General features: G+C 48.6%; 8 protein-coding genes and 1 long non-coding RNA gene across 19 annotated transcripts in view; 6 read left to right on the forward strand and 3 right to left on the reverse strand.

Annotated features, from left to right (window-relative positions):
• Positions 1-521: 521 nt before the first annotated feature.
• LOC103189448 (potassium voltage-gated channel subfamily A member 3) lies at positions 522-2669 on the reverse strand. The gene is given in 2 exon segments (XM_007909850.2): positions 522-2090; positions 2093-2669. Coding segments are annotated over 2 exon segments (1422 nt in total). The 5' UTR covers positions 2610-2669; the 3' UTR covers positions 522-1185.
• A 215-nt stretch (positions 2670-2884) lies between these two features.
• On the forward strand, positions 2885-38008 carry syt5a (synaptotagmin Va). Of its 5 annotated transcripts, none has more exons than XM_042345035.1 (12): positions 2885-3054; positions 10221-10348; positions 12481-12581; positions 13960-14110; positions 28422-28619; positions 29332-29510; positions 31188-31301; positions 31679-31846; positions 34318-34485; positions 34957-35074; positions 35839-35972; positions 37485-38008. In XM_042345035.1, exons 5-12 carry the CDS (start codon positions 28472-28474, stop codon positions 37692-37694), a joined length of 1239 nt encoding a protein of 412 aa, XP_042200969.1. In that variant the 5' UTR covers positions 2885-3054; positions 10221-10348; positions 12481-12581; positions 13960-14110; positions 28422-28471; the 3' UTR covers positions 37695-38008. The 5 variants fall into 5 exon arrangements, with proteins under 5 accessions (XP_042200969.1, XP_007908043.1, XP_007908044.1 ...); XM_007909852.2 differs by having other exon boundaries at positions 12486-12581; XM_007909853.2 differs by lacking the exon at positions 2885-3054 and adding an exon at positions 3084-3172.
• Positions 38009-39800: 1792 nt separating this feature from the next.
• Positions 39801-46980, forward strand: LOC103189447 (dynein axonemal assembly factor 3). The gene is made up of 12 exons (XM_042345034.1): positions 39801-39854; positions 40761-40860; positions 41333-41475; positions 41670-41763; positions 42296-42453; positions 42586-42762; positions 43149-43271; positions 43780-43902; positions 44331-44622; positions 45253-45367; positions 45646-45720; positions 46362-46980. Exons 2-12 carry the CDS (start codon positions 40779-40781, stop codon positions 46504-46506), a joined length of 1527 nt encoding a protein of 508 aa, XP_042200968.1. The 5' UTR covers positions 39801-39854; positions 40761-40778; the 3' UTR covers positions 46507-46980.
• Positions 46981-50670: 3690 nt separating this feature from the next.
• Positions 50671-67408, forward strand: tnnt1 (troponin T type 1 (skeletal, slow)). 7 transcript variants are annotated; one of them, XM_007909841.2, is made up of 16 exons: positions 50671-50750; positions 55302-55346; positions 55656-55669; positions 56809-56832; positions 57545-57568; positions 58622-58648; positions 58942-58950; positions 59280-59301; positions 59668-59728; positions 60278-60394; positions 61444-61521; positions 61684-61797; positions 62378-62487; positions 62830-62920; positions 63732-63772; positions 67357-67408. In XM_007909841.2, exons 2-16 carry the CDS (start codon positions 55315-55317, stop codon positions 67403-67405), a joined length of 813 nt encoding a protein of 270 aa, XP_007908032.1. In that variant the 5' UTR covers positions 50671-50750; positions 55302-55314; the 3' UTR covers positions 67406-67408. The 7 variants fall into 7 exon arrangements, with proteins under 7 accessions (XP_007908032.1, XP_007908033.1, XP_007908035.1 ...); XM_007909842.2 differs by lacking the exon at positions 63732-63772 and adding an exon at positions 65115-65155; XM_007909844.2 differs by lacking the exon at positions 58622-58648.
• Positions 59111-63448, reverse strand: LOC103189445. Its single transcript, XR_489065.2, has 3 exons — positions 62999-63448; positions 61586-61673; positions 59111-59273 (listed from the first exon to the last, which is right to left on the reverse strand). It is a non-coding gene; the product is annotated as an uncharacterized LOC103189445 (long non-coding RNA).
• Positions 67409-69198: 1790 nt separating the features above from the next.
• On the forward strand, positions 69199-92735 carry LOC103189444 (protein phosphatase 1 regulatory subunit 12C). The gene is made up of 22 exons (XM_042344932.1): positions 69199-69507; positions 72572-72702; positions 74033-74151; positions 74461-74620; positions 75124-75268; positions 75818-75892; positions 76386-76468; positions 79101-79270; positions 80357-80460; positions 82013-82195; positions 85147-85244; positions 85650-85775; positions 86195-86285; positions 87024-87182; positions 87733-87862; positions 88187-88314; positions 88719-88765; positions 89334-89466; positions 89825-89929; positions 90472-90522; positions 90852-90902; positions 91403-92735. Exons 1-22 carry the CDS (start codon positions 69199-69201, stop codon positions 91487-91489), a joined length of 2685 nt encoding a protein of 894 aa, XP_042200866.1. The 3' UTR covers positions 91490-92735.
• Positions 92736-96798: 4063 nt separating this feature from the next.
• Positions 96799-103562, reverse strand: pih1d1 (PIH1 domain containing 1). Its single transcript, XM_007909836.2, has 11 exons — positions 103498-103562; positions 102264-102430; positions 101905-101971; positions 101451-101636; positions 100712-100773; positions 100099-100180; positions 99149-99245; positions 98824-98871; positions 98403-98487; positions 97792-97935; positions 96799-97206 (listed from the first exon to the last, which is right to left on the reverse strand). The coding sequence occupies exons 2-11, from the start codon at positions 102348-102350 to the stop codon at positions 97171-97173; spliced, it is 894 nt and encodes a 297-aa protein (XP_007908027.2). The 5' UTR covers positions 102351-102430; positions 103498-103562; the 3' UTR covers positions 96799-97170.
• A 105-nt stretch (positions 103563-103667) lies between these two features.
• On the forward strand, positions 103668-120644 carry aldh16a1 (aldehyde dehydrogenase 16 family, member A1). The gene is made up of 17 exons (XM_042345024.1): positions 103668-103893; positions 105720-105822; positions 106203-106329; positions 108114-108292; positions 109714-109791; positions 110288-110472; positions 111009-111161; positions 111584-111781; positions 112178-112273; positions 112486-112622; positions 112984-113089; positions 113411-113577; positions 113940-114107; positions 114937-115141; positions 117239-117424; positions 117690-117815; positions 120348-120644. Exons 1-17 carry the CDS (start codon positions 103699-103701, stop codon positions 120519-120521), a joined length of 2583 nt encoding a protein of 860 aa, XP_042200958.1. The 5' UTR covers positions 103668-103698; the 3' UTR covers positions 120522-120644.
• Positions 120645-137211: 16567 nt separating this feature from the next.
• The window catches only part of LOC103189443, a 9912-nt gene continuing 7656 nt past the window's right edge, over positions 137212-139467 (forward strand). The window contains exon 1 of the mRNA XM_007909838.1: positions 137212-137274. The gene's annotated coding sequence lies outside the window, so the exon portion shown is untranslated. The remainder of the gene's footprint in view (positions 137275-139467) is intronic.

Below are 139467 nucleotides of genomic sequence, written 5' to 3' on the forward strand. Positions count from 1 at the left end.
ATGAGTTTGACAAATAATAATAATCGCATTTGATATAGCGCCGTATCACATCTTAAGAGTCGTCTGAAAGCGCTTCACAGAATATACTGTAAAGTGGAATATTTTGTGGGCGAATCGCGGCAGCCAATTGAGCACAGCAGCGTCCCCCAAACAGTCGTGGATCGAGCGACCAAATTATTATATATTTCCGAAATCAATATTTATATATTTATTTACTTTGAAGGAATTATGAACCCCCCCCCGGAAAAGCGATCCGCCAATCGAATAACAACTGGGTTCCTACTGAACAGAGGCGTTTGGAGTAAGGAAACTTGCCCAAGGTTTGTCCTGCCCGGGAATCGAACCCGGGGTCCTCTCGCTTGTGAGGCGAGCGCTCTAACCACTGAGAGCTGCAGAACTCCGGTATGGAATCAGAACATTCTGAGCCGGGTTCGCTTGGGGCTCAACGATATTGGGAGCTGCGTTCACTAAGATGTCCTTTTGTCGCTCGAGTGTGCAATGGAATGGAAGTCTCGTCCGAGTCTACTTTACTCTGTTTTTAATTGAAAGTTGAGAATCATTCTTCTGACAGAACGCACAGCCATTGATTTTTTTTTACATGCTGTTTGATGCAAGTTAGAATGATAAACATTACTCACTGGCAAGAGACTGCCGAGTCCTTTTTTTTTTGTTCCGAATCGAGCTGAAGGAAATAAATAGCAGTAAAACACCCATGCACTGTTCAACCTGCGGGACTGTACAATTTTTTAAAAAATAAATAAAAACAGAAACCGGTTCATCTCCGAAAATCCGACGGGCGGTAAGAAACGGGGGCGATTGATTCCTTTGCTTCTCTGAACGCTTCAACCATCGAACGTGTAACGTCCCGAGTCGTTTGCGCTTTGGAGATATTAAACAGTTAACGCTGTAACTGCTCCCTCTCTCCCCCCCCACACCTCTCCCCTTCCCAAACCTCAGCAAGTAGATCAATCGGGATTTTAAGTATGAGAGGTTTGCCTTCCTCTCGTTCAGATAAGCACAGGTTCGGGTGCGAAGACTGAAAGGCAATGAAGTCCCAACACTCTTGGAATTAAGCGTTGTAGGGTTTCCCCCTTTGCCCTGGAGTAAGAGCAGTTGAGTGGTGGTGCATTGGTGCTTTGCATTGACGTTTCTTTCAAGGAGACTGGACGGGCAACGAGGCTGATGTCAGACTTGGGTGGTTAAGGGCTTTCTGTTCTGTAGCTGTCCATTGTCATTGGTGCAAAACCCATCCAAGATATCGTTCTGAATCGGGTCACAAAGGTGGTCGATAAGGTCCTCGTCCATCTCCGTACTCTTCTCTGTCAGCGCTTGCAATTGGGTGTTGGCAGGAGGGAGGTAGGGGCAAGTCACCACGTGAGTAAATTGGAAGTTATCCTGGCTCTCGATCTCCCTGTGGTAGAAGTAGCTAAAGTTGGAAACAATCACAGGTACGGGCAAGGAGATGGTGAGGACTCCAGCAATGGCGCAGAGAGAGCCCACGATTTTGCCTCCCAGCGTGATGGGCGACATGTCTCCATACCCCACAGTGGTCATGGTGACAACTGCCCACCAGAAGGCCTCGGGGATACTGGTGAAGAGTGTGTTGGCATCATCCGCCTCGGCAAAGTAGACGGAGCTCGAGAAGAGGATGACTCCGATGAAGAGGAAGAAGATAAGGAGCCCCAGCTCCCTCATGCTGGCTTTGAGGGTCTGACCCAGGATCTGCAGTCCTGTGGAGTGCCGGGATAGCTTGAAGATCCTAAAGACCCTCACGAGACGGATGACCCTGAGGATGGCAAGGGACATGGCCGGCTGTGCTACCCCACGCTGCCTGGCAAACTCGGTGCCCAGGGCCACAAAGTAGGGAATAATGGCCACAAAGTCAATGATGTTCATGATGTCCTTGAAGAAGGCGGGCTTGCTGGGGCAAACTATCAGCCTGAGCAGGAGCTCGAAGCTGAACCAACAAATGCACATCGTCTCAACCATGAAGAAAGGGTCTTGGAAGGCACTTTGACTGCTCGACTCATGAGTGTTGTTCCCTCGATTGGTGTACACGGGCAATATAGCGTCCTTCTCCTCCTTAAACTCGGCAGGGTCTCCAGGCAGAAGATGACGATGGAGATGAGGATGACAAGGACCGAGATGAGAGCCACGATCCTGGCCGGGGCTGAACTCTCCGGGTACTCAAACAGCAGCCAAATCTGCCTCTGGAACTCATTGTCTGGCAGGGGCCGTTCCTCCTCTTTGGTGAAGCCCTCGTCTTCGCGAAACCTGGTGATGGTGTCGTCGCCCAACTCGTAGAACCTCAGCTCTTCCATGAAGACGTCGAGGGGGATGGTGGACGGCCTCTTCAGCCGGCCCCCGCTCTGGTAGTAGTAGAGGATGGCGTCGAAGCTGGGGCGGTTCCTGTCGAAGAAGTACTCGTTCCTCAGGGGGTCGAAGTAGCGGATTCTCCTGTGAGGATCTCCCAACAAGCTGTCCGGGAACTGGCCGAGAGTCTTGAGTTGGGTCTCGAAACGCAGTCCCGACACATTGATGACTACTCGCTCACATCCTTCATGATTTCCTTGGCTGCAAAGCTCGTAGGGAGAGGGGGGTTTATCCATGGTCTAACTATCTTGTCTATCTATCTATCTGTCTATCTGTTCCCCCTCTCCCTCCCCTCTCCTCCCTCTCTCTCTCTCTCTCCCTCCCTCCCTCCCTCTCTCCCTCTGTGGTTGATCAGGAGCAGATAGGAAGCGTTCACATTGCTGACCAGCTTGGCTCTGCACAAAACCAGGAGGGAGGGTTTGGGGAAGATCTCCCTTTTTTCCCCCACCCCACCCCCTCTCTTTTCTCTCTCTCTCTCTCTTTCTCTCTCACATGCTCTCACTCACTCTCTCAATCTCTCTTTCTCTTTCTCTCCCTCTCTCCCCCTCTCTCTCTCTGTGCAACATTGAACACTATATCGTTTTGCAGACAGAGCCCCTCCTCGGGATCAAGTTCAGCTTTTGAGCCAACTCTCGCTGATAGCGCAAAAATAACCTGCCCAGGAGACGCCTCTTTAACACTGTGAGTGTCGGCACTGTGTGCGTGTGTGTCTGTCTGTCGATCTGCGTCTCTGTCTGTGTCTCTCTTTGTGTCTGGGTCTGCTTTGGGTGTGCAAAGAAATCAACCATCGTTGCTTCAGGTATAGAGATCACCGCTTTCTTCACCCACCCCTCATCTCCCTCGTTTATACACCCCCTTCTGTCTCTCTCTCTCTCTCTCTCTGTCTCTCCCCGCTTGCAGACAGGTCCGACTGACGTCCCACACCCCCCCCCCATCGGGCCGGATGCGGCCCGCGGGCCGGAACCCCCATTTTCCACCCCCATTTCATCTGGTCCACCCGCTCCCTCCATAGGCAGTAAACGTCACCTTATGTTTCTGGAAGGCAAAACCCCCAAAATATTGTTCATGCGTCACCTTTATTTCAGGTGCGAATCTAATTGTTTATTCTTTTATTGGTAGCAAAAATAATAATAATTAACCTTGCATTTGATACGGCGCCTTATCATGTCGTCGAGACGTCTCAAAGCGCTTCACAGCTTATACTGTGAATTGACTTGTGTATTTTGAGGGCGAAACGTGGCAGCCAATTGCGCACAACAGCGTCCCCAGTCGTGGATTGAGTGACCGCATTTTTTTTGGGTGAGTTGAAAAATTAACTTCTTAAATTGTTTTTCCGGCTTCCTATGTTCCTATATTCTGTGTCTTATTAATAAATGTGGTCACTCGATCCACGGCTGTTTGTGGGGACGCAGCTGTGCGCAATTGGCTGCCCACAAAATACACAGTCACTCCACTTTACAGTGTATCCTGTGAAGCGCTTTGAGACACATCAACGATGTGGTAAGGTGCTGTATCAAATGCAAGGATTATTATTGAAGGGCAAGTTGGGGTGTTTCCCATTCCCATTGAAAGGGTTTTAATGCTGTAACCGGGAGACTTGCGGGGTGGGTAATTCTGGGAGGATGAGATCAAATGGGCCAAAGGGCTCTCTGGCTTCTGCCTCCCATGATTAATGTCGGAGCACGTGGCTTTGGAGTGGAAGTTAACCCAAGATAGTGATGTGCTGCTCACCCATCCCACTCAACACTAAATGCAAACAGTGCCATTTGGGCTCAAGTCGGTAGGACTCTCGCCCCCGAACCAGAAGGTTGTGGGTTCAAATCCCAAAACCTTCGGGACATTGAGCTCACGGTCCAGTGCAGTTCTGGAAGGAGCACAGCATTGTCGGAGGTACCATCCTTTGGATGAGATTAAACCGAGATGGGCTGTTCGGGGGGGGGGTGGTGGGGGGGTGGCGTTAAAGAAGTGAAGCCCTTGAGACGTCCTCCCGACATAAGGCGCTATTTCAGGTGCAAGAATTGTTGATTTTAAAGGAGTCGGTTCCAGGGGGTACGGCGGGGAACTGGGAGATCAATGGGACTGAAAGGATTGGTCTTAAAAGAGCCAACGCAGACACGATGGACCGAATGACCTTCTCCTGAAAATTGCTAAGGTCTTTTTCTAATCCAGGGTGTCCAAAAAGTCGCGATACCATTATAAAGTCTAATAAGTCTTAAAAGAAATCTTGACATTTTATTTAAATAATAAGGTAGATATGGCAACTTTTTGGCCACCCGGTATTACTTGCGCAAAGTGTGAATGCTTTGTGGAAATCCCGCTCCACGATTATTGCCTTACACTTGCCCCCAAAAATAAAAGAATAATTTAGTCACCGCAATCCACGGCTGTTTGCGGGGACGCTGCTGTGCGCAATCGGCTGCCGCGTTCGCCCACAAATACACAGTCAATTCACTTTACAGTATATTCTGTGAAGCGCTTTGGGACGTCCTCTCGACGTGAAAAGCACTATATCAAATGCAAGGATTATTATTATTATTATTATCCTGTGAAGCGCTTTGAGCCGTCTCGAAGACGTGGTGAGGCGCTGTATCAAATGCGAGGATTATTATTATTATTAATTATTATTCGCTCCGGATCTCTCCATAGTGTCCCACGGCTGGAAAAGCCACGTCGCCAGTTGTCACAATGAAACAATAACCCACAGGTTTGCTGATCCACAGCTCAGTTTCCCCTTATTGTTGACGCACAGCCTGAAAGCCCTATTTAAAAATAGCAATGTGCGTGTCTGTACACTCAGCTCTGCAATGCACGTCACACGCGCGCTCCATCTCTCGGGAAAAAGTCCCAACAGTTGGGATGTTTGGCTCGGTCACTCCCAAGTAAGAACCACTCCCAACTCCGGGTTCTGCGAGCTCCGTTACCTCCGCGGCTCCCGCTCCCTCCGCTCGGGCCTGCTCCACCTTCCCCCCACCACCCACATCATCGGCGGTCGGGCCTTCAGCCTCTGTTCCCCCCCACCACCACCCTTTGGAACTCCATCCCACATTCCCTTCACCTGGCTCACTCCCTCGCCTCCTTCAAGGTGCGTCTCAAGATCCTCCTCTTCTTTGACCGTGCCTTTGGCCACCTTCCTACCCCCCGCCCTCAACCCCTCCTGATCCCAACTCCCTACTTGGGTCCAAATTCCTGATTGTCCAGCGCCCTAGGACGTCCACCCGATGTGAATGGCACCATGTGTTGTTGTCTCCAGCCTCGTCTCTACTTAGCAGAGGCATGCGCACCTTGCCTGGGATATTTGAGGATTTTGGTACCTGTTGCAGTGATATATTCCATCACGCCCTCTCACCTCCCTACCCCTCCGACCTGCTTTCTCCTCACTCCACTACTCGCTGGCGCCAGTCGGCTGGCTCCAGCCTCCCTGCTCGCCCCTCATCCCCTCCCCACCAACTACATGCCGAAGTTTTGGAATAGAGGGCCCTTCACACGTGGGGGTAGCGCGTGAACAAGAACCTAGTCCGGATCGTGAAGGGTTACAGATCCCCTCCCAGGTGAAGGTTTTTCCAGTCCTTATTTGTGGCAGCCTTGCATCAAACGTCTTGAGGTGAGGTATAATTTATCTACGCTGATTTATGCTGTTGCTAAATTAAGCCGTGTGAGATGTTGGAGAGATGTAATTGAAGAGGGCAGCAGATCCCTGGCCAGAATCCTCCTGAGTAGCGAGAGATCAAATGTCACCACTGCTCAAACTACAAACCTGCTCCCAACTATTGCCCCAAAGTCAGCCATTAAATGGTTCTTCCACCAAGTTTCAACCCTCTTCATTCCAGCTTCCGACCACTCAAGCTGTGACTGTAGCGCGCGCGTGTGCGTGTGCGTGTGTGTGTATGTGTGTGTGTCGACTACACTAATTCCTTGCTTGTCGGCCTTCCCAACTCTTCCCTCCACAAGCTGCGGACCATTCAGAACTCTGCAGCTCATGTCCTCTCCCACACCAGGCTCCGTGACTCCGTCACCCCCTCCTCCACCCACACCCCCCGCCCCCCCATTCTCGCACCGGCTCCACTGGCTTCCAGTCTCCGGTTCAAATTCCTCATCCTCGCCTTCAAAGCCCTCCAGCTCTATTCTCCCGTCTAAACCCTCTGCCCTTCCAACTCTGCCAGTCCTCATTCCCTCTGTCACCACTAGTTGGCAAGACATCAGCCATTGCGCCTTCAATCTCTCACACTCCTTCCCCCCCCCCCCCATCCCTTTTGTCTTGCGCCTTCTCTTTACAGTATATTCTGCGAAGCACATCATAATAATGATCCTTGTATTTGATATAGTGCCTTATCACATCGTTGAGATGTCTCAAAGCACTTTGCAGGATATATCCTGTGAGGTGTAGTGACTCTGTATTTTGTAGGTGAGACGTGGCAGCCAATTGCACACCGCAAGTGTCCCACAAACAGCCGTGGATTGAGTGATCATCATATGTCCCTTTTTTCTGTAGTTATTTCTTCCTGGAAGCTTCAGTAGAATGGACAGTGACAGTATCGGGCACCAAGTCACTGGGGAATTGGAGGAGAGCCTGTGATTTTGGCTCTCGTCTAATCGTTGCCCAACAAGCGAGTGGGAAATGGAAACGTATCCACTGGAACATTGGGTCAACGACTGCCCTTTCACCTCCGGGTTTAGATTCAAATAAACACCAGCTGCAACTGGAGTTTCCCAGGCGTGAAAGGTCACCATTTGATCCCCCGCTTGGCCCGCATCGCTCTCTCCAATTCCTGGGACTCCAGAGACCACTGGAAGCTGTGCTCCTGTCCTTGTGGCGACCTTTGCTGGATTATACAAAGGTCTTACTTAGATAGTGTGTGACTCACTCGGCTGATGTCCGCTGCCTTTCCCATTGCAGCGATGCTAACCCGACCTTATATTGTGCTCGAACTGGATCTGTCTTTCGTTGGGCGAGTTTGGACGAGGGCGGTAAATCGGCCAGGACACCGGGGGCCAACTTCCCGCTCCTTCCTCCGAATCGGAGCCACGCTTGAAAGTTTCAGCCAAATTTCAGCACCTCCCGACATTGCAGGACTCCCCCCCACCCCACCCCCCCCACTGCGGTGCAGCCTGGATTAATGACAGCATTAATGACTGGTGGATAATTAGAGCCAGGCCGCCTTCACACATCCCTTCAGATAGTAATAATAATTGCAATCCTTGCGGTTGATGTAGGGCTTTGGCTTGTCAGCGCTCCAGGACGCTATCCTGCGCGAAGGGCGCGATACAAGTGCAAGTTGTTGTTGCTGAGACGTCTCAAAGCGCTTCACAGAATCGGATTGACTATTATTTTGTGGGCGAAATGCGGCAGCCAATTGCGCACAGCAGCGTCCCCACAAACAGCCGTGGACTGAGTGACCGAATTATTATTATTTTTTTAGAGAGGGGATTGATCAATTACCCCGGAAAGCGGATAATTTAGGAGTGCGGCCAGGGGGCTGGGGGTGGGGGTGGGGGTGGGGGGGGGAAACAGGGGAGACAAACTGAGGGAAGAGGGTGTTTAGACTGTAAGATATTGCCGAGATCCTCGCGTATAGCTTCTGCCTCACGGTGTCTCCCTGGCACATTTGGGTGACTTCGCTGCCCCCAGCTGGTGGAGCGGTGAACTTCACGTCACGTCACGTTGGGATTTATTGTTGGGGGGTGGGGGGGTGGGGGGGGGTCAGCCGATTAGGTCCGACCCACGATGGAAACCCACCACCGTGGCTTAAGAGCCTCCAAAACCAACCTGAGATTTCTACGCATCCCACACCTACGTGGAAATCCCAGAGGTAGATTGTTCCAACACACTCTCTCTCTCTCTCTCTCTCTCCCTCTCTCTCTCCCCCTCTCCCTGAGGGACGCACCCTGCTCGCCTAATTCCGGAAAGTATTAGGCGCAGGTTGGCGGTGTCAGTCTGGCTCAATTGGTTGCACTCTGGCCTCTGAGACAAAAAAGGTTGTAGGTTCAAGCCCCTACCCCATGTCGTTAGGCTGACACACTAGTATGGTGGTAGGGGGGCGGGGGGGGGTGGTTGTGTTATCCGAACTGCTGTCCTTTGGGTGAGATGTTAAGCTGAGACACCGTCCGCCTGTTCAGGCGGGCGTTAAAGATCCCATGATGTTATTTGAAAGGGGAGGGGGGTTCCTCTTCTCTCCGGGTGTCCTGGCCGACAAACCCGCTTTGTGACAGTGTGCGGGACGTTGCTGTAGTGTCCGCGTAACGAACCCAACGCTTGAAAGTAAAACCAGCGCAGTGCTTTGAGACGTTCCTGGCGATGTGAGAGGCGCTGCATCAAAATGCAAGGGTTACGTCCCATCTTTTCTGTCGGCCGACAACGCAAAGGACTGTGCAGATGTGGCCACGAGATGGCGTTAAACTACGACAGCAAAAGTTAGTGTTGCCGTTTAGTTCTCGTTAGGATTTTTCTGTTTACTCATATCGCAGAGCTGAATGGGTTGAGGGCTCCCAATAGTGGAGCCCTGTAGCGCAGTGGTTAGATCACTCGCCTCACAAGCGAGAGGACCCGGGTTCGATTCTCGGGCAGGGCAAAACCTTAGGCAAGTTTCCTTACTCCACACAAACACACAGTTTACTTTTTCTTACTCCAAATGCCTCTGTTTACTCAGCAGTAAGTTAGAACCCAGTTGTTGATCGATTGGCGGATCGCTTTCCGGGACTAATAATCCCTTCACCGTTTTTTAAATAAATAATTATTACAGTTCGGTCCGTCGATCCACGACTGTTTGTGGGACGCTGCTGCGCACAAAGTATACTTTACAGCGTATCCTGTGGAGCACTTGGAGACGTGTATTAAATGCGAGAAATATCCCTGGAAGAGGTAACGCGGAGCTTAGAGTAAACAATTTCACACAGTCTAGGACTTTGCCAAAAGCGGCTGTTGAGGCAACAAAGCATTTCGAAGGGAACTGGATAAGGATTTGAGAGAAAGAATATAAAAGAGAAAGGGCAGAGCCATTGTCCATATCCTGTGCTGTGATTTCTCTCTGGATATTTCCAGAATATCTCAATGTTTTGGAAATGTGGATGAATAGGGAACGTTGAATTGACGTTGAATTGTCGTTGAATTGTCCTGCGTTATGGTAGAAAAGAACTGGCGCTTGAAAGCATCGTCGGTGTAGTGAAACCGGTGCAGTGGCCGAGCTGTTTATCGAGAGGACTATTGGCCGGGGCGCCGAGAGAGAGAGAGAGAGAGAGAGAGAACAATCCTCGCACTTGATACAGCGCCTTATCACGTCGTTGAGACGTCACAAAGCGCTTCACAGAGCATACTGCAAAGTGAATTGACTCTGTGTTTTGCGGGCGAAACGCGGCAGCCAATTGCGCACAGCAGTCGTGGTGTTGAGTGACCACATTTTATTTTCTTTGAAGGGGTTATTACCCCCTGGAAAGCGATCCGCCAATCGACCAACTACCAACTGGGTTCCTACTGACTGCTCGGTAAACAGAGGCGTGTGTGTGTGTGTGTATGTGTGTGTGTGTGGAGTGCTCCACATCAGGACTTTTGAGCGCAAGTCTGGGCTGACCCTCCAGTGCAGTGCTGATGGAGTCGGTACTGAGGTGCTCTCTTTCTGACAAGACATTAAGCCAAGACCCTGTTCGTATCTGTCCGGGTGGACATTACCTACTGCACTATGTGAAAAGAGAAGGGATTTCTCCCGATCGCCGTCGGGAGGAAATCCGCTGCCTACAAATACACTTCGCATTAAATCCCGTGAAGTGCTTCGAGACACCTCCACAATGCGATGTGTCGGGTGCAAGGATTAAGACGCTGGCGACGATGATAATGATAATAATTATTACTATTATAGCCTCCACCTGGGTTGGTTCCCAAACAGAGAAGACGGACGGGAAGGTTTCACATCTCGCTGGCTTGTGAGGGGCTCGAAAGTCATTCTTCACAGAGTAATGAGACTGGCGAACCCAGGATTCCATTAAGGTAGCGCTTCAATTAATATCATGCATTAGAGAGCGCGGAGCAATTTCCCGGCGTGTCAGTTTTTTGCCGCACTATAATAGGCTGTAAGGACTAATTATACCATCAGAGCTTGCGTTGAATCAACACATCATTAGTGTGGGGCAATCAGACCGGAAGACTTGTTATTTATAAAGTGAAGGGAGGAGACGGCAGATAAACAACGCACACTTTCTCAGTCTCTCTCTCTCTCTCTCTCTCTCTCTCTCTCCCCGTCTCTTTCTGTCTGTCCGTCAGGGGGGTGGAGGGGAGGCGGTGCGAGTGACTGCAAGATATTATCACGAGGCGTAATGTGGAGGAGAGCCAAGGCCACCTCCTTACATCCAATTGCTCTCAAAGAAACACACACAAGAAAAATGTCGCTCAAAACTCTCTCCCCCACCAGTACGGTTTACCAGAATCACTCGGACAGTCAATAACACGTCTTAAAAATCCTCGCAACTTGATACAGCCCCTGATCACATCTTCGAGACGTCTCAAAGCGCTTCACAGGACAGATACCCTGTAAAAGTGTAGCGACTGTATATTTTGTGGGAGAAACGCGGCAGCCAACTTGCGCACAGCAGCGTCCCCACAAACAGTCGCGGATTGAGTGACCAAATCATTTAATCGCTTATTTGAAGGGATTATTACCCCCGGAAAAGCGACCCGCCAATTGCCTAACAACCGGCTTCCTACTTACTGCTGGGTAAGCAGAGGCGAGTATGTGGAGTGAGGAAACTTGGCTAAGGTTTCGCCCGGCCCGGGAATCAAACCCGTGTCCACTCGCTTGCGAGGCGAGTGCTCTAACCACTGAGCTACAGGACCCCAGCCTTTGAGACGTGAAAGGTGCTCTGTAAATGCACACGTCTCTCTTGCGTGGGAAGCCCGAGAGCAGACAAGTCAATAAAAGAGCCAAAGATAGTGGTTAATATTGCTGTATAATTCATCTCCGTGGAGGGGAGGATGCAGTCGAATATTCGCCTTGAAATAAATTATGAATGTGAAGCGAAATTGCTAATTTGGCAACTGCGGGATGGGATTAAGTGTATCACTGTTGTAGTCACTAAGTTATTATCTGACCATTATACCCCTTCCCTTCTGCTCCGAATCATGTGGTCATTCCCACAATGGGAATTACTGCTCAAAGCACAGACAGTGTGGGTATTAGAGGGGTCAGTGCGGGCGGTTAGAGCAGGCAGTGTCCACGTGTTCAAGTGACGTGTGCGTCTGCATGTTTAATGGTGGCATGTTTTCACGTTTTAAGTGATGTTCGTTTGCGCGGGTAAGTGTTTCCAAGGGTTCAGGGTTGGAGAATGTTTCGGCACGGCTGCAAGAGTAGCCCTCCGGCCCCTCACCCGCGGGGGTTTGGGTGAGTGTGCGTACAGATCTCACTCCGTTCCTGGACTCGGACGTGTGACGCAGTGCCGTTGAGAGATTATCCACAGCTCAATCACTAATGACCCCATTTTGTTAACTGCTGCTTTTCTGCACCAAATGAAAACAATCAAAACCAAAAAAAACATACGCATACGATGAACACATCCTCGTATGTACGTCCACCCCTCGGCCTTTAACCCTTAAACTGCCAGCCAGGGTTAATCTCTACCTCAAGTACTGGAGATGATAAACATGAGGTTATCTTGGGAGCTCCCTGTATCACTGGGAATAAAATCACTTAAAGGACAGATGATGATAATAATAATAATAATAATAATCCTTGCGTTTGATACAGCGACTTATTATATTATTGCAGCGTCTCAAAGGGCTTCACAGAATGTACCTTAAATTTAAGTTGACGGTATATTCTGTGGGCGAAACGCAGCGTCGCGCAAACTGTTGTGGATTGAGTGATTCTATTTTAAGGGATTATTGCCCTCAGAAAGCGATCCGCTAACCAGGTTCCTGCTTACTGCGAGGCAACAGAGGCGTGCGTGTGCGTGTGCATGCGTGCGTGTGCGTGTGGAGTAAGGAAAGTTGCCTAAGATTTTGCCCTGCCCGGGAATCGAACCCGGGTCCTCTCGTTTGCGAGGCGAGCGCTCTAACCGCTACGATGCGAGGCTTCACAACTGAGGAGGGACACTGTGTCTCACTGTGTTTTGTGGGTTTAATCCCAGAGCAGACCTCTGAAGCTCAGCCGCCACGCAGCTGCCTCAGTCGGCCCAGCGGAGTCCTCTTGTGTCCAGGATGCCTGATGCTGCCGCCGCCTGCTTTCTTGGTAAGTTTGTGGGTGATTTATTTTACTGTGCGTGGGTGACAGTCAAGGGACAAGGGACATGTGCCAGCCATAGGGATCGGAATCATCATCATAATAATAATCCTTGCATCTAATATAGCGCTTTTATCACCTCAACAACAATAACAACCACATTACATTTGCAGAGCGCCTTTCACGTCGGGAGGACGTCTTCGAGACGGCTCGAAAATATATGTTGTTAGTCGAGTATTATTATTTTTAATTATCGTCAGAGTCCGTTAGACCATTCTGTCCTAAGGTTCCTGAGAATTGCAGAATATTCCTACATTCAGCAGTTAAATTCGTTTCAGAAGCTGTTTCTCTTTAAGACCTATAATAGCTTCCAATTTATCCTTTTTGTTCAGTTAAAAGGCCAACAGTGCTAACTGACAGTCCCACATTGCAATCCACGGTTTCCATGGGTTCACCTAAATGGATGATGCCATTGTGTTTGTTGTACACACTTGCGTCTGTATATGTCTGTGCATAACACACATCCGTGGCTGTGTGTGTCTGTCTATTTTTGTGTCGTTATCTGTGTACGTGTGTGAGTGTGGGATGTGCTGACTTGTGTGTGTGTGTGTGTGTGTGTGTATTTGTCAGTGTGAGTGTATTTGTGGGTAGATTTAACAGTGTGTGTGTCTATATTTAACTGTGTGTGTGTAATTATAAGCGTATTTGATGATGATGTGTGTGTGTGTATAGTTAACAGTGTGTGTGCGTGTGTATTTATCAGTGTGAGTGCATTTGCCGGTACGTGTGTGTGTATTTTCCAGTATGTATGTGTTTGTGTGTGTGCGTGTATTTGCCAGTGTGTGTGTGTGTTTACCAGTGTGTGTGCTCCCAGCACCTCGGGACGTCCTCCCGACGTGAAAGGCGCTCTATAAATGGAATCTTGTTGTTGTTGTTGGTGTCGTGTGTGTGTGTATTTGCCAAGTGTGTGTGTGTGCGTGTGCTCAGACAGTGCCAACACTTCCACGCTTGTAGAGCAAGCATTTTGCTTATTCACCGTGACACATACACACACACACACACACTCATTCACGCCGCCAGAAACCGAGCGCTGAGCGCGGCTCAGTGGGACACGTTAGAGACGATCCACGGGTAGCAGCAAGTTCTACGATAAACCCCTTTGGTGTTAAACACAGACATCAGTACCAGTCTGTGCAACATTACGCAATGCCTTTGGTGAAGTTGATGCGCTTCGGGAAACAGGTTGCTGTTCTGTCAGCAGTGAAAGCAGCTGAAAGCATCTACCACACACCCAGAGGGTTGGTGGAGGAGTGGGGGTGTGTGTTGGTGCTTCAGTCTCCGCCAGACGGTCTGGTGAGTTGATCTCCCCTCCCTTTTCCACCCGCAGATGAGTGGAGCGTTCCGCAGGATGAGCTGGATCCACGCTGTCTGCTCCCGGCTGCCCCTGAGGTGCGTGTTCTTCTGAGCCTCTCAGCGAAAGCAACACTTCACTCCGGCACCAGCAGGTACAGATAGCTCCGTCCTGCCCAACAGGAGAGGTGAGCGAGCGAGCCAGAGAAGGCACCCCTTACCTGTCGCACTCATCAACTCCGTTCCCCCACCCCCCACCCCAATCCCCCCCCCCCACCCCTCCCGAAGGATCGTAAAGAACTCGTCAGTTAAGCACAAGGTAAGAGAGGCGTTCGAGGGTTTCTGCGTTAAAGTAACTGCCTTTCAACGGAATTATGAACAGAAGCTTGTTCTCAAACAAACAGCCTTCCTGGGATGGAGCTTCGCGTTGCCTGGCTTTGCTGGGTCTGTTGGCTTTTCCGACAGATTTAGAAAGGTGGGGTTGTAATTGTAATCCTCCCTCCATCTCCAGCCCTTACTGACTTGTTATTCATCCTGTTGTACAAGCACACCTTCCATTTAATGCCCTGTGGGACCCGCTCACCGATCGCAGCGGATTAGCAGTGGAGGTGCCGAGTGCAATTATCCTCAGATTTCTTTCCCAAAGCCTGGCTCAGACTGTGGGCTGGCAGGGCTGGCAACGCCAGGGTGAGGGTGTGGTGGGAGGGGGCGAGGGTGGCAACCAAGATCAGGCAGCAGGGAAGCTGGCAATGTTTGTATGTGTGGGTGTGTTTGGTGGTGGGGCGGGGTGGGGGTGGGGGTTGAGGCTGGCAACGTGAGGGTGAGTTTGGCAACCCGAGGCTGACAACTTGGGTGTGTTGGGGGGTGGGCGGGGGTGTGAGGCTGGCAATGGGTGTGCACGTGGGGGTGGGGAGGTGAGGGTGTGGCTGGCAATGGGTGGGTGTGTGGTGTGGTGGGTGAGGATGCAGCTGGCAAAGCGAGGGAGGAGAGAGGGCAATGCTTGGCGAGGCTGATGTCCCTTTTGTGAGCGGGTGGGATCCGGGGGGGGGGGGTGGTGCAGATGGTTCTATAAGGACTATTCTGCCTTTTGTCAAATAATCTGCTATTGGGAATCTTCATTGAATAATTCAGTGATGGCAGCCATCTCTAGGTGTGTGCTGAGCTGACAGCAACGCTGGAGGTTAGGCACGTAACACAGCCCTGGGTGTGAGAGCGATTGTGAGAACGCTTGTGACAATGGGTGTGAGGGAGTGAGTGTGACACTGGGTGTGAGGGAGTGAGTGTGACACCGGGTGTGAGAGCGAGTGTGACACTGGGTGTGAGGGAGTGAGTGTGACACTGGGTGTGAGGGAGTGAGGGTGACACTGGGTGTGAGAGAGCAACTGTGACACTGGGTGTGATGGAGTGCGTGTGACTGGGTGTGAAGGAACCCCCGGCCAGGACATGGAATCGCACGGTCTAAGCTGACGCTCCAGTGCAGCACTGGGGGGCGTTGCATTGTCAGAGCTGCCGTCCTTGGGACGAGACGTTAATCCGAGGTCCCATCTGCCTGTAATTAAATATTGTGCAGCCATTTCCACTGAAGCAAGAAATGTGGCCGCATTTCGCCCACAAAATACACAGTCACTACGCTTTACAGTATATCCTGTGAAGCGCTTTGAGACGTCTCAACGACATGACAAGGGGCTATATCAAATGCCAGGATTATTATTATTATTATTATTATTATTGTTATAAACACCAAGGACCTGTCTCTGTTTATGTGGACTTAATATAATAATAATTTTTATAATTATCATGACCTTGTTTCAGAGGAGTTTCCCCTCTCCCTCGGTTTCCTGACCGTCGGTCCCCAGATAAAATCGGTTACTCACTTGAGGATGTATCGTGGGACGTTGCTGTGCATAAATTGTCTGTTGCGTTCGCCTACAAAATCCACGGTAATTGCACTTTACAGTTAAAAACCCAGATGAAGAGGCTTGAGACAACTTGTCGACATGACAGGCGCTGCTTCAAACACAAGGATTGTTATGATAATTTTTATTGTTTGAGCCATTTTCTGCTTTGCTGAGCACCCTGAGACATGAAACTGATGACAGAGGAGAGTTGGAGAGGGGGCGGGGGGTTGGGGTGCGGGGAGAGTGAGTTGCGTTCCCGGGCTAATTGCAGGTTTTAATTAAAGATTAGCTCATGCCCTTTAATGCTTTGCGATCAGCACAGCTCAGCCCGGAGCAGAAACTGGTCCAAATCACACGTACTCTTCTTACTCAGCGTCAGCTGCTTAAACCAGTGGTCTTGTCTGTTAACCCTGCAAGCCAAAGCCCTAACTAACTAACTAACTAACTAACTAACTAACGGGGAGGGTGGTCCTATCTGGACAAGCAGCGGGAAAGCTCGGCCAGACAGAGCTCTCAGGGGCAAGCTCTGTGGTTTTAGCTGGTTGGACTCCAGCAGTTACCCCCAACGCACACTCTGGGCTCCCCCCCCCCCCCCACCACAAGCCAACCTGCGCCTAATACTCTCCGGAATTAGATAAGCAGGGTGCGTCCCCCTAGGGGGAGAGAGGGAGAGAGAGAGAGAGAGAGAGCACTCCATTCCAACCGTCTATGTCTGGGCTTTCCATGTGTGGTGGGAGACTTCGAATTCTCGGCTTGGTTTGGAGACTCTTAAGCAACGGCGATGGGTTTCTTTTTTTTTTATTGCTGTTTTATCTTGTCCTGAACATTAGACCCGGAGGGCACGAAGGGATTATTATGTTGGTCAAGAGCAAACACAATTTTAGGATGTTCAGCGGCTGATTGAATACGAGAGGAGAATAAGAAGCGTGGGATTTGAAGCAACAACTTATCATATTAAAGGTCTCAAAGCATTTTCATGTTGTTGCCTGAAAAGTATTCCTGCGGCTCAGTGGATAGAGGACCCGGGTTCGATGCCCCGGGCGGCGCGAAACATTAGACAAGTACGCCTCTGTTTACCGAGCAGTAAGTAGGAAACCGGGGGCAGCAATTCCTCCAAAAAAACAAAAAAATATGGTCACTCTATCCACGACTGTTTGAGGGTCACTGCTGTGCGCAATTGGCTGCCGCATTTGTCCTGCAAAATGCACAGTCACTCCACTTGGATTATTATTATCATTATACTTTGCAGTACATTGCGTGAAGCGCTTTCCCGCGTCTCAAATGCAAGGACGGGACGGGCCGAACGCGAATTTCTATAGTGCTGTGGAAGGAATCGTGGAGAAGGAACTCAGTAACTTTACCACAACAACAACGACAACTCGCTTTTTGTACAGCGCCCTTCAGCTGCGTCCTTGCCTCAGTCGCGGTGTTAATCGGATACTCAGACAGCTTTTATGCCCCGTTACGTGACTCACTGTCGAGCCGCTGGCGGTCGATTCCACGTACGGGAAGAACAATTCATCCATTTCCTATCCCTGCCGGAAGCTCGTTGATTCGGTTGTGAACGCGCTTCCTCCCGGCCCCGCGCTCACGTGTCCTGCTTCCGTCAATAAGGTCGGCGTCTCCCGACGTTTCAAAGGCTTCGATACGATGCCGAGCCCCCCCCCCCCCACCCCACCCCCCCCCCCTCCGCCTGTTCAGGTGGACTTTAAAGGATTAACGCCAATGGTATTATTATATCAGCGCTCCGCCACTGTCAAGCGCTCCGGGGCGCTATCCTGCATTAGGGGGCGCCACATAAAGTGCAAGTTGTCGTTGCTGCGATAGCAATCCTTGCATCTGACCCGGCGTCACGTCACGTCGTCGAGACACGTCTCAAAGGCGTTTCGTGGGATTGGCTGTAAAGCGGAGTGACTGTGCGTTTTGTGGGCGAAATGGCGCTTTTGGAAAAGAGGAGGGAGTTTCTCTTTCCCCGGTGCCCCGACAACAACAACAACAGCTTGCGTTTACACAGCCCCCCCCCCCCCCCCATGCGCAATCGGCTGCCGCGTTTCGCCCACAAAATACACAGTCGGTTCACTTTTACGGCGTATCCTGTGAAGCGCTTTGAGACGTCTCAACGACGTGAAAAAAAAGGCGCCGTATCAAATGCAAGGATTATTATTATTATATATCATTATTAAACTTGCCTGTGTGAGATTGCGGTGGAGGGGGTGGGGTGTGTGGGGGGGGGGAAAATCTGCCTCTTCAACAGGACAGATCCTCCTGCCATGAAGGGCACACTTTGTGAATCGCTGAGAGGCTGAAATTGCCTGACGCCCACTCCCCGATGGATCCCTTTCACACGCAGCAGCCTCGCCGTGGGTTCAGAGGCAAGAGGGAGTCGAAGATCAGATCGCTTCCATTGTTTGGCAAACAGTGTCTCCGTGGGAGCCAACCCACTGCCGTGTGGGCGGCAGGAGAGGTTGGAAACCAGTTGCTGGGAGCAACGACAACACAGAGAAAGGGAAATGTGTACCTCTTACCGTACATCTTAGTCTTAAGGCGCAGCCGGAGACTGCTGTCGTTTGGTGCATCAGATAAATGCAATGGATGAGTTCTCAATTCATTCACTCAATGCAATTAATGCAACCTCGCTAAGTGGCAGTCTCGCTAGTCCGGTTCCTGAGCCAGGCGTGTGTACGCAGGACTCCAGGGCACTCACTCATGACGACAGCACAGCCCAAGGCTAGCCTGGCTCGTCGGCAGGACCGGCAGGGCAGACCGGTCACTGGGAGCGGGGAGTCAGCTCCTGATAGCACTGCAAGCCAAAGCCCTAACTGACTGGTCCTAGCTGGACAAGCAGCGGGAACGCTTGGCCAGACAGCGGCTCAATGGCCAAGCTATGTGATTTTAGCTGGTTAGACCCAGCAGTTACCCCAAACCTTGGCTCTTGCCAACCTGCGCCTAATACTTTCCGGAATTGGGTAAGCAGAACGCATCCCAGGTTTCGCCCTGCCCGCCTGGGAATCGAACCTGGGTCCTCGCTTGCGAGGCGAGCGCACTAGCCATGACACTACAGGACGAGTGTTCATCTGCAACGAAGGCGGCGTCCTGTTTGTAAGGACTTTGCGTGGCTTTACAAATCCAGCTTTGGGAGTGTCCCTGTGTTTGCAGATGTACAGCAATTACGCCTGGAGGTACCAGGCCATGATTTGCAGGAGTCTGACATTTTCTCATATGCTGTCTGTGTTAGGAGGAGACAATTCTTGACCTCCTTGTCTCCAGTGCCAGATTACATGTGAATTAGAGGGATCAATCCCGCTGCCAGCTGCCCTAACAGGATCATAGACAGGAGGGCACGTTTGTGTTCGGGCTGAGCAACAAAGAGGTGAGGGGCCATCACTGGCCTAAGATGGTTGATGTTCGTTACACGCTGAACCCAATCTGTATAGGTGCCCTGCGCCACGAGCTGTGAGGATGCCGGCCTGGCAAGCAAGAGGACCCGGGTCTGATTTCTGGGCAGGTCCGGGCGAAACCTTAGGCAAGTTTCCTGACTCCGCACGCACGCCTATGCTTACCCAGCAGTAAGTAGGGACCCGGTTGTTAGTCGATTGGGGGAATAATAATTATCATTATTATTGATAAAGCGCTTTAAGGCGTTTTCTTTCACGAGAGGTGCAATAGAAATTCAAGATGTCATCTGGGATGTTAAGGAACAACCCGACAACAGGCTGTTGTTGGCGGGTAAATTAACCTGGGGGAGAGAGCTTTGTGTCGGTTTCACTGGAACAGGGAAGGTTGTGAGGAAACCTGACAGTGGTGTTTGATATGATAAATAGCGGGCTGGTGAGTCAATAACTGCGGGCGTCAATTTAACCACACACACCAGCAAACAACTGAGGGAGGGTTGGGAGGATATTTTTTTACACACACACACACACACGCACAGAGGGTTGTTAGAACATGGAACTCCCGAACGCAAACTGTCTGTCACTGAAGCAGAAGGCCGTCACGGCCTTTAAAAGGGAATCGGCCAAATGATTGAAAAGGAAAAAAATACAAAAGATTGTGGTGAAAGGGGAAAAGGGAGTGGGACTAAATCAGTCATACTTTTCTTGTCTCCCTCCCTCCCTCCCTCCCTCCCTCACTCTCCCTCCCTCACAGACTCATCCTTTGAACCTTTGGCTTTCAGGATATTATAAAAGCTGCTTTGAAGACGCGGTCTGTGGAGACAGCTCTTTTATCTCCTCCTGACTCCAGGGCTGTTGGAATACCTGTTGCTTTGCAACACTTACTCCCTGCATTCAAATGACGTTACCGTTAACCTTCACCGAGACTCAATCAGACGATAAGTTAACTTATTCGGCGGTGGCTCTTTCCCCATCGCAACAACAACTTGCCCTCATGGTGGGTAGCGTCCCAGAGCACGACCCCCGAGACACGGTCAAAGAGGAAGGTCTCCGGGCGCGACTTGAAGCCGGGGAAAGAAGGGGGCAAGGTGGAGGCATAGAGGAAGAGCGTTCCAGAGTTTCGGGCCGTAATGGCTGAAAGAGCGGCCACCGATGGTAGAAAGGAGGGCATTAGGGACTTGCAGGAGGCAGCGGGCAGTGGAGCTGTGTTTGCATATGGTATAGGACTGCTTTGCTGTCAGTGGGTGTAATTGGAAAAAAAAATTCCCCGTGACAGTTACTGACAGGTTACCTCAAAGGGTTGTCGTAGACACGGCCCATCAACAAGTTCAATCTGGAACGTGCCTCTCTGTGATCTGTCTCCTCGTGACTAATAACATAAGAGCGAAAGTAACTTGTACTCATCTTTCGTGTAGAATAAAGCCTCAAAAATGCGTCGCACTGAGACATAAATCTCAACAGGGTCTAAACAGGCCGCAGTCCTGTAGCTCGGTGGTTAGAGCCTTCGCCTCGCAAGCGAGAGACCTGCGTTCGATTCCCGGGACAGGGCGAAACATTAGGAAAGTTTCCTTACTCCACACTGAGCCTAATAATAATCCCTCCAAAAAAACAATAATAAATCGGTCATTTTCAATCTACGACTGTTTGTGGGACATTGCTGTGCGCAATTGGCTGCAGCGTTCGCCCACAAATATACAGTCGGTTCACTTTACAGTGTGTTCTGTGAAGCGCTTTGGGACGTCCTCCCGACGTGAAAAGCGCTATATCAAATGCAAGGATTATTATTATTATTATATTATTATTGCTTTCCCAGGGATAATAATCCCTTCAAAAATAAATGAATGAATTAATAATAAGTTAGTCACTCAATCCACACTGCTGTGTACAATTGGCTGCCGCGTTTTGCCCACAAAATACAGTAGACAGTCAATTCACTTTACAGTATATTGTGTGAAGTGCTTTGAGAGGTCTCAACGACATGATAAGGTGCTGTATCAAATGCAAGGATTATTATTATTATAAACTGCAGTTCCTCGGATATCTCAGGGACTGTCACAGAGAGTGGACTTGGCTTGACTCCAGATCCCCTCCTGAGCAGAGCAAACTGCTGCTCTTTCCATTTTATTCGGTGAAAAGGATATTGTCAGTTCCACTTGACTCCTTTAAAGAGTTCCTTTGAAGAGTTGGCACCTCTGCTTCCAGCCCTGCCAACCCAGAGCGAATGGCAGCCACAGAAAGGCTGTTCTTAATCCCTCATTAGTCTCGGGTAAAAGGTGGAAACTAAAGTACAGAGGGGGATTTGTCCCTTGGGAAGTCTGTAATCACTTCAGCGCAGCAGCAGTCTGTCCAGCGGAACAGCCCTCTGCGTCTTACTCCTCCATCCCCTTTCCTCGCTGCTCGGTTGCTACAGGTTGTAAATCTGTTTGCGTTGTTAGTCTCAGGCCCTGTTTACAAGACAGGATGAGACAAGACAGGACGAGACAAGACGGGACGAGACAAGACAGGACAAGACAAGACAGACCCCTAGTGTGACTGTGGCCATGTGTGAGAGCACTGGATGGAATATTCTCATCTCCTCTGCACACACGTGCGTATGAATATGTATGTGTGTGTGTGTAAGTGAGTGTGTGTGCGTGAGTGAGTGTGTGTGTGAGTGAATGTGTGCATGATGGGGGGGGGAGGGTGAGAGGGATTATAAAACACGTCCTATCTGTGCCTATTCAGGTGGATGCTGAAGATCCCATTGCCACTATTCGAAAAGAGAAGGGAATTTCTCTCGCTCTCAGTGTCGTGGACAACAGTCCCACCAAATACACAGTCAATCCACCTGACAGTCTGTTCTGTGAAGCTTTGAGACGTCTCGAAGGCGCGATATCAAATGCAAGGAATATTATTATTACTATTATTATGAAGAAGAAAGTCTTTCAGATCTTATCCTTGCAGAATACCCACCCTACTGTAACAAGCATCAATAGCCCGGCCTCAACACCCACCTGTCCTGCCCTCAACCACCTTGCCAGTCGTTTGAGGCCTGTTTTGGGTTAATAAATACTTTCTGGGGTCAGTCTTAACCTCCTTATCAGCCACTGAAAGATCCCAGTGTAGCGACCAGTGACTCTATTAAGCTTTGAGCAGGAAGAGGATGGATTGTGCTTTGCACGCCTGTGGGTTGAGTGTGCGGGAGCTCATGTGGAGGATATAAACTGGAGCAGAATTGGTTTAATTCTGTTAGCGAGAGCAGGCAGTGTTTAATGCCCTCACAGAGTGGATTAAACACACACCATCATGTGTGAGACCTGCTCCTACTTTAACCTGAATAAACAGCGGCTCCAGCTGCTCTCTCTAAGGCTGTCATCGCTTGCTCGCTTGCTCGCTCGCTTGCTCGCTGATTGAAAGCTCCCAGCTCGTGCTCGGCAAACTCCATCCGATCATAACACCAAAGCCTCAGGTCACCTTTGTGCTGTCAGTGTGATCGGCAGAAATTGGTTGTTGTTTGCACGAGGTGGGGTGAGCGAGCGATCCAGCCAGAACCATAATCTGCAGACACACCATGTGAGCGAGAGAGAGAGAAAGAGAGAGAGAGCTTGCGTTCTCTGGGGTCTGTGCGTAGACTGTGTGGACTGGCCTCTTAGTGTGTGCTTATTACAGAGCGTTGGCTCAGATCTTAAACCCTCACTAATAACCATTTAGCTTAACACGGACACAACCTTGAAAGACACAGCTCTGTAGCTCAGTGGTTAGAGTGCTCTCACTTGCGAGGCGAGCACTCCCGAGCGGGTCAGGACGAAACCTCAGACAAGTTTCCTTACCCCACGCGCACACACACACACACACACACACACGTACACTGTTTACATCGCAGTAAGTAGGAACCCGATCGTTAGTCGATTGGTGGGATCACTTTTCCACGGGTAATAATCCCTCCAGAAACAACAACAAAAATTTGGCCACTCAATGCACGACTGTTTGTGGGACGCTGCTGTGCTGCCACGTTTTGCCCACAAGATATACAGTCACTTACACCCTACAGTATATCCCTGACTGTCCAGCACCCTGGGACACCTCCCTACATGAAATGCCCTGTCATTTGATGTTGTATATTCCGTGAAGCGCTTTGAGACGTCTCCACGGTGCTACATCATTATTATCGTCATTATTATTATATCCTAATGCAAGGATTAGAGTTATTATATTATTATATTATTACTTCTATGAAAGGCGGAAAGAAAACAGCTGTGTTTCGCTTTAACACTGGGTGACAGTTGAATGAATCTCTGTTGACACGTAATCTAAGTGAGACTAATGGATTCCCTGTAATTAGTGAGTGTCCCTCCTCAGTGTTACGCTTCTCTTTTGTCTCCGTAATGTACAGCTTTACTTGTTTTACAACAACCCCACAGCTTGTTACTCCGTCTCACTTACACCTCCCTCCCTCCTTCCCTCGCTCGCTCGCTCACTCACTCACTCACTCACTCGTTTACTCCCTCCCTCCCTCCTTCCTCCCCTCCCACACTCACTCACAGCACGGAAGCCCTGGAAGAATCCGGTGGCAGCCCCTCATACAATTCAAGGCACTCCACAGTAATTATTGTCAAGTGTAGTCACTTTTTCTATGGCACACGAGTGCATAATAATAGTAACAATCAGAATGATCCTCGCATTCGATACGGCGCCATGTCTCGAAGTTGAGACGTCTCAAAGCGCTTCACGGGACACACTGTACAGTGCAGTGACTGTATTTCGTGGGCGAAACGCGGCAGCCACTCGCGCCCAGCAGCGTCCCCCCCCCCCCCCCACCGCGCACACACACACGAATTGATCAGAGCGGCTGAGGAGACTCGCAGAGATGTGTTGTGTCTGAGCGTTTTAACGGGCATCACCTGAGCACTCAACAACCCGTCTCCTCCTGCTTTATTGCCCAGCTTCAGTGCCTGGTTCCATTACCCAAGGGATGGAGGGGAGCTGACATTTCTGTGACTGCTGCTTTATCTGCCAGCATATCTGAGGGCAGATTCTAGTTTAACAGCACAGCCAGCCCACGCTTATATTGCTTGTCAGCTCTTGTTAGTGAGAGAGGTGGAATGTCAGGCTCCTCTCCGTGACCAGTCTCGCAGCTCAGGAGGTATTCCTCCTTCAACCTCTCCGAGACCAGCTTCCACACCCTCCCACGCCATCACCGGCTGCCTCTAGTTCCTCCCTCACTCCCTCACTCCCTCCGCTCCACCATCAGTGGCCGTGCTTTCAGCCGCGAACTCTCTCCCTCAATCCCTCCCTCCGCCCTGCCCTCTCCCTCCCTCCTTCCCTCCCTCCTCACGTTCAAATCCTGCCTAAAGACCTTACTGTTTTGATCGTGCTTATGGTCACCTCCCCCCACCCGGGGACACTATCCCACGTGAAAAGCGCTGTGTAAATGAAATGTCGTCGTCGTTGTTGTCTGAGCACTGGCCTGAGCCAACCGTCCCAAGTCGGTGTGATGGGAGACTGGAGTCTGGACCATTTGGGGTCGACCCCCCCCTTTAATTGCTGCCAAAATACGGGTCTGTAACTGTGAACGTTTCCGACACAAGGCGCTGATCGGCTGAGATAGGCCACTGCTCGCACTCAGTTTCGCAGTCAGTCATTCTCGTCCCGGGGACGTCTGGGGAATTAGCCAAGGACGAGGAGGCCACTCAGTCCATCGAGTTTGTTCTGTTTGACTTTTTAATGCAATTTCCATACCTCTTACCCCATACTTGTTGCAGTCACACCCTTAATTCCCAAATATGTATCCATCCACGTTGGTAGCCTGGACAAGTTGATAGCAAGACCAACAAAAACTTGCATTTATATAGATTCCTAGCGCTCCCGCCACTGATTTAGAAGGTTGTGGACCATATTTTGAACTCGTACTCTGTTCCCGGCAGAGCAAAACCTTAGGCAAGTTTCCTTACGCCACACACACGCGCCTCCGTTTACCCGGCAGTAACTAGGAACCCGGTTGTTAGTGGATTGGCGGATGCATCACTTTTTCGGAGGTAATAACCATTCAAAACAAATAATAATAATAGTTTGCTCACTCACAATCCACGACTGTTTGTGGGGACGCTGCTGTGCGCAATTGGCTGCCGCGTTTCGCCCACAAGATACGCGGTGAATCCACTTGACAATATATTCTGTGGAGCGCTTTGAAACGTGATAACGACGTGATAAGGCACTCTTTATCAAGTGCGAGAATTATTACCGTTGCATTAACCCGTGAAGCACGTAGACATGTCCTCTGGATTCTCGTTATTACATTATCCTGCGAAGCTCTTTGACACGTCCTCCCGACTTGAAAGGCGTTGCATCAAACGCGAGGGTTATTATCATTATTATCATTATTGCTATAATCATAGCACGTAGGTTGTTCTGCAGGAGCTGAGAGCTTTCATGTTGCTGGCGCAGTTGGGGTGGGGGTGGTGGGGGGGGGGGGGTGCGGGGAGGGAGAGGGGACTATCAGTTGCTTGAGTGACGCTTCTACTAACGGAAAGCGGCAGGATTTCCACCACATTTCAGCCTCTGCCATCACAGTGACTCATCCCCTGTATAATTCATAACTGACTGACTGACTGACTGACTGCACAATTGAATCCCTGGCTTCGTAAAGAACGGGCAAACACAAATCTTCTCTCTTCTTGCAAGACTTCCTCGCGCCAGGTACGTACGTGCCTGGCTCTGCCTGAGGCTTTGCCGGTCGGCCCCTTCTCCCTGGGAGACGATACCAGGCGTTAGCGCTGCGAGCCACCTCACCACCCTGTTTGTGAAGGAGATTATGTAACAGTGACAATCCTTGCCTTCGATACAGGGCTTTTATCACATCGTCGGGACGTCTCAAAGCGCTTCACAGGATTCACTGTGAAGCGGATCCGCTGCGGATTTTGTGGGCGAAACACGGCAGCCAATTGCGCACAGGGGGCGTCCCATAAACAGCCGTGGATTGAGCGAACAGATTATTATTTTTTTGAAGGCGTTATCGTTATCCCCGGAAAAGCGATCCGCCAATCAACTAACAACCGGGTTCCCGCTCACTGCCGGGTAAACAGGCGTGTGCGCGTGCGAGTGTGTGCGTGTGTGTGCGTGTGGAGTAAGGAAACGTGCCTAAGATTTCGGAATCGAGCTCAGGTCCTCTCGCTTGCGAGGCGAGTGCTCTAACCACTGAGCTCCAGGTAATGTTGTGGGGGCTGTGGACGTGTGGGGGACGGTTGAAGTATCTCGGGTGACCCTGACCACTTGCTGTCCGTTTGCCTCAGCCCACCCCCCCCCCCCCACCCCCCACCCCGTGGTCTTACGCACTCTTGGCAGATGGAGATTGATATAAGGGCACGGCTTAAAATAGATCCAGAAACAGCCGAGTGCGATGAGAGCGCAGCAAAAGAATTAATATTTGATGGCAGATTCACCTATAACCAATCCCTCTGCACTGTGGCGAACGCGTAGAATGAGACACCAGGTTTTCTTATCGCAACGCATTGTAAGAAGATTATCAAACACGTCGAGCAACAACTCAACAACCGGCACGGGACTAAGTAGACGCTCAGCAACAATTGAGCGACTCTGAGCCGAGTGCGGGGGGGGGGGGGGGGGGGAAGGGGAGGTGACCGTAAGCACCATCGAAAAGGAAAGGTTTTCAGGCGGGGCTTGAAAAGGGGGGAGAGAGAGCGAGAGAGAGAGAGGGAGGGAGAGGGGGGGACAAGGCAGAGGGATTGAGGGAGAGTGTTCCGGGGCGTGGCGGCTGAAGGCACGACCGCCGATGGTTGGTGCGGAGGGCGCGCGGGGCAGAAATGTGCCTGGGACTGCGCAGAACCGGGTGGGGGGGAAACATGGAGTCTTAACGGGATGCTGGCAAAATAATAAATGGGAATGTTAATGTAAAGAGAGTGAATCTGTAACGTTTTCTCAGGCAACTGCCCCGAAATTACTGCGCGCCTCAACATTTTTTTTTTTTGATCAGCCCCCCCCCCAGTGACTGACTGTCCTGCCCTTCCAGCTCTCTGGGACGCGAGTGGCGCTATATATAAATGCGCGTCGTCGTCGTCGTCGCTGACGATGAGCCAGGCTGGGGCTGCGCTGTGATCAGCGGTGCCCCGGAGACCCGCGGACCTGCCTGGAGTGCCGTCCCGAGACCCCCCGAGTTCACAGTCCCTCCGTGGGGATTGGAACCCACACGCTTTTCTGTGAGGCTCGGAGAGGCCAGGCTGACGCAGATCAGGGACTGAACGCGGAGCGCGCGGGCGAAGCCTTCGCAACCCACTGGGGGCCAGAGGGCGGCTGGGCAGCGTGGAGCAGATTATCAGCTAAAGCACCAGTTACCATGGAGCTGGACGGGCGAACGGCGAACAAGGCAGTTTCTATGGAGCCGGAGCAGCAGCTGACTGAGTCTGAGGCTTGAGTCTGAGAGAAAGGTCACTCGCTGGAATGATACCTTTCGCTTTGCCTCTGGCTCCCAGTTGCGGTTTCCTGGAGCGCTCCAGGGATAAAAGGTTGTCAGGGTTACCCCCCCCCCTCTCCCCAAACCCCCCCCCCCAAACCCCACCGTGCTGGCTTCTGAGGGAGCCGCGGTGTGTCCGTCGAGGCGTTTGCGTGCGTGCGTGCGTGCGGGGAGTGGACCAGGCGGGTGGTAGGAAAGGAAACTAAAGTTGACATCAAATGTTTTTCGCCTTGTGTGCGCGCGTGCGCGTGCGCGTGCGTGTGCTGGGGAATGAGTCACAGCAGCCAAACACGTCAGTGCCACTGGACACACGAAAGAGGCAGCACACAGTTCCTAGTCGAACACCCCCCCCCCCACCACCCACCCCCCGCCTCACCCCCCCCCCCCCGTCCATCCATAATCTACCAATAATCATAATAATAATTCTCGCATTCGACACAGCGCCTCATCACGTCATCGAGACGCCTCAAAGCCATTCACCTGACACACTGCAAAGTGAATCGACTGTACATTTTGCCAGCGAGAACGAGAGGACATGTCCCGGAGAGCTTTTTTTTTTTAGCGCCTCTGGACATCCTCCCGACGCGGAAGGTGTTGTTTGTTTTGTTGTCGTCGTTTTACTCGTTTGGGGGGGCGTTTGGGGGGGCGGTGGGGGGGGGTTATCTCACCGGCAGGGCATTGCACGTGTATCTTATCTCACAAGCATTGTCGTCGTCACTTTCTCCTGCTGGCTAACTGACTGATCGATCGCTTATCCCCGCAGGCGTGCCTGCAAAAAAGCTCGCCCCCGCCTCGCTCCGGCAGACACCGAGAATGAACGCAGCCCGCAGAGAGGCCATGGTCCTGTCCACGGTCACGGCACCACCGGAGCTTCTGCCCAACGTCTCGGAGACGCCCAGCAAACACAACGTCTTCTCCCACATGAAACACAAGTTCATGAACGAACTGAGCAAAATACCAAGTGAGTTGCCGCCGACTGGGGCCGACGGTGGTCTGCGTGTCCTGAGTTACCAGTGTGTCTGGTTTGGTACAATAATAAGTCTACGCTCGGTTAATTATTACGTGTCCGGTTCAGTTAATTGTACCTGGTTTAGTTACCATGTGTCTGGCAGTTACATTGATTTAGTTGTGATTTCACATTGGGTCTAATTTAGTTATGACGTACGTAGTTTAGTCCTGTTCTATCTGTTTCGTCCGGTTCAGACTTAGTTAAGTTGTGTCCGATTTAGTTAACTCTTGCAGTACAGCACTTTTCCATCTTTATTTCTCACTTATTTTCTTGTTCTTTCCCTTGTTAACCATTTCAGTGCATGCCAGAAAATGTAAGTAAAACTGGAGCATTACAGGACTCTCGGGTTTCTCGATATTTCACTTATGATAATAATAATAATAATAATAATTATTATTATTATTATTGCTCGCGTTGCGGGCAAGTTAGAAGGGCTGAAAAGCTGGGAGTTGCCTGATTCTAGTCCAAGTCAGTGCTGAGTTCCCGATCTCAGTTGGGACGGGGGTAGGAATGACAACTGACCACAGTGGACACGGTGTTAAGTAGCAGGAAAAGAAAATCGCTTGATACCCGTCACTGTGTAAGTGGTCATATTGAGCGGCTAAGGCTTTGATTCAGTGTAATCTCTCTCTCTCGCTCTCTCTCTCTCTCGCTCCGTGTCCAGTCCCACCATGGGCTTTAGCTGCCATAATAATCCTGGTTGGGGTGCTGCTGGTGTGCTGCTGCTTCTGTGTGTTCAAGAAATGCTGTAATAAAAAGAAAAAGAAGAAAGGGAAAGACAAGGGCAAAGCTCAGATCAACATGAAGGGCGTGAAGGATTTAGGGAAAAGTTACGTTGACAAGGTAAGCGGGCACCAACAACAACAACAACTTGCATTTATACAGCGCCCCCTCACTCAGGGTGGTGCTCCGGAGCGCTTGTCACCAATAGAGACTCGGCGGGAGTGCAAACAAATTGGCACATCCCAAGTCCTGGTTCTCTCTGCCTGTTTTTCAAATCGTTTTGACGGTGAATAATATTATATTCGTATATCATCTTATGGGGTCCCATAGCTCAGGGGTTAGAGCACTCGCCTCGCAAGCGAGAGGACCCGGGTTCGATTCCCAGGCAGAGCGAAACCTCAGGCAAGTTTCCTTACTCCACACACACACACACACACCCCCACACACACACCCACACACACACACGCCTCTGTTTATCGAGCAGTAAGTAGGAATCGGCTCGTCAGTTGATAGGCAGATCGCTTTTCCGGGGGGTGATAATCCCTAAAAAAAAACACGGTCACTCAATCCACGACTGTTTGTGAGGACGCTGCTGTGCGCAATTGGCTGCCGAGTTTTGCTGTGAAGCGCTTCGAGATGTCTCAATGATGTGATAACGTAATGTAATGATTATTTCTTCTCTTGGCCTAGAAAAATGCATACACAACGCCCAAAAGACACACACATACGAACCCACACACTGGTACCTTATTTGCTTCTGATTTACAGTGACTTGGACGTGCAATGGCAAGTCAATTTGTTTGGGTTGTAAATTGTCGCCAGTGCTTTGTGTGATGAGGTGCTTGAGATATCATTTCATAGGATGAACCGCAGTGCCGGTTCAGCGGTTTAAATGTTGAGTGTCTCCTGTAATTATACACGGACACAACGACAATTTTTACAAAGAGAGAAAGGCAGGAAGGGAAATGGAAGCAAGCTCGGATAAAGAGATCGAAAGTAAAGGAATTTACGGGAATTTACAGGTGGAACAGATTTCAATAACAACTTTCAAAAGGGAATTAACTAGGGATTTGAAAAGGAGAAATTTGCAGGGATACGGGGAAAGAGCGGGGGGAATGGGACTGGTTGGCAGCTCTCTTCCAATAAGCCGGCACAGGTACGATGGGCTGAATGGCCTCTTTCTGGGCTGTAATATTCTCTGATTCTATGATACATCAAATAATTATTATTAAAAAGGTCACAGAAGATGGAGCGAGTGAGTTACACACGGCTTTGATGGAATATATGTTCTTATTGATCCAAAATGAACACGTCTTGAAGTGTAATTTCTAAACTTGCAATCGTTTCTGCTTACGCAAGTCCTCATCAGATAGTGTTTCCGAACATTCAGTGATCCATCACCGAGTGACAAGGAGAGTTGGTCAGACATACGTGGGCAGGCTTCTCAGTGTGCAGCCGGACCAGACAAATAATGATCCTTGCATTTGATACAGTGCCTTATCACGTCGTCGTCGAGATTTGACTGTATATTTTGTGGGCGAAAAGTATTTTCTTTGAAGCGCTTTGAGACGGCTCAATGAGATGATAAGGCGCTATATCAAATGCAAGGAATATTATCATTACATAACCTATTATCATTACATAATCATTTACAAACAACACGTTGGGGTTGGCAGGATTATTATTATTATTGCTGTCATTGTTTGATGTAAAAAAAGGAGATTGTGGTTTACGTGCGCTCTAGTTAAAAAGCAGCAGCAGAATTTTAATCCCTTCTTGTGTTTGGGGGGAGTTTAGGTACAGCCGGACATAGAAGATCTGGACCCGAGTTTACAGGGAGAAGGCAACGAGCAGAAAGAAGAGTTTGGCAAACTGCAGTATTCCCTGGATTACGACTTTCAGACTGGACAGGTTGGTGTTGAGGTTTATGTGGTGTCACAGTCAGAGACTGTCAGAGGCAGTAACACCTTTTCCCTTCGCGTAGCTCGTCCACATTCGAAGGCTCGCGTGCCGTCGATTCAACAAGGCCACGGGGGGCTTGGTGCGTCAAATGTGTTGGAAGGAGCGAGCGCTATAATGTTCCTTGATTCTGTGAAGCCAATAGAGCACGACACGTCACGACATAACTGGCTACGGAATGGGGAACGGCAACGACAACAACTTGCAGTTATATACTTGCCCCTCGCGCACTTTGACAGTGCATCCTGCGAAGCGCTTTGAGACGTCTCGAAGGCGCTGTATCAAATGCAGTGATGATTATTCCGATATCTTGTCACTTGTGCTTCCAGCTAATCGTTGGGATTATCCAGGCCGCGGATCTCCCGGCTCTGGATATCGGCGGAACTTCGGACCCTTACGTCAAAGTCTTCATCTTACCAGACAAGAAGAAGAAATTCGAGACGAAAGTTCATCGGAAAACCCTGACCCCCACCTTCAATGAATCGTTCACCTTTAAGGTACACAGCGCCTCCCTTCCCCCACCACTGACCCAGGGTAGCGTGGGATGTGGGTGAAACACGGCCACCGATGGTGGGAATGAGGGCCAATTGGGTTCATCCCGAGCTCTTCAACCATGACGTCAAAGCGATAAAAGGGGTTGGGATCTGGAGGAGTGGAGGGCGGGGAAGATGGGGGTTGTAGGGTGACCGAAGGCGCGGTCGAAGAGGAGGGTCTTGAGACGTGCCTTGAAGGTAGGCGAGGGAGGGGAGCGAGGACAAGGGACTGTGGGATGGAGTTCCAAAGACCGGAGGCAAGAGGGAGGGAGGGAAAGGGGGAGGTGATGGCAAGCATGGTCGAAGAGGTACGTTTGTAGGCAGGATTTAAAGATAGATAGCGTGGGGGGGTGAGAGCAAAGCAGACGGGAGCTATAAATGCTATTTCCTGTTGTCAAGCCAGCAATCTGCAGCTGCATGAGTGTCACATATTGCACTCAGAACCGAGGACCTCAGCTTTCTCATCAATCCCCATTACGGCTGTGACCAGCGGTTACTCGTTACCGTGGCTTGGGCTAACAGCGAAACAAACACAAGAACGCTCTTGACATTGCAGATGCTCTGGGGCCAAGTGATGAATGAGTTCCCTGCCGGCTCTCGAGGAGCCCGATTAAAGACTGATTCGGGAAGCTGCCGCTGGCCGGGAGTAATTTGAGGAATGACAGATTGGCAGCGGTTAGGCCGAGACGGAAGTTGAGTGTAATAAACTGTGAGAGGCTGATTTATGAAGTAGACAGACAGCTTACCTTAAGAGAGAGAGAGAGACAGCGAGAGAGAGAGAGAGAGTGTGTGAAAGTGTGTGTGGAGGGCGCAACTGAGAAGCTTTAATCATTATTTTGGGACAGCAGCGATAAGAACATTATTGTATTATATATAATAATAGAGAATTATAGCTAGTCGAAAGAAGACCAAGGTCCATCCAGTTCGCCTTCATTCCACCTTCCTGACAGTCGCTTGACATGACATGTCCCAAATTATATACTGAATCCCCTCCCCCCTCCTCCCCTGATATTATTTTCTAAACGAAATCCATCTAATGTGTTCTTGAGACAAATGGCACTTTCTGCTCCCATCGTCTGTCTCTCTAGGGAGCCCGTTTACTCCGGTTACTACTCGTTCTCTGAAAGGTTTGTCTTGAGGTTTACCCGCCCCCCCCGCCCCTCTTACCCCCTCTAAGGATTATTATTATTGTTATGTTTCAGACTCATAAGTGACACGATGTCAAGTGCTCTGTGTAATGTTGGTCCTATTGCCAATTGATACTGTGTTCTGTTTGGCCAATGTTCAACCTCAGCTGTGCGCAGTCTTTGCAGTTAAAGAGCCTGGCTTCAATCTGTGTCTCGGGCTTGTCAGCGGAGCCAGAGATGAGCAGCGAAGAGCAGAGAACAGCACCATAAATGTACAAATCGAATTAGTCAACGGGATAATATGCACGGATTTCCAGTTGGCAGTTGACCCAAGCCTCGTAAACCAGATGAAGACGCAGGCAATAGCTGAACTGAAAGTGACTTGGCAACAGGATGATGGATGAATGAGGCCTCTTCTTACTGAAAATTGGCCAGTTTTTTCACATCCCAGCTACCACTGATGTTCCCCCGACCCTCTCTGTGAGGATACGTACACAGATCTTTGCTCAATCAGTGACCTTAGGCGAATGTGGTGTCTTAATTTGCCATTGCGGATCCCTCAAATTTATATATAATTCATATATTTTTCTAACCGCTCCTTATAACTCGATTCCTTTTTAATGTGCACACGGATAATGAAACATCGCCCGGCTCCGCCACTGCCTCTCCCCTCAGTTAGATCTAGGCTTGACTACTCCAACTCCCAAGTCTTGAGACTTGCCTTGAAGGAGGCAAGAGAGGAGGCGAGGTGAAGGGACTGTGGGTGCAGTTCCAGAGGGTGGGGGGCAGAGAGGCTGAAGGCCCGATCGCTGATGGTGGGGTGGACCAGGCCAGGCCGGGGAACGTGGAGAAGGCCGGAGCCTACTGAGCGGAGGAGGAGGAGGACAAGTCGATGTGGAGTTAGCAGGTCGCAGAGATAGGGAGGGGTATAGTCTGCTCAATGCTATATCGGAAGCCCATAATGTGAGCGCTGAACCTGGAGTGGTTTGATTACCTGAAACTTGTGTGTGAGTCTAATCCCAATTGTCATCGTGAAACACTAAACTGTTTGTGTTTGCGTTAGACTGTTTGTGGGGGACGCTGCCGGGCGCGATTGGCTGCCGCGTTTGGCCCATGAAACACAGTCACTACACTTTGCAGTGCATCCTGTGAAGCGCTTTGAGACGTCATAAGGCGCTGTATCAAACGCGAGGATTATTATTATTATTATTATTACGTTCATTCTAAGGAAAAGCTGCTGTAAAACAGTTGACAAGTGCAGGAGCAGATCCCTGTCACTGGCTTCCCTGTGTGTCCCGTTGTTCCCAGATTCCGTACTCGGAGCTGGGCGGCAAGGTGCTGGTGATGGCGGTGTACGACTTTGACAGGTTTTCGAAGCATGACGCCATCGGTGAGATCCGCATCCCGATGAACACCATTGACCTGGCTCACGTGATCGAGGAGTGGCGAGACCTGGAGTCAGCCGAGAAGGAGGAGGTGGGGAGGCTATTTTCTCAACCGTCCCTGATCTTCTGTAGTATTATATCCAGCGCCCATCCAGAGATGAGTCCTCCTCATCAACAACACGTGATTTTGCACAGCGCCTTTCAAGTTGGGAGGTCATCCCAAGGCGCTGGACAGTCAGGGACTTGGACCCGAGCTGGGGGTTGGGATCAGGAGGGGTGGAGCGCAGAGAGGGTAGGGTAGGAGGGTGACCGGTCGAAGAGAAAGGTCTTGAGACGGGCCTTGAAGGAGGCAAGGGACGGAGGGAGGGAGCGAGCTGAACAGACTGTGGGTCATCACAATGTAGTTGCCAAGGATTTATTCAATGTTACACTTAAGTTTCAGTGAGAGCAAGGTGACCCCATAGACTAAAGCTTTATTTGTTATTCCCAGTACTGCCAGTCCCTGAACTGCCGATCGTTCATATTGTGAAATCCTCATTAACATTCTTCTGGTTTGTTAAAGCAAGAGAAACTGGGAGACATGTGCTTCTCCCTACGCTACGTCCCGACAGCAGGAAAGCTCACCGTCATCGTACTGGAGGCCAAGAACCTCAAGAAAATGGATGTGGGAGGATTATCAGGTAGACTGGCCACAGCGCTGTAAAATGTCATTGCGAGCAATAATCACTGCATTCGATAGAGCACTTGGTAACACCACACGTCTGACAGATCAACAAGGAGATCTTTCACGTGGAGAATTGCCATTATTACGCACAGCAGAAAACAGGAGATGAATGGAGAGGAGACCTATATATATTTATGAACATCGGAACAGGCCATTCAGCCCCTCGAGCCTGTTCCGCCATTCCATTCGATCATGGTTGATCTGTACCTCAAGTCCAATTACCCACCTTTGCCCCATATTCCTTGACACCCTCACCTAACAAACATCTATCCACCTCAGTCTTGAAAATTTGACATATCCATTTGTCTTTGATTAATTCATTGTATTACTTATCCTTTGGATGAGACGTTCCACCAAAGCCAGTCAGTAAGAAAAGGGAGTTTATCCCAGCGTCTTGCCAACAATTCCCCAAACAAAATTGGTCACTTACTCCATGACTGTTAGTAGTGGGATATTGCTGTGTGCAAATTGGCTGCTGCTGTTCGCTCGCACAATACACAGGCTCACAGCAACGCGACAAGGTACAAAATAAAAACAGAAGTCGCTGGGAACGCTCAGGTCAGGCAGCATCTGCGCGGCGAGGAAAGTGAGTTAACATTTTACGTCGATGACCACTGTGATAAGGTGCTGTATCAGATGCAAGGATTATTATTATCATTATTGTGGGCCTGTTTCATTTCAAATAGTCTGTTGTTTTAATGATGAGCTCAACTCCGCCAGATCCCTATGTGAAGATTCACCTCATGCAAAATGGCAAGCGGCTGAAAAAGAAGAAGACCACCATTAAAAAGAACAGTCTGAACCCTTATTACAACGAGTCCTTCAGCTTTGAAGTTCCCTTCGAGCAGATTCAGGTATGACAAGGCCTCTCCTGCGTATTTGCAAAGCTAAATCGGAACACATTTGTGTCCTGCCCACGGCCTCGCTCCTTCCTGCCTTGCTCCGTGACCTGCTCAAGCCATATCAACCCGTCCGCTCCCTCTGCTCAGCGGGCTCCGGTCTGCTTCACCACCCCCGCCCGGCCCGTCCCACCATCAGCGGTCAGTCCTTCAGCCTCTACGCACCCTCTTCTGGAACTCCATCACGCAGTCCCTTTGCCTCTCGCCCCCTCCGTTGCCTCCTTCAAGGCCCGTTCTCGAGACCCTCCTTTTCAACCCCGTCTTCGGTCACCCTCCGACCCCCAACCCTCCCCGCCCTCCATCCTCCTGATCCCAACTCCCAAATTAATGGCTATCCAGGGCCTTGGCATGGCGGAGTGTAAATGTAATGTGTTGCTGTTGCATCCCATCTGTTTGCTAACAGCCTCACTTTGCAGAGAATGAGAGGTGGAGAGTGTCTGAAATGGTTTCTGGTTCAGTTTTACAAGCAACGAGGTGTGAAGTGGCCATTGAATGGCGGAGCTTTGGGGAAAGGCTCTGAAAGTATTCTTACGCAACAGCCGCGGTTCAGTCCTATTTTTGAATCCATCGCACTGCCGAGTCGTCATGGAAACCCACTGAGGTTGCCAATACCTCCCGTCTCTCCCAAGTGCGAAAAGATCTGTGTGACAGTGACACCTTTCAAATTCCTCAACACCGTCTTCACTGTACAGATGGGAGCAGAATCCCCCCCCCCCCCCCCGCCACACGTCTTTACCGACGCACGGAGCTAAGAAGGATTCGCAGTCAGCCCACAATACATAGTCATTTCATAGGAACGTAAAAATATAGGAACAGGAGGAGGCCATTCAGCCCCACGAGCCTGTTCCGCCATTCTATTAGATCATGGCTGATCTGTACCTCAACTAAAATTACCCATCTTTGCCCTCGTAACCCTTAATACCCTAACCTCGCAAACATCTGTCCACCTCAACCTTGAACATATGCCATCCAGCCATCCAGAGCCTTTTGGGGGAGAGAGTTCCAGATTTCCATTGCCCTTTGCGTGAAAAAAGTGCTTCGCGATTTCACTCCTCGTTTTAAGAGTTGTTCTGGATTGGAGGATATGGTTTATATTTTATATCACTTTACAGTACGTTCTGTGATGCGCTTTGAGAGACCTCAAGGACACGATAAGGCTCTATATCTAATGCAAGGATTATTATTATTATTATTATTATTACAAGAGCAAGCTGCGTGCTGTGCTTCAATGGTTTTGGCATAATATTGGATAAACATTCCCCTTTTCTTTCCAACCATTTAAAAATAATAGTAATTTGGTCACTTCAATCCACGGCGGTTTGTGGGACGCTGCTGTGCCGCGGTTGGCTGCCGCGTTTCGGGCTTTGCGGTCTATCCCGCGAAGCGCTCCGAGACGTCTCGAAGACCTGACAAGGCGCCCCGGGCGTTCGAATGCGAGGATTGTTATTGCTGTCATTTGGTTTGCAGAAAGTCCAGGTGGTGCTCACAGTCCTGGATTACGACAAGCTCGGCAAGAACGAGGCCATCGGGAAGTGCTTTGTGGGGTTCAATTCCAGTGGGGCTGAGCTGCGGCACTGGTCTGACATGTTAGCCAACCCTCGCCGGCCAATAGCTCAGTGGCACACCCTCCAGCCCGAAGAGGAGGTGGACATCGCCCTGGGAATCAAAACGTCGTGATACACCTCTCTCATCCTTTAGGAGTCGCAGTAGTTGAATAAGCTTTGAACTGCTGTTTGTTTTCGTGGCTATTTGTAAAATATATTACAGACGAGTTGTTGAGCGAGGCTGCACTTGTAGCTTGCGCCTGTTTCAGGACGTCGGAGTACGTGCAGGTTATCCTCCTGAATAACCTAAGGTGTCTGTCTCTCTATTTCCCCTGACAGTTTGTGGTCCATGGTTATATTCAAGGGGCTGTTTTTATTCCGGATTCGGATGTATTGTTATTTCCATTTTGATTTGTAGCGTCGTGTGCCTATGTTGTACGGGGAGGTGGGGGTGTGGGGGGCGGGCGGGGGGGGGGGGGGGGTAGGGGGACGAAAGGAAAGACGGCGAATGGAAATGGAAGGAACGAACAGAGAGAGAGAGAGAGAGAGAGAGAGTGAGAAGGTTAAATAAAAAGGGAAAAAGAGCTTTACGCCAACCCTCAAGAGGGCAAACAGAATACAGTTGACAAGTAGAATTCTATTTTGTGAACAGAACTTTGATCTGTTGAATAAAAACCTAAGTTATTGTTCCTCGTCTCTCTCCTGCTGATTCATCCGTACGTAACGACGGCGTTATTCCAAGCCCGAGACTTAATTATATTAAATATTCTGGCAGAGAAGCCCGGGGGGGGGGATCGTTGCGTCTGCATTTTCACAGGCACTTCACTTTAAAAGCTGCCTGTTTTTTTTTATTGGGGGCGAGGGACAAAGTATTGCGGGAAATTTTTATTTGCCCAGCCGGGCGTCTGACCCCACGCGGAAACCCCTTCGCCCGCTCGGGGGCGTCCGCTCCTTATTCAGAGCGACAGCAACCGGTTTCGATAAAACTCTGAAGAACCACCAAAAATCGTTAAGGAATAAGAAGAGGTCCAACGGTTGGATTACCAGCGCCTCGTCACGTCCCGCGAGACGGCCCCAAAGGGCTCCGCAGGGTGGATCCCGCACCGGGACCCGGCCGTGACGCAAAGGGCACGGAGAGAGAGAGAGAGAGAGAGGGGGGGGCGCGAGCCGTCGCGTGCGCTCGTGTCGGAGGTTTGGGGGCCGCGTCGAGCTGAACCTTCCGGATGATATTTTACGCGTGGCGGAGTTAAAAGGGTCTCCAAACAGTGACGCCCGAGGGACCCCGGTGGTTCCACCACGTCCATCCCCTCCAGCTCCGCTCCTGTGTTAAGGCGCCCTCTTCAGGGACGGGTTCTCGTTGCTGCAGGTCTCGGTTCCTCGGCACTGTTTCCCCGATTTCCGGCGCGTTTTCCGGGATCTTCGGTGTTTCCCAAACCCCCACCCCCACCCCCACTCCCCACCCGGGGTCTTGGGCGGGATTCGCTTCTTCATTCAATCCCCGAGGACAAAACTGGGAGACGACTCCAGCCCTCCTGTGCCGCGACGACGACGCCGCCGCCGACCACCACCACCACCTCCGCCGAATCGCACGCGGGTGGTGGACGTCCCGAGGCGCTGGACGGTCCCAAGCGCCGGTGAGCGGTGGGGGGGTGGGGGGGGGGGGGGTCGGGATCGCGGAGGGCGGAGGGCAAGGCGGCTGTTCGGAGGGGGGTGGGCGGAAGGAGGGTGAACGAAGGCACGGCCGAAGAGGAGGGTCTTGAGATGGGTCTTGAAGGTCTCCCATCCCCCCCCCACCCACCACCCCCCACACAGAGGCCAAAAATATGGAGCCCGACATTTCGGACGGACCGCCCCGGGGTGACGGGGGGGGGAGTGGGGGTGGGAGGGGTCGGGTTTGGGTTTGGGTTGGGGGGGGGAATCGAACTCGGGTCCCTCTCGCTCCGCTTCTTCTTGTTGTTGTTGTTGTCACTGTGTGCCCAGGACAGACCCGCGCGCCTGCGCAGTCCCCCCCCCCCCCCGGGCTCCGCTCGCGCAAAAACCGTTGCTCCACGTGGCGGTTGTTGCCCTCGTCGCCCCTGGCAACCGCGTCCGAGCCTGAGCCCCGCCCCCCCAACCCGCCTGACAGGAAGTCCCGCCTCCCATCCAGGCCTCCCATTGGAGGAAACGGCGGGCCGGGCCGGAAGTGGCGGGCGGGCGGGAGGCGGGGACGGGCTTTCCATTGGCTGAGTCGGCTGCCCGTCAAGTCCTGGCCCGTCGGTGGTGGTGGTCGTCGGTCGTCGGTCGTCGTCCTCTGGTGAGCGGCGGTCGGTGGTCGTGAAGGGAAATGGGGCGGGTTGGCTGGGGTGGGTGGGCTCTGTGTGGTGGGGGGGGGGGGAGGAGGTGCCCGTAAGCACCGTCGAAGAGGAAGGTCAGCCCGGACTTCGGGTGGAGGGAGGGAGAGAGGGGGTGTGGGGGGGGAGAGAGAGGGTGGGGGGAGAGAGGGTGTGGGGGGGGGAGAGAGGGGGAGAGAGAGAGGAGGGGTGGGGGGGAGAGAGGTGGGGGGAGAGGGGTGAGGGGGAGGAGAGAGAGGGGTGGGGGGGGGCGGGAGAGAGAGAGGGGTGGGGGGGGAGAGAGGTGGGGGGGAGAGGGGTGGGGGGGGAGAGAGAGAGGGGTGGGGGGAGAAGAGGGGGGGGGAGGGAGAGAGGGGGTGGGGGGGGGGGAGAGAGGTGGGGGGGGGAGAGGGTGGGGGGGGGGGAGAGAGGTGGGGGGAGAGAGAGTGGGGGGGGGGGGGGAGAGAGAGAGAGAAGGGGGGGAATAGGCGGAGGGATTGAGGGAAAGCGCGACGAGATTCGGGGCTGAAAGCGCGGCCACCCATGGGCGGTGGTGGGTGGAGGGCTGAGGGACGAGCAGGAGGACGGTGGTCGGTGCCAGTCGAGGGGAGGCGCTGATCCCCCCTCCACCACCCCCCTCACCCGGGGGAGTGGATTTCGGGGGAGTGAGCGAGGAGGGAGGGGAGGGAGGGAGGGAGGTGCCAGGGAGTGAAGGGGTTTGAACACACAATAAGATATCAAGTCATCGAGACGCCTCCAAAGCGCTATATATATATAGCTGAGCTACACGATTGCCGAGGGAGGGAAGGCTGGGTTCGCAGTGGGGTCCAACCTCCCCCCCCCCCCCCCCCCCCCCCCCAGCGCTTGACCGCACTCTGCTTTCTCTTCAGGGTTTCACTCGCGGGGAGATGACCGCCTGCGGGACCGGAGATGGGTTTGGATCGGTGACCTGGTGGGGGTTCAGCCCCGCCATGGATTTCCAGAAAGAAAGTGAGAACGTATTTGGAAATAGCTTTTATATGTCCCAATCCGGTCGCGTTCAAAGGTTTCTCTCGTAATTGGTTTAGTGCCAGAACGTCGCTTAACTCTGCCTCGAATGATGCAGTGATTTTATTGTGAGCCTGCCATTGTATTACTCACTCAACTATCACTTTCCTACATCACGCTGCTCCAGTCTGCTAAATAAATAATACTACTTGCATTTGGTATAGTGCCTTATCGTGTCATTGATACGTCTCAGAGCGCTTCACAGGCTACACTGCAAAGTGGATTGGCTGTGTATTATGTGGGTGAAGCTAAGGTAACAACAACGACGCCATACAATTTACATTTACATAGCTCGTCTCATGTTGGGAAGACGTCTCCCAAAGCGCTCTGCGATGCCACTGTTCTGATTATCTTCTGTTGTTTAATAGAGTCATTTTATTTTTTTCACGATTCCTGATGCCTTCCTTATTTTCAGGTCCATCTGTCTCTACGGAGGCTCTCGGACTACAAGAAGGTGGCCTCCCAGAACTGAATATTCTAATGGTCGGGGCTGGTGACAGCCGACATCTCCTAACAACTCTCTGTCGGGCTCACCGCTGGGCACAAAGAAAGATTAATGTAAGTCAAGGGCCCGGGGCAACTACTCTGATAAATATTACAGTGATAAATCGTGCTTGACATGGTATATAAGGTGTGTATTGACAATCACAGCCCTCCACCCCCTAATCCCAACTACCAGCGCCTTAGGACATCCTCCTGATGTGAAAGGCGCCATACAAATGTAATTTGTTGTTGTTGCTGTCTTGTCACAGTTTTACATTGTAGAAAACAATCTGGAGCTGATAGGACGACACCTGCTTTTTCTCAGTATTGCTCTGGAGAGATCCGAACAGATGGGCTTACAAGGTAAGTGCTTATTTAATGTTACATTCGACAGCAACCATTATTTCTACAGCGCCTTTCACATCAAAGGACGTCCCAAGGCGCTACACAGTCAGGGATTTGGATCCGAGCTGGGCATTGGTATCAGGAGGAGTGGAGGGCAGCGAGGGTAGGGGTAGGAGGGTGGGCGAAGGCGCGGTCAAAGAGGAGGGTCTTGAGACATGCCTTGAAGGAGGCAAGGGAGGGAGCGAGGTGAAGCGACTGTGGTATGGAGTTCCAAAGGGTAGGGGCAGAGAGGCTGAAGACCTGACTGCAGTTGGAGGAGCGGGCCGAGGAGGTGGAGCAGGCTGAAGCTTGTTGAGCACGGGGAGCGGACAGGCTTATCTGGAGTTAGCAGGTCACAGAGATAGGAAGGAGCAAGGCTGTTGGAGGACTTTGAAGGTGCGGATTGCTGCTCTTTAGTGTAGAATATGCCAAACTTCATGTCTGTAGTTCAATGGCTCTTGAGAAGTTTTGCACAGAAAGAAATGAGAATTCTTGACTTTTCTCTCTGCAGAGAAAAGTGAGCTGTTGCTGGAGCTGTTCGGTAACAGTCTGATTCGCAGTCAGACTGCAGCCTACCTGCAGGAAAAGGCCAATCTCTTCATCCGATATGTAACCGACCCAGATTATCTTCAGGAGAAAATGCCATTGGTCGACCTATCTGCCCTGAAGGTAGGAAATTAATAGCAACAGCAGGACATTCAATGTACAATGAAGCCTCTTGAGCCATTTGCTTTGTGTAGAATAAAGTCTATCACTCTCACGACATTGATTTTAATTTAAAAGTTTCTCCTTCCTTTGCAGTTTAAAGAGAGAGACCTGCTGGAAGGAACCTTTAAGTTTTGGAGGAATCCTGACCAAAAGGTGTTTCAGATTAATAAATTGTGGGATTTACGGAACAGGAAGTATTTGGGAATCCGTTATGATAGTCGGAAAGGAGTCTATGACTGGGACTTGCACATGAAACTGCACGAGAGAGGAGTAAGTAAAGGGAAGCCATAGGAATGGGCAATATTCTGTTACAATATGTTAGATACTTGTCTTCCATTCTTAGTTATGTGTGTAGTTGGTGGCACGAGATCTGAGCAGCATCCCAAACAGGTTATTTTAATGGGAGGGAATACTTTTGGTTAATAAAATGTTGTCTATTTGTATGGGATACTTTCTCAATTTGTCTTTGAAGTAATCCCTTCAGGGACCACTTTGTACTAAAAGCGCTGTCTTTATTTATATTTATAAACCGGAAACATTACATAGAATGATACCAAACTTGCATTTATACAGCGCCCTTCACGATGGGAAGTGTGAAGCAATACACACTGCATTGCGATGTTCCAGTTATTTCTTCATAACTGTTTTTGTTGTAGGCAGTAGTAATTAATAATCAAGAATACTTCAGGTGGAGAGAACAAGGCTTCGCTTTTGAGGTCCGAGAGGGGGTGTACGATGTGCCCAACAAAACACTGGCTTCCGGGCTGCTTGTGAATCATGTACGTATCCTGTATCCTGAATCATGCTCATAACTCAGGTGTTCATTTAATATTGTGCTTTTACAGTGAACAGAATTGTACGCAGTACTCCAGGTGCGATTGGATGAGTGCTCCTGTTCCACTCTATTTTTCCCAAAAATGATAATAATGATAATAATCCTTGCATTTGATATAGTGCCTTATCGTGTCATTGAGAGTCACAGAATATATTATAAAGTGGATTGACTACTGCTTTTCGCCCAACAAAATACTGTGACTGTGTATTTTGTTGGGCGAAACGCAGTAGCCAATCGCGCACACGATAATTCTCAGGGTTCAATTTTCTATACCGTATATGACCCGTATATGAAAGCTTCAATAAGAACTCTTCCGTATTGATCCATTTCTGTTGTTCTTTCCTCCTTTGTCTGTGATACACTTATCGTAATAATAATATAATTAATGAATACCTTCTGAATTGTGTGAAGAGTCCAGTGCCCTGCTCGTAATCCTGCGTCTCTTCTTGCAGAAAGGGGAGAAGGTTGCTGCCCGGGGGTTTTGGGGAGATATTGTCACAAGTCCGTTCATTGCATTTGGAATTGAAACTGAAGAGAAAAGCCTTCTAAAGACAGCAAACGGCATCCATGTAAAGGTACTAAATCAGTCCCACTCTTTTGAGGTCACTCCTGAATTTGCTCTGTCAACATAGAAGCAGGAGGAGGCCATTCAGCCCTTCGAGTCTGTTTTGCCATTCTATTAGATCATGGCTGACGTGCACCTCAACTCTAATTACCCACCTTTCCCCATATGCCACGATACCCTGACCTCAGAAACATCTATCCACCTCAGTCTTGAGAAATTGAATGGAACCAGCATACTTGTAAGTTTAACTTTATTTCCAATAATGTAACTCTTCACTGTATTCATCCATTGCATTGCAAGTACAAGACTTACATTGTAGACAAATACATTATATTGTCATAAGTCCGTTCATTGCATTTGGAATTGAAACTGAGGAGAAAACTAAGTGCAAAGTAATGAAAACCTGAAAATGCTTGTTTGTGTCTTCGTTTTCCGTAGACAGCACAGAATATCTCCCATTACAACATAACAGCCTTGTTCCATGAACTGGTGACGCGGGAGAAATATTCGCCAATGGAACAACCATCGCAGGCCACCTTGTGTGAGATTTTTGAGGAGGAACCAACGAAAGTGGAGACGGCAAATGATCCTCACAATACGAAGAATAAATCGACTGACAACCCTGAAGAGCAACACGATGTGATGAAGGAAAAAGTGCAGGCAGAAGTGCAGGAAAACAAGCTAATGGGTGACAAAATGTCTGAAGGAAGTCATTCTGCAAGTGAATATGGTAAGCTTTAAGAATAATAATCCTTGCATTTGAAATCACACCTTATCACAACTTTGAGACGTCTCAAATGCTTCACAGGATACACTGTAGAGTGAATTGACTGTATATTTTGTGGGCGAAACCCGGCAGCAAATTGAGCACAGCAGCGTCCCATTGGAATTGAGTACCCAAGTTTTTTATTTTTTGAAGTGATTATTACCCCCGGAAAAGAGATCCGCCAGTTGACTAACAACCGGGTTCCTACTTACTCCTGGGTAAACAGAGGCGTGTGGAGTAAGGAAACTTGCTCAACGTTTCACCCTGCTCGGCAATCGAACCCGGGTCCTCTCGTGCTTGCGGCAAGTGCTGTAACCACTGAGCTGCCGGACTTATAACTAAATTCAGCCAGAGAAGTAGAGTCGTTTCAAGAGCAATCCTGCAGCGAAATGAAATGAAATGATAAATGGGCCTCCTTTATGAGTTGGAAGCTTGTGATTTCAGGACCCGGTTCCCATATCGATCTGCGAGATCTATATCCGAGAGGACAATTCATTTCCTCTCTTTGCTTATTACCTCTTTCAGACCTGTGACGTTTGGTCATTGTACCAGTTCCAATATTTCTGTTGTTTAATGTCTGCCTTTCTCCCTCAGATTACCTGCCTCTGCCTCATGTGAAGATCCACTTCTTGCCACTAAACTGCGTACCGCACCTTCACAAGAAGAGCAAATATACCAACCTGTTTAATGTGATCTACTTCTCCTGCAGGTACTGTATCTACTAACTACTATTGGCTGCTTTGCGCATCCTTTCATTGTAATAACTCCATTAACATTTGTTGGTCTCATGATAATAATCGTTGCATTTTATCTAGCCTCTTATCACGCCGTTGATCCATCTCAAAGCGCCATATAAAATAAATTGTAAAGTCTAACTATGGTTCAAGAAGCAAAGATGTGATAAAGCAGTATAAGCTATAATTACTTTCTGATAGTTTCCTTTGTTTCTCTTACTGTATCTCTCAGAAATGCTCTTTACTTTTCTAGTATGCTTGACCAGCTGAAGCCAGAGCTCAAACAGACTGCCGCACCTCAAGCAACTCTACTTGTGGAGATGGCAAAGTAAGTCTCTCAATGATAATTCAACAACAACAACTTGCATTTATACAGCGCCCCCCTCATACAGGGTAGCGTCCCAGAGAGCATGAATTCACGTAGAACCACAGAAATGCACCACACATTAATTAGGACGGCGTTTGACCCATTTCTTCATACCAGCGTTTCCTCCCAAGAAATATACAGTTGCCCACAAAATATACAGTCACTGCACATTACAGTATATCCTGTGAAGTGCTTTGAGACATCTCGAAGATATGATAAGGCGCTATATCAAATGAAAGATCATTATTATTAAGAAGCTGTCCATTCTACTTGCTCTTTCTCTGTCCCCTCTAATAGTATTTCTCTGCTTGTGTTGGTCTAATTCTCTTTGAAATGACCCAAATTCACTTTGCTCTAACACCAAGGGCAGGGCGAAATGTTGGCCAAGTTTCCTTACCACAAGCACGTGTCTCTGTTCACCTAACAGTAAGTAGGAACCCTGTTGTTGGTCGATTGGCGAATCGCTTTTCCAGAAGTAGTATCACATTTGTCAGGCTAGTAAAATAAAGGATAGGGAACTCAATATAACATTCCCCCTCGATATAAAAGGCACCTAAAACATTTAGATTTAATAAAAAAAACTTGTTTTTCCACCTGAATAGGTTTCTGCTGGATATCCAGAAAGATTTAACAGCTAAGTTTGCCAGCCGGGCGACCGAAATAGCAGAAGAGGCGGGATTCGTGCCGTTTGGGACTATGAACGGGGAGGAATCCTTTGCACGGTTTGAACTGAAGGTTGAGCCGTGATCTTTCCCCCTCCCTCCCTGGGAGGGTAGAGGGTACCTCGATCGGAATGGAAGCGACTCACGAGCTATGTGGTATCTTGTTCTTATCCCGGGCAATGACGCTTCTGGTAATAGAGCTGAACTGAGTCTGCCTGAGCAGGACATATTCATGCAAACCTGGAGCCACAACATGGCTTCAACGTAGATGTCTGAGTAGATTGATGTCTTGTGGTTGTTTGTGGTATTTTAAGTTTCTGGGGTCAAAATGCAAGCTTTTAGAAGTAACATGGAAGACAGAATGAATGAATTATTGCAGTGAACTTGGAGACTGCAGAATTTAATCCTGTTCAAGGTTGTCCATTGGGAGGTGCTGCCAATCTCCTTGACACCCTTTTCAGTTGTGGGTTGAATTTCATTTGGAATAAACGTGGTGCCTGCAAATCACCAGAATAAAGACTTACTTCTGTCAACTGGCATTTTCTCACTGTTGCCCGTTTTAAAATGTGTCCGGAGCGGAATGTAGTGTAAGTACTTGTCTTCCTTCCAAACCCATGACAACAACGCGTTAATTTGTTTCACGTCGGGAAGACGTCGCTGGCGGGGGAAGAGGTTAGGGGCTAGGAGGGTGGCACGGTGGAAGAGAAGCGTCTTGAGAAGCGCCTTGAAGGAGGGAACAAGGCGAAGGGACTGTGGGATGGAGTTCCAAAGGGTGGGGGCAGAGAGGCTGAAGGCCCGACCACCGATGCCAAACTTTTTCTCTTTAAGTTTGTGATGGTTATAAATGGGAGTCCGTTGTTCTGCATTAGTGGTGGTGTGGTGAAGATTATTTCCTTTTAGTTGTGTTTTGTTCAATGGCCTTTTTACAGGCAGCTTTGCTACCATTAGTGCTGCACTGTCGTAGAATGACACTTTCCGCCTCGTTCAGCTTTTGAATCTTTTGAAGATGATAATCCTGTGTGGACGGCAGCGAGTAAGTACATAAGTGGAAGCCGTATTATTGCAGGCGCCTGCTGATTGAATGTCTGAAGTAGACGCAGACAGTAAATTGAAAATGTGGTGGATTTGAATATCCAGCGACAAGCCACTAAATCTATTGCAATTAGCACCAGAAAGCTTTCATCTAAAGTGCTGCTGCTCTTGAAGTGCTCCACCCGCAAGACTCGGTGGCACTGCAGCCTTTGCGCACGCAATGCCACCAATAGTCATAGGGTTGTGCTGCAGTCCTCACGCTTGCAGTACCACTAACAGGGCACACAGCAGTACTGTGGCTCTCCTTCAGTGCCACGACCAGGGCTCAAGTGCTACTGCCCGTATTTATACACTACTCAGTACAGTACAGATCTGGGGAGTCCTGTGGCTCAGTGGTTAGAGCAGTTGCCTTGCAAGCGAGAGGACCTGGGTTCGATTCCCTGGCAGGGTAAAAAAAAAAGTTGGGCAAGTTTCCTTGCTCCACACGCCTCTGTTTACCCAGCAGTAAGTAGGAACCCGGTGGTTAGTTGATTAGTGGATCACTTTTCCGGGGGGTAATAATTACTTCAAAAAAAATAATAATTATAATTTTGGTCACTCAGTCACCTATATAAATGCACAGTGTTTAGCGCAAAACTTTTTGAAACCAGGCCGTGATTTGTAAACGTTTATATATTCTCGTGTGTGTCAAGTCTCAAGTATTTAGATTGCCGGCATTTCTTGCCAGGCAGCCCTTAACATTCTTCATCCTCCATTATATTGTGTTGTATCTTACGGGCGAGCTTTACAAGCCTTTGTCTCGTATTAATCCATTAGGTGCCTCTGCATCAAAATATCCTGCAGCTGTCTTTGATAGACTCAGTTGCCAAAAATAAAACCTTATTGTATTAACTAAGCAGCAAAGTTGAAGCCTTTTAAAGCTGCTTCTATTTTTAATTGGGGCCGGGGGTGGGATTAATGTTCCCAGAGTAAAATGAAGTACTGGGGGCTAGGATCACTGCAGCTGGAGATTGATGTTCGGAGAGGAGGATTATTAGAGGGTCAGGGGGGCGAGAAGGAGAATTAGATGAGATAGTTCATGTAGAGAGAAAACACCAGCACAGACTACTATAACCAAGAACTAAACTGGCCTTATTCTTCAACAGGTGGAGGGAGGCCTGTAGCTTCATTGGTTAGAGCACTCACCTCGTAAGTAAGAGGACCCGTGTTCGATTCCCGGGCAGGGAGGAATGTTAGGAAAGTTTCCTTACTCCACACACACACACACACCGGGGTGATAATCACTTTTAAAAAATCGCATAATAATAATGTGGTCACTCAATCCACGACTGTTTGTGGGACACAAACACTTATGCCCAATTGGCTGCTGCGTTTCGCCCACTAAATATACAGCCAATTTACTTTACAGTGTATTCTGAAGCTCTTTGGGACATCATGAAGATGTGATAAGGCGCTAGATCAAATGCAAGGATTATTATTCTTATTAGATATTTATTTTTGCTGCGATTTTATCTCATTGTTCCATCCCTGTGAGCTTTGTACTCCACAGGATTCTGAGACACAGTATATCAACAACAAGAATACATTTCATATCGTGTTCCAATGATGACTCAGTCTGTCTGTCTGATACTCACCTGTTCAGGAACACTCACCTGTTTCCCTTCAGATAGAGGCACCATCCCATCCTGTCTCTGTGGTTCAGTGATTAGAACTTGTTGACTGAGCCCCAATGTCCTGTCTTGTTGTCCTCAAAGATCAGGGTTGTGTTAATCCTGGGTGAATGTTTGCAGAGGGATGATACAGATATGTTCGTGTTGCCAGCTCTGTGCAATGAGAGTTAGGCAGGTGCTGATTGAGTGAGTTGCACAGCTGTCTACGAAGAAGACTATGTCAGCTGAGGGTAACCCAAGTACTGTTGTGTGTAAACGTTAAATTCCTGTCACTTCTATCAGATTGCCATCTTGTCGTCAGACCTTGTGAGCTCTCAGGGAGGATGAGACTGAAGACATCTTAAATTAATAATAATCCTTTGCCTTTGATCCAGCGCCTTATCATGTCATTGAGACGTCTCAAAGCGCTTCACAGAATATACTGTAAAGTGAATTGATTGTATTTTGTGGGCAAAACGTGGCAGCAAATTGCACACAGCAGCACAAACAGTCGTGGATTGAGTGACCAAATTTTTATTTATTTAGTCCGCTAATCGAATAACAACCTGGTTCCTACTTAACTGCTAGGTCAACAGAGGTGTGTGGAGTTAGTAACTCGCCTAAGGTTTCGCCCCACCTGGGAATAGAACCCAGGGCTCCGCCAAATATATCAGTGTAGAAATTAAACTGACATCGATATACATGTACTGCAGTCTGAACTTTTGGTCTGTTGCTTGCTGCGCACACACAAAGTTGCCTCTCTCCTGCAATCGGCTCCAGTCCCACACACCCATCGCACCATCCGCTCTTCAAACTTGTGTCCCCTGTACATCCCTCGATACCTGCATCGCCCATCAGTCCCTTATCTTCCAGTAACCGATATATATACACTCTTTGGAACTCTCTCCCTAAAATCCCTCTTCGTTGCGCGCGCTCTTACTCTCTCTGCCTTCAAAACCCTCCTAAAATTCAACCTCTTTGGGCCTTCAGTCACCATCTTCAACATCTCTGCCTCCCCTTCCCATTTCCCATCTTGCTTGTTGACTTATCGCTTTGCTATGCAATGTAAAACCACTTGTACCCATGCAAGTTGTATATACAAATGCTGTTTCTTCTGGGCTTCCTCTGTACACTGCTTTTCTCTTTCGCTATATCTTTCTTGCTGAGGAGCAGGACAGTGGTTTGAGGTTTACCAGACAGACAGCTAAAGCAGATGATAATAATCTTTGCATTTGATAAGGGGGGCACTTCAGAGACTGGAGGAGACGTCTCCAAGCGCTTCACAGAAATACTGTAAAGTGAATTGAATGTATATTTTATGGGTGAAGATGCTAACTGAAACAAGTTCTTTGGAGTGGGAAAGTAGAGGGAAATAAAGTCCACGGATTCCATTGCAACCTCTTGGGAATTCTCAAGAGGTATATTTCTCGGTGGTATATTTTGACAGTTTTCTCTTTGACTCTCAACATAAATTACTCTTCAGTAAATTGCAATGCTATTTAAAGAGTCTTCCCTCATTTTCCTCGGGGGGCGGGAGGCGGCCAAATAAAGAGAGGATCGAGTTTCCCGGCTAGTTAATGCTGCGTCTTCCTTTATCTCCTCACTCTCTGATTGACACAGGAGTGATCCACATCTCTCCCTCTTTGAGGTAAGAGCAATCATTTTGCCTTCTGTCGCTACTGCTTTCTTTAATCGCCTGCGGCTTAAAAACCTTCACTGTGTAGCCTTCCAGCAACTACCGTCTTCAGATTTAAAAATTGAAGTTGGGTAAATTTGGAAAATTCTTAGATCCAGTCTTCATTTGAAAGCTGGCATTTTTGGGTTAAGAACAGGCGAAAGACGGCGACCAAATCAAGACTAGAGTTTCTGAGATTCTGCTCAATCTTACAATTGAAGCCAATCGTCTTAAGACTGAGACGAGGAGAAATTTCAGATCTCTAACAGTGGTGGATTCCATTGGGGTACAGTTGTACAGGTGCTGAGCTCCTTACCGTAACTCCTTTGAGTGATCGCTCTTCATGAATGAAGAGGCTAGGCAGTGCGGTTAGGAGCATTGCACCTGAACCCGATTCCGTTCTCACCTGCGTGCTTCACAGGAGAGGGTTTTTAACCCCCTAAGTTTCTGACTGTGCGTCTAAACGTTTTTTATTATATTATTATATTACATTATTAGAATAAATGTGATCTGTGCGTGTAACCTGAGAAACAGCCCTGTTTTGTATATTACATTTCCATGATTGGGTCACGCAAGCGAGTGAGTGAACCTTCACGTACGAGAGTGTGAGTGCGCGTTGCACAACTGGGAAAGCAATCGCCGTACCACTGGACAGAGTCGTTCAAATGATCGTGTGACGTTGCTAAGTTCGGGTTGAGAATCGGTAGTTTCGTATTTGGGTTAAATACTGCATTCACCACAGACTCTTGAGATGGTAGTGGGAAAGTAACGAGGAAGTTTGCGGTTTGATCTGTGTGTTTTTTTGTCTCAATGAATATCATTAAATCGGTATTTGCATGAAACTATGCAGTCTTGCCATAAATAGATAATGGTGCAGACGCTAGGAATATTGGAACAGGAGGCAATTCAGCCCCTCGAGCCTATTCCGCCATTCTCTAAGATCTTGGCTGATCTGTACCTTAACTCCAATTATCCGCCCTTGTCTAACAAACATCTATCCACTTCAGTCTTGAAAATTTTAATTTTTTTTGTGTGGGGGGGGGGGGGAAAGAGTTCCGGATTTCCACCACATTTACATCTCTGGTAGTTGTTTGACGAAGAGGTGTCCGTCTAGAAATGGCGGTTCCCAGAGACTGACTTCTGAACAAAACTGCTGGCAAGGCAGGGCAAATTGGAGCTGAATGCCCAATGATCCTTGGTGTGCCCGGGGAATAGAAACATTCACATATGCAGGTCTGAATTTGTGAAGCTGTGGGATGAGGCTTACGGAATCTGCTGTTAAATAAATGTATTTCGCCCACAAAATACGCAGCCATTTCACTTTGCAGTCTATCCTGTGAAGCGCTTTGAGACGTCTCGAAGACGTGATAAGGCGCTGTATCAAATGCGAGGATTATTATTATTAAATCCATTTGGATTGGCATTCCCAAGTCTGGGTCACGCGCTTTCAGATTTCTTCTTCAAAGTTCATCCGACAAGGAAGAAAGAGTCTTGGGCAGTCAGGTACGTGTGATCAATACCATTCCTCGCTGTACTGCGTAAATAGTTAGAGCCCTTTAAGCAGCTTGTTGCTGTTAGTTTATAAGATCGTTAATCAAACATAAAATCCAGTGTTTACAACAGCGCGCTGCAGTTTTAAGTGCCTAAAATATTTTACTATTTGCCGCCACGAGAAGCAGCCTTGCATTTTTAAGGCGCGTGTCGTCCTGTCATTAATAGACCAATGTTTTACATGTCTCCATAGATGTGTCACTGGCATCACCTGTGCTGTGTCTGTCCCCAAGGCTGAATTATCTCACAGAAGAAGATCGATCTGTAGGGTCAGCACTCGTTCCTCCTGTCTCTAAAGTGCCCACACCCCCCCACACACCCCCCCCCCCCAATGAAAGATCTTCAAGTACCACCTATAAAACAATGAATCCATTTCACAATATATTCTGTGAAGCCCTTTGAGACGCCTCAAGGACGTGGTAAGGCGCTGTATGAAATGCAAGGATTATTATTACACCTCCTCCCCCCCACCCCCCCCCCCCCCCCCCAGCTGTTGTCTGCGGGTTAGAAGATTGTAGGTTCGAGACTCGTTGGGACGAGGCATTCAAACCAAGGTCCCAAGGGGACTGCGATTCACAGATGATCACACCTCAGGGCGGGTGAGTCCAATGCGGACCATTTTATGAACGAAAAGGGAGCGGTCATTAATTTTCGACTGCGCAGTGATAAATCACTCACTCCTGAGGAATTCCACACTGTCAGTGACTTAAATTTGGGTCAGGAAGGAGCTTCTGTAGGAACTGCAAAGCAATTTTAAGTTGACGCAGCTCTGATAGATAACAAGAACAACTTGCATTCATATAGCGCCCTTTACGTGGGGTCTGACCCCGAGCCGGGGGGGGGGAGGGGGGGGAGAGGGAGTGGGGAGGTGACCGTAAGCACGATCAAAAGGCAGGAATTGAAGGTGGGGAGGGAGGGGGCAAGGCGGAGGGATTGAGGGAAGGTTCGTTGGGTGGAGTGTTACTGTAAGGAGATTAGAAAGTGAGAGCAAGCACTGCTGGACAGAGTCTAACTAGACAGTCCCATTAACCTACAGTAACGTTAACTAGAACACTAATAATAGTTGGATTGAGTTAGTGACTGGAGCACAGTTAGCAGTCGGGTGGTTTGACATTTCCCCGGCAATATTAGGAGAGGTGTTTTCTGGAAGGATTCGCCAATCAACTAACAAACGGGTTGCTACCTTTGATAATAACAATCCTTGTATTTGATGTAACGCCTTAACGCGTGTTTGAGACGTCTCAAAGCGCTTCGCAGGACACACTGCGAAGTGAAACGATTGTGTATTCTGTGGGCGAAATTCGGCAACCAATCGCGCACAGCAGCGGCCCCGCAAACAGTCGTGGGATTGAGTGACCAATGAATTTTAAAAAATTTGTAGGAATTATTACCCCCCCACCCCAACCCCCCCCGGAAAGCGATCCGCCAATCAACCAACAAGTAGGGTTCCTACTTACTGCGTGTGCGGAGTAAGGAAACTTGCCTAAGGTTTCATTTCACTCTGTCTGGGAATAAAAACCAACCCCTGAGGCTTACCAGGCGAGTGCTCTAACCACTACGCACGATAGGACCCCCTTGCAATACGGGCACCAGAACAAACTCCACTAGTTTGTCGCAAGGACTGCAGTCGCTGTGTCTTCATCCACAACAGCACAAAAGCGGCAAGGTTGCAAACCGACCTTTAAACTTCAGCCGCATGTGTTCGCTGTTAACTCAGAAAGCATTTCAGTCGCATTCCTGCCAGATTATGCCGCTCATAGCAAACCACGCCAATGCCTCAGAATAGCCCGGATCCCACAGGGAGTATTGTAACAGAAGACCTTTTGTATTCCCTATTGTATTTCCGTGGGCCAGCTGACCAAATGTGGACGAGAGGAAAAGGATTATGTCAGCCGATTCCAGCCACATTAGTATTGTGTTCCTCTGGGCTAGGAACCTGATAGTAGCTGGAAAATGCCCAGCTGTCAATGAGATGTTGATTAAAAGTCTCTTTAGAATGCCTTTAAAGGTACTGCTCCTGTGTTGGGGAGTTAGTTCACGGTCACTCGGCCGTTGGGAGGGATGAAAATAAACCCAAAGCTCTGTAATGTAACCTGACTTTAGATGAAATACTGGCTCATTGTTCAGTAACGTAACCTGTCAAGCATTCACGTTGAAGTCACAAAGCTATCTCGAACTCTCGCAGTGACAAATGGTGTCCAGTCTCTGATGCCCTGTGGGTTGGTACAGTCGTGATGTGCTGGGTATCGCTGGCATGTTCAGTGGCATTAACGTGGGGTCAGCGTGGTCCTTGCTGGACGAGAAGGGAGAATTGCGCTGTACAAATGGGAAGGCATGGGAGCCGTATGGTTGGATGATAGATATATGGCCACGGTAATAGACACACTATGTACCTGACTGATCCTCTGCACTGGGTGTTCACAACGTTCTGTTACCCCCCCTCCGCGCCCCCCCATGTTCTTTTTTTTCTACAGTACAATGACAGGCCTAACGAATGTGAAAGAATGATGATAACTGCACTTAGAAGGACTCAATCGTATTCAATAAAAAGTGATTCACTGTATTTAGAGGATCGGTGTGCGTGGGTGCGCTCGTGCGTCGTGTGCGAGCGCCTTCATTTTCATGGCATCCGTCGCCGTGTTCTGTGCCAAATCTTCCCTAACAGGGATCGAACGAGTGAGGAGGAAGTTGCCGGTATCGGACATCGTTACGCTCGACTCCTCCTCTGCAACAGAAAGTGTAAATTCATTGTCAGGGGAGTAAAAACAGAGGGTAACAGGACTTTTGTGGACACCTTGAATATCGCTCTGCACCACTGTCCTGGGGTTCACCCCATTCAACACACGAATTGTCAGCCGTTCCCTGATTCTGGCTGTTTCTCTAAATAATAATAATAATAAAATCCACCCTAGATGATCAAAGAGAAACGCGTAAGGTGTTATTAATGGCTGTTTTGCTGTCCTCTGATTCCAGGTAAATCGCCAACATGTCCGACACCGAGGAAGTTGGTGATTATGAGTAAGTGTCCAGCCTTTCCTTTACACTCACGGAAACACCAGCACTGACTTACACTGACACCCGGAGTCCTGTAGCGTCGTGGTGAGGGCACCCACCTCGCAAGTGAGGAGGACCTGGGTTCGATTCCCGGGCTGGGCAAAAGGATGATATTATTATTCATTTACTATTTTCATTTTAAAACATTTTCAGTATCTAAGCACAAGAAGATTTTTCTGTTTAAAATTGACTAAAACCTTCCTCGTTGAGCAATGTATTTTGGCACGTTGTCGTTGTTTGATTACTAATCACCTTTTCATTTTCTCCTGCCAGAGAGCAACAGGAAGGTAAGCCTCATTTAATGGCTTGGGAGTCCCTATACATTATGTTGTGTTATGTCATATCCTATATGTGTGTCAAGTGCATCGGGAGAGATTGGGAGAAATTATTGATTGACGTATATTAACATTCTACCCGACCATTCGCCAAGATTTATTCTTTCACTGAAATTCGAGACTTTACAGTGTCAAAGATTAAGAGTTTAGCATTAACCTGTGAATGTGTTGCATGAGTGTTCATTCAGTGTCGTCATTCTAAGGGGATTCGCTGATCTTATTCATTGCTGAAGTGTTGAAATAAGACGCGCGGATACATCCAAAGATTGGCTGTGCTGTAAGGCTCTTCTTGGTGTATAACTAAGCTCCTGTTTGCTGTCACAGAGGAAGGTATGTAGTACAGAGGCTTTGCTCCTCTCGTGTTACCTTGGTTAGGCCAACACGGGTGATAGAAAATCTATTGATTTACTTCCTATCCAAATCCTTCTTATCTCCCTATTGCCCATCTTGCTTGGGCAACCATTCCATCTTTGTGAAGCACTTTAAGATAAGTACCTAAAGCTTGCTAAATGACTTGTTATAACTCACTGGGATGTTGGTGCTGCAGATTATGGCCAGTCTTCTCTGTCTGTCAGTCGCTGTGTATGTGTACGGACTTTTAGTTTGTTAGACTCCAGCAGTTACCCCAACGCACATTCTGGGCTCCCCCCACCCAAGCCTTGGCTCTTGCGAAACTGCGCCTAATACTTTCTGAAATTGGGTAAGCAGGGTGCATCCCTCCGGGGGGTGGGGGGTGGGGGGCGGGGGTTCGGGCTGGGTGGGGAGAGAGAGAGAGAGAGAGAGAGCGCACATTCCATTCCATCAATCTATTTGGGATTTCCTCGTGGGTTGCATGGAATTCTCAGCTCGGTTTGGAGACTCTTAAGCAATGGGTTTCCGTGCGTATGTGTGTCAAGACACCCGGCTGACCAAAAAGAATATACATATGATCTATGTGACGGTGTGTCTATCTCTGTCATTTTACACTCTCTCTGCTCTTAGTACTTTAGTGCCCCTAACGCTGCCGTTTCAGCTGATGTACATTCTTTACATTGCAATCGCTGCCTCTAACCAAGTCTCTCTTCCATCCCGTGCTTGCTTTGCCCGTGAAGAGGAACAGGAGTATGGCCAGGAAGGTGAGATGTTCCTCTCTTGCTTTGCCGCTGCGTAACCATTTTATCCATTACTCGCAAACAATCGAAGCGCTGGTTAAGTGTCAGTCACCGCAGGGCTTGCTGGTTAGTGCTAGTCAATGCCAGTCAATGAATGGATTGCTAACTGCTCATGTCAGCCTGGCTCAGTCAGTAGCACTCTCGCCTCTGAGTCAGAAGGTTCTGGGTTCAAGCCCCAACGTCAGGACTTGGAATCGCATAGTCTAAGCTGACGCACAAGTACAGCTCTGGGGTGGGGGGGAGTTGTTGCACCGTCAGAGGGCTGTACTTCGGATGAGACATAAACCAAGATCCCGTCTGCCTGTTCGGGCGGACGTTAAAGATCCCATGGTGCTTCCCGACAAGAGAAGGGAGTTTCTCTCTCTCTCTCTCTCTCTCTCTCCTGGTGCTCTGGCCAACAGTTGCCCCAAATAAAATGCGGTCCACTCAATCCACGGCGGTTTGTGTGACGCTGCTGTGCGCAATTGGCTGCTGCGTTCCGCCCACGAAATACACAGTCAATCCACTTCACAGTACATCCTGTGAGGGGCTTTGAGAAGTCTAGACGATATGATGAGGCGCTATATGAAAGGCAAGGATTATTGTTATTGCTATTTATTTGGCCTAACTGTTTCTTTCAATGCTCTTTCCTGCCCATGACATTGTGCCTGTGCCCGTCTTCCCTCCTGTCCATCAGAAGTCGAGCAGCAGGAGGTAGAAGGTAGGTGAAAAAATGCTCTCTCACTCCAAGTGCCACACTCAGTCAATTCACTTTACAGTGGGATCCTGTGAAGCGCTTTTGAGACGTCTCAACGACGTGATAAGGCGCTGTATCAAATGCAAGGGTTATTATTATTATTATTATTATTATTATTAAATGAACCGAAGGGGCCTCTTCATTAATTGTGATCTTGCGATATGATGAGCATGCGATTTCGATGTCCTGTGAAACTAATCTTGTTGTTGGAATGAGGCAAGCAACTTGTGGTTAGATGGGCCACATTGTTAACACCAGCAAAAGGAGGGTTGTGTGGGGTGGGGAGGGGTGGGGGGTGGGGGGTGGGGAGTTGACTGTAATGCATTATTGGAGGGCGCCTTTTGTTAACCTTTATCTAAAAGCTAAACGTTTGCAAAACTATAATCGTTACAGATGGCTGTGATTAGTTGTTGTCCTAACAGATCTGGTGAATTCTATTTATTGAAGTCGACTCCCATGAGGGATGAGGGATTTCAGTTATGTGGAGAGACGAGAGAAAGCTGGAATTTTTCTCCTTAGAGCAGAGAGGGTGAGGGGAGATTTAATAGAAGTGTTCAAAACGATGGGGGGGGGTTTGATAGAGTGAGTAAGGAGAAACTATTTCCACTGGCGAGAAGGGCCGGTAACCAGAGGACGCAGGTTTAAAATAATTGGCAAGAGAACCAGAGGGGAGTCGCGGAGAATTTTTTTTTTCTTTTTTTCTTTACGCAGCGAGTTCTTACGATCGGGAACGCAGACGCCTGAAAGGGTGGTGGAAGCAGATTCAATAATAACTTTCAAAAGGGAATTGGATATTTGCTTGAAAAGAAAAAAAAAATTTGCAAGGCTTTGGGGAAAGAGCGGGGTGGGGGAGTGGGACTAATTGGATAGCTCTGGCACAGGCACAATGGGCCGAATGACCTCCTTCTGTGCTGTAGGAGTATATGATTGTGTAAGTGATCTTTCTGTTTCTTTTAATTTTTTTTCAATGCTTCCCGCTTGCTGCTTTCCCTTGCTGCTCATTCCCATATAACACAGAGGAACCGGAGGCTCAGGAGGAAGAAGGTAACAAAGGGAAATACCCATCGCTGTTAATCTTCTTACACTTAGCCGGGCAAGTCAGCCCGTGAAGCAGCTTTATCATCTCATGTCACTGAAACACACTAACACTTATGTGTTCAGTAAATACCTTGTCAGAACACCTTGGAATATAATTCCAATTAACTGAAGGCAAACATAACAGAAAGTCATTAAACTCGGAATTACACATTAATTACTTCCACTCTTTCTTATTTCTCCTAACTTGTCCCTGTTTCTCCCTCCTTTCTTTCTTGACCACTCTTGGCACTCCGCGGCAGTACCACAAGGTAAGTTCCACCAACACATCACAAGCAAATCCTTGTGCTATGCCCACGACTGTTTGTGGGGACACTGCTGTGCGCAATTGGCTGCTGCATTTCACCCACAAAATATACAGTCAATTTACTTTACAGTACATCCTGTGAAGCGCTTTGAGACGTCTCGAAGACGTGATAAGGCACTGTACCAAATGTCAGGATTATTATTAGAAGACCAAATAGAATAGACATGATCCTACCTGAAGGAGCTGTAGTATGCAAGATGCCATAGTCTTACAGATTCTATCTTGGTGCAATCTCTTAGAGAAGCTAATGTTTCTTTGTCTCTTTTTCTGCAGAAGAGGAGAGGCCAAAGCCAAAGTAAGGAGTTTGAACTTGGACGAGAATGTTCCCGAGAGAGAGACCCACAAATTGGAGCTCACCTTTTACAACATACTTCAATACCTTTCTCCTTCAGAGCACCATACAATAATGTCACACGCTTGATAATATTGAAGTCCCACGCACTGAATGTGTTTAGTGAGATCTCCTTTTGTGAGATGGAGACTTTCGTGAACTCAACTCGGAGGGAGTATACCCATAATATTAGGACCTCTTGCACGTGCCCGCGCACACACACCACACATACACACCACACATACACACCACACACATATACACACACACACAATGTAGGGCAGGAACAGTAAATTGACCAACCGCCTTGTCTAATTGTCTCTATTGCAGGCTTGTTGTTCCCCAGCTCTCTGGACCCAAAATCCCTGAAGGGGATAGGGTTGATTTCGATGTAAGTCTTTGCAAGTGTTTCCTTTTTTTTTACTTTTAGTGTGTGTCCAATTTTTCTCCCCTAATTATCTCCCCATTGGCATTTGATTCTCTGCTCCTCGTCTTCAGACTCCTCTTGCTGAAATGATGTTCCCTGCCTTGGCAGTATCGACAGGCTACTTGACTGTAGAAAGCATCACCAGTCTGCGCACACATACTCTACCATTAGACAGCGCTGAACATAGAATAGGATACTTTGCCAGGATGCTCTAGGTCCCTTCCTCCCCACTTTCAAATCCCGTCTAAAGACCTTCCTTTTTGATCGTGCTTACGATCGCCTCCCTCTCCCCCCCACCCGGCTGGTTAGACTCCGTCACTGTGAAACCCTCCAGCACAAAACCCCGCTTCAAGGGCGATATATTGTTTTTCTAATAATGTTTCCTCCATTGATTTGTGAGTCGATTGGTTTGTGGATCATTGCGCTGTGTGTATTAAGCGCTCCGAGACGCCACCCCACATATAGGACCCTATATAAACACAAGTTGTTGCTGTTGTTGCTCGCCCTCGGCAGGATATCCACAGGAAGCGCATGGAGAAAGACCTCTTGGAACTCCAGACTCTGATCGACGCTCACTTTGAGCAGCGGAAGAAAGAAGAAGACGAACTGATCGGGCTTAAAGACAGAATTGTGAGCACTTAGACATTTAACTCTAACCTGAAGGGAACCTGGTAACACGTCCTTTCATTCTGATTCCCGGCAGGGTGAAACCTTAGGCAAGTTTCCTTACTCCCCACACACGCCTCTGTTTACCTAGCAGTAAGTAGGACACCCGGCTGTTAGTCGATTGGCAGCTCACTCAATCCACGACTGTTTGTGGGACTCTGCTGTGCGTAATTGGATGCTGCTGTGCATTCCACCCACAAAATACACAGTGAATCCGCACAAAACTCCGCTCCCCGATTCCCCCCCAGTCCTGGCCAGACTGCACTACCTCCCTATCCCAGAGAGGATCCATTTCAAGATCCTCACCCTTGTATTCAAGTCCCTGCGCTCCTCTGCACCCCCCCAACCTCTCTGACCTCCTCTCTCCTCAGCACAGGACCCGTTGCCTTTGTCCCTCCGGGTCTGGCCTCCTCCTCCTCGTCCCCCAAGTCCTCCGCTCCACCCTCGGCGGCCGTGCCTTCAGCCACTACGCCCCGAGGCTCTGGAACTCCCTTCCTCACTCCCTTCGCCTCACCCCCTCCCTTCCTATTTTCAGGTCTCTGCTGAAGTCATTCTTTTAGACCGCGCCTTTGGTCACCTTCCCACTCCCACTCCCCCCCCCGCCCCTGGCTCGGTCCCGGGATCCGTTGCTGTGAAGCGCTCTGAGACGCCGTCCGGCGTGGAGGGCACTATATAAACCCAAGTTGTTGATGTTGCTGTTAATCCACTTTGCAATATATTCTGTGAAACGCTTTGAGACGTGTCTAAACGACGTGATGAGGAGACCATTCAGCCCTTTGAGCCCGTTCCTTCATTCCAGAAGATCATGGCTGATCTGTACCTCAACTCCAATTATCCGCCCTTACCCCATATCCCTCGATACCCTGAGCTGACAAATACGTCTCCACTTCAGTCTTGAAAATCACGCTTCCAGATCGCCTGTAAAACTAATCTTGAAGCGTTGAAAACGAGGCAGGCAGCTTGTGGTTATACGGGCCAACGCTCTTCACACCAACGCCTCACCTTACTTGCAGGAACGCCGAAGGTCAGAGCGCTCGGATCAGCAGCGAGAACGTGCGGAAAAGGAGCGGGAACGTCAGACAAAGTTACTAGTGAGTGCTGAATTAGTTGTGATGGTCAGTTGTTGCGCTGTCCTGTCTTTTATCTGATACCAACCTGCCTGCTCCTTCCGCACAGCGAGCTCCGCCCCCGCTCCATGGCCCCCTCCGCCCGCTTTTCCTCAACTCTTTTGCTCTTTGCTGTCCTTTAAACAGGAGGAGAGAACACGTAAGGAGGATGAGGAGGCAAAGAAACGGGCTGAGGATGATGCTAAGAAGAAGAAAGTCCTGTCCAACATGGGAGCTCATTACGGCGGTTACCTTGCTAAGGTAGGGTAAGGTCTGCTGTGAGACGTGGCGTGCCGAGCGTGTTGAGTTGTGTCAGCTTGGCTCAGTTAGCACCCTGGGCCGAGAGGGATTTGAGCTCAGACCCGGGCTGATACTTGAGGGAATGCTGGATTGCCTGAGGTGCTGTCCTTAAAACTGAGTCTCTTCTGTTGTGTTTGCCAAAACCCCTCTACGTCTTGTCTGTGGGAGCTTGCTCTGCGCAAAATATCCCCTGCATTCACCTACAACTGCATAGCTATTATAGAATCATAGAATCTTACAGCACAGAAGGAGGCCATTCGGCCTATCATGCCTGTGCCGGCTCTTTGAAAGAGCTGCCAACTAGCCCCACTAACTCGCACTTATCCCATAGCCCTGCGATTTTTTTTCTTTTCAAGTACACATCCAATTCCCTTTGTAAAGCTGTATTAAAAATGATAAATTTAAAATGACCAGGCTTGACAATAATCGCCCGTCAATGGCTTTGAGACGTTTTGATCTCATGGGTACTCTATCCGATGTGATTCGTGTTTAAAGAGAAAGCGCAGGGTTTGTCAACGGACTGATTGTCTCTGGCCTCCAGGCAGAACAGAGACGAGGCAAGAGGCAGACGGGACGTGAGATGAAGAAGAAGATCCTGGCAGAGAGACGCAAGGCTCTCAACATCGACCATCTCAGTGATGACAAACTGAAGTAAGGTGGAAACGAGGAGGGAGTTTTTCTCTCTCTCTCCCCCTCTTAAAATTGGTCACTCTTTGGTCCACAAAATATACAGTCAATTCACTTTGCACTATGTCCCTTGAAGTGTAGTGACTGTAATAAGGCGCTATATCAAACTCAAGTATTATTATTATCGGTGCATATTTTTCTACACATCCATAGTTTCTTTCTCTTTCAACTCTGAACGTTTCACCCGCAAAATGCACAGTCGATTCACTTTACAGTGTATCCTGTGAAGCGCTTTGAGACGCCGTGAAGACGTGATTAAGCACTGTATCAAATGCGAGGACTATTATTATTTATGTGTATTCGTAGAGAAAAAGCGAAGGAATTATGGAACTGGATGCACCAGTTGGAGTCTGAGAAGTTTGATCTGATGGATAAATTCAAGCGGCAGAAATATGAGGTGGGTAATTAATTCAAGCCCGGGTTAGATTACACAGCAATTGTGCTTACTGTTTGAGGCCTTCATTGCTCACCTTACCTTTACCGTGTGGACAGTCTACAGGTTATTCTGTATTGTTTGGGCATTCAGCATCTCTGAGTAGTTGTACTGAAAAGGAAACGGTAGCATCGTAAAATTAACGAGAGTTTCAGAGAGTCTAAATGTCTCAGCAAAGTAGCTGTAATCCTCCATTTTGCGGGGGGTACTTCTGTAAAACACCTTAATGTAATAACTCATCTGCGGTCATAACAAGATCGGGAAATTATTTAACTGTATCTGGTGCGTGGATATAATCAAAGTAACTATTTAATGTATTAAATAATAGATTTGTGTCTAATATACGTAACCATTGATGTAAACAAAATACCATGGAGCGTTACCTAATCATCAACTACTACATGTAAAAGCACCTGGATATATTTTTGAAGTAACAATACAAACTACAATACAAACTTACATTTGCATAGCGTCTTTCACGTTAGCAGGATATCCCAAAGCACTGGTTCCCGTATCAAATGGAAATGTTATTTAATATAAATGTTTCTACCGCAAAATACAGTCAATTCACTTTACAGAAAGCGCTTTGAGACGTCTTGAAGACGTGATAAGGCACTGTACCAAATGCAACGATTATTATTATCTATTGTAGCTGGATGTGTAATGCGGGTTTTAACCGACTATCTTTTGCCAGAAACGTGAGCGGATTCCGTTTTAATCTCGATTGATTTACTCAAACTCTCTTTTCGAACTAACACCTTCTGTTTCACCCCAGATTAAAATTCTCCATAACAGGGTTCAGATATTTGCTAAGCAGTAAGTATGCAGTTTGTAACGTGAAGTGTCTTGACGGGCGCGTCAACAGGCTTCTTCTGCATGATACACGCATGGACTAGCTACCACGCATGGCTTTACTTTGCACAGAGTAAGGAACCCAAGAGTTAACGTGTAAAAGCTGAGCGTATGAAGTGAGCCTACGTAAAATGCACTGCTCTAAGTTGCTATACAGTCAATTACAAGGACGCCATGTTTCCAGCAGCATTGCGTTGTAGATGTAACAGTAGGTATGAAATGCAGGTGTTATTATATGACTGAGAGCAAGCGTCTGTGGGGGAGATTTCTGTCGAACGGGGGTCACCTTGAAGAGTTTGTATTCCCGCTACTCCTCTCCTAGATCTGTTGTTTCACTTTGCAAACGGCCAACGCAATCACAGATGGGCCGCCTTAGCAGATTTGTACCCATGTAGGTGTGACGTTACCTACCTAAGTAGGTAAACAGAGCAAAGTACTTACTTACCAGTAAGTAGGAACCCGGTTGCTTAGTCGATTGGCGGATCGCTTTCCGGGGTAATAATCCCTTCAAAAATAATACTAATAAGTTAGCCACTTAACCCACGACTGTATGTGGGACACTGCTGTGCGCAATACTGTGTTCTGCCCCCAAAATATCCCCTCATTTGACATCATTCTGTGAAGCGCTTTGAGAAGACTCAATGGCATGATAAGGCGCTATATCAAATGCAATGATTATCTCTACAGGAGTGTGAGTCAGACTGTTATGTCACTCACTCCTCCATTGCAATGCTTGCCATACCCTTCCACATGGCGATACATGCCAGTCACCTCTTTCACATACAGTACCTAGAAATCAGCTCAAAGATTTATTAAGGTGAGCGCACAGCATGGAAACAGGCCACCCGGTCCAACCAGTCCGTGACGAATAAAAAAGGCTGGAGCTGGGAAATTAATCCCAGGGCTCTGAGATGACACAATGATACGTTTGTCCTTCAAGAGGAACCAGCCAGATTGGCAGCGTCATATATTTCCAAATCCTCCTGTCTGCTGACCATGTGTGACTTCCTCACCCCCTCCCCCCTCCCTCCCTTTTAAGTGAAAACCACCTCCTAGGGACAAACTAATTGAGATGAATGTGGGAATGATTGTGGAGACGAGACGGATCGCAGCTGACGCAAAACAAGCTTGCCCCGAATGGTGGGCGCAATTATCCTATGGCGTCTGAGTCGCTCCCATTGGAACTCGTTCCACAAGCAAAGAGGATGGATGTCGACATGTGTGAGGCCCAGGAAGAGTCAAGGTAAGGTGTCCATCGCTTTCCACCCTCCCTGCTGATGTTTGTGATGACGTGTGTTGCTTCCAGATCAACGTCCTTCATAACCGCATCAACGAGCACCAGAAATTGTGAGTATGCCACAATTTGTTTCCGTAAAATGTTGTCCACCGACCTCCACCGTCACTGACCAGCAGTTTGGCAGCTACTATCGACTCGAAGGGGCAACTAAACTTGGAATGGCGCGGAGGGCATTCCAAAATAACTCCACCTGCCCTAAACATGGTATATTCTCACGAGCTGCAAAAGAAAATCCATTTCTTCTGAGCCCTTGAATTATTTAATTCGGTATGTTATGGTCCGTAAGCACAATCAAGAAGGAAGGGCTTTAGGTGGGATTTGAGGGAGAGAGTTCCAGTGGACAGGGACTGGGAGGTTAAAAGTTTGGTGCAGATAGTGCTACTTAAACGTAGCAGTGTTGATAGAGCAGGAGGAGGAAAGAAAACTATCGAGACAAACAGTATGTCGCAAGCACAAACAGCAAAGTTAGGGGTTGATTTCTAGCTCCTCAATGTGTAGAGAAAATGGTCATCGCTTCTGAATTAGATTCTTTGAAGGTGTTTGAAGGAATCTATAATACGATAAGCTCCCATATCGGTATCATTCTATCCCTACATGCCCGCCTGGTACAACCAGCTTCTGTCACCAGCCCTGAGGAAATAAGAAAACAAATATAACCAACCGCAAGTGTGTGACCGAAGCAGTGACTCAAACTAATAACATAACCTTCTGTTATCTGATTCAATGCAGCCCCTTAATAGCTCTTTAAATACACAGTCAATTCACCTTACAGTATATCCTGTGAAGTGCTTTGAGGCGTCTCAAAGACGTGATAAGGCACTGTATCAAACGCAAGGTTTATTATTAGTAATAAATTCTTTCAAATCTTCTCCATGCTGCAAACTGAAATAAGCCAAAGAGATCTGACCCACAGTTGTTTTCTTGCTGAGACAGGACAAAAGCCGGGACTTTCCTGACTCCCTTCTGATAGACAAACCAACATCTAAGCCGACTGGAACCATTTGTTCTTGAATGTGGTCTCGATGCCTACAGGAGTACAATATCATATGCACTACTTTGCCTTGTGAAGAATGTAAATAACTCTTTGAAGAGTCCTGGGTTATCTAACTTGTAGTTCGTCCATGAGAGTAACTTTTGACCCTTTGGCTCATTTGGGACAGGATTCTTTTGGGCTCATCCTAATGTATGTAATAATACTCTTGAGTAACATTGCGTGAAGTGGGACTAAACCTTTCCTGTATATGATGGAATGAGTGCGTAAGTACTGCATGTTTTATTCCTTTGGGCTGCAATACTATAAGCTTTGGTATTATATTGCCTGCCTTTGTTTGTTTGCTTGAATTATTTGACGTTAAACTTGACCTAAGATGGAGAACCATCTCTTGAGACTAGAGTTATATGTCTTGGTTTGAAAGGCTGGCGCGGAGTGCTTTGTGGCATGAAGAATGCTTCAAAAAATTGACATTTAAATCAATGTACTGATCATACAGTACAAAGTATTGCTGTTAAGATATGTGATAAATAAGCTTCAATCTTTCTGTGCTCTGGACTGGAGTCACAGTCCAGAGAAAAGGAAGGCATTTTCTCTCCAAAGGGTTATCATTAAAATTAGCCCAAATCCCAAAGTTTTGCAACACTTTTTTTTACTCCCCACAAAAAAAGTGAAAGGAACGTTGAAAGTTTAGCTGCCCTTTAAAAGATTTATTCTGTCCCCGAGACATGCACATTGTCACGAAGAGCCAACCGTAATGTGAATGGGACCAAACCAAAACGAGATCAACATCAAATTAAGTGTGATGACATTTCTGAAGAGATTTCATCATTTCTGCTCATTAGCTCCAATGCTCACACACTAATCCACCGGCCAAGAAGGTGACTATATTGCCTTAGAAACCAACTGCACAAAGGTGCAGTTTGACTCATTCGATCTTCTGCAGAAGCACATCGGTGTTGCAATAAATCCGCCTCCCACCTCTCCCTCGTTGGCACAGCTGAGGTTAGAAAATCATTGACTTAGTGTTTGGCTTCTTGGCACATTGCCCACTCCAATGCCAGCTTGATACCCGCTTTATTGTAGTAATTCTGCCCACAAAATATACAGTCAATTCAATTCACAGTATATTCTGTGAAGCGCTTTGAGGTGTCAGATGTAGGTATTATTATTATAATTCCGCTGCTGTTGATCTGATTGTGACGTTGGCAGCTTTCAATTCAAAAAAAAGCTCAACATGTTTCAAATGGATTTTTCTAGCAGTAAGAAAGCAACAGGAAAAGGCAAGGTGGGAGGTCGCTGGAAATAAAAAGGAAAAGCATTTAGCCACCTGCTTCCGACAGGAGCCTGGATTTGAAGAGAAAGCTGTAGATCTCTGTTGCTGCGTGGCTAGCTTTGGTGTGTTCCTTGCAGCGGGTGAATTCGAGTTCCTGCCTGAGTCTTTTCTCATTCCTCCATCTTCACTGTTTAGGAAGAAAGCTTCAATAAATTACTGCATTTACCTTCCGTGCTCTCTGTTCCTTTGTGGTTTCTACGATGAGGGAGGCTCAACTCGCGCACTTCAAACCACTGACAAGTTGCACGCTTCGTGATCTCCTAACCCCCTATTAACCTGTGTGCTCCCTCCGCTCAGCGGGCTCCAGGCCTGCTTCATGTTCCCCTGCCTTGCCCACCCCACCATTAGCGGGCAGGCCTTCAGCTTCTCTGCACCCGCTCTCTGGAACTCCATCCCACGGTCCCTCTTACTGGCCTCCTTCAACAACAACAACAACAAGATTCCATTTATAGAGCGTCTTTCACGTCGGGAGGACGTACCAAGGCGCTGTACAGTTGGGTCAGGACCCAAGCAAGGGGGAAATGGTGAGGCCACCGATGGTAGGGCGGTTGGGGCGGGGGATGTGGAGGAGACCGGAGCCAGAGGAACGGAGGGTACGGGCAGGTAGGTAGGGGGATAGTAGGTCGGAGACTTCAACCATGCCTTCGGTCACCCTCCTACCACTTCCATTCGCACCCTCCACCCCTCCTGATTCCAACGACCAGCTCGGGGGTGGATCCCTGACTGTCCAGCACCTTGGGATGTCCTCCTAATTTGTTGATGTAGCACTTTACAGTCAGGGCTTCTCCTGAAGTTCCATACTTGTGTTTGAAAGCTCAGCTCTAGTGATGAAGCAAGCGAGCAAAGGAAATTCAGCAAGCCTCACTTTTAACGCGTGGATAATGGCAGAAGAATGGAGAAAGGGAGGTTGGGAAAAGGGTGTTAAGAGATTCGATGGTCAGGATGAGGATCAGAATGATTTCAATGGCAACTGCAACTTTTATTTAAAGTACGTGGGAGAAAAGGTGGAGAATTGTGATCCGATAAACGAGGTCAATGGCCAACTCTTGATCGCAGTGACGTGATTGGGGGGGGGAGGGGTGGGGGGGAAATGGGGACATCTGTCCCTAGGATGAGACGTTTAAACTGAAGCCTCATCATCCCGTTTCGACGGACGTTAAAACATCCCACGACGCTGTTCGAAGAGAAAAGGCAGTTTCTCTCTCACGGCGTCCTGGCCAAAACGATCCCCCGAGATAAAACGTGATCCCTCAACCCGCGGCTGTTGGCCGGACGCTGCTCTCGCACAACTGGCTGTCGCGTTTCGCCCACAAACCACAAGTCACTGCACACAAGTTCTTGTTGTTGTTGTTGTTGTTGTCGTCGTCGTCGTCGTCGACAGTATAACCCGCGAATCCCTTTGAGATCCCACGTGATGAGGCGCTGTGTTAAACGCAAGGAAATAAGAGGATTATGATGACGATTTAATTTATCACTGTAAGAAACATTACAACAATAAATAACAATAAATAAATACGACTGTCATATATTATTCTGCATTAGTTACACATGAGTGGGGTGTGTGTGTGTGTGTGTGTGGGGGGAACTACAACTCCGAACTACAACTCCCGTGATGCCGCGCCCAGGACGACGTCACCGGCCGCGCACCGGACGTGCGTCACGGCGCACGGTTACGTGGCCAGCGGAAGCGAGCGGGCGGGAACCCCTTTCTCTCCCCCCACCCCCCGCAACCCCCCCCTCCCTCCACCCTCCCCCGAGAGCTGAAGATGTCGGAGCGCGCGGGGAACGGAGCCGCTGCCGCCGTCGCCGCCGCGGTGGCCGGCAAAGAGAAGCGCCGGGAGCAGCTGAGGCGCTGGACGGGCTCCTGCACGGACCTGGAGCCCCCCGAGCCCCGCTGGCTGACGCGGCCGGGCGGCGGGGAGGGCCCGAGGCGGCGGGTGCGGTTCGAGGCGGCGGCCGAGTTCCTGGCGGCTTGCGCGAGCGGCGATGCGCAGGAGGCCGAGGAGATGCTGCGGGAGGGGGGCGGCGCCGACGTCAACTGCGCCAACACGGACGGCATCAGCGCCCTGCACCAGGTACCCGCCGCCCACCCGCCCGCGCGCGTCCCGTCTCTCCCCCCCCCCTTCCCCGTCCCCGGTGGTCCCCCCCCCCACACACCGCGCGCGCACGCGCAGGTCTCGGGGCCCCCCCCGCCGTCGCCGCCGCCCCGGCCGCACTGCGCAGGCGCGCGCCGTCGCGGAGCACGCCGGGAGTTGGAGTTCGCCCCCACCGCTCGCCCGCCCGCGATTGGCTGAGCCGACTGCAGACCCGGTACGTCACAGCTTCCGCATTGGGTGCGGACACACACACACACACACAGACAGACAGACAGAGAGACACACCCAGAGACAGACACACACACACAGAGACACACACCCAGAGACAGACAGACACACACAGACAGACAGAGAGACACACACAGAGACAGACACACACCCAGAGAGACACACACCCAGAGAGACACACACCCAGAGAGACACACACCCAGAGACAGACAGACACACACACAGACAGACAGAGAGATACACACAGAGACAGACACACACCCAGAGAGACACACACCCAGAGACAGACAGACACACAGACAGACAGAGAGATACACACAGAGAGACACACACCCAGAGAGACACACACCCAGAGACAGACACACACACACACAGACAGACAGAGAGATACACACAGAGACAGACACACACCCAGAGAGACACACACCCAGAGACAGACACACACACACACAGACAGACAGAGAGACACACACAGAGACAGACACACACCCAGAGAGACACACACCCAGAGACAGACACACACACACACAGACAGACAGAGAGATACACACAGAGACAGACACACACCCAGAGACAGACAGACACACAGACAGACAGAGAGATACACCCAGAGACAGAGACACGCACAGAGAGACACACACCCACAGACAGACAGACACCCAGAGACAGACACACACACATACACACACAGACAGACACACACACACACACAGAGACACACCCAGAGACAGACAGACACACAGACAGACACACAGACAGACACACAGACAGACACACATACAGACACACATACAGACACACATACAGACAGGCACACACAGACAGGCACACACAGACAGACACACACAGACAGACACACACAGACAGACACACACAGACAGACACACACAGACAGACACACACAGACAGACACACACAGACAGACACACACAGACAGACACACAGAGACAGACACACAGAGACAGACACACACACAGAGACAGACACACACTCAGAGACAGACACACACTCAGAGACAGACACACACTCAGAGACAGACACACACTCAGAGACAGACACACACTCAGAGACAGACACACACACAGAGACAGACACACACTCAGAGACAGACAGATCCTGAAGTTTACAATAATATTTGGCATTTGATATAGCAATCTTCATGTCTTTCGGACTTCTCAAAGCCCTTCACAGGATACACTGTCCGGGGCAGATGACAAAAGTTTTTTAGGTTTTTTTTGTCATCTTCTTTGGTGGATTATTTTTAATTGTTATTAATAAAAGACGTGATAAGGCGCCATATCAAATGCAAGGATTATTATTATAGAAATATTCTTAAAAAAAAAGGTGCCAGGAGTGGAATTGGATTAAAAGGATTATGAACAGCATTGTGATCTCAAAAGAGCCGTGTTTATTCATCTCTCCCTCCGTCTATCCATTTGTTTACCTTGTTAAGTCAATTGGCAGATTGTCTTCTGGGCGTAATAATTCCTTCAAAAAACAAACCATTAAATAAATAATTCCGTCACTCAATCCACGATTGTTTGTGGGGGACACAGCTGTGCGGAATTGGCTGTCGAGTGGAGGCAGCAGGTAGCGGGTTGGGGAGTAAGCATAATAATGGTGTCCGTGGGACCTTATATGCATACTGTTCCCACGTTTGCCGTCAAATCCAGTTGCTATTTTACTCCCAACTCGCAGCACCAGTGTGCAATCTTGGCATTGTGATTGACCCTTTGTTGTGCTTCAATTCCTTTAACAAAAAAATTTCATCTCCCAGATATTGCTCACTTCTATCTCTACTTAACGCGCTTCGTTGGGTCGCTACCCTGCGCGAGGGCTTTGTGGCAAGTATAAATGCAAGTTGTTGTTGTACTTGCACCCCAATGCAGCCCAGCCCCTCCCTCCCCCTTCACCCCATGTTTCACTGGCTCTCTATTACCCAGCGAGTTGATACCACGATTCTCGTTCTGGTTGTCAAATCCCCTTAAAAGTTTTGCCCCACACTACCTCTGCAATCTCTTCCTGTCCCACTTCCCGTCCACTTCCTTGGTTCTGCACATTCAGACCACCACCATGAGCAGCCGCAGGCCCTGGTGTCTGGAACTCTTCCCCTTTGACTTGCATGTGCTTGACCTGCTTCCAGACCCATTTCTTAGAATATACGCTTCAGCCATGCCTTTGGTCGCGTCTCTCCTATCTCTCATCTTGATCTGTTTATCCCTCTCTCTGCAAAGAGAAATGATCTTTCTCTTGAAAGGATTACTTTTGAAAAGAGCTGACGCAGACTTGACGATGATAACAATAACCCTGGCATTTGTTAATAGAGCCTTATCACTTCCCAAAGCCCTTCACAGAATATACCGTGAAGTAAATTGACTGCATGTTTTGTGGGCGAAACTCGGCAGCCAATTGTGCACAATCGCGACCCACAAACAGTTGTGGATTGACTGACCAAACTATCTTTATTTATTTTGGAGAAATTATTACCCCTGGAAAAGCATTCCACCAATTGACTCACAACCAGGTAACTTACTGCTCGGTATACAGAGGCGTGTATGTGGAGTAGGGAAATTTCCCAACATTTCTCCTTGCCGGGAATCGAACTCGGATCCTCTCGTTTGCGAGGCAAGTGCTCTCTCTAATCACTAAGCTACAGAACTCCTGTACAGGACTAAATGTCTCTGGTCCTACCCCTTGCGAAAGGCGTTATCGTAAGTGCATTTTGTGGGGGCGTTGGTGAGTTGCCTGTGAAACCTTTGAGACTTGTCGATGTTCTCGGCCCTGCAACCAATGCGAGGATGGTTCTGTGTTGCAGGCATGTATTGATGAGAACCTGGAGGTGGTGGAATTCCTCTTGGCACACAACGCTGACATCAATCAAGCAGACAATGAGGGATGGACATCACTACATGTTGCTGCTTCCTGCGGCTATTCTGAAATAGTGGAGTGAGTACAAGCTTCACACTTTGGGAGGGTGACCTGGGGAAGAAGAGCCTGTCGTTAAAGAGTGGTGAGAGGGACTGGTGTTTGCTTGAGAAAACCTACGTGCCCGTACAGTTTCCTCGCAGAGAGCTCCCTCTTTCCCCAGTGAAAAACTTTTCTACGTCCTTCATTCTGCACCCCAGTGGAATGAATGAGGGAGTCAGTGGTCTTGGAGTGCAGGGAATGACAACAACTTGCATTTATGTAGCGCCCCTCATGCAGGGTAGCGTCCCAGAGCACTTGCCAGTGGCGGAACACGGCGCCAAGCCAGGGAGATGGTGACCGCAGGTCGAAGAGGAAGGTCTTCAGGCGCTACCGAAAGACGGGGAACGGCGGAGGGAGAGAGTTCCAGAGTTTTGGGGCGTAGTGGCTGAATACGCATAAAAACCATTGTGCAGTCAAAGAAGTAGTGAGCGTAAAAGATGGAGAAACCTGTGGTACATGGGGGCAAAAAGAGAATGGGGGTTTACAATTGGGGTGGTGGGGGTGGGGTGCTGAAATGACCCTCGGTCAACTCCAGAAATTAAAACATGCCGGTCAGAGCAATGTGCCTCATCCCCTGACCAGCTGTGTTGTGTAAAGATTTCAATTGAACTGTAACATTGAGTCAGCTATTCGTTCCGGTAAGGCTTAGCATTTGACTCCCACGAGTGATCTCATCATGTTGATAGAACTGTTGTCAGTGTCTGTCTGTCTGTAGTGGAGTCCTGTAGTGTAGTGGTTAGAGCACTCGCCTCACAAGCGAGAAGATCTGGGGGCCGGGATACACGGCATATATTCGGAGATGCGCAAAATTGCTACCAATTCTAATAACAATTTCCTTGCAATTGATGTAGTACCTTATCACATCTTCGAGACGTCTCAAAACACTTCACCAAATATACTGTAAAGTGAACTGACTATATTTTGTGGGCGAAACGCGGCAGCTAATTGCGCACAGCAGTGTCCCACAGACAGTCGTGGATTGAGTGACCACATTATTATTATTATTTATATATTTTTAGATGGGGTTAATACCCCCAGAAAGCGATCCGCTAATCAACTAACAACAGGGTTCCTACTTAATGTTGGGTAAACCGAGGAGTGTAGAGTAAGAAAACTTGCCTAAGGTTTCTCCCTGGCCTGGGAATCGAACCCGGGTCCTCTCGCTGGCAAGGCGAGCGCTCGATCCACTGCTCTAGAGCGCTCCGCTCTTCTCATCGTGTGGATAACATTGCTTAGCTTGGGATTTGATCTGTATGTTGCATGCTATTCGCATGTTTCACTCTAAAGACTTTGCCTTAACCTGTTTCAGGTGTTTGATCAATCACGGTGCCAACATCGCCGCTGTGAACAGTGACGGCCAACTCCCCATCGATCTGGCGGAGGAGGATCATGTGGAGGCGATGCTACAGGCTGAGATCACCAAGAGAGGTAGGTGCCAGGTCAGCAGCGAGGACAACAACAGCAACTTGCGTGTATATAGCCCTCTTCACGTGGGGCAGCGGCGGGTTATTATTGTTATTATTCTTGGCCGCTTTCTAGGGTTCCAAATAATTTATTTGTGGATATCGCTGACTAAAAACGGGAGCAGGTTTCATAGATTGAGTCCTGTTGTGTAGTGTAGTGCGTGTGGAGGAGTGGGGGGTGAGGGGTGGGTGGGGGGAGGAGTTGGATTGCTCGGATGTGTTATTTGTGTGGGCTGCGGTATTGGTGAACTCTTGCTCCCGCCCGTGCTTGCAGGGATCGATGTGGAGGCAACCAAGAGGGAGGAAGAGGATTTGATGCTTCAGCACGCCAGGCAGTGGCTGAACAGCGGGAAGATTGACGAGACACAGCACCCGAAGTCTGGGGCCAATGCTCTTCATGTGGCCGCAGCCAAAGGGTACACTGAGGTCATAAGGCAAGTACTGGCTTTGTGTCGGTGGCCGTTCAATGAGGTGCCCATCAACTGGTGTATTTGGAGGTGGGGTCCGCTCTGGTTTGCAATGTTGTTCACCCACAAAGACAGTCACTACACTTCGCAATAATGTCCAGTCCCAACAAGCCACAGGACCCTTTAGGCAAGTTTCCTCACTCCATGTGCACGCCTCTGTTTACCTCGCAGTAAGTAGGAACCCAGTTGTTAGTCAATTGGCAGATCGCTTTCCAGAGGTAATAATTCCCCCCTCCACCAAAAGATTCGGTCACGCAATTCACGACCGTTTTTGGGACGCCGCTGTGCACAATTGGCTGCTGCGTTTGGCCCACAAAATACACAGTCACTTCACTTAATAGTATATTCTGTGAAGCCCTTTGAGACGCCTCAACAACGAGATAAGGCGCGGTATCGAATGCAAGAATTATTATTATTCTCTCTGACTGCGGAGTTGCTTCCCCTCTGCTGACCAGCTCATGTGGTTTCAGGCTGCTGCTGCAGACTGGGTTCAACGTAAACGTCCAGGACAAAGATGGCTGGACTCCCCTACACGCTGCCGCTCACTGGGGTATGGAGGACTCCTGCAGGCTGCTTGTTGAGCACTTCTGCGACATGGACGCACTGAATAACGTGGTGAGGTTTCCATCTTCAGCCACTTTATTATTATTACTACTTATTGAAGCCAAAAGAAAAGTCCCTCCCAAATGAGCTCCAGTAAACAAAGAGGAGCTCGGGTGAGATACGGGGCTGTTTAGATTGCCGTTTAGCCATGTGTTGCCCTTGTGAGCTGTGTGGGTTTACTGCAAGTCTCAATGCCTTGGCCTATAGATTTATGAGAGAACGCTCGGGTATTGTGTCGAACAACCTTGTGTGTGTGTTTGAGTGTGTGTGTGAGTGCGTTCTCAGAGGCTGAGCCCAGCATATTACTTCGCGTGAGACGTTAAACCGAGGTCCCGCCGCCTGTTCATGTTAAATGTCCTGCGGCGTTAGAAGAGAGAAGGGAGGGTGTCCTGGCCATCAGATAAAATTGGGTTACTCGCTCCAAAGCTGTTTGTGGGACACCGCTATGAGCAATTGGCTGCCGTGTTTGGCCCACAACATCCACAGTCAATTCACTTCGCATAATTACATTATTATTATTAGTATTACTGTTGGCTGAGGGATTTGTGTTTCTGCTCAAAGGGTCAGACGCCGTTTGATGTTGCGGATGAGGACATTCTGGGACTGCTGGAGGATCTTCAGAAAAAACAGGACGACGTGAGTCATCTTTTATTTGCACAAGATTGTCAATCAGAACCACTTTTGTGTCCAGCCTGAGTTTAAGAGTGTTCCAGAGTTCCATGCAGCCCCTAAAATTTCAAGGAAAAGCTTGTAGGCCAACAACAACAACAACTTACATTTACACAGCCTCCCCCTCCCCACGCACGCAGGCATTATCAAGTCATTGAGACATCTCAAAGCGCTTCACACACACTATACACTGTCAAGAGACTTGACTGCAGAATTTGTGGGCAAATCGCGGCAGCCAATTGCACACAGCAGCGGTGGATTGAGTGACTGAATTATTATTTTTTATTAATTTCTTTAAAGGGATTGTTACCTACAAAAATAACTCGGTGTAAATATATAAACAATAGCTTTGGAATAAAGCTGAGAGAATGTCAGGCGGCAGACACAGCCCAGCGCTGTACAGGACAACGGACTATAGGACAAAGGTTTACACTTGTTTTATGTTCTTCTGTTAATGCAGCTCAGGACGGAGAAGGAAGAGAAGTTGAAACGTGCCATCATCGAAACCTCCATCCAGCAACAGCAGCCAGCCAAACCCAGGAAGTAAGCAATCTCTCCTGCTCGTACGTAATGAACTCAGCTCAACCGGTGTCTAGGACAAGCCAAATTATTCAAGCCTCCAGTTACTTGTGCTATTTTCTCACCAGTTTGACCAAGGCCTTTTATGCAAGGGAGGGATTTGGTAAATTGGATTAGGGTGGTCCAAATGGTGGCCTGCGGGTTGATTTCATCTGACGCTCTCTCCCCCCACCCCACCACCTCCCTCCATTTCATCTGGCCCACCCGCTCTCCCTTCCATAACCAGTAAACGTTATGTTGCTTATAAAACTCTCCCCTCTGGTAGAAGGAAGCCAAAACTAGGGAACAGGCCTTAAACGTAAGGCTAGACTAGTGGCAATTGAGATAAGAGAATATTTCTTTACACCGACAGCTTTGAAAATGTAGAATGTATTTCCTCAGAAGGTTGTGTAGGAAGACTCAATTGGGGAGAAAGAGTAATAATAATATTTGACATAGCGCCTTTCATGTCAGGAGGATGTCTCAAAGGTTACAGAATTTACTGTGAAGTGTTGGTGTGGGTATCTATTTTGTGAGATACTACAGCAGCCATAGCAACCTCCCACTAAGAGCAATGAAGTGAGTCAATGACCTATTTTCTCTGGCAGATTGCTGCCTAGGACTCAGCAAGAAACGTATTTCTTTCAAGTAGTGCCACAGGATCTTTAAGCACTGTTGGGAGTCCTGTAGCGTAGCGGTTAGAGCACTCACTTCGCAAGCGAGGTTAAATTTCCGGGCAGGTCAGGGTGAAATCTTTGGCAAGTTTCCTTATTCCACACCTGTTTACCTTGCAATAAGAAAGAACTTGGTTCAGTCGATGGGTGGATCGCTTTCCCGGGAGTAATAATCCCTGCAAAATAAATAATTGGTTCACTCAATCCACGACTGTTTGTAGGACGCTGCTGTGCGAAATTGACTGCCGTGTGTCACCCGCAAAGTACAGTCAATTCACTTTACAGTATATCCTGAGAAGCGCTTCGAGACGTTTCAAAGAAGGCGCCATGTCGAATGCAGGGATTATTATTATTATTATCTTCTAACGTGCATCCGGACAGGCAGATGAGGCCTCCGTTTAACTTCTCATTCAATAAGCAGCACGCCCAAAACTGCAGGAGTCTAGTGGCGTCTAGACTGTGAGCTTTGAAGTCCCGACGTGGGGGCTTAAACCCACATCATTCTGACTCCGAGGCGAGAGTGCTACCAAACTGAGTCAGGCTCGCTCGACATTCTTTCAGTGAGTGGCGCAGAGCTGCAATGAGAAATTCCGGCTTCGGATGGTTCAGCAGAGCAGAACCACGGTCAGTCTTCAGCAATGCTGCCGAGCAAAGGATTCAAAGCACATTAGCTGGTGCCAGAAAGTGGGTGAAAGCCAGTGTTTGAGGATAGGCTTATTAGGAGAAATCAGAATGAATTATATTCTGTTAATAGACCAGTCCTATTTGCTTATGTTGTTCAACATGGCAACAAGATTGTATCAGGGTCGACTTCCTTCCCTGGGGAAGCAACAGTGCTTCAGTAATTTTCAACACGGTTCAATTTTCCTGTGCTGTATGATATTGTGGAGTCCTGTGGCGTAGCGGTTAGAGCGCTCACCTCGCAAAACAAAAGACCCGGTATTGATTCCTGGGCAGGGCGAAACCTTAGACACAGTCACTACACTTTGCAGTATGTTCTCTGAAGCAATTAGAGACATGATAAGGCGCTATATCGAATGCAAGGATTATTATTGTTGTTGCTCACTGCATGCAGCAGAGGATGTTGTGTAAATGGTTTCATGTGGTAGGTTTTCCCCTACTGAGTGTGTAGCCTACTCTCCTACCTCAGTTCTCCGCTCAGCTAACTCTAGAGTGTGCAGCACATCCCCGCCCTCTCTACGCTCCTATTAATAGCCAAGCTTTCAATTCCTATGCCCCTAACCTCCGGAACATCCTCCCACTACCACCACTCTGCCTCGCCCCTTGCTGTCTTTTGAGCCCCGTCTCGAATTCTACTTCTAAATATACAGTCAATTCGTTTTGCAGTGTGTCCTGTGAAGCGCTTTGAGACGTGTCGAAGATGCGATAAGGCGCTGTATCAAACGCAAGGGTTATTATCACGTCGTTGAGACGTCTCAAAGCGCTTCACAGGATTCAATGCAAAGTGGACTGACTGCCTATTTTGTGGGCGAAACGCGTCAGCCAATTGCGCACAGCAGTGTCCCACAAACAGTCGTGCATCAAGTGTCCACGTTATTTGTTTGTTGAAGGGATTATTACCTCCAGAAAGCGATTTGCCAATTGACTGATAACAAGAGAAGATTGAGAGATAGAAACAAGTTGTTGTAATGGAGTGAAGAGTTTTAATCTCTAACCCACTAACGCTTTGGTGACTATTAATAATCCCTGAAAAAAATAATAAATTGGTCACTTCAATCCACGGCTGTTTGTGGGGACGCTGCTGTGCGCAATTGGCTACCGCATTTCGCCCACAAATATACAGTCTATTCTACAGTCTATATCAAATGCAAGGATTATTATTATTATTCAGGCCTTGCAGAACCCTGACTGTCCAGCACCTTGGGACCTCCTCCTGATGTGAAAGGCGCTACACAAATGTAATCTGTTGTTTGCTTTTCCAGGAGCTCGGTGTGTCGGATGAGCAGCAGGGAGAAGATTTCCGTTCAGGATCTGTCCAAGGAACGCAAGACCTTGGAGTCCGTGTCTCTGGATGAAAGCAAGAAGGAGGAATCCAGCAGCTGTAGCTCCGAGACAGAGGAGCCGTCTGAGTCCGATTCCGAATGCGAAACTGGTAGGTTCCCATCTTTTTTGCATCTGTCTCGCGGCCACATCAGAGCCTGTCCTGACCCTCTCTGTCTGAGAGCCACATTTATGCCAAAAATCCACCATTAAAGGAAAAACACGTCAACACCCTCCAAACTCCCAGTACAGTGACCCTCGCATTGAACCTATTAAAAGCTCATTTATTTATTTGTTTATGAATTACCGTGACGCCTTGCCCGCAACTTCCCCATCTTCAGGTCGCACCTGAAGAGCGACCGTGCTTACGGTCACCTCGCCCTCCTCCCTCCCCAGCTTGGCTTCGTGCTCCGACACTGTCGATCGCTCTGGGACGTTACTTTGCGTGAAGGGGGCGCTGTGTAAATGCAAGTTGTTGTTAAAGACATCCTATCGGAACTCCGATTACCTAACCCACTGTCTTACGCTGTTATGTTTCACACTCTCTTTCTGGAAAGAGCACGAGAGGTTCGGGTGCTGGCTATTTATATCTCATAAATTCTCCCTTGCTTTCCCAGGACGGCAGCAAGCTATTTGCTAAATTATTCCCAGTAAAACCGCGCTTCTTTTTAATGCGTTCCAGCTATTCGTTCCTCTCTGTGCAAATAAATAACTTCTTAGTTTTGATCCCAAACTTATCCTTCACATCCCAGAGCCTTTGCTTCTTGTTCTGCTGCCTCGATGTACCTTAGCGCCGTTCAGTGTCTTGGGACGTCCTCCTGATCATCAAGTGACATTTACACAGCGCCTTTCACTGCGGGAGGACACCCCTAGGCGATTTGGACACGAGCTAGAGGTTGGGATCAGGAGGGTGGGAGTAGGAATAGGAGAGTGAAAAATAGTGTTATTTCTCCATCTCGTTTGCATCTAAGAACAAGAACCTCTGATTGCAAATAACTCGCACGTGATTCATTTCAACAGCAATAACTTGCATTTATACATAGTACCCTTCACACAGGGTAACCTCCCGGAGAGCTTTGCGCTATGCATTTCAGTACATGCCCAGCACAGAGAGGGGAGAAAGTTTGCGTTGGTTTGACGAATGGTCTGTTTTTTTCGCTCTGTTGGTGATTGGCCTCCTTTCGTTGTATCCGAGCAGAGAAAGCAAAGAAAGCCGCTCAAAACAACGACGCCAGGAACCTAAATGGAACCGAAGGGGTTTCCTCAGCACCTCCCGTCACACTCGCTCCTTCCAGCCAGAAGGTAAGGTCGCTGGGCGAGGTTAGCAAATAATCCCTTCAAAAATAATAATAATAATGCGGTCAACTCAATCCACCACGTTTGTGGGACGCTGCTGGGCTTAATTAGCTGCCGCATTTCGCCCACAAAATATAGTCAGTTCACTTTACTGTATATTCTGTAATGCTTTGAGACGCCTCGAAGACAATAACTGGCACTTCTATAGTGCCCTCCATGCCGGGCGGCGTCGCAAAGCACTTAACAATAACCTCGATAAGACCCTATATCCAATGCAAGGATTATTGTTGTTGTTATTCGGGGTTGAGTAACTTTATGAAGATAAGAACACAAGAATGTATGTGAGGCTGTCGTGGTGCGCGCCTGCTGGAGAGTATAACAGAATCGCACGGTGAGCAGTGAGAGTTAGTGTCTTCCCCCCACACTGACGCCATTCATGCCCTCCACTGTTGCAGCTCACTTCATAGGCTATCAGTCAAAAGGCCTACAGCCTCTCCACCCCCAACCTTTGGAACTCCATCCCACATTCCCTCCGCCTCGCTTCCTCCCTTGCCTCCTTCGAGGCCCGTCTCAAAGCCCTCCTCTTTGACCGTGCCTTCAGTCACCCTCCCTGCCCTCCTCCCTCCCCAATCCCTCCGCCAGCTCCAAATCCCTGACTGTCCAGCACCTTGGGGTTGAAAGGTGTCCCAAACTATATATTCCATCCCGAGACATTACAGGGTGACTGAAAAATCGTGTTGTCATCACAGCGTCTAATAAGTCTGGAAGAAATGATGAAGGAACAAAGTAATTATTATTAATAGAAATGGTATCAGGACTTTTTGGTCTCCCTGTACTTTCCTGAATTGTGCTTGACTTTTTGTGTGGGTACCAACAGAAGAATAGTCCGTCTCGCTAAATAGTTTGCGCACACCCGCCAAAACCCAGATAGAAATCTGCATGAAACTCCAGTGCGCGCACAGGAAAGTGGACTGAAAAAAGGCGGATGCATAGAGCAGGAAGTAACACAGGAAGCAACAGAGTTCTGTTTGAGGTAGTGCAGGTCTCTCAAAAGTAAAAGCTTGGAACTCAAAAGCGCCGTCGCTTCTGCGTGTAGTTGATAGCTGGTGATAAGCAGGTGGCGGAGTTTAAGGGAAATTAAATGCCTTAATATAAAAAAAATCGAAATCATCGTCAGGTCAATGTTGCGTCTCAATATTTACTAAGTTGGCAAGTTGCCCACTTGTTAGTCCATTGGCGGATCGCTTTCCCGAGGGTAAGAATCCTTCCAAAGAAGTATTTGGTATAGCACCTTATCACGTCATTGAGACGTCTCAAAGCGCTTCGCAGGATACGCTGTAAGGTGGAGTGACTGCGTATTTTGTGGGCAAACGTGGCAGCCAGTTGCGCACAGCAGCGTCCCCACAAACAGTCGTGGTTTGAGTGACCAAATCGAGCTTGTTTTCTGGACAGAATACCGTGTTTGCGCGATATCAAACGTAACGCTTATTATCTTTCTCTGGCGTGGAGAAAGGTTCATTTCTTCCTGTTCTAACTGCTGCGTTCGTCTTCTGCGCAGGTCACCGGCTCGCCTCCAAAGCCAACGTCCAAACAAGAGGTGGCCCCTTTGACCTGGTCCTCTGGGCTTCGAAAAACCGGCAGCTACTGCACGCTGCAAGATGCACAGGGTCCCGAGGAGAAGAGCAAAGTGGGCAGCATCAAGCGCTCTGCTTCCTCTCCCCGCCTACGCTTGGAAGAGAAGGTAAGTGTTAGCTCAAAATGCTGAGGGGCTCCATCGCTCTGGGACGCTGCCCCGTGTGAAAGGGCGCTGTCTCTATGCAGGTTGTTGATGGCCGTGCGAGGATGTGTGTGGATGAATTGGGAGCCTTGTGCTTTGTGGAACCGCTGTTTTGCTGTGAATGTGAAAGGTGCTATGCAAATGTCATTTGTTGTTAATGTTGTTGTTGTTGTTGGGAGCTCAGTGGTTGGAGCGCTCGCCCCACAAGCGAGAGGACCTGGGTTCGATTCCCGGGCAGAGCGAAACCTTAGGAAAGTTTCTTTACTCTGCCCGCCTCCGTTTACCCAGCGGTCGGTAGAAACCCGTCTGTTAGTCGATCGCTCTTTCAGGGGTAATAATCCCTTCAAAAAAAAATAAGTTGATCACTTCAATTTACGACTGTTTGTGGGACGCTGCTGTGCGCAATTGGATGCCGCGTTTCGCCCACAAAAATACACAGTCACCACACTTTACAGTCTATTCTGCGAAGCCCTTTGAGACGTCTCGAAGACGTGATAAGGATTATTATTATTATGATTCTCGCAGTCTGCCACTCTGAACGTGGTGTCAGTGTGGAAATGAAATCGTTTATCAAAGTTATGAATACTAATGGCCCCATTAATAACTGCCTCATGCTTCCCCAGGCACCGCTACTCATCTGGTTCTCCCAATAAGTCCTTTACTAATCTATTTTAATAGATTGCCATCAATCTCGGGGGTGGGGGGGGGGGGGGGGGCAGTGGCTGATGCAGTTTCCTATTATGTGAAACTGTGTCAGCGTCTCTCAAACATCCAAGTGATGATTCATGACGATGTTGTTCTTGTTCATCGGAAGCTTTCGGAAACTGGTCTAAAGTTTAACGTGTACGGCTGACTCCCAGCACAGTCCGGGACGTGGCTGGGCGGGTGCTGCGTTTCATTCACTGGAGACAAAGCTCTGATTCCGTGAGCGCAGGATAAAGAGGGCAACGACCAAATTACACCTGTATCGCGCCTTTCACGTCAGGAGGACGTCCACTGGGAGGGCAGTGGGGAATGGGCAGTGGTCATAATCATCCTTGCATTGATACAGCGCCTCATAACATCTTTTGAGACGTTTCAAAGCCCTTCACAGAACGTACTGCAAAGTGAATTGATTTTGTGGGCAAAATGCGGCAGACAGTCGCACAGCAGCGTCCCCACAAACGGTCATGGATGGAAGTGACCAAATAATTTATTTACTTGAAGGGATTGTTACCCCCAGAAAATCGATCCGCCGATCGACTAATAACCGGGTTCCTACTTACTGCTGAGTAAACAGATGTGTGGAGTAAGCGAACTTGCCCAAGGTTTCGCCCTGCCCGGGAATCGAACCCAGGTCCTCTCGCTTGCAAGGCGAGCGCTCTAACCACTTGAGCTACATGACTGGGGATGTTTCATTCCCCTGAGATGAAGCTCTGATTCTGTGAGCCCAGGATAGAGAGGATAAATGGGCAGTGCTAAACTCCTCTCGTTGATATTTCAGATTAGGAGAGGGAAGGTCAAGTGATTGCTGACGCTGGGAGTTTATAGCTGAGTCAATATAGTCTCCGCTTATCTTTATAGGTTACTATCTAAACGACAGAGAGGGCCTGGGATAAGAGGTGGTGTGAACTGGGCGAAAGGGTAATCCCAATAGAGAAGCTGAATGGGTTTGGCATTTGCATGCCGGGAGTTTGCCTGTGTTTGGGTCTCTGCGAAGAATGTGTGTGTTTTGTGTGTGGACCAAAAAAGGTGTGTGTGAGGGCCAAAAAGGTGTGTGTGTGTGCGTGGCAGCAAAAAAAGTGTGTGTGTGCCAAAAAGGGGTGTGTGTGTGTTGTGCAGTTTTTCTACCATAAAGCATAGTAGGAAGTGCTTATTGATTAACGCATAATTTCAATACAAAGTGCTAAAATGGTTGATGCCTGTTGGCAAGGCAGCTTACTGCTCAGGTTGTCCTAAGATGGTGATTCTCACTGATTTGCGAGTACGAGTATTGTTTGTGGCAGCACAGGGGGAAGGGGGACGAGAAGAAAGGAACTTTAATACAGCGCCTTCTGTCATAGGGTTATCACAGAGCATCACAAGATTTGAACTTAATGAATTTATTATTGCAGCCAAACACGGCGGCTCGTTTTGTCAGGTCACAAAAAGAAACCCCTTTCTCTATTTTTTTTAGTGGTGTAACGGGTGTAATTTAGAGCCCAACTGAATAAACAGATGAAACCTGGGTTAATGTCTGGTCCAAAAAAACACCACTTGTGACAATGCGGTGCCTGACCAGCGCTTTCCCGGAGTGTTGTCTGAGTGTGAGCTCAAGCTTCAACTGGGGCCGTGAACCTACAATGATCTGAGCCTGAGGAGAGAGTGCTATTGAGCGCCTGTGTCCTGTAGCGTAGTGGTTAGAGCGCTCGCCTCGCAAGCGAGAGGACTGGGGTTTGATTCCCAGACAGGGTGAAGCTTCGGCTAGTTTCCTTACTCCGCACACACGCCTATGTTTACCCAGCGGTAAGTAGGAACCTGGTTGTGTGTCGATTGGCGGATCGCTTTCCAACGGGTAATAATGCCTTCAAAAACCAAAAAAAAAAAATATTGATGTGGTTACTCAACCCATGACTGTTTGTGGGACGTGGCTGTGAGCAATTGACTGCCACATTTCACCCAAAACATACACCGCCGTTCCACTGTAAGGTATATTCTGTGAAGTGCTTTGAGGTTTCTCAACGACATGATGATGATAATAATAATCCTTGCATTTAAAATAACGCTTTTCACGTCTTCCAGACGTTCAATGCGCTTTACAGAGTGGACTGTAAAGTGAATTGACTGTATATTTGTGGGCGAAATGGCACTATATCAAATACAAGAATTATTATTATTATTACTGACAGTGCTAAATTAACGCCACGTTGACATTGCACTGAATTCCCCTGTTGCAGGATAAAGAGGTGCGAGAGACTCGACTGGCCAGAGTATTACCGACTCCCACCAGGAGAATGTTTCCCACTCCGGAATCTACAGCTGAGAATGAGCTGAGGTGAGTAACTATCAAGCTATTACAGTGTTAGTTGGTTAGACTTCAGTAATTACCCCCAAACACACACTCTGGGATTCCTCCCCATCCCCCCCCCCCCCCCCCCGCCCAAAAGCCTTGGCTCTTGCCAACCTGCGCCTAATACTTTCTAGGTAAGCAGGAGGCGTCCCTCCAGGGAGAGAGAGAGAGCACATTCCATTCCATCAATCTATCGCTGGGATTTCCAGGTGTGGGTGGGATGTGGGGAATTCTCAGCTTGGTTTGGAGGCTCTTAAGCAACGGTGACGAGTTTCCGTGTGTGTCAGATACCCGACTGACCAAAAAAAAAGTCTCTTTGACTCAAGGCTACAGACTCACAGCTTTTAAGATCGATAATGAATAATGCAAATCCTTTTTCTCTGTTCCAAGCTCTCTGCGCCAACAGAGAACAGAACCCAAAGCAACAACAACGAAGGACTCGACCATCACAAGGCAGGCGTCCGTCACCGGTACCTCCACTGTTCCAAGTGCCACAGACAATAAAGAGCGACGCAGGTAGGATGGGCCACAGTGAATACTTCTCTGTAATACTTGTGAAGCTGTTTGACTTGAGGACTGGCCAGAGGGAAGATGGTGGTTCAGAACACCCCATCGAGTTTCAATGGCCGGACGTCATTATCTGAGGCACCCTCTCTCCCCCCGATAGCCAGGACTCGCTGACTCACTGAGCCATTCTCAACGGATTTCTCTCGGCCTTTCTGCCCTTGTAGAAACTCGCTGAACGGACCCTCCTCTTCGACCGTGCCTTCGGTCACCCTTCCACCCCCTACTCTCTCTGCCCTCCACACCCCCCCCCTCCGATCCCAACCCCCAGCTCAGGACCAAATCCTTGACTGTCCAGCGCCTTGGGACAGCCTCCCGACTTGAAAGGCGCCGTGTAAATGTAACTTGTTGTTGTGGTTTGATGCCCGCAGGTCCTACCTCACGCCAGTGCGGGATGAGGAGTCGGAATCCCAAAGGAAGGCCCGATCCCGACACGCACGGCAGTCCCGCCGATCCACACAGGTCAGTGTCGCCGTTACTTACTGGTGTCAGCTCGGGCAAAGCTTCCCGGGGGGAAGGGAACCTCATGTGATTCCACAGGAGCAAACGGGTGTGAACTTGCCTACATAATTGTGCAATTCTTATCAGCCAGTCTGTACATGCAACGGCAGGTAAATGCTGTGTAAGTGCTGTACTTTGTACTGATCGCAAATCTTAGACAAGTTTCCTTATTTGTTTACCCAGCAATTAGTAAGCAATTGTTAGTCGATTGGCGTGATCGCTTTCCGGGGGTAATCATACCTTGGTCACTCAATCCACAACGATTTGTAGGAAACTGCAATTGGCTGCCGTGTTTCACCCACAAAATACAGGACTTTGAGACGTCTCAACAACGTGATTAGGCGCTATGTCAAATGCAAGGATTTTTATCAAGGCATTGACTTTAGTCTTGAGTAGAGACTTGGATACTTTGGGGTGTAAACTACAGTCGCTCGTAAGTGTTTAATAAAGACTGATGGAACCTCCTCGACTGATGTCCGAGAATTCCAATGGGACTCCTTATCCCATTGAAACCTCTAGGCAAGTTTCCCTACTCCACACGCCTCTGTTTACCTCGCAGTAAGAGAAAGGCGGACTGGTGAGGACTGATTGCATTCAGGATGGGGCGGGGGAATGCAATTGAAAGGTTCTCAGTTTGTGTCCGTGCCTTGGTGACGGCCTGTATTCTACACTGTTTTGAATGCTGGCTCCTGTTTACAGGGTGTAACGCTCACGGACCTGAAGGAGGCAGAGAAGACCCTGGGCCTTTCCGGCGAGAAGAAAACTCCAGAGCAGCCGGAGAAGCGGGAGGAGGAGACCGAACAGAAAAGGGATTTGCCTGAGCGTGAGAAATGGAGGAGCTTTGTGACGGATAGCAAGGTACGACTGCACAAGCAACAATATGGTCGTGAGGTGTAGAAAGTGGAGACCTGTAGTGTATTCGCCTCACAAGCGAAAGGATCCGGGTTCGATTCCCTGCCGGGCTGAGTAGGCAAGTTTCCTTACTCCACCCACACGCCTCTGTTTACCGAGCGGTAAGTAGGAATCCGGTTGTTAGTCCACTGTGCGGATTGCTTTGCGGTGGTGGTAATCACTCAATCCACAACTGTCTGTGGGACCCTGCTGTACGCGATTGGCTGCTGATTTCGCCACAGAATATGGCGTCAATTCACTTTACAGTGTATCCCGTGAAGCGCTTCGAGGCATCTCGAAGACGTGAGAAGGCGCTGTGTTAAGTGCGAGGATTATTATTATTATCAATTGTGCAGCTGTGAGGGGTAGAATGGCCTCCTGTGCTGTAAGCTTTCGATGTGTTGCGTTGGACACCACAAGTTGTGAAGAGGGTTGTGTGTGGTCCAGACCAGACCAGACCAGCCAACACAACCCAGGAGGTAAACTGGAAAGTAAGAACTGCGTGCTCTCTCTCCAGCCTCTACAGGAAGCCGGGAGCCGACTGAGATTCTCCAGCTCAGAGGGATTTGATTCCAGCCAACCCCGTACACCCACGTACACCAGGCAGGCCGTCCCATCACTTTCTACTCTCTTACACTTGGATAAAGGTAATTACCCTTTTCGGTCACGTTTATGGTCACCTCTGCTCCCCCATCCCTCTCCCCCTGACTCGGGGTCAGACTCTGCCACTGTCAAGCATTTGAAACGTCTCATTGGTGTGGATTTAGCCGGGTGGGGGGTGGGGCGGAGTGGGATGGGGGGGTGAATTGGCCGGGATACAGCAGATCAATATTGTCATGAAGTATATCTCAAAATGTTTTTTCTAAGAAATTAGATTTTAAGGAGAATCCACCGAAAGGATTTAACGTGAAGAGCACTTTTTGGCAAGTCACGAGCTGTGGTTAACTGTTGCTGCCACCGTTTTTCTCCAGAAGCAGAAAGCGAAGGGGGGAACAGGGAAGGAGACTCGGACTCTCGAAATCAGAACCGTCTGTCCGTGCGGGATCGACGGAAAGCCAGAAAGGAGCGTCGCTGGACAGGAGCTCCCAATTCCACCGAGGTGAGGGGCCTGCTTTCCAGGCCATGGCCGTGTGTGCTCGTCTGTGTGTCTGTCTGTGCGTGTCTGCCTGCGTCTGTGTGTATCTGTCTGGCTGTGTGCGCGTGTCTGTCTGCCTGTGTCTCTGTGCCTATATACGAGTGTGTGTGTCTACCTGTGTTTGCCTACGTGTGTCTCACTGCCTGTGTCTCCTGCGTAGCATGAATTGCCTCCTGCCAATGCCTACAGCCATATTCAGCATCCTAGTCTACGCAGACTCTGGACTCCCATCGTAGACCGATTCCCAGTACAGTCTAAACTGATAACTCCCGATTTTGCAGTCTGTTCCTTTTGCTCATCTCAAGAGAGAGCAGAAAGGACAGAGAGGAGGAGGATGTGGATTTACTTGATTAATGTTTGCATTTCAGGAGGAAAGCACAGAGCAGGTGAACAGTGTGGATGCTCCAATGCACAGGTAATCAATTACTCTAATGCGGTAATCAAGGCTGTGATTTATATGTAATTTTTGAGTGCCTGCTACCCTCATTGGCTGACCTGGTGTGTTTGTAACTAGATTAGACTGGACCTGCTCCATATCCCCCGCCCTGCCGTTCGGCTTCTCTACCCCCACCACTGGAACTCCGTCCCACAGTCCCTTCCCTTTGCTCCCTCACCACCTTTAAGGCACCTCTGAAGACCCTCCTGTTCGACTGCGCGTTTAGCCACTCTCCTCCTCTCCACCCTTCCTGATCCAGCCTTCAGCTCGAGTCCAAATCCCTGACTATCCAGTGCCTCGGGACATGCTACTGACGTGAAAGACGCTGTGTAAATGTCACCTGTTGTTGTTGTTTAGATGTCAAACTCCCAGCCTCTTCCAATATCAATTGGCTGCTGCGTTTCGCCCGCAAAATGTTACAGTCAATTCACTTCATAGTGAAGCGCTTTGAGATGTCTGGAAGACATAAGGCGCTAAGTCAAATGCATGGACTATTATTATTATTACTATTATTATTATTGCCCCTGTTATCTTTCTCTCGCCGCAGGATTGCTCCGGGGCTCAGTGATGAGATGAGCAATCGCGTCCCAAACAGAATCCGCACGTACCCCTATCACACCGAGCGGCAACTCGGCACAGCTTTCGGGCAGATGCAGGGCGGCAATAACGATTACAGGAAGGTAAGGATCTCTTCGTGTTTGTAGTGTGTGTGTTTGTGCGCGCGCCCGTGTGTATGTCAGTGTGCCGTGTATGTGGGTAAGTGTCTGTGTGTGGGGGGTGGGGGGGAAGAGAGCGACTTGGATAGAATCTGAGTAGTCGTGGTTAGGACATTGAAATCTTGGGTTGCGTCCAATCTCACCCTCTCCAGAACTCGGTGGCTGTGAACTTGCGAAAGTACTTATGAAATATTAGCACCAGAGCGCTTTATATTTATTGCAGAAAATGTGGATTTGTTGTGCCTAGTCATTGCCTACAGTGTTATACCACACACACACACACACACACCAAACATCTCCCTCTCTCTGATTTACCCTCTAGATGTACGAGTCCATCTTCCTGGACAACGTGAGGCTGAAGGACAAGCTACAAGAGACGCAGATATACCTCACGCAAACCAAGCTTGAGTTGGAGAGAGTCCTGCAGGTAAGGAACCTGCTTCACGTGTAGAAAGAACTGTTCAGAAACCTGTAGCTCAGTGGTTAGAGCACTCGCCTCACAAGCGAGAGGACCTGGGTTCGATTCCCAGTCAGGGCGAAACCTTAGGCAAGTTTCCTTACTCCACGCACGATGCCTCTGTTTACCTAGCAGGACCCAGTTGTTAGTCATTTGGGGGATCGCTTTCCGGAGGTTAATAATCCCTTCAAATAAATAAAAGAATAATAATTTGGTTACTCAATCCACGACTGTCTGTGGGACGCTGCAAAATATACAGTCAATTCACTTTGCAATTAATTCCATGAAGCGCTTCGAGATGTCTCAACGATGTGATAAGGCGCTGTATCCAATGAAAAGATTATTATCATTACATCAGATGTAAAGATATATAAAGATATATGTATGTTCTATGAAGTGCTGTATCAAATGCAAGGATTATTATTTATTGTTAATATTGCTAAATACGTTTTATGCTCGCTCCCGCTTTCTCCTTTTCCTGTTCCGCGGCTTAAATCTGCGTCTACTTTCAGAGACAAGATTGGCGGGCGGACAGACCAGCACTGTTGGACTTGGAGAGATTTGTAAGTTCCGTCCCTGCTTTGAACTTTCCTGGTAAAACTGGTGATGTTTGCCTTCCAGCCAGGGTGTAAGGTGCGTGTGTGTGGGTGTGTGTGTTGTCCAGGAAGATGGGCTCGTGAGGCTAACTCAGAGAGAGAGAGAGATGTTTGGTTTGTGTTAAGCTACCCCAAGTGAAGGTCACTGTAAAAGTACAAGCAGTTGTTATTAATCCATACACGCCACACAATTCAACCAGTGGCAGCTCCTTCTGTCCGAAGCGCTTTGGGACGTTTCAACGACGTGATAAGGCGTTATTATTATTATTATCATTAATGATGTCTTTCGTGATCAGGAGCGAAGAGCATTGGAGAGGAAAGCAACTGAGCTGGAGGAAGAATTAAAGGTAATCACTGAATAAGATCAAGGTTTGTGTTGAAACTCCCCGTATCGTAGAAATAGGAACAGAAGGAGGCCATTCAGCCCTTCGAGCCTGTTCCGCCATTCTATAAGAAATATAGTTAACGTGATGGTGTGCACACATTATCGTTAGGTCAGAGTATCAAGGGGTATGGGGTAATTGGAGTTGAGGTACAGATCAGCCATGATCTTGTAGAATGGCCGAACAGGCTCGAGGGGCTGAATGGCCTCCTCCTGTTCCTATGCTATCGGATTAGCTGCTGCGTTTGCTTCCACCAGTGCTCGGTGATTATTTTTTTTTGTGAGAGGCGCTGTACAAGGATAAGCTGTCGTTGGGCTGGTCGATGTGTTTCCAGAATTGTGTGGGGGGGGGCGTGTGTGTTGGGGGGGAGGGGGCGGCTACAGTCTTATCAGTACAGTGGGATTTGCTGTGAGCTGCTAACTAGCGTGGGGTAAACCTCACCTCTCGTCATCCTGCTCCCACAGGGGCTGACGGACCTGAAGGCGGACAATCAGAGACTGAAGGATGAGAATGCAGCCCTGATCCGAGTTATCAGCAAACTCTCCAAGTAGTGGGAAGGTCTGAGTGGGCAGCCCGGCCCTGCCCAGCCCAGCGAAGCGAGTGGCATTAAACCCCCCCACTGACACGCTCCGCTCCCTCTCCTCGCGGTCTGAGTTTCAAGGGAGATTCTTTCGATTGCCAAGTATTTTCCTGCAGCCGGTGCAGCGCAGTTAACGGTTGGGAGGAGGAGGGGGATTCAGTGTTGCCTTTGCCAACTCCTCCGCAGTGCCATATCTACCTACCGACAGGTGTGTGTGTGTGTCTGTGACTGTCAGTCAGCCTCGTGATATACTCTGACCCCCCTCAACTCCCACCTAAAGCAGCACCAACGTTCTCTCCTAAGAACTGTATATTTTTTACTGTAAATGTTAAACCTGCTCTCTTTTTCCCCAATCACTCCCTCACTCTCTTTCTCTCCCTGCCCCCTTACCCACTCGTTCCTCTCAATCTCTGCGCACTGGGCAGTCAGTTTAGATCGGGGCTTATGCATACATCCCCTCTCCTGACTGCAAGCCACAATATTTGTCATTATTATTTCAGATAATGACAGCCTTACTGATTTAATTTAATATTTTAAAAAAAAGAAAAGCTCACAGCAGCAAAAGACACATTCCCTATTCTTAACCATTCCTAAGTAGTATCCGAAGTGCTGAATTGTGCCTTAAAATGTTTTGTGTGTATGTGTGTGTGTGTGTATATATATATATATAAAAAAAACTTGTGAACGGTTCCACAGGAATGAATGTCAGTCCAGTATTAAGGTGTGAAGTGAATGTGGATCCTGTTAAACGCATTCCGTGGTTGTTATCGATGACTGTTCTGTACGCGGTTCAATTGGAACGAGGGCTATGTGCGTGCGGTAGGACATCTTTTCAGCCTCCACTGAAGGGAGAGAGAGAGAGAGAGAGGCAAGCTTAATCCCTGTGTTTGAATGCATCCACTTGGCTGTTCCAAGAGTGAGGGCTTCCCCTTGGAAATACGGTGTTAGTGACTGTCACATTTCTCTATCTGGTTACTGTTTTGTCAGTCTGAATGATCGGTTTCTTGCTTCCTTCCTCACGGCTCTCCTCTCCCCAAAAGGTAGAGGTGGATGGGATCCACTGGGGTTCAGGGGAGGGGAGATACCAGCGATTTGTTGGGGAGCGAGTTTGAGAGATTGTAATCTTAACTGCTGTGCGTGGGCTGAAGGCTGCTTTTCAGCTGCAAACGCCCCTCGTTGCCTTGTAATAATAAAATAATAATAATCCTTGCATTTGATACAGCGCCTTATCGCGTCTTCCAGACGTCTCAAAGCGCTTCACAGACACACGGTCGAGTGGATTGACTGTCTTATTTTGTGGACCAAACACGGCAGCCAATTGCGCACAGTAAATAGCGCTGATTAAGCCGCCTTTATCACGGTCACTCAGTTAGAGAACGTGGGGCACCGGGTGAAAACCTGACCTCTGTTGTGTTTAGTTGGAGATTCTGTTCCGGGTGTAATTGTCCTGCGGAGCTGTGTTGCGACATCAGTGATTACGACTGTAATGTGATTGGGGCAGTTTTCGTTTGCAGGTTGTGGTTAAAAACGATGAGCATCTCGGTTCTTCTCTGGAACGTCAGCCTGGCTCAGTCGGTCACGCTCTCACAGTGGATTTACTGTAAACTGAATCGACTGTATTTTGTGGGCGAAACTCGGTAGCCAATTGCGCACAGCAGTTTCCCGCAGCACAGTTGGGGTTCCAGTGATCAAATTATCATCATCCTTTTTGGAGGGATTATTACCCCCGGAAAGCGATCCGCCAATCGACTGTCCACCGGGTTCCTACTTATTGCTAGTTGAGCGGATGTGTGGAGTAAGGAAACTTGCCTACGGTTTCCCCCCCCCCCCCCCCACCGCCCGTTAAATGTCTTTTGTACAAAGTTATGATCCGTAGCTGTCGGTAACCGATGGGACACTAACCCAAACTCTTCGACCAGCTCTGCCTAAGGGAGAAAGACAAAACTGTTTGAGTAGCAAAAAAAAAAAAAAAAAAAATTATTCCTCTCTTAATTCTTGTCAGGTCGTAAGCAGCAAACCGTGCGACGGATCAGTAAATAACCCACTTGCTTCAACGCAGATACGAAGCAGAGAAAGTCCGGCACTCGCTTACTTTAAGCAAGGTTCATTCCTCTCTATGGGACAGCAATGATCGTACCTTAATGTTATTGGGACAGCAACACTTGTATTATAACCTCCTCATTATCGCTTCTCACTAAGCCCACCCTTCCTTCACCTTTTGTGTTCTCTCTCTCTCGCTCTCTGTCTCCGCCTCGTCTTAAAGAATATAAAGCCAATCGAGTTACTGAGTATTGCACCCACGCGATGGCACATTTTGTACTGTGAAGCAGATCATTTTTATATCCCCCCTACCTCCCCCCACCCCCTCAATCGACCAGCGATGGATGGTCACCATCCAGTCTTCGGTCTAGATGACACTGTGCGATTCGGGTCACAATTTCCTCAGTCCGTGTGCACAAGGATTTGCCGACAGCTCTGGAGGTGAAGCTCGTCTCGGGAGAGAGAGAGAGAGCTGTTGTGTCGTTAAAGGCTGTTCATTAAACTTAACCGTTTCTAGCCCTGCACTGCATAGTACGCGGCTCTTAACTCGAAATCCCCCTGGTCTGGGGGGGGGGGGGGGGGGGGTCGCCTCGCACGGTCATCTTGTCGTGAAGCGTGGGAGTAATTGGAGAAAATGCTCGACTTCAGAGCCAGTTTTTCACAGTAACTTCAAAAGAAATGATAAATAATATTCCTTGCGTTTGATGCGGCGCCTCATCGCGTGTTTGAGACACATCAAAGCACTTCGGAGGATATGCTATAAAGTGTAGTGACTGTATATTTTGTGGTGGAAGTGGCAGCCAGTTGCGGCACAGCAAGTGTCCCACAAACAGTGGTGGATTGAGTGACCAAATTATTGAAACCAGCTTTGCCTATTCGTAGGGAATTTAAGGATATGCCACAATTCTGCACGGTCTTGAAAGTTTGAAGGCAAAATGGGCTTACAGGCTAAGTCCAGGTGGAATTTGGTGTTTAGGACACTTTGTGATTATTTATTGCATTTGTCTTAAGTGTCACTCTTGTGCGAAGGTGTTCACAAAGTCCTGTTATCCTCCACGTGTTTTATTTTCCCTCTACAAAGTGCACTGACCCAACAACTGAAACGTGTGGAAGAACGATGCTAATTGTATTCAGTACAAGTGTTTTAACTATATTTAGACGTCCAGAGGGTGTGTGTGTGTGTGAACGCCATCGTATTTTTATGGTAGATAATGATCCGTTGCCTTTTTTCAGTGCCACTGAAACGCGGGTGGGGTGAGTGAGGAGGAAGTTACTGGCGTCAGAGATTGTTATACTCGATTCGTATTAAAAAATTCTTTGCAAGAAAAAAAACACGGTGGGTTGACAGGACTTTGTGAACACAGTACAGTGCGTAACACGTTCCTTAGGGAAATTGATAGTAGCTTCCCCCCACGTTTCTATTGTTGAGCTCGGATAAAGATTTGAATCGTGTTCGGAAATGCTTCAATAAGTGATGTGGCGATCAAATCTACCATTGCCTGCAGTATTCTGAAGTACTTACTCTATTCTCTTTTCCCCCGCAACACACACACACAGCTATAACTTTGCCAAGCTTTATACGTGGAGTTGTTTTTCAAACGGAGTGGACGAAAGGGTGGGTGGGGGGGCGGGGGAGGGATTTGACGATGCTTTCCTTTGGAGTTGCGGATCCTTCAGACTTGTGCTCAGCTTCCGATGTGACCTCCCAACCCAACCCTCTGCCCCTCTGCAGCCAACCTTTCCTCTGCTCCGGCGTACGCGAGGCACTTGCCTGAAGTGCCGCGACTCCCAAACCCATCTGGTTTCCCCTCTCTGCAGTCGACGAGCGACGGAATTTTATAAGCACTCCTGATTTTGTTGGTAAAACGCTTTTCTCCCTCGATCCCCCTCCCCCTCTCCCCCCCACCCCCCAAAAAAATGCACAGAATGTAAAATGCACCGACACACGGAAGCGACGTCCTAACATTAGCAAGAACTGTCATCGCTATGTTAAAGTATTCCCATTAAATGTTCCTCCCCACCACCTTTCTCTCCCCCCCGCCCGCCCCCCAACTTGCCAATCTCAGTTGAATGTGTTTTCCTCTCTAGGACTCGGCTTGAAACAGCGTCGGTGGGGGTGGGGTGGCTGGGAGCTGAGTTATTTGTATATGGAAACCCTTTTTAATATGTATCTGCATTGTTGTAATGTGCAATACGCATGAAAATCTTACAAAAACATATTTTATTTGTTACTGCAGCTCAGCTGCGCACTCTTAAAAAGCACAGAAAACAAAATGCTGTTTGACCCAAGCCTTCTTGTATAACTTATATATATGTGATTAAAAAAAGGTGACACTGATCTTTATTAAACTGTAAATAGCATTTTAACATGTGATTTCACCGCTTTTCCCCCCCCTCCCCCAGTCTTCGAGACGTCTCAAAGCGCTTCACGGGATATACTGTTAAGGTGAACGCTGTCCATCCTTTGGGACTCCATCCCTTCGCCTCGCATTCATTCCCTTGCCTCCTTTAAGACCCTCCTCTTCGACTGTGCCTGTAGTCACCCTCCTACCCCTGCCATCCACCCCTTCTGATCCCCACCCACCCCACCCACCCCTCCCCCGCTTGTGTCTAAATCCCTGACCGTCCAGGGCCTTGGGACGTCCTCCTGACGCGAAAGGCGCTGTGTAAATGTCATTTTGTATTGTATCTGTGTGGACACCGGCTTCGTCACCTCAGTCTAAGTAACTTGGAAGCTTTTTAACGTCTTGTTGGTTCTGTGCCAGGTATCTGCTGTTTAGTGCTGTGACTTGTGTGGGTGTCAGAACCGGAGATACGTCAATAGTCTCATCAACAGCCATTAACAGCCGGGCCGGATGAGATGGCGTCTGGCACTGTTTGCTGGTGGCAGAGGGTAATGACATCAGTACAGTATGAATGTCTCTTACTGTCCAGCCTTTCAAGTCATATTTTCCTCCTAGGATCAGAGTAGATCATGTGCTTTATAAAAGCGAAGGCCTTACCTTCTGCGAGGAAACTCACCCAAAGTCTTGCGGCTTTTGTGCCAGTGCTGCATGGTTTGCGCTAACGCACTTGGTCGAATTGGTGGCGATGTTACAAAGCGATTCCAGAAATGTAATGCGAAATGGATCGCCTGGATATTTTGAGGGCAGAAATTGCAGTCGTTCGCTGCTGTTTCTTTGACTGAGCGGAAGTGATGATGAACCCACATTGAGCCACTGATGTCGAGGACAAATGACGTTAATATCACAAAGATTTATTTTGTATAGATGGTTGGAATTGAAAACACACGCATACTGTCTCTCTCTCTCACACACACACATATGCTCTCATTTTCTTATCTGCTCGATGACGCCTTTTCAGTGATAATTCCGGTGCGCAATTGCCTGTCGAGGTCACGCCCGCAAAATGTACCTGCAGTTCACTTGACAATATGTTCTGCGAAGCGCTTTGAGGCGATGGCATGGGCCAAAGAGGAGGGTCTCGAGACGATTCTGAACCCCACGAACGACGATTCTCAAGTGGATCGGAATAAAATCCCAAAGAGAGAGCGGGCACCGTGGATTCTCCTTGCCAGCCTGTGCCCCACTGTGTGCGTCCAGCACTGCCCGTCTACACTGGCAGCACAGGCATCGTAACGGTCAGCACCTGCAAGACAACAACAACAATTTGCACACACGTATAACAACAATAATCCTTGCATTTGATACAGCGCCTTATGTCTTCGCGACGTCAAAGCGCTTCACACTAAACTGAATTTATATATATAATTTGATCAAATCAAATGATATATCTAAAGACAAATTCAGCAAAGAATTAATTTGGACATATTAAATGTTTCATGTACTTGAACGTATCCTCGTGGTGGGAGAAGGGGATAAGTGGGGTCTCGCTGGAGCTGAACTGGCTCGTCGGGGGGGACCTGGAAGGGCCGACCAGTCATTGGGGGCAGGGAATCCTTCCACTCGGCTCCTGTTAACCCTGCAAGCCAAGGGGAAAGCTTGCCAGACAGCGATACCAATAGCAACAGTGAACGGTTCATGCTGTTCGGTGCTGTGTGGCGAATACCATCTGCTGGAGTTCAGGTGTAGATCAGCCACAATCTAATAGAAAGCCGGAACAGGCTTTAGGGGCTGAATGACCTACTCCTGCGTTCTGTGTTCACAACACGTGGCAGGTAACAGTGATTCACTCCCATCTTTCTCCCCCAGGGCCGGTGTTCCTGGTGCTTACCTGGGTGTTACGGTTGAACTGGGAGCCACTCTCCTCCTGTATGATGTTATATGGGATGCAGATGTCCAGGTGATACAGGTCTGGTCGAGCCCACAGCACAATCCGATCCTCTCCCAGGTCCAACACTAACGATCCCACCGAGGCCTGGAACGCAGAAAGTGACTTCAAATAAGCAGCTGAACTTTTTGCGAGGATACGGGGAGAGCGCGGCGGGGGGGGGGGGGGAGGGAGTGGGACTGATTGGGTAACTCTTCCAAAAATGGGCTGAATGGTCTCCTTCTCTGCTGTAATGTTCTATGATTCTATGACTCCAAGCTTTGATATATTAATAATAATAATCCTTGCACTTGATACAGCGCCGAGGACATCTCAAACCGCCTCATAGAATGTACTGTCAAGTGTATAGTGACTGTATATTTTGTGGTAGAAACGCGACAGCCAATTGCGCACTGCAGTGTCCTCACAAACAGTCGTGGATCGAGTGACCATATTATTATCACTATTTGCTTTTGAAGGGATTATTACACTCGGAAAGCGATCCGCCATTCGACTAACAACCGGGTTCCTACTTGCTGCTCTGGGCAAACCAGGTCAATGAATTCAACACCAACCACTTTGGGTAACTTGATCTCCGCCACCAGGAATCTGGGATGGCTGTCGGCAGGCTCCACTGTGAGCGTGTACTCTGGTTCCACACTGAAATTGGAGGAAATTAAGACATCTCAATGTTCAGCACAGAGGGAGGCCATTCGGCCCATTATATCTGTGCCATAACTACCTGGATTCTGAACCATGTTCCTACTTACTGCGAGGTAAGCAGAGGCGGATGTGTGAACTTAAAGCCTAATGTTTCCCCCCCGACCCGCCCGGGAATCGAACCCCGGTGGTCCTCCCCCTTACGAGGCGAATCCTCGAAACAATACGCTACAGGATTCCACATCTCAGGAAACCCAGTACCCCCGACAATGACATTTACAATTAATTATATTTCTGTTACTTAGACCAGACCGACAGTTCCTCCCAAAACGTTACCTTTTGACTTCCGAGATGCCGGGCTTACTGTAGCTCCCTGACGGTGAGCTGCGGGGACAAAAGGTTGTGAAAGGCACTGTGTAAATGTAATTTTGTCTTGTACATACCTCTCCCTCAATCCCTCTGCCTTGCCCTCGCCTTCCCCATCTTTAGGTCGCTCCTGAAGATCTTCCTCTTCGACCGTGCCTATTCCTCCTTCCCTAACCCTCCCCCACCCCGCCGGCTTGGAGCCGTGCTCCGACATCCTAGTCTGCGCGAGGGGACGCTGTGTGAATGCACATTGTTATTGTGGCCGGCAATACTCTTCTGCTCCAGGTGTCTTTACCTGGAGTCCAGTTCCTGGATGGCAGGTTTGGTTTTGGACCTGATGTTCTGTTCTGTAACGGATCCCATAAACTTCCGGTTTCTCATCTTCCGCCACTCTGGGGGGAGCAGAACCAAAATCTATCTCAGTCGCTTGACCCACCGACGTTTCACCTCCAGAGGAACCAGGGCCTCCTGTCTTGTGATGGGGGGGATTCCAGGCCATCAGTGGGTGAGACGCTACCCTTTTGCCCCAGGGACCCCAGCCATCAACAACAACAACTTGCATTTACATAGCGCCTTTCACGCGGAGTAGCGTCCCAGAGCGCTTGGCGGTGGTGGAGTCGGACCCCGAGCCAGGGGGAGAGGGAGGATGATAACGGCTTTCCTCATTCCCAAACCGAAACTGGGATCTGGACCACAAGCAACCTCAAAAATGGGTCATATAATAATATTAATCCTTGAATTTGATAGAGCGCCTGATCACGTCTTCGAGACGTCTCAAAACGCTTCATCAGGACACACTGTAAAGTGTAGTGACTGTGTTTCTTGTGGATGAAACAAGGTAGCAAATTCTACACCAGTTCACAAACAGTCGGGGATTGAGTGATTAAATTATTATTTTTCTTCGTTTTTTTAAAGGATTATTACCCCCGGAAATGCAATCCGCCGATTGGCTAACAAATGGGTTCCTACCTGTTACTGGGTAAACGTGTGGAGCGAGGAAATTTTCCTAACATTTCTCCCTGGCCGGGAATCAAACTTGCAAGGCGAGGCTTACCACTGAGCTACAGGACTATACAATTAACCCCCTTCTTGTCCGCAAACAAGGCCCTCCCCAGTTTGACCTCTAGTGCAGTCATGCAGGTTAAGTGGCTTGTCTCTGCTGATATTTTATGTGGTAGACACATAAAGCACACACAGCCTGAAAAAAACAGGGCATAACCTTGCGGAGTTCCCCTCGGCTCCTACCTCGGGACAGTTCCACATTGTACTTGTTTTCCAGCCCTTCGAAAGCCACTGTGGTAAAAAAGCTCATGAAGAGTTCATTGTCCTGTAAATCAACAAAGAAAAATCCTGAGTGAAAACCCCACACTCTTAGGCAGCAGAAAATCACAAAGCCATTGATTCACATTCCCTGTGAAAATTCCATAACAATGATAATAATCCATATTATTAAGACGTCTCAAAGCGCTTCACGGGATGTACTGTAAAGTGAATTGACTGTAAATTTTGTGGGTGATACGCGGCAGTCAATTGCGCAGTCAATTTGTCCCACAAACAGTTGTCGATTAAGTGACCAAATTATTATCATTATTTTCTTTTTGAAGGGTTTATTACCCCCGGAACGATCCGCCAATCAACAACCTACATACATGTGATAACAATGATCCATGAAGCACTCTGACAGTGATAGGGCACTATAACACAGCGTTGATGTGAACTTAGGCTTGATATAATAATAATAATCCTTGCATTTGATAAGAGCGCCTTGTCACATATCTTCTGGACATCTCAAAGTGCTTCACATGTAACAGCGTGTGATATAACACATGCAAATACGTGAAACCATTTGGGAACTTACCTGAATATCATCATAAAACTGAGAATTGATAACTATATCGTACGCAGTGCATCCGTTGCCGTCTGAAACACAAGGAAATAACAGTTCAGTCGCTCTAATGAACGGATGCTGTGACCTGGGTGTCAGACACCAAACACTGTGTGTTAAGAGCTCCCCAGACACTGAGCTGTTTCACTGCCGGGATTTAATGTGTAAGTGGCTGCCAAACATTTGTAATGATAATAATAATCCTTGCATTTGATATAGTTCGTTATCACATCCTTGAGACGTCTCAAAGAGCTTCACGGGATATACTGTAAAGTGTAGTGACTGTGTGTTTTGTGGCCACACGTTCAGCTACTGCGCCCCGAAACTCTGGGACTCTCTTCCTCCATCCCTCCACCTTGCCTCTTCGTTCCCATCTTCAGGTCGTCCCTGAAGACTTTCCTCTTTAACCGTGTCTATGGTCACCGTTCACCTCCCTCTCCCAGGCTCAGCGTCATTCTCCACCACTGTCAGGAGCACTAGAAAGCTATACAAATACAAGTTGTTGTTGCTGTTGAGGTAGGAGACAATGGGCCTCATTTATAAACCACCTGTGATAATAATAATCCTTGTATTTGATATAACGCATTGTCATAAGTTTGAGATGTCTCAAAGTGCTTCACAGAATATACTATACACTGAATTGACTGTATATCTGGTGGGCAGAATGTTTTGTTAACACCTGCCCTCACCTCCCCCCACACCCCCCACTTACTGTTGTCGATCTCCGCATGTGGCTCTCCAAGGCTCATAGGGATTTTGTAGCCGGACGGATCATCTGATTCCAACAGAGCTACTAGCTTTTCCTCGGACAGCTCCGGGGGAGGTGGGACCTGCTCCGACCTGCAAACGTTGATGAAAATCTTCTCGTTCTGGGCTGTCTTTGACTTCACGCAGAAGCCTGGAGAGGAAAGAGTTTCTCTTAGCAATAATAATAATCTTTGCATTTGATACAGCGCCTCATCACATCTTTGAGACGTCTCAAAGCGCTTCATGGGATATACTGTAAAGTGGAGTGACTGTGTATTTTGCGGGCAAAATGCGGCAGCCAATTGCGTACGGCAGCGTCCCCACAAGCAGTCGTGGATTCCAAGCAACCAGTCCAGCACCTTGGGACGTCCTCCCGACTTAGTGAAAGCCTCTGTGTAATGTGTTGTTGTTGTAGTTACCTGGCTGAGGTCTGATCTGCCTGGTGTCCGGCACCCTGGGAAGTTTGCTCTGCATCTCCTTCGCCGTCTGGGGAGGAAGAGGAGGATGACAAGAGGTTCGACAACCGCAAAGCACCGCGGGTCAAAGCAAGGGTCGGTCAACACTGACACAATGCTCGGAGCCCGCCTGCCCGGTGAGTCCCAGCAGTGAAACGACAACAGCGACTTGCGTTTACACAGCGCCCTTCACGCAGGGTTGCGTCCCAAGCACAAGCGTCACGAGGTTTCTAACGCAGCCCTGCGTTAACAACGTGCGTTAAGACCGTTCATTAAGCCGGGAAGGAGGCAGCGTCGGAGAGAAGTGCCAGTGCAGCACTGACCTGCAGCAGCAGCTCCTCGTACAGAGAATCCTCAGTACTCATCTCGGCTGAGAGCAGACTGCTGTCCGTGACTCGTGGCATGTTCATACTGGGCGGGGGAGGAGGCGGAGGCCAGAGGGCGGGGCGGGGCAGCCCTGGCTCGGATCACGATCCACCGGGTTCACAATCTGAAGCGAAAGAACAAACAGCTGCTGTTCGGTAAACAGATTTTGCGAGCGTTTCGTGCTGTAAAGCGAACGGACTGTGCGTCTATTCCAGCGCCTTGGGACGTCCTCCCGACGTGAAAGGCGCTATGCAAATGTAATCTTGTTGTTGTTGTTGTGCATGTTTATATATATATAGAGAGAGAGAGAGAGAGCGGGTGAACCGGGGCAGGGAATCGAGCACAGCCTCGGGACGTCCTCCCGACGCGAAAGCCGCTGCATCAAATGTCATTTGGTGGCGGTTGTTTTTGCGGTTAGAATTAATATCAATAGAGTTCAAGTTCCCGTTCGAGTCGCCTTCAAAGCCGTCCGTGGCCTCGCTCCCCATTTCCCCCACACCCCTCCCCTCCCCTACCTCTGCGACCTCCTAAACCCCCCCCCCCCCCCCCCCCCCCCACCGCCCCATACCATCTTTTCACCGGCAGTTTCGCTCGACGGTGTATCCTGTGAAGGGCTTCGAGACGCCGCGATGTGATACGGCACCGTTAGAAGATTAATAGTGACGTGAATAGTAATAACGTGTCAATAATAATATCAATCGGAATAATGTGAATGATAACAATAAGAAGAAATAACAATTATGATAATGATATCAATGATAATGATATTAGAATAATAGTAACGATAATATCAATTAGAATAATAGTAATGATACTAATAATGTGAATAAGAATATTAATTATATGAATGAATGATAAGAAATAATAATGATATCAATTATAATTATATTAGAATAATAGTAATGATAATATCAATTAGAATAATATGAATGATAATAAGAATAATACTGATAATAATATGAATTAATATTATTAGAATAGTAATGATAATAGTAATAATATGAATGATAATGATAATATCGATTATTATAATAATATTAGAATAATAGTAATATAGTAATATATTAATAATAGTGATAATAATGATATAAATTGCTGTTGTTATGGTAACAGACAGAGAGCCCCGGGGGGGGGGGGGGGGGGGGGGACAGTGACGGGAGTGAAGGGTTTGGGGGCTTCGGGGCCTCTCACCTCAGGCACTGGTCACAGCGACGCCATTGCTGTGGGGGAACCGCCTCCAACCGTCACTCCGGCCGCTCGCGCCGGAAGTGGGGCGGCTTGATTGACAGGCGCGGGGCGGAAGTGGGGTGGGTGGGAGGAGGAGGAGGAGGAGGCAGCCTGATTAAACCGGAAGTGGGGCGGTGGGCAGTTACCGGAAGTGGGGCCGTTTGAATGGACGGGAGCGGGACCGGCCGGGCCGAACCGGAAGTGGGGCCGTTGGAAGGGACCGGAAGTGGGGCAGTTGGAAGGGACCGGAAGTGGGGCAGTTGGAAGGTGACAGTTGGTCGGTCGCTGGGGTTTGTTATGGAGAAGATTTTCGACGCCATGAGCTACGGCGCCGTCCCCGAGGCCACCAGCGCGGCCCAGGTAACGGGAGGGAGTGTGAGAGAGAGGGAGGGAGGGAAGGGAGAGGGGGAGTGTGAGAGGGAGTGAGAGAGGGAGTGTGAGATGGAGGGATAGAGGGAGTGAGAGATGGAGGGATAGAGGGAGTGAGAGAGGGAGTGTGAGATGGAGGAATAGAGGGAGGGAGGGAGAGGGAAGGAGTGAGAGAGGGAGGGAGAGGGAAGGAGTGAGAGAGGGAAGAATAGAGGGAGGGAGAGAGGGAAGGAGTGAGAAAGGGAGGGATGGATAGAGGGAGTGAGAGAGGTAAGAATAGAGGGAGTGAGGGAGGGAGGAGGGAGAGTGAGCAATGAAGGGAGCGAGAGAGGGAGGGAGGGAGGGAGAGAGGGAGTGAGTGGTGTAGAACGAGATGTGATGGACCAAAGCTTTGGCCAAACCTCAGGAGCTCTGTGTGACCTTCGGAATTTATAACAGCGACAGTAGTAATCCTCGCGTTTGACACAGCGCCTCTCATCGCGTCTCTGAGACGTCTCAAAGCGCTTCGCGGGACGCACCGTAAAAAGGGTAGTGACTGTGGGCGAAACGCGGGAGCCGATTAGTTGCACACAGCGCCGTCCCCGCAAACCATCCGGTTCCATTTTCACAGGGTTTCTGCTGCGTGTGAGCGTGGTGGGGGTGGGGGGGGGGGGGGGAGATGTTCCACCATCTCCGTCTGAAACAGCTCATGGGCTTTGTAGCAGTTGGGTTAAGTTTGGACGTTTGTGCCTCCACGTGCTTTGAGGCGATTGGACGTCAGGGCTGGAAATCAGTGGACGCCTCCTTCATAATGGGTTAACGGGTGAATCGGCCACAAGTTCGGTGGTGGGGGGAGAGAGAGAGAGAGAGAGAGAGAGAAAAGGTAAAGAATGATAGCTCCGCGTACAGAAATCAGCTGATGTGCACAGTGCCGACCTTGACTCGAACCAGCAGAAATGTCAGCGACGACAATTTAACAATTCATAATAATAATAATCCTTGCATTTCATACAGCGCCTTATCACGTCGTTGAGACTTCTCACAGCGCTTCACTGGATAGACTGTTAAGTGTAGTGGCTGAATGTTTTGTGGACGAAACGCAGCAGCCGCTTGCACGCAGGAGTGCCCCACAACTAGCCGTGGATTGAGTGACCGCATTATTATTTTATTTGACTTTAATCTTTATTGTCACACGCTCACGTGATCTAGTTCCAAACGTTCGCGAGAAAGTTCTGAGAAAGTCACACGCGAAAAAAAAAAATGCAGAAAGGCAGCGTTCAGGCAGATTTAAAGATCTTGTGGGGCTATTGGAAAAGAGAAGGGAGTTCGTTTCTCGCTCTCCCCGCGTCCTGGCCAACAATCCACAAGATAATAAAAAGGGTCACTCACCTCATGGCTGTTTGTGGGACTTTGCTGTGTGCAAAGTGACTGTTGCGTTTGCCTACAAAATGCAGTCACTTTATTTTAGTTAATTGCCGTGAAGTGCTTTTGATGCCTCAAAGTAATAATAAATCGGTCACTTTAATCCACGAGTGTTTGTGGGGACGCTGCTGTGCGCAACTGGCTGCCGCGTTTTGCCCACAAAATATACAGTCAATTCACTTTACAGTATATCCTGTGAAGCGCTTTGAGAGGTCTGAAAGATGTGATAAGGCCCTGTATCAAATGTAAGGATTTTTATTATTCATTTATCGAAGCAGCATTATTGTAGGAGCTTATTAGCAAGCTTGGGTATCCAGCCATCAGTGTCAAGTTCTGGACACGAAAGGCGCTGCATAAATATAAATCGTGTTGCGTTGTCTCCAGTCTAACCCACTATTGTATCTTCTCTCTGCCAGGCTTGGTTGGATGCTCATGGCAGGAGCCTGGGTCACTTCATCGCAGGGAAATGGGTGAAACCCACAGACTGCAAAACAGAACCCTCAAAGAACCCTTCAACAGGTCAGAGACATGAGCAAACCTGAGTAAGACGTGGCCACATCGACCCAACCGCTCAGCGGGCTACGGCCTGCTCCACGTCCCCTCCCCGGTACACCCCACCATCAGCCTCTCCACCCCCAACCTTTGGAACTCCATCCCACAGTCCCTTCGCCTCGCTCCCCCTCTCCCTCGCTTCATTCAAAGCCTATCTCAAGTCCCTCCTCTTCGACTGTGCGATCGGTCACCCTCCCTCCTCTCCTCCTCCCAATCTCCTGTTCAACTCGGGTCCAAATTTCTGACTGTCTAGCCCAGTGCTTTGGGACGTCCTCCCGACGTGAAAGGCGCTGTATAAATGTAACGTGTTGTTATTTTTAACCAAACATTCCACTTTGGGCCTTCAGGAGAAACTCTGGCCACCACGGTACAAGGAGAGCCCACACACATAGATACGGCGGTGAAGGCAGCAAGTACAGCCTTCGATTCGTGGAGCAAGCTATCGTGTCACGTGAGAGCGAGACACCTGTACAGGTGCGTGATTTACAAAGGCCAGTGCCTCCGACAATCGATTGAGTGACCAAATTATTATTTGGAGTTCCAGAGAATGGGGCCAGACAGGCTGTAATACTATGTGTCAGCCGAGATTGTAAAATACTCCTGATGTCTAGCTTGAACTTGCAACCTTCTTAGGTGAGAGTAAGTTTCTGTACTCCTCGAGCCTCTGTTTACCTAACGGTAAAAGTGCTTTCATGTGACACTTTATCAAAAGGCTTGTAAGAAAGATAGAAGCCCATGGTTTAAGAGGGAGAGTGGCAGCATGAATCTAGAATTGGCTGGGAGACAGAAAGCAGAGAGTTGTGGTGAACGGCTGCGTTTCTGACTGGAGGGAAGTGTACAGTGGTGTCCCCCAGGGATCGGTATTAGGACCACTGCTCTTCTTAATATACATAAATGATCTGGACTTGGGTATAGCAAGTACCATTTCCAAATTTGCGGACGACACAAGGTTAGGTAGGGTGGTAAACAGTGAGAAGGATAGGAGCCGACTGCAGGAAGACATAGACAGAACGGTAAAATGGTCGACACATAGCAGATGAGTTGCAATGTGGAGAAATGTGAGGTAATGCATTTTGGTAGAAAGAATGGGGGGCAATATAGGCGGTAATACAATCTTAAGGGGGGTAAAAAAACAGAGAGACCTGGGGGGCAGGTAAATGAATCCTTGAAGGTGACAGGACAGGTAGATAACGCTGTAAAAAGGGCATATGGGATACCAGGCTTTATAAATAGGGGCATAGAGTACAAGAGTCAGGAGGTAATGATTAACCGATATAAACCCTGGTTAGGCCTCAGTTAGAATACTGCCCCAGTTCTGGGCACCGCACTATAGGAAGGATGTTAAGGCATTGGAAAGGGCGCAGAGGAGATTTACGAGGATGGTACCAGGAATGAGGGACCGTGATGATGAGGAAAGGCTGGAGAGGCCGGGATTATTCTCATTGGAGCAGAGAAGGTTACGAGGAGACCTAATAGAGGTCTTCAAAATCATGAGGGGATTTGATAGGTTAGAAAGGGAAAAACTGTTCCCACTGGTGGGTGTGTCGGTGACTCGAGATCACAGATTCAAACAGTCTCTAAAAGAAGCCGAGGGGAGAGCTGAGAAGAAATTTCTTCACGCAGCGAGTTGTTCGAATCTGGAACGCAGTGCCTGAAAGGGCGGTCGAGGCCAATTCGATAACTTCTTTTAAAAACGCGGTGGACGGGTATTTGAGGAGGACGGGTTTGCAGGTTATGGGGAAAGGGCCGGGGAGTGGGATTGACATTACATTGCACTATTCAAAGAGCCGGCACAGACTCGATGGGCCGAATGGTCTCTTTTTGTGCTATACGATTCTAGGATTCTAGGATTCTAAACTATGAGCCCAGTTGTTAGTCGATTGGTGGATCGCTTTTCCGGGAGTAATAATCCCTCCCCCAAAAAATAATAACAATATGGTCACTCAATCCACAACTGTTTGTGGGGACGTTGGCTGCCGCGTTTCGCCCACAAAATATACAGTCAATTCAACTTGACAGTATATCGTGCGAAGCGCTTTGAGACGTCTCTCGAATGCTGCATCAAAGGTAAGGTTTATCATTGTTATACGTTTCAAGACTCTGGACAGAGCGCAGTGTGTGGGCGACCGAGGCGAGGGCAGAGACAAGTGACTGTACTGGTTCAAGCGCTCCCGAGACGCGACCCCTCGTGCAGGGCGCTATATAAATGCGAGCGGTTTCTAGTGACCGTGTGGTGACTCCCTGTGTTGCACCTACAGCATCGCACGGAACGTTCAGAAACACCAGCAGTTGCTGAGTGTGCTGGAAAGCCTGGACAGCGGAAAGCCCATTCGCGAGGCGCGGGATTGGGACCTGCCGTTAGTTGTCCGGCACTTTTACCACCACGCGGGCTGGGCGCAGCTGATGGGCGTAGAGATGCCAGGCTGGAAGCCGGTGGGTGAGTAATAATAATAATAGTCCTTGTTTTTGATACAGCGCCTCACCCGTGTCTTCAAGACATCTCAAAGCGCTTCACAAAATACTGGATTGAGTGACCATATTATTATTATTTATTTTATTTTTGTGGGAGGGATGATTACCCTCGGAAAAGCGATCCGTCAATCGACTGACAACCGGGTTCCTACTCACTGCTGGGTAATCCAGAGGCGTGTGTGAGGAGTAAGGAAACTTGCCAAAGGAACGAACTCCCTAGCGGAAAGCGTCAATTCTTTCAAGAGCAATTCAGATAGATTTCTTTTAGGGAGTGCTATCTGGGTATAGTTTGAGACGCGACATGTGCAAGCGACTGCGACTGTGGAAGGCGAACGAGATGGTCTTTCGTCTAGCGAATTCTTATGCTCTTATGTTTGGCTGGTTCTGATTTGTGCTGTATTCCATCAGCAGGGGGCGGGAGAACACTAATGCTCTGTAAATCAGAGGCAATTTTCTCACCCGGGCTGACGTTGGAATGAGGTGAACTGTGTGTTGCCTCGTTCTGTGTGTGCCGTGCTCACGAAAGAAATTCGCTGACCATCCCCAAGTCATTTGAGACGGGCACAGGGAGTGATTTTAGTTTCGCCCACAAAATACGCAGTCGCTCCACTTTACAGTATGTAAAGTGGAGCGACTTTACAGTATGTTCTGTGAAGCGCTTTGAGACGTTTCATCCACGTGATAAGGCGCTGTATCAGATGCGAGGATTATTGTTATTCACTGTAAATTGGAGTGACTGTGTCTTGCGGCAAACCCAGCAACCAACTTGTACACGGTAATGTCCCAAAAACAGCCATGAAGTGAATGACCGATGTCAGTTTTATGGGGTTGTTAACCAGGACACTAGGAGAAACTCCCTTCTTTAACAGCAACAACAACAACTTGCACAGCGCCCCTCACACCGGGTAGGGTCTCAGAGCTCTCGACAGTGGCAGAGCACGACGCCTAGCCAGGGAGAGGTGACCATAGGCACAATCGAATAGGAAGGTCTTCAAGCACGACCTGAAGATGGGGAAGGAAGGGGGACAGAGCGAGAGTGTGACAGAGTTTCGGGGTGTAGTGGCTGAAAGCCCGGCCACCGATGGTGGAACGGAGGGGAACGAGGGATAAGCAGGAGGCCGGAGCCAGTCGAACGGAGGCAGCGGGTTGTGGATTGCGGGTTAAGCAGGTCGGAGAGATAGGGAGGTGCCGGGGAGTGAATGGATTTGAAAACGAGTGAGAGGATCTTGAAAGCGGTTCGGTGACGGGGAGCCAGTGAGCTTGGCTAGAACTGGTGAGATGGGGCACAGAAGTGTGTTTCAGCGCAGAATTTCACTGCTCTCCATGTGGCCTTGTTTAATGCACTGCGTTCCCATAAAATAACGTCCGACTCTCCATTGTCTATAGGTGTTGTCGGGGCCATTGTTCCATGGAGCTTCCCTCTGCTGATGCTGGCCTGGAAGGTTTGTCCAGCCCTTGCCATGGGTAAGATGTGGTGACTGTGAGCGTGTGAGTTTGAGTGAGTGAGCGAGTGAGTACGTTTTGAGTTGGGGACCGTCAGGGGGTTTTGGAAAAGGGGAGTGGGAGGGAGTGCCTTTCACGTTGGGAAGACGTCTCGAAGCTCTTTGCAGACTGTCACATACTTTTTGCAGTCGAGTCTGGCAGCCAAATTGCTCGTTCCCACAGAATCCATTTCAGACAAAAAGGAGAGGTAGCTGTTTACAGGTTGATTGTAGGAGATTGTAACCAGCCTGTCTGCAGATTCGTTGATGTCTCTGTCCCCGGGACATTTGCCAACTTTGGCAACTTTGGAGAAACCAAACAACCCCGAACCTTACTCATTGTTAAATGACACATGTTTCGTGATAAGTGAAGGCAGCATTTGATTTATTGGACTCTTTCTCAACGTGATTAGGCGCTATATCAAATGCGAGAATTATTATTATTATTATTAAGCTGCTGCTCTGCCCGCTGCCCTCAGGTAACACAGTGGTGCTGACACCGTCCGACCACACCCGCCTCACAGCGCTGCTCTTGGCCGAGATCTGCTCAGAAGCTGGGCTGCCTCCCGGGGTCTTCAACGTGGTGACGGGGAGCTCGGAGCTCGGCCAGACCCTCGCCAAACACCCAGATGTGGACAAGGTGACCTTCAGCGGATCCACCGAGGTACGGACGGCACAGCTCATGCTGTGTCTCTCTTTTTCCTTCTCTGCCTTCCTTCTCTGCCACCACCTTGCTGTGCTCACACCTTTGTGAAGTCCTGTAGCTCAGTGGTCAGAGCACTTGCCTCGCAAGTGAGAGGATCTGGGTTTGCTTCCAGGGCAGGTCAGGGCAAACCCTTAGGCAAATTTCCTTACTCCACACACACACTGTTTACCCAGTGAGTAAGAACCCTGTTATTAGTCGATTGACAAATTGCTTTCCCGGACTAATAATCCCTTCAAAAAAATAATAATAATAATAATAATTTGGTCACTCAATCCACGACTGTTTGTGGGACACTGCTGTGCACAATAGGCTGCTACGTTTTGCCCCCAAAAATCTAGTCAACTTGTGTGAAGCTCTTTGAGACGTCTCAAAGATGTGATGAGGCACTATATAAAATACAAGGATTATTATTGTTATTATTATGCTCCGTGTGAGTCGGTTGTTGGCAGACAGAGTGGTGCCCACACACTGACACAGCCCCTCGTTACCCACAGGTCGGGAGAACCATCCGTCGGGCTACAGCGGGCACTGGGCAGAAGCTGTCGCTGGATCTCAGCGGCAAGTCCCCCTTCATCGTGTTTGACTCGGCTGATCTGGACAGCGCGGTGGAGGGGGTGGTGGATGCCATCTGGCTGAACCAAGGGCAGGTGAGACTGGGGGCACAGCTCGTTCGCTACTTTTCCACGGAGTCCCGCAATATAATGGGTAGAGCCCTCGCCTCGCAAAAACGAAAGACCTGCATTCGATTCCCGGGCAGGGTGAAACCTTAGACAACAGTCCTTACTCCACGCCTCTGTTTATCCAACAGTAAGTAGGAACCCGGTTGTTCGTCGATTGGTGGATCACTTTTTCGGTGATAATAATCTGTTCAAAAAAAAAAACTCAATCCACGACTGTTTATGGGGACGCTGCTGTGCGCAATTGGCTGCTGGCCACAAAAGACACAGTCACTTCACTTCACAGTATATTCAGTGAAGCACTTTGAGATAGATGTCTTATCGACGTGATAAGGCGCTGTATCAAATGCAAGGATTATTTATTATATTTATTATCTCTGTTTCTCTTATAGATGTGCAGCGCTGGCTCCAGGCTCCTAATGCAGGAGTCAATTGCCGAGGACCTGATCGCTAGGCTGCAGCAGCGGATGACCCACCTCAGGCTGGGTGACAGCCTGGACAAGACGGTGGACTTGGGCGCAATGGTGGACGAGTCTCAGCGGGCGCTGATCAGCGAGTACGTGGAGGAGGCCAGGAGCGAGGGAGCAGAGGTCAGCTGTAGACCTGTAGCTCCCTGAGACAGACTTCTCACAACACACCTTGCGATCGATACGGCGCCTCATTACGTCGTTGAGACGTCTCAAAGCGCTTCACAGGAGACGCTGTAAAGGGAATTTACTGTGTACTTGGTGGGTCAAATGCAGCAGCCAATTGCACACAGCAGCCTCTCACAAACAGGCGCGTTTCGCCCACAAAATAGACAGTCAGTTCACTTGACGGTGTTTTCCCTGAAGCGCTTTGAGACGTCTCGAAGACGCGATAAGGCCCTGTATCAAACGCACGGATTCTTAACGATCAATAGTTGCGTAAAACCAGCAAAAAATGTGATTTGTATGTAAGAAGAGGATTTGCCGTGAGAGTCATCGTCTCCCTCTCTTTTGGCGCAGATTTATCAGGTGGAAACAGACGTAAAGAAACAGCTGTGCTACCCGCCCACTCTCATCACCAACGCCAGCACTGTATCCCGCATTGTCCGACAAGAGGTGGGTCGTTTTTCACTTGGTTGCCGCGTTTCGCCCCCACAGAATACGTACAGTCACCACGCTTTGCGCTGTGTTCTGTGAAGCGCTTTGAGACGTTCCCAGAGACAAGTGGAAGGCGAACTGGTCTTCTAACATAACAAATTCTTGTGTTCTTAAATGCTGCGCCAGAAAGAGAGAGAGAGAGAGAGACTTGTTTCTGGTTTCCTCTCCAGATCTTCGGGCCTGTGTTGGTGGCTCTGACATTCCGCACTGCCAAGGAAGCCATTGCTCTCGCCAACAACTCACCGTACGGTCTCGCGGGCAGTGTCTGGTCTGAAAACCTGGCCTTGGCGCTTGAGGTGGCAATGAGGTACTTGCTACCGCGCACGACGGGCACTTGATAAATGCAAATTATTGTTGCTGTCAATCTGGTCGCGTGTTTTCCTGCTGTCTCGCCCCGTCCTTCATCTTTTCACTTTCCTTTCTCTTGCCTTTTACTCCCTCCCTCCCTCCCTCCCTCTTTTTGTACGTGTCTGTGTATGCTTGTCCCTCATGCTCTCTGTTATCTTCCGCGTGTATGAGTTACTCTCTCTCGGGCTCGCTCTGTTGGATCTGCCTTTGCCTTTCAGGGCTTTGGGACATTCCTCCCAATGTGAAAGGCGCTCTATAAATGTAATTCTGTTGTTGTTGTTATCGTGTGCTCAGTTTCACTAACCAGCCTCTCTCCTCAGCCTGCAGGCTGGTGTTGTGTGGGTGAACGGACACAATGTGTTCGACGCTGCTGCTGGGTTTGGGGGCTGCAAAGAGAGTGGCTTCGGCAGGAGTGGAGGCAAGGAGGTAAGTCCTGGAGCTTGGAGGACCTTGTTCCGATGCAACTTAGAGTCCCGTTGCGTGGTGGTTAGAGCACTCGCCTCGCAAGCGAGAGGACCTGGGTCCTCAATTGGCTGCCGTGTTTCGCCCACAAAATACACAGGTGATTCACTTTACAGTCATTGAACCTGTGAAGGGCTTTGAGACGTCTCGACGACGAGATTAGGCGCTACATCAAATGCAAGGATGATTATTATTTTAATCCCAACTCCGACATTAACTGAATCATTGCCCCTGTGAGTGAGTAAGTTTGTAACGCCATGACGTTTGACCTTCTTCTACCCTCAGGGCTTGTTCGAGTACGTGAGGCCGGCCTGGGAAAACCGCCCACGCCCCAACCCCACCGAGGTCAACTATAAAACCTTTGCCGCGTCGTACGGAGTGGATCTGCCCCCAGTCCCCGGCCAGATGGAAGGTGGACAGCCCCTCCCACTCCAGCCCAGCCCCGTCCCGAGGTAAAGTGGTGTCTGGTGTTTGCACGTTCAAGGGCTTCTGGATTCCTTCCCCAGTTTAGGCGGGGAAGCTGGAAGCAATGAGTGGGAGACCTGGGATTTTCCCAGGCGGGCGGCAACTGGGTTTGGGTTCTAGTTCAAACCACGCCACCTCTGACCACGTGTTGCAAGACTGAACAGCACTAAAACTTCAAACGATACATTTGCATAGCACCGTTCACGTCAGGAGGATGTCCCAAGGCACCGGTGTGTGTGTGTGTGGATGTGTTTATGGTGAGGGGAGAGTATGTGTGTGTGTGTGTGGTGGGTAGGTGGGGTGGAAGATTTCTGTTATGAAGCATTGACTCTCCTGTTTGTGCCCGCAGTGTAGACAGGACCTACAAGCTGTACTATGGCGGGGCTCAGAAGCGAGCGTGCGGAATGTACTCACGGCCGGTGCACGATCGCAGCGGCAAAGTGCTGGCGTACGTGGGGGACGGGAGCAGGAAGGACGTCAGGAATGCGGTGGAGGCCGCCCACAAGGCAGTGACCAGGCAAGTAACCGCTCGCCTAACAAACAAGAACAACATTAACTTGCATTTAAATGGGGCCCCTCACACAAGGTAGCGATCCCAGAGCACTTAAGGCAAGGAGCGACAGGGCGTCTTATTTGGTCTAGCAATGGTTAAAAATGTTGGGCTGCATGTAACTTTCTCCTGGTAGCTTTTTGGCAGGAAACTTTACTGCAGCAACACATCATCTATGAAGCACAACGTGCCAGTCTCACAATACTTGACTTGGATCACATTGATCGTGCCCATCTCTCCTCCATCGCCTCCCTCTTCTCTATTCATCCACCTCACAATCGCCTGGTTCGAGTCCAACTTAATTTAATCAACCTTTTTTTTTTCCCTCTCCGTCAACCATGCCTGTTTGCTTAATAACCAGGTTCCAGCTTCCTGCTAGGTAAACAGTGTGTGTGGAAACTTGTCTAAGATCCTTGCAGTTGATATGGTGGTAAAACACGGTAGCCAGTTGCGCACAGCAGTGTCCCACGAACAGTCATGGATTGAGTGACCTCTTTTTGGGTTAGAGGGATTATTACCCCCGGAAAAGCGATCCGCCAATCGACTAACAACCGGGTTCCTACTTACTGCTGTAAACAGAGGCGTGTGTGGGGACTAACTTGCCTAAGGTTTCACCCTGCCCGGGATACTAACCAAGGTCCTCTCGCTAACCACTGAGCTACAAGACTCCCAACTTCAGATCATTCAGATCTTTCCATCCAGGGTTATCTCCCATACTCTCGCCTTTGTGGAGTCCTGTAGCGTAGTGGTTAGAGCGCTCGCCTCTAGCTGAATGAGTTTTGTCTTGTTTCTGCAGCTGGAGTTCGCGGACAGCACATGCCAGGGCTCAGGTGGTATATTATGTGGCTGAGAATCTGGAGCAACGACGGGAGGAGCTAGCCCAGAGGCTGAGCGATCTGACCGGAGGGAGCCTGGAGCGGGCCAGGCAGGAGGTGGACCTGTGTGTGGAGAGACTATTCCACTGGGGTGCTTTTTGTGATAAATACGGAGGTACAGTCCAGGTGGGTCACAAGGGGGAAGGGAATCATTACACTCAGTTCCTGTTAACCCTAACAAATCTCTAACAGATAGGGTGGTCCTAGCTGGACAAGCAGTAGGAAAGCTTGCCAGACAGTGGTATCAATGGGCAAGCTATCTGGTTTTAGCTGGTTAGTCTCCAGCAACCCAAATGCACACTCTGGGCTCCCCCACCCGAAGCCTTGGCTCTCGCCAATCTGTGACTAATACTTTCCAGAATTAAGTAAAAAGGATGCATCCCTCCAGGGGGGGGAGAGAGAGAGAGAGCACATTCCATTCCATCAATCTATCTCTGGGATTTCCATGTGTAGGTGGGATATATGGAATTCTCAGCTTGATTTGGAGACTCAACTGTGATGGTTTTCTGCTTGGGTCAGCTACCTGGCTAGCTCCAAAAAATTAATAAGAAATGCTAATTACAGCAGACACTCACTGTAACAAAAAGTCCTGTATTTGATAATGGCATATCTTCTCGCTTCTGGGAATATAAGATTACAGGTTCAGCGCTTTGTCAGCTCATAGTTCAGTGATCGGCTGGAGGATGAATGATTACTAATGAGGCTTTATTGCAAGATTTTATCTGCTTAAATGGCCAAAGAAATCCTGGAGGCACTCAGGCGAACTGGTTATAGGCGGACCAGCAATTAGCACAATGTCCTACAGGCAGCAGTGAATGATTGATTTATTCCAGAAACAATAATTCCTTCAAAATAAATAATAATTTGGTCACTCCATCCATGACTGTTTGTGGGGGACACTGCTCTGCGTAATTGGCTGCTTCATCACACCCACAAAACACACAGTCAGTTCACTTTAAGTGTATCCCATGAAGGCCTTTGCGACGTCTCGAAGACGTGATAAGGCGCTGTATCAAGGATTATTATTTGGGGGATTGTTAGCTAGGACACGGGGGCGGGGTGGGGGGGAGAGAGTGAGAGAGAAACTCCCTTCTCTTTTCCAATTGCGCCAACGCCACTTGAACAGGCTGGGTTTAACACCTCGTCCAAAGGACGGCACCTCCAACAATGCGAACACCCCCAGCACTGCATTGGAGCGTCATCTTAAAATATACGAGTTCCACGTCTTGTGGGGCTTGAGCCAATAACTCACTGAGCCGGGCTGACGCACAATTATAATAATAAATAATCCTTGAATTTTGATATAGCGCTTTTCACGTCGGGAGGACGTCCCAAAGCGCTTCACAGAATACACTGTAAAGTGAATTGACTGTATATTTGTGGGCGAACGCGGCGGCCAATTGCGCACAGCAATGTCCCACAAACAGTCGTAGATTGAAATGACCAATTTATTATTGTTTTTGGTTTTGGAGGGATTATTATTAGGCTCTGTGTGGAGTAAGGAAACTTGCCCGAGGTTTTGCCCTCTGCCTGGAATTGAACTCAGGTCTCTCGCTTGCAAAGCGAGTGCCCTAACCACTGAGCCACAGGACTCCACAAATTATTTAATGAAGAATTTAAAATTAATATAAGTCGGGTCAAGGAAAGGGGAGGGGAAAATGTTTTGATTCATGTGGAACAGGCAAAGTTTATAATGACCTCATTCCCACTTACATAGTTCGCGTAGTTATAGTTGCTGAACACAATGGCAGGCAAGGTGCCAGGCTGCCTGTACACTGCCATACTTCCCCTCTCCACCTCGTGCAACAACAAATGAACTTACAAGGCCAAGGCGCCTTTCATGTCGGGAGGACGTCCCAAGGTGCTGGACAGTCAAGAATTTGTACCCGAGCTGGGGGTTGGGATCAGGAAGGGTGGAGGGTGGGGAAGGGGAGGGTGGGAGGGGGAAGGGAGAGTGGGAGGACAGGGAAGCTGGGTGGGGGTGGGGGGGGGGTGACCAAAGGCACGGTCGAAGAGGAGTGTCTTGTGTCGGGATTTGAAAGAGGCGAGGGAGGGGGAGTGAGGCAGAGGGACTGCAGGATGGAGTTCTACAGGATGGGGTCAGTAACTCACTGTGACCTTATGGAGTCGCTGTGTGTGTGTGTGGAGGTGAGTTAGTAATGATTACTATTGACAGGACTCGCTGAGTTTTTTCTCTCTCTCTCTCTCTGGGTTTGCTGACAGGAAACACCGCTGTACGGCAGCACAGTGATGGTGCGGAGGCCGGTCGGGGTGGTGGGCATCGCTTGCCCCGACGAGCAGCCCCTCCTCAGCTTCGTCAGTCTCTTCGCTCCAGCTATTGTCCGAGGGAATGCTGTCATCATTATCCCCAGTGAGAAGTTTCCTCTTCCCGCACTGGACCTGTATCAGGTAATAATACCATCAGGTCCTCTTCGGCCACTCTCCCTCCCTGCCTGCCCTCCACCGCTTCCGGTCCCAAACCCCAGCTCGGGTCCAAATCCCTGACTGTCTAGCGCCTTGGGACGTCTTCCTGACGGATGCCGTGTAAATGCAAATTATGTGTTTGCGGTGTTGGGTTCAATCCGCAGCAAAGCTCCCTCTCCTCTTGTCACGGAGCCCAGGGCAGCCAGGCTCCCAGCCGGCCCAGCGTAACCCTCCTGCTATCTCTCGGCAGGTGTTCGAAACCTCGGACCTCCCAGGGGGAGTGGTGAACATCCTGACCGGATCCCGGGATCATCTGAGCAAGTTCCTGGCCGAGCACCAGGACGTTCAAGCCATGTGGTACTTTGGTTCGGAGCAGGTGACTGGCGCTCGTGTCGGTTACTCGCGTGTGTAGGAGACGGACCCGCGCCGCTAGGGTGGGAGGGAAGGGGAGAGAGAGAGTGGCGTTGGGTGCAGGTTGCAGGATGGTTTGAGTGTGTCTGTCTGCAGTTTGTGCTCACAGAGAGCTGTAGCTTCAGTGGTTAGAGCACTCGCCTCGCAAGCGAGAGGACCCGGTTTCGATTCCCGGGCAGGGCAAAACGTGGGGCAAATTTTCTAACTCCACACACCTCTGTTTACCGGCAGTAAGTGGGACCCCGGTTGTTAGTCGATTGGCGGATCGCTTATCCGGGGGTGATAATTTCTTCCAAAAAAAAAAACAAATCGGTTACTCAGTCCACGGCTGTTTGTGGGGACGCTGCTGGGACTTGAAGGAGGCAAGATAGGGGACGAGGCACAGGGATTGCGGGATAGAGTTCCAGAGTGTGGAGATTGCGATACTGAATGCCCAAACACTGATAACACACTGACAAAAAACACCAATGAATCAAGCTGCTGACCCCTATTGACACCACACACACACACACACACAGACTGTTTCCAGATAAAGGAGGAAGTGGGTCATGCAGCCAAATCCTTTCTGCTGTTCGTTCTGCGGTACTGAGACCTCAGTTTCCGTAGAGGAGGAGGAGGCAGCAATGTCCCTCACAGGAACAATTCAGCTCACGTGTACTCCGCCTCCACTCCAATGTGTAGGTGGCGAATCTATAGCCAGAACTGTCAGCTTTTCTATAGTAGGCAGATAAATCCCACCCGTTTCTCTCAACGAAGATTCAAATCGTTGTCAAGGCAGAAGGAAAGACCTAGTCATCAAGAGAGAACATTGGAACGTAAGAACTCGCAGATAGAACGAAGACCAAGATCTATCCAGTTTGCCTTCCACCGCCTTGGCAGTCCCTGTTTCTCAAGCTATTGTAGAATCATAGAATATTACTGCACAGAAGGACTTGGGTTCGATCCCGGGCAGGGAGAAACCTTACGCAAGTTTCGTGACTCCACCCGCTTCTGTATAACCGAGCAGTAAATCGGAACCCGGTTGTCAGTTGATGAGTGGATCGCTTTCCGGGGATAATATAATCCCTTGAAAAAAAATAATAATAATAATTTGGTCACCGAACCTACATCTGTTTACGGGCACGCTGCTGTGTGCAATTGGCTGCCGTGCGCAATTGGCTGCCGTGTGCAATTAGCTGCCGTGTTTCGCCCACAAAACGCACAGTCACTTCACTTTACAGTATATTCCGCGAAGCTCTTTGAGACGTCTCAAAGAGGCGATGAGGGGCTTTTTTTCATATCAAATGACGAGGCTTATTATTGTGATTAAACGAGCGATGTGGGAAAGTGGACAGATTGAATTCAGAGCTGAGGGCAGAAGGTGGAGGGAAATTCCCCTTTTCTTACGATTGAAGTATCTTCCTGTGTGATGTTGAAATCCGAGCCACGAGCCTTGCACTAGTTACTTGAATTTGCACCAGTTTCCTTTGTTTGACCCAATTTGTAAACTATATCTCATTTGAAATAAAGCTCCCACGGGGCTATTTAGCAGGAGAGCCAAGAATTTCTCCTGTTCACCTGTTTCCTGCCAAGACAATTTAGCTGTAGGGTGACAGCGAGGGACTTGGGGTGGCTCTCTCAAATAGTCTGCACAGATATAATGGGCCGAATAGCCTCTGTGCTGTAAGATTCTATGATTTTGGCATTTACCTCATAGCTGTTTGCCAGATTTGACTGTTGCAGGTAATGATCCTTGCGTTCAGTATTGCATCTATAGCATCAATGCTTCCAAAGTGCTTCACAGACAAGCGCTGTAAATGAAGTGACCATGTATTTATAGAGCAGTCAGTTTGAACACGGGGAGCTGAGTGGGAGGATTTCCAGCCCACAGCGACTGGTCGGCCCTTCTAGATCCTGACGATGAGCCGGGCCGGGCTGTGCTGTCATCAGTAGTGAGTGCCCTGGAATACTTCGGTCCCTCCTGGCTCAGGACCCGGGACTCGAGACCGTCACGGAGGGCTGGCTCCATTCTGACGTGCGAGCACTTAACATGGCTGAGCTCAGTGCATTTTGAGGCTGCTTAGGTTTGGACGCAGAGAGGTGATCCCTGAATTGAAGACTGTACTTGAGTCTCCACCACATAGAGAGCTCACCTCGCAAGCGAGAGATCTAGGTTCGATCCCCGGGCACGGCAAAATGTTGGGCAAGTTTCCTTACTCCACACACACGCCCCTGTTTACCCAGCAGTCGTAGGAACCCAGTTGTTAGTCGATTGGCGGATCGCTTTTCCAGGGGTAATAATAATACCTTCAAAAAATAATAATTTGTTCACTCAATCCATGACTGTTTGTGGGGACGCTGCTGAGATTCACCCACAAAACACACACTCAATCCACTCTACACTATATCCGTCAAAGCTCTTTGAGACACCTGAATGCGTGATGAGGCTCTGTATCAAATGCAAGGATGATTATTGTTGTTATTATTCTCGACCAATGATTCCCTTGTCTCCTTGCAGGGCTCAAAGTTTGTCGAGTGGACGTCGGCTGAAAACATGAAAAGGACCTGGGTGAGTTATGGATTCCAGCGGGACTGGTCTGACCCCCAACAGGGGGCTGGCGAAGAGTTCCTGTATCATGCCACCCAGTGCAAGAATGTTTGGATCCCAATGGGAGAAATCTTCGCCAACTAGAGCCAGGCTGTCGTGGGGCGGGGTGGGGGGAGAGTTGTGGGAGAAATGGGGTATCACCAACTGTCAAAGTGTGTGTGTGTGTGCCATTGACTACTTGAATGACTGAATCTCTTGTCAACGTAAGAACAACTTGTGTTTATATAGCACCCCTCACGCACGGTCGTGTGCCAGAGCGCTTACATGTGGAGTATATAATATATGTGCGTGCCTTTGGGGGAGGAGAACCTCACTTGTGTCTTGGAGCCTTTGCTTTGAAGTAAGCAGAAACCATGATCTCCTATCAGATGATCTGAGGCTAACATCCTGTTTGTCTAAATAGCAGAGTGCAAACATATCTCATTCGGCAGCCGAACTGTAGAGCAACAGCAGCAAAATTACATTTGTTTCGGACCCGAGCTGGGGGTCGGAATCAGGGAGAGTGGAGATGTTCCTCCTCTCTCCCCTCCACCAGCGGCTCTCTCTGGCCTTTCAAAGGCCAGAGAGAGCCGCTGGTGGAGGGGAGAGAGAGAGGAACATCCTCCTGCTTGTCCCTCATGCTCTCCTCCGTTCCACCATTGGTGGCCGTGCTCTCAGCCATTACGCCCTGAAACTCTTATCACACTTTCCCTCCATCCCTCCCTCAGCCTTGCCCCTTTCTTCCCCTCATTATTCAGACATCTGTAAACTCTCTAACCGGAGTGGGTTTCGCACCTCACTTTTTTATGTCTGGGACCAGTTTGCCTCATTTAATGAATGCTCTGTTCTGTTTGGTGGGTATGCACATAAGCGTTGGGCCCAGTTATTCCATGACAATGCTGGGGCAGAGGGTTTGCAGCTGAGGATTCCACGGAATTCCTCGGAAGAGGGTTGTGTCAAGTGGGATCTCTCTCTCTGGGGTTGTTGTGGCTGGGAGGAGATATGCTTAGTCAGGTCTTCATCAATCCAGGCAGGTCCAAGACCGGAGAAACACTGTGAAATGTATCAGCACCCGTGACAGCTCAGAGCTATCTGTGTGGCTCCTTCAATCAAACATTTCACTTCACTCGATTTCGCTCTCAGTTTTATTGAGTACATTTACATTGAATCTTTCACCGTACAATGTCAATAAAAATTAATCCACGAAAGAAACGATTGTTGGTGTAAACGTCACAGGTTCTCTCTTGATGGAGCCTGGCTCCTTGAGGAGAACAAGTGCTCGCTCCCCCCCACTGGAGCTCTCTGCTCTAATCCATTCCACGCTCTATGCTCCTCGCTCGCTTTTGACTGGAGCTCTCACCCCATTCTGCTCTCTCGCGTCTTTGCTGGTGCTTGCTCCCCGCAGTTGAGCTCTCTACTCTAATCCCATTCCCTGCTGTCTCCCCATCGTGCCTGTGCAGGTGCTCGCTCTCCTAATGGAGCTCTCTACTCTAACCCCATTCCATGCTCTCTCTCCCCCCTTGCTATGTTTGGGACTGGAGCTCTTTATACCATACCCCTTTGGTGTCTGTACCAGGGTTAGCTTCCCCCACTGGAGCTAACAAGTTTCCAATCCCAATTTCTCTGCTCACTGATGCACAGGAACATCAATCTTCCATCCCATGTTGGTCTAGATGTTGATCGTCATCAAGCCACTTGCCTCAAGTGTCACGGGATCCTCCCAAGGCGCAGAATGACCTACTGACCTACTGTGAAATACCAAGGCAAACAGTTTGTTACCGAGTACTAAGAGGAACTGCCACTAGAAGATCCAGAGCGTACGTTCATGAATTTAGGATTGTCAAGACAATGCCTACACATTGAGACGGCCGATACATTTCTCATTCCCTTTTAATAATAATAATCCTTGCATTTGATATCCCACCCTATCACGTCTTCGCGACGTCTCAAAGCGCTTCACAGGATACACTGTAAAGTGAATCGACTGTGTATCTTGTGAGGGAAATGCAGCAGCCAATTGCGCACCGCAGCGTCCCCACAAAAAGTCGTGGATTGAGTCACCAAATTGTTGTTATTTTTTGGGGAGGGATTATTACCCCTGGAAAAGCAATACACCAACTGACTAACAAACGGGTTCCTACTTACTGCTCGGTAAATGTGTGTGGAGTAAGGAAACTTGCCTAAGGTTTCGCTCTGCTGGGAATCAAACCCAGGTCCTCTCGCTCGCGAGGCGAGTGTTCTAACCACTGAGCTACAGGACTCCACAACTGCTCCAGTGCCCCATATCTCGTTGGTCCTCCTGTTTTGGTGGGCGTCCAAAATCCTGCTTGACAAACCTTGGAAAGGGAAGGGAGTTTCTCCTGGTTTTCGAGACATCTATAAATTGGTGTATTTTATCTCAAGGAGATTAGGAGTTTGAATCTCGTTTGTGTTGGGGGGGAAAAAAGAGGAAGTGAGCTATTTCTCAATATCCCCCGTCAGCAATCCTCCAAATAAATTGGCTCTTCATCTCAAGGAAGTCATCACACAGTCACGCCATATTATGGTATCCTATGAAGCGTTTTGAGATGTCTCAACAACGCGATAGGTCCTATATCAAATGGGAGGATTATTATAATATCAATGTATTAATTATTATTCAATTCCCATGCAGGGGCAAACCTTGGGTAAGTTTCCTTACACCGCACGCACGCCTCTGTTTACCTAGCGTTAAGTAAGTCGATTGGCGGATCGCTTTCTGAGGGTAATAATCCCTTGAAACGAAAATAACCATTTGGTCGCTCAATCCGTAACTGTTTGGAAACCGAGGTGTGTGTCTGTGTGTGTGTGTGTGTGTGTGTGGAGTGAGGAAACATGCCTAACGTTTCGCTCAGCCCAGGAAGCTTATGAACTTGCACACGTCAGTGAAATGCTGAGTTGAGCTTGAAGAACAAAAGCCCCGTGTGCTAGGGAGGTGGATACAGAATTGGTTTCTAGGAATGTAGAAAGATGCAGGCGACCGGGTAGATATAGCTGTGCATTTCGCTTGAGTTCAGGTGAAATTGCACCCACAAGCTTGATGCAGACTAGATACGGACGAGGTTGGAATTATCTCTCGGTCTCGAACTCATTTGCAGGGCAGAGGATTTTTTTAAAAAAAAAATCTTGCTTTATTATCAGACCAGAATCAGTGTCTGCAAAGCAGGAAATCCAGTCTGTGCTGAACTATTACCGCTCTGAAATCTTCAAAACATCTTACACACACNAAAAAAATCACTGTTCTGTCAGGTGCCTTTTCAAGTGACATCTGAGGCAGTTTCAGGTGTGCATTATATAGGTGTGCAAGGTCAAAGTAGCGTCAGCAACGACGACAACAACTTGCATTTGTATTGCATTATGCCGGCCTACAGCATAGCAGTTAGAGCACTGCCCTCGCAAGCGATAGGACCCCGGTTCGATTCCAGGGCAGGGTGATACGCTCTCTCTCTCTCTCTCCCCTCCTCAGTATTATTCCAACCTCTTCTCTCTCCCCATCCGCCTCTCTTCTCTCTCCGGGTAACCCATTATTATACTGCTGTTGAATCCCCTCTGTATAACAAAGCATTTCCTGTGTCACACTATAGATCATTATGGGATAGTTTATTTTTCTCTTCTCCACTCCCTAGCCCAAGGGAGCTGAGACTTAGTTTTAATATTGTGATATTAATACTTTAATACTGTAATACCACCCTGCCTGATCAGGGTTTGATTCTCGAGCAGGTTGAAACTTAGCCAACCAACTAACAACTGGGTTCCTCCTTACTGCTAGGAGTGTGGAGTAAGCAAACTCGTCAAACCCAGGTCCTTTCGTTGCGAGGCGAGTGCTCTAACCAATACGCTCGGACTCCACAAATAATAATGATAATCATCCTTGCAAATGATGCGCTACTGCGACGTCTTCGTCTTCGAGACGTCTCAAAGCGCTCGAATTATAAAAGTGTAATTTTTTGGCGTTGTGACAACATAATAATAATCCACGTCGTCGCGACGTCGCCAAGAGCTTTACAGAACACACTGTGAAGTGCAGTGACTGTGTATTTCGTGGGCGAAACGCAGCAGCTAATTGCGCACAGCAGTGTCACACGAACAGTCATGGATTGAGTGACCAAATTTTTATTTTTTGGTGAGATTATTACCCCCGGAAAGCAATCCGACAATTGACTAGCAACCGGGTCCTACTTAATTGACTATATTTTGTGGGCGTATGGGAGAGAGTGCTGTCTGGTCTGAAAGGTCTGAATGATCTTGTGCGGAGGTGAGCTACGTACAGCTCTTAAGCACTCTGAGGTGAATGGCGCTATTTCAGTGCAAGTTGTGGTAGGACTGGAGGTGTCCAATAGCCTCCACCCACTCGCAAGTCTATTCAGGGCTGTAGCATAGAATGAAAGCTTGTTTTCCACTCGGTGGGTTTCCAAATAAACTAGTTTCAATGTGTGAACTACACTGGAAAATCCCCAGTAAATAAAACAGCCTTGTCCATCCTGAAAGGCTTTAAGTAGGTCACGGATCACCCCATTGACATAGATGTAAATGACAGTGACCCTGAATTCAGAATTGAGTTTGTGACATTTTGAAGCAATAGAGTGGCTGCAGGAACACTTCATAATTTAATGTGAAACGAATTTGTAAGCGAGAATGTTTTCTACTCTTGTTTGTGGGATGTTACATAAATTTTCTGCCCCATTCATCCAAGCGAACCTCAGCTCCCCGCAAAGCGCTTTTAATGATTACCCTGTGCCTCGACCATGTGCAGCACAAACAGGGACGTTGTCAAGTGAAAAGCACAATGTCAAATCAGATTATTCTTTAAAATTTATCATTTGATGGAGTCCTGTAGCGTAGCGGTTGGCGCGAGAGAACCCGGTTCAATTCCCGGGCAGGGCGAAACGTTAGACAAGTTTCTTTACTCCGTACGCCTCTGTTTGCCAAGCAGTAAGTAGGAAACCGGTTGTTAGTCGATTGGCGGATCACTTTCAAAAATGTAAAAAATGTGGTCACTTAATCCACAGCTGTTTGTGGGGACGCTACGATACGCAATAGGCTGCCGCATTTCGCCCACAAAATATACAAACAATTCAACTCACGGTTTAATAATAATAATAATAATAATCCTTGCATTTGATATAGCGTCGGGAGGACGCCCCAAAGCGCTTCACAGAACATACTTTAAAGTGAATTGACTGTATTTTATGTGGGCGAACGCGGCAGCCAATTGCGCACAGCAATGCCCCACAAACAGTCGTTGATTGAAAATGACCAATTTATTATTGTTTTTGGTTTTGGAGGGATTATTATTAGGCTCTGTGTGGAGTAAGGAAACTTGCCCAAGGTCTCGCCCTCTGCCTGGAATTGAACTCAGGTCTCTCACTTGCAAAGCGAGTGCTCTAACCACTGAGCTACAGGACTCCCCGTGAAGCGCTTTGAGACCTGTCGCAGATGTGATAAGGCGCTTTATCAAACGCAAGGATCATCATTATTATTATTATTGTTAACCTTTCTGTATGACGGTCAGAGGGAAAGAGAGAGAGAGAGACGGACGGACAGAATTGGGTGGGTTGGAAGAAAATACAATTGTTTCAAAAATTCCACGCAAGACTGATTAACCAATGGCCCCAGAATTGCACGGCAGTAAATCCCCCGGTTTGTCATTAAAAGCCCCTTCCCTGACCGTGCCTACATGAAGCGCAGCAGCACATCATTTGCATTTCCTGTTGCTTAGTTGGCAATTCCGACTGCCTGTGGGTTTCCTTTCCAAATTTAGCTCCTGATTTTAAATTGGGCTTTGGCTCGTTCGATAGCTGGGGCTTTCCCTGCAGGGTCGGAAAGTTGTGGGTTCAAGCCCCACGAGAAGACTTTGAGCTCGCAGGATAAGATTGATAATAATAATCCTTGCATTTGACACCGCGCCTCTTCTTGACGTCTCAAAGCGTTTCACAGAATATGCTGTAACATGTAATAATGACTGTATGTGTTGTGGGCAAAATGCGGCAGCCAATGGCACACAGCAGTGTCCCACAAACAGTCGGATTGACGTGACCGATTTATTTATTTTTTCTTGAGGGTGGGTGGAAGAAGGAAACTTGCCCAAGGTTTCGCCCTGCCGGGAATTAAACCCAGGTCTCTTGTTCGCGAGGTGAGCGCTCTAACCACTGAGCTGCAGGACTCCTGTAAACTATATACTGTGAAGTCAATCGACCATATATTTTTGTGGGTGAAACATGGCAGCCAATTGCACACAGCAGTGTCCCATAAACAGTTGTGGGTCGAGTTAGACAGTTAGGGATTTGGACCCAAGTTGGGGTTTGGGATCAGGAGGGGTGGAGGGTAGGAGTCGTGGGTCGCCAATGGCGCAAGGGAGGGGTTGAGGTGGAGGGACTGGGATGGAGCTCCAAAGAGTGGGGGCAGAGTTTAAAAGTTTGGCTGAGAAATGGCAGATGCTTTTTAAGGCTTTTTTAAAAAAAAAAATAATAATAATTCTTGCATTTGATACGTGGCCTTAACACATCATTGAGACGTCTCAAAGTGAATTCGAACTACTGCACTACGGGACTCCGCAAGTTGACAGAGAGCGGTGGAGCAGTTGATTTAGTAGTTTTGCTGAGAAATGGCAGGCAGGGTTTAAGACTTTTTAAACAATAAGAATAATAATCCTTGCATTTGATTATCTTCGAGACGTCGCAAAAGCGCTTCACAGGATATACTGTAAAGTGAATGCACTGTATATTTTGTGGGCGAAATGTTACAGCTGTCCTTAGCAAGAGAGTTGTGGGATTTAGACGTGATTGTTTGTTGGTCATAATTTCCTTGGCAATGTATCATAATTGTGCTCAGTTGCCAAGAATTCAGTTCCATTTCTGGGAATTACTGTGTTGGAACTGTCACAGAACAAGTTGAGGCAACCCTGAGCCGGAGAATGTTCCAACACTTCTGAACATAGAGGTAGACGTCTAATCATTTCAGCTTCTTGGGATATCCTCCCGATCCGAAAGAGGCTCGATAAATATAATTTGGTTGTATCATCGCTGGAGAGAAGACCCACGGCCGAGAACTCACTGAAGACATACGTACACCAGATCGAAGGCATGATTGACGTTCACTCCCCCATTTTCTCCCACCTGCCTCACTCGAGGATAATCTGAACAGATTCGTAGTAAGGATAATTATACTTGCATGCGATATAGCGCCAGATCAGATCGTTGACACGTCTCAAAGCGCTTCACAGAATACGGTATATTCTTAAGTGAACTGACTGAATATTTTGTGGGCGAAACGCAGCAGCCAATTGCGCTTGACAGTTACCGAAAGAGTGCCTCATACTGGAAAAGTGCCAGCGAATTGCTGAAGAATAAGAGATGCAAAGTGTTCATTTATTAATTAACGTCTGGCATCACTGGGGCAGGGAATCCTGCCATTCAGCTCCTGTTAACCCAACAAGCCAAAGCCCTAACGGGTTGGGTGGTCGTAGTCGGAACAAGGGCAGCGGGAAAGCTGGTCAGACACCGCTCTCAATGGCAAGCTATGGGTGCTTTTAGCTGGACCCACCCCCCAAGCCTTGCCTATCTGCGTCTAATCTTTCTGGAATTAGGTAAACAGGATATATTCCTCCAAGGAGAGAGAGACAGAGAGAGAGAGCGCATTCCATTCCAACAATCTGTCACTGGGATTTTCATTCTCGAATTCAAGATCCTCATCCTCACCTACAAGGCCATTCACGGCCTCGCTCCCTCCTACCTCTCCGACCTACTATCCCCCTACCTACCTGCCCGTACCCTCCGTTCCTCCGGCTCCGGTCTGTTCCACATCCCCCGCCCCAACCGCCCTACCATCGGTGGCCGGGCCTTCAGCCTCTCAGCCCCGAGGCTCTGGAACTCCATCCCCAGTGCCTTCGCCGCTTCCTCCCTTTCCTTCTTCAAGGCCGGTCTCAAGACCTTTCTCTTTCACCATGCCTTCAGCTCCCCTCTCGACTCTCTACCCCCTCCTCGCTCCCTCCCTCCCTTCCCTCCCCATTTCCCCCCAATGCTCGAGTCCTGACCCAACTGTCCAGCGCCTTGGGACGTCCTCCCGACGTGAAAGGCACTGTATAAATGGAATCTTGTTGTTGATGTGTGGTGAGATACCTGGGTTTGGAGACTGTTAAGCAGTGTTCATGGGATTCCGCATGTGTCAGACACCCGGCTGTCTGACCAAAAAAAAATTAGTAAGTAATCCAAATGTCTAGTAACTAAATTAGTAGCTGAGGCATTTGGGAACTGTAAATAATAATAATAATCCTTGCATTTGATATAGTGCGTTATCACGTCTTCGAGACGTCTCAAAGCGCTTCATAGGATACACTGTAAAGTGAAGTGACTGTGTTTTGTAGAGGATGGCAACAACAACAAGTTTACATTTGTATAGCGCCTTTCACGTCAGGAGGACGTCCCAAGGCGCTGGACAGAGGACAGCATTTCAGACCCGAGCTGGGGTCAGGGGGGGAAGTCGGTGGAGGGGAAGTGGGGGGGGTTGGCCGATGGCATGGTCGAAGATAAGGGTCTCGAGGTGGGACTTGAAGGAGGTTAAGGAGGGGGTAAGGAGAGGGCAGTGTCGAAAGGACAGAAATACATTAATGGCCGAATGGAAGATGCTACATTTGTTGGAACAATATTTCACGATGGGAATCCCCTTGAAAGTGATGAGCTTTAGTTACCACGATCATCAATCAGTATCCGGTTAGCATTTCAGTTCCGTCTCACGTGAAGCAGAATTTTGCAAGAGGTTTAAGAGCGAGAGAATAAGTGAGTGAGTGAAGAGAGGGCACAATGGGTTACCTTTTATCCTCTGAGTTTTATCACCATAACATCTACGGTCAATTCCCTTTATCTGCGAAGTGCTTTGAGACATCACGAAGACCTCACACGCAAGAATTACTATTATTATATTACAACCCTCTTGGGTAATTATACGAGTGACCTTCCTCTTCTGTCTCTCTCTCTCGAATGAGCGTAGTGGTTAGAGCACTCGCCTCGCAAGGAAGAGCACCCGGGTTCAGTTCCTGGGCAGGACAAAATCCAAGGCAAATTTCCGGTGGTCAGTCGCTTTCCGGGGGGGGTAAGAATCACTCCAAAAATAAAATGGGGTCACTCAATCCACGGCTGTTTGTGGGACACTGCTGCGATTCGCCCACAAAATATACCGTCAATTTACTTGACGGTATATTCCGTGAAGCGCTTTGAGACGTCTCAACGACATGATAAGGCGCTGTATCAAATGCGAGGATTATTATTAAGTCCAAAGCTCCAGTCTAATCTGCAACTTGTCAGACCCAGCGCCTTATCACGTTTTCGGGACGTCGCAAAGCGCTTCATTCAACGAATGTACTGTCAAGTGGAGTGGCTGTGTGTTTTGTGGGCAAAATGCTTTGTACAGCATTCATGAACTGGCAGCTCGGAGGTTTTTTTTCCAGATGGCTTCACGTGAATAGCTCAGAATAATACTGCTGTGGGATTCTGTGCAGCACATCTTGGTCATCGACAAGCTGCTTCATGTTCTTCAGATTGCAACATGCACCGTGGGCATAGCGAGGTTGAGAGACTGGCAGAAAATAATAACCCTTGAGTTTGATGTATAGTGTTTCGGCTCTTGCTGAAATGTCTCAAAGCACGTCTTCGAGACGTCTCAGAACGCTTCACAGGATATCCTGTAAAGTGAACTGACTGTATATTTTGTGGGCGAACCACGGCAGCCGATTGCGCACAGCAGCGTCCCCACAAAAAGCCGTGGATTGAGTGACCAAATTATTATTGTTTTTGTTTCCTGGAGGGAATATTATCAGGCGTGTGGAGTAAGGAATCTTGCCCAAGATTTCGCCCGGCCAGGAATCGGACCCAGGTCTCTCGCTATATAATAATAAATAATAAGCGTTGCGTTCAATATAGCGCCTTATCGAGACGTCTCAAAGCACTTCACGGAATGTTTCGCCCACAAAATATAGTCAATCACTTTACAGTAATAATAATAATAATCCTCGCATTTGATGCAGCGCCTTAACACGTCTTCGAAACGTCTCAAAGCGCTTCACAGGATACAGCGTAAAGTGAGTTGACTGTATATTTTGTGGGCGCGTATATAACACGGCAGACAATTGCGTAGAGCAGCGCCCCACAGCGTGGATCGAGCGACCAAATTTTTATTTGGCTGGAGGAATTATTACTTCCGGAAAAGCCATCCGTCAATCGACTAACAACCGAGTTCCTACTACTGATAGGTAAGCATGCGTGCGTGTGTGCAGTAAGGAAACTTGCCTGACGTTCCGCCCCTGCCCCAGAATTGAACCTGGGTTGTCTCTCTTGCGAGGCGAGTGCTCCAACCACTAAGCTATAGCGTAGATACTCTTAAGCACCGTGTTGTTTGAGTCTGCGAACACATCAGACACCCACCCGGCTGACCGAATTTTAATAAAAAAAAGGATTTTCCTCTTAAACACAACCCTGCGGGAACCACTTTCAACCTCGTCCTTGCACTGTGAATGATTTCGTAATGTGGTAATACAGTAAATAGGTGGGTGGGTGGGTGTGACAAAAATGGAGTCCTGTAGCTCAGTGGTTAGAGCACTCGCCTCGCAAGCGAGAGGACCTGGGTTCGGTTCCCGGCAGGGCGAAGCCTCGGGCAAATTTTCCTTGCTTCATACGCCAGATTATAATCCCTCAAGAAGAAAAAAAACCAATAATAAATCATTCACTTCAATCCACGACTGTTTGTGGGACATTGCTGTGCGCAATTGGCTGCCGCGTTTCGCCCACAAATATACGGTCAATCCACTTCACAGTATATTTCTGCGAAGCGCTTTGAGACGTCTCGAGGACGTGGAAAGCTCTATATAAAATGCTTAGATTTTATTTTTATTAAAAATGCTTCTGCACATTTTTACTTCAGACTGAAACGAGCACAAAGTCCATGTTTTGTATCTGAAACACTGAAGCACAAAGACTCGCTGGTGTATCATTAGCAGCAATTCTCCACTGAATGCCACAGGACCAGGTCACCTGCAGTTCCAAGGGAATTGTAATCCAAAGTCTATTTGCTCCATCGATTGAGAAGGTGCGTTCTGCGTGTCTGTGCCATGATCCATAGTTACAGCCTGAAAAGGGATTGAAATTGAACTAAGGAGTTCAGAGATTTTTCATTTATATAGGTAAAGGAGAGGGAGTTGAGGGCCGGATACTCATCAAATGATCGAGGGGTTTATATGTCAACTAACACATCGTAGGAGTGAGATACGGACTGGAATCTAATCTCAGATTCAAGTGTCAACGCATAGAATAACAAAAACCCATTCTGACTCACTCGATCTCTGAAGCTCTATCGCTCAGTGGTTAGAGCGCTCGCCTCACAAGCGAGAGGGTTTGATTCCCGGGAAGGGCGAAACATTGGGCAAGTTTCCTTACTCCACACACACACACACACACATGCCTCTGTTTACCCAGCGGTAAGTAAGAACCTAGTTGTTAGTCGATTGGCGGATTGCTTTTCCGAGAGTAATACACCCTTCAAAAAAATAATAATAATAATGCGGTCACTCAATAATAATAATCCCTTTTAAAAAAAAGTCACTCAGTCCGTGACTGTTTGTGGGACACTGCTGTGCGCAATTGGCTGCTGCGTTTCGCCCACAAAATATAGTCCATTCGCTTTACAGCGTGTCCCGTGAAGCACTTTGAGACGTCTCAACGACCTGATAAGGCGCTGTATCAAATGCAAGGATTATTATTATTATTATTATTATTATTATTCAGGAAGCAGTGAGAAGATTTGTCTCAACTTCACCAAAAAAAATCCCTTCGGTCCATTTGATCGCATCCTTCGGAATCCTCACCCGCCCTTCGCAACATTGAGCTGTTTTATAAATGAGGCTCTGTCCTGGCCTCAACCTTCCTTCCTGCTAACTCATCTCTGATTATTTGTTTGCCTTTGGGCGAAGAAATATTTCCTGGTGTCTGCCCTGAAATTTCCCTATGCAATCTTAGACCCGTGTCCTCTTTCTCTGCTGTCTCGAAGCATATTCTGAGTTTACCTCTAATAATAATAACAATGCTAATAATCCTTGCCTTTGATATATTGTCTTACTACGTCTTCAAGACGTCTGAAAGCCATTTACGCACAGCAGTGGCCCACAAACAGTCGTGGATTTAGTGACCAAATTATTATTTAAGACATTTTTGTTTTGAAGGGATTATTAGCTCCGGAAAGCGATCCATCAATCGACTAACAACCAGGTTCCTCCTTGCCGTTTGGTAAAGAAAGAGATGGAGTAATGAAACTTGCCTAAGGTATCGCTCTGCCCGGGAATCGAACCCGGGTCCTCTCGCTTGTGAGGTGAGCTCTGTAACCACTACAGTACAAGCACTGCTCTTTGCTATTTCCCTCTTCAAGACTAAAGAACCCCATAGGTTGTCTGATTGATGCAAGTGGCTCTTCTCTCCAGCACTGGAGAACGCAGTCCTGTAGTTTAGTGATTAGAACGCTTGCCTCACTAGCGAGAGACGTGGGCTTGGTACCTGGCAGAGCGAAATGCTGGGCAAGTTTCCTTACCCCACCCACGTGCCTCTGTTATCCTGCAGTTCGTAGGAACCTGTATTTAATTGATTGATTTTTCCAGCGTAATAATAAAGATAAGTAACTTGGTGACTTAATCCACGGCTGTTTGTGGGGACGCTGCTGTGCGCAGTTGGCCGCCGCGTTTCACTTTACACGATATCCTACGAAGCGCTTTGAGACGTCTCAAAGTCGTGATAAGGCGCTGCATCAAATGCAAGGATTATCGTTCTCGTTGCTGTTAAGCGCTGCAAAACCCCGTCCGGATTGAAGGGCGCTATATAAATGCAATTTGTTGCTCTCTGCGTTGGATCTAAGTTATGAGCAGTTTCCCTGAGATCACAGTGATCGGAACCAGGCACTGTCCTCTAGTTCTGCATCTGGGGAACAGCAGATGGAAGGAATCTTTGCTGACATTTCTATTTGTGGTAATATGGAACATTACCCTCTTCCATGTGAAAGTGAAAGGCATTGTGTAAATGTTAGTTGCATATTGTGTTGTATCCACCAACAATCTTTGTGTGCAGGAAAGTGATTCAATTTGCTTATTCTCCTGGTTATTTATTTTCCCCCCCACCCCCCAACCCCAAACACTCCCAACCGGGTTCCCACTTCGCTGTGTGTAGTGCTTTGAACCATCCGCCTGATGTGAAAGGCACTACGCAGTTGCCTGTACAATAATAATAATAGTAATAATAATCCTTGCCTTTGGTACATCGCTTTATCGCACGTCGTCGAGGCATTTCAAAGCCCTTCCACTGTAAAGTAAATTGACTGTGTATTTTGTGGGCGAAACGCGGCAGCCAGTTGCGCACAGCAGCGTCCCCACAAACAGTCTCGTGGAGTGAGAGACCAATTTTATTCGGGGGATTGTTGTCCAGGACACCGGGCGAGAGAGAGAGAGAAACTCCCTTCTCTTTTCTAACTGCGCCACGGGAATCTTTAACCTCCACCTGAACAGGCAGACGGGCCCTCGGTTTAACACGTCATCGGAAGGATGGATTGCACAAGTACGTAGATTGCACAGCACATAAACAGGCCATTCGTCCCCAAAATAGTGGTTAGAGACAAGCGAGAGACCTGGGTTCGATCCCCGGGCAGGACAAAACAGAGCGAAACTAAAGGCAAATTTCCTTGCTGCACACACAGGCCTCTGTTTACCTCGTGGTAAGAAGGATCCCGATTGCTCGTCGACCGCCATGCTTCCTGGCAACCTGGTTAATGGTTAATTATCCGCTGTGTCAAAAGAGGTTAATCTATGATGGTCCACAGACAGAGTGGTTCTTTCAACTCACCTTCCATGTTGACATACCCTGAGGTGTGGGTGGCGTGGGCGGTGTTGGAAAGATCTTACGATGGTCCGACACGCACATCACCGTACCAACCTACTATTATAGGTCATCGTTGTTTCCACTGGCTTATCTGATCTGATCCTTCCACCCCCACACCCTCTCATCCTCTCACAATATCAAGCCCTTTGTTAAAAGTGTTCTATTCCTGGATTACCTTTCCTGCTAACCTCTTCCAATCATTAATTTTCTAATTGATTTATCATGTGTATTTATCACAGCGCTTCCTGTATGACCTAAAATTACCATTATTCTCAAAACCCTTGATTTCTTTTTCTGCCGACTCCGCGCTTCTCGAAGTAGCCCCCAAGGTGTTTCTGAAGGGGTCAGCAAAGTAAATAGGGAAACCCCGTTTCCTTTGATGGGGGAACCTTTTGTTGGATCATGTGGTGGGAGCGTAGACAACTTGCATTTACACGCACGCAGGGTAGAGTTCCAAGAACGCTCGACAGTGGCGGAGCACGACACCGAGCCGGGGGGAAGGGGGGAGGTGACCGTAGGCACGGTCGAAGAGGAAGGTCTTCAGGTGCGACCTGAAGATGGGGAAGGAAGGGGGCAAGGCGGAGGGAGAGAGGGAGAGTGTTCCAGGGTACTTGAAAGGGAAAAGTAATTGGAAGCCTATAGGGAAAGCGAGGGACTGGTTGGGTGGCTCTTTCACAAATCCGGATGGGCCGAATGGGCCGAAAGCCTTCCTTCTGTGCTGTGGGATTCTACGACAGTCGTTAGAGACAGGAGGTTTACCAGGATGCCACCAGGGATTCTATGATTCTATATTTCTGAACAAAAATTTCCATGAAGAAAAGGCTAAAACGTGGAGGATATCAGTGCTATTAATATTAATAATTATTATTCTGAAGGGGCATTTGCCGCTGCTATAATAATAATATTAATCTTAACATTTGATAGAGTGCCTTTCATGTCAGACTGCCCAAAGACTTTTATTTTAATAATAAATAATAATCATCGCATTTGATATAACGCTTTATCAGTCTTCGAGACACCTCCAGCGACTTGGGACATCCTCCCGACATGAAAGGCACTATACAAATGTCTGACAGAATAAGCTGTAAAGTGAATTGACTGTATATTTTGTGGGCAAACAGTTTTAATATCGAAGGATTTAAGGATCATTATTATTATTAATATGCAGGCGTGGCATCAAATTCTGCCACTATTAAGCATCGAGACGTAAAGTGTGCTCTATAAATGCAAAACGTTATTGCCGTTAGCAGAGTAATAAAATAAATAATGATCGTTGCATTTGTAGAGCGCCTTATCAGGTCTTTGAGACGTCTCAAAGCGCTTCACAGAATATACTATAAAGTGAATCGGCCGTATATTTTGTATAAATCGCTTATTGAGACGGGGAGAAGGAGCGGCAAGAAGCAGTCTGTCAATAATCTACAGAGTTTCTGGATCAGTAATGTTCAAACATGGCTTTGTACCTGTAACGTGCTTCCTGGAGAGTTTTGGGGTACTTTTCCCCGTTTTAATTTACTTCCTCGCAATTTGCAACTGGGACTTTCTAGATTCTTATTTGAGTGTCAACAACATGCCAGCTACGTGAGTACAGACGCTGATTAACATCAGTTGGACTCTGACTGCCAAATTTAACGGTTTCGAGAAACTTCAGCTCCAGGAAGTTCCACAGCGTAATGGCTCAGACACCTTTGCGGAGACTTTGCCAGAGGTTGATGACCAAAGTAGCCATGACTTTAAAGGCCCTTCCCACCTCCTTCAAAGCCCGTCTCAGGACCCTCCGCTTCAAATCCGGTTCTTAGTCGACTGGCGGATCGCTTTCTGGGGGTAACAATTCCTCCCTCTCTTCCCCTCCCACCCCCCCCACCCAAAAAAAAAAATCGGGTCACTCAATCCACGACTGCCTGTGCGCAAAAGGCTGCCGTAAATCTGCGAAGCGCTTTGAGACATCTCAAAGAGGTGCTATATCCAACGCAAGGATTACGATGAAGGAGTATTATTTCGGGGGGAAGCTCTACGGGTGCAAGTTGCCGTTGAGACATCTCAATTACTCTTCTTACCTTTATTACCAAGGAGTCCTGTAGCTCGGCGGGTTAGAGCGTGCTGCGCCCCGCAAGCGAGAGGCAGGGCAAGTTTGTGCGTGGTGGTGGGGGGGGGGGGGGGGGAACGCCGCTGGGCAACATACAGCCAATTCGCTTCGCAGTCTCGCCCGTGAGGGGCTTCGAGAGGTACCCGAAGCCTCGAAGAGCGCTCTTATCAAATGCAAGGATTATTATTAATAAGTGGGTGAGCCCAAACATGAGTGTGTGTGAGTGAGAGAGAGAGAGATGGTGGTGGTGGGGGGGGGGCTTGAACCCAACCATCTTCTGCCCTGAAGGGCAAGTGGCAGGAAAAAAACAGATTGTGCAAATGAATTGGTTCTTTTTTTTCCATTCTTTCTCTGATTTTCCCCGAGTGTGTGTGTGTGTGTGTGTGTGTGTGTATTTGAAGGAACGCCCATTTCCTATTGCTCACCACCACAGTCTCTGAACAGAACCCCCACCTCACACCCACACATTTCATCAGCGTTTGACCACTCTGAGCCCTCCCCCACGTGAATAATAAAAGAGAATTCCCCCACTCTCTCTCTCACTCTCACACTCACTCTCACTCTGTGTCTCTTTAACCAGGGTGGGAACAAGGAAACATCTCTTGCTGCAGTCGTGGTGTCCTCTGGATTTTGGGAGCAGATCTCACTCAGCCACCACTGGGGCACTGGGGTAAGACATCACTCCATCAATCACTCCATCAATCAACCCAGAGAGAGAGAGAGAGAGAGAGAGGACATCCATCAGCTGCCATCTGGTCCTGTCAATACCCCCCATCTCAAGAGGCAGGGGGTCTGCCACCTTCAACGCCTCTTTCTTCAGGGATCTCAGATCGGTTTGTGTTGGATTTAAGCTGTAAGTTTTTATTTAAGTCCTTACTTTCTCTCTCTCTCTCTCTCTCTCTCTCCTCTTTTTTTTGGGGGGTGCGTTAAACTGGTTGCGATCTCACTTAAACATCGCTCTCCTTTCTGTCTGTGTCTGTTTGTGTTGTCTGTTGTTGTTATCGTCGTCGTTGTTGTTGTTGTTGTTATTGTATTTCACGCCTTTTTCTCTTTGTCGAGACGTTTTCTTTTTTTTGAATTGAACATTTGTGGAGCTCTTTAAAAGTTCCTTCTCTCCTCTCTCTCTCTCTCTCTCCTCCTCTCCCTCTTCTTTCCTTCCTTCTCTCTCTTTTTCTCTCTCCTCTCTGCCCCCTTCCCCCCTCTCTCTCTCTCTCTCTGTCCTCTCTTCCCCCCCACACCCCAAACCCACTTTCCCTTTGCGAATAGATCGGCCAAAGCGAAACAAAACGCATTTTATTCGTCGTTTGGAACAAAACTCAGGAGGAAATGGCTTTGTAGAGCACATTTACTGGTGATCACACACTCACACACTCTCTCTCTCTCTCTCTCCACTCTTTTGCTGATCCACTGATCCAACTTCACTCTTATTAAACGAACAAAAAATAAGTTTAAAAGAAGATGCAAAGAAAGAATGAAACCCGCAAACCAACCCCCAGATGGGATTTATTTCTCTATCCGACCACCACGACTCTGTGCGCACCAGTCTCTCGTCGAAGTCTCTGTGTATGTCTGTCTGTCAGTCTCTATCTGAGTCTCTGTACGTGTCTGTGTGTCAGTGTCTGTGTATGTCTGTGTGTCAGTCTCCATCTGAGTCTCTGTACGTGTCTGTGTGTCAGTGTCTGTGTAGGTCTGTGTGTCAGTCTCCATCTGAGTCTCTGTACATGTCTGTGTGTCAGTGTCTGTGTATGTCTGTGTGTCAGTCTCCATCTGAGTCTCTGTACATGTCTGTGTGTCAGTGTCTGTGTATGTCTGTGTGTCAGTCTCTATCTGAGTCTCTGTACGTGTCTGTGTGTCAGTGTCTGTGTAGGTCTGTGTGTCAGTCTCTATCTGAGTCTCTGTACGTGTCTGTGTGTTCAGTGTCTGTACATATCTGTGTGTCAGTCTCCATCTGAGTCTCTGTACAATGACTGTGTCTGTACAAATCTGTGTGTTAGTCTCTGTCTAAGTCTCTGTACATGTCTGTGGGTCAGTCTCTGTACTTGTCTGTGTGTCAGTCTCTGTACATGTCTGTATCAGTCTCTATCTGAGTCTCTGTGAGTGTCTGTGTGTCAGTCTCTAAGTCTCTGTACATGTTTGTGTGTCAGTCTCTAAATCTCTGTACATGTCTGTGTGTCAGTGTCTAAGTCTCTACATTTCTGTGTGTTAGTCTCTCTCTAAGTCTCCATATATCTGTCTAAGTCTCTGCATGGCTCTATATCTCTGTGTTCGTCTCTTTCTGTGGCTCTATAATAATAATAATCCTTGCAATTTGATATAGGGCTTATCGCGTCTTCTAGACATCTCAAAGCGCTTCACAGAATACACTATTGTGACTGTATATTTTGTGGGTGAAACACGGCAGCCAATTGCGCACAGCGACATCCCACAAACAGTCGTGGATTGATTGACCAAATTATTTTTTTCTTGAGGGATTATTATCAGGCACGTGGAGTATATGTCCGTGCATCAATCTCTATGTGCCTAGTAGTCTCTTTAAGTGCTCTGGGACGCTACATAAATGCAGGTTGGTTTCAAATTTTTAAAAAAATTATTATTAGTTTTATTAATTTTAAAATTAATTTTAATTTTAAAATTGAGTGACGTGGTCACTCAATCCACCACGGTTTGTGGGACGTCGCTGAGCTTAACTATACAGTCACAACAGTATATTCTGTGAAGATGTGATAAGGTGCTATATAAAATGCAATTATTATTGCTATTATCCTGTGAAACATGTCTCGACGATTTAACAAGTGCTATATCAAATGCAAGGATAATTATTTTTATTACCATGTTCCTCTATCTCTTTTCAATCTCTTTCTATAGCTCTACGTGTCTATTAATCGCTTTCGACGTGTTACAGGGTGCATCTGTGCACCTGGTACCCGTTGTGTTGGTGTGCACATTCCTACTTGCCAGTTAAGTACAGTTAAGATTCCGTTAAATTAAAGTTGTTATTCCTTTTTATTAAAATACAAATTGAGGATCAAGGCCATAAAGAGCACAG

Source organism: Callorhinchus milii, unplaced genomic scaffold, assembly GCF_018977255.1.
Source record: "Callorhinchus milii isolate IMCB2004 unplaced genomic scaffold, IMCB_Cmil_1.0 Scaffold31, whole genome shotgun sequence".
In the NCBI taxonomy this organism is placed as follows: Eukaryota; Metazoa; Chordata; class Chondrichthyes; order Chimaeriformes; family Callorhinchidae; genus Callorhinchus; species Callorhinchus milii.

What these genes read in the sequence shown, in the direction of transcription:
- aldh16a1 (XM_042345024.1), top strand. Translation starts at nt 103,699, where the DNA reads ATGGACGGGAGCGGGACCGGCCGGGCCGAACCGGAAGTGGGGCCGTTG. An exon ending in TTGTCCAGCCCTTGCCATGG is followed by an intron (nt 109,792 to 110,287) that starts GTAAGATGTGGT and finishes CGCTGCCCTCAG; the next exon opens with GTAACACAGTGGTGCTGACA. An exon ending in CCAGGAGCGAGGGAGCAGAG is followed by an intron (nt 111,782 to 112,177) that starts GTCAGCTGTAGA and finishes CTTTTGGCGCAG; the next exon opens with ATTTATCAGGTGGAAACAGA.
- pih1d1 (XM_007909836.2), bottom strand. Translation starts at nt 102,350, where the DNA reads ATGAACATGCCACGAGTCACGGACAGCAGTCTGCTCTCAGCCGAGATG. An exon ending in ACATGCGGAGATCGACAACA is followed by an intron (nt 100,774 to 101,450) that starts GTAAGTGGGGGG and finishes CTTGTGTTTCAG; the next exon opens with ACGGCAACGGATGCACTGCG. An exon ending in ATCCAGGAACTGGACTCCAG is followed by an intron (nt 98,872 to 99,148) that starts GTAAAGACACCT and finishes TTGTCCCCGCAG; the next exon opens with CTCACCGTCAGGGAGCTACA.
- tnnt1 (XM_007909841.2), top strand. Translation starts at nt 55,315, where the DNA reads ATGTCCGACACCGAGGAAGTTGGTGATTATGA. An exon ending in GGGATAGGGTTGATTTCGAT is followed by an intron (nt 59,729 to 60,277) that starts GTAAGTCTTTGC and finishes CGCCCTCGGCAG; the next exon opens with GATATCCACAGGAAGCGCAT. An exon ending in TCGGGCTTAAAGACAGAATT is followed by an intron (nt 60,395 to 61,443) that starts GTGAGCACTTAG and finishes CCTTACTTGCAG; the next exon opens with GAACGCCGAAGGTCAGAGCG.
- LOC103189447 (XM_042345034.1), top strand. Translation starts at nt 40,779, where the DNA reads ATGACCGCCTGCGGGACCGGAGATGGGTTTGGATCGGTGACCTGGTGG. An exon ending in GGGCACAAAGAAAGATTAAT is followed by an intron (nt 41,476 to 41,669) that starts GTAAGTCAAGGG and finishes GTCTTGTCACAG; the next exon opens with TTTTACATTGTAGAAAACAA. An exon ending in GTGATCTACTTCTCCTGCAG is followed by an intron (nt 45,368 to 45,645) that starts GTACTGTATCTA and finishes TTACTTTTCTAG; the next exon opens with TATGCTTGACCAGCTGAAGC.
- LOC103189444 (XM_042344932.1), top strand. Translation starts at nt 69,199, where the DNA reads ATGTCGGAGCGCGCGGGGAACGGAGCCGCTGCCGCCGTCGCCGCCGCG. An exon ending in TCGCTCCTTCCAGCCAGAAG is followed by an intron (nt 80,461 to 82,012) that starts GTAAGGTCGCTG and finishes TCTTCTGCGCAG; the next exon opens with GTCACCGGCTCGCCTCCAAA. An exon ending in GAGCTCCCAATTCCACCGAG is followed by an intron (nt 88,315 to 88,718) that starts GTGAGGGGCCTG and finishes TTTGCATTTCAG; the next exon opens with GAGGAAAGCACAGAGCAGGT.
- syt5a (XM_042345035.1), top strand. Translation starts at nt 28,472, where the DNA reads ATGAACGCAGCCCGCAGAGAGGCCATGGTCCTGTCCACGGTCACGGCA. An exon ending in ACGACTTTCAGACTGGACAG is followed by an intron (nt 31,302 to 31,678) that starts GTTGGTGTTGAG and finishes TTGTGCTTCCAG; the next exon opens with CTAATCGTTGGGATTATCCA. An exon ending in TTCCCTTCGAGCAGATTCAG is followed by an intron (nt 35,973 to 37,484) that starts GTATGACAAGGC and finishes TTTGGTTTGCAG; the next exon opens with AAAGTCCAGGTGGTGCTCAC.